We start from the raw sequence: 136,742 nt of genomic DNA, 5'->3' as shown, positions 1-136,742 counted from the left end.
TGTTAGAGGGACGCGGTGGCTCAGTGGGTTAAGACGCTGAGCTTGTCGATCAGAAGGTCGGCAGTTTGGCGGGTCGAATCCCGAGTGCCGCGTAACAGAGTGAGCGCCTGTTACTCGTCCCAGCTTCTGCCAACCTAGCAGTTTGAAAGCACGTAAAAATGCAAGTAGAAAAATAGGGACCACTACGGTGGGAAGGTAACAGCGTTCCGTGCGCCTTTGGCGTCTAGTCATGCCGGCCACATGACCACGGAGACGTCCTCGGACAAACGCTGGCTTTTCGGCTTTGAAACGGAGATGAGCACCGGCCCCTAGAGTCGGAAACGACTAGCACGCATGTGCGGGGGAACCTTTACCTTTACCTTTATTTATTTGTTAAAAAACTTAAAAGCAGCAGTAGTTGTAATTTTCCTTTTTGTTTGTTTGTTTTCATGGAGAGTGGATTATTTTTTTCCCCTTAAGGTACATGAATAGGAACATTTCTTCTAGAGGAGTTAGCTGGAAAAGATTTGAAGGAGATCACAATGGGTTAAGTGCCCAATTTCTTCCTTGGTTTCAAGAGGGGTTTTGTTTTTTTTGTTTTTTGCAATTTGTTCCAACTCCCTTCTGCTATTTTTGTACAGATTATGTTAAAGTTCAATGTTCTTATGTTAGTATCCTGTGTCATTTATCCAAGGGATTCAGTGTCAAAAGTTAAAGCTGTGCCAATGAATTCAAAAGTGCTATAAGATGCTGCCGTTCTCCTATAAGGCTGGCTGGCAGAGTCCTTCTCTTTTCATCAGTTGACTTCACTTGATGTACTTCTTTTACTGGAACATAATTAAATGCAATAAAGATGAGGATGTCCTTGGCTCCAGACTGTACTTGTGGCTGAAACACCTCATAACCAGAAGACTTATTATATCCTTCTAATACAGCCCTTAAGAATCCCCAGTTCCTTTCGGATGAGCCTTTTTAGCAATTGCACCCAGATTTCTAAGATCATACAGGATTTCCAATCCCAGATTCTATAGTCAGAAAATTTAGCAGCATATAGATAAACCTTGTGCCAGACTGACCATCACTGGCTCTGCATCAATAAATAATTGAAGGTCATTGCCACCAATGTATTACACTTTCCTTTCAAATTCATTAACAGAAGTGGCCTTTGGTGACAAAGTGGCATTTTGCTTGAAGCAAAAATGGTCCCATCTGGACTAACAATCAAATACTAGTCTGAGTTCCTCGCTGCTGTCTTTATTTTCAATGGAGAACATCCCATTGTCCACCAAGGAGAATGGGAAAATCTGGAAATTCCCCAGATTTTCCAGAGAACTATAACCAGTCAGCGTACACACTACACATAGAACATAAAATAATAGAGTTGGAAGGGATGGTGGGGATCTTCTGGTCCAATCCTCTGCTTGAGCAGAAGACCCTATACCATTTCAGACAAATGTCTTTTTGAAAGCCTCCGCTGATGGAGCACCCACAACTTCTAAAGGCAAGCTATTCCATTGGTTGATTGCTCTCGCCGTTTGGAAATTTCTCCTTCATTCTAGGTTACTTCTCTCGTGGATTAGTTTCCATTCATTGTTTCTCATCTTGCCTTCAGGTGCTTTGGAAAATAGTTTCAACCTCCCCCCCCCTCATTTTTGTAGGAGCCGCTCAAAGATTGGAACTTTGCTATCATGTCACCCCTAGTCCTTCTTTTCATTAAACTAAAGGTAAAGGTTCCCCCGCACATGCGTGCTAGTCATTTCCAACTCTAGGGGCCGGTGCTCATCTCCGTTTCAAAGCCGAAGAGCCAGCGCTTGTCCGAGGACGTCTCCGTGGTCATGTGGCCGGCATGACTAGACGCCAAAGGCGCACGGAACGCTGTTACCTTCCCACCGTAGTGGTCCCTATTTTTCTATTTTTTACGTGCTTTCGAACTGCTAGGTTGGCAGAAGCTGGAATGAGTAACAGGCGCTCACTCTGTTACGCGGCACTCGGGATTCGACCCGCCAAACTGCTGACCTTCTGATCGACAAGCTCAGCGTCCTAACCCACTGAGCCACCGTGTCCCTTTCATTAAACTAGACATACTCAATTCCTGTAGCTATAGCAGCACTCTTAATACCACTAAACTCTGCTTCTGTCACTACTAATATTAATATATTAACTGTTATTGTTGTCTCTCCTATTGCTTTCCTAGATTTTTTTAAAGCTCACAGGCGATAGCACTTGGAAGTCTTGCCAACCATGATGCTTCAAATGAATCCACCCTCCCCATGATCCTTATCTCCCAAAGTTTATTTGTTGTATGTACATGGTTTTAATGCCACTAATCCTATGTAAATTGTCCACCATAGCTGACAGCAAAGAGGAGAGGAAAAGGCCAGGGACATTAACCATCATTAGAATAAGAATCATGTATTCCTCACAGGCGAGATGCACATAATTAGAAATTAGAAAAAGGTCAGATCTCGCCATTATCAACTCAATCAGCTGCTGAGTGCCACACAGTCAATTAATTCAGCATCTGTATTTTTTACAACCCCGCACACGTATTCCATCGGACTGTAACTCATTATCCGGACAGATATACGGCTCAGCGAAGCAGGGACATAAAATGAGAGACCCCAAGCAAATGAGCTGAGATAATTGAGAGATTTATTATATATATAATATATATACACACACACACACAGAGAGAGAGAGAGAGAGAGAGAGAGAGAGAGAGACAGAGAGAGAGAGAGAAAGAGAGAGAGAGAGAGAGAGAGAGGGAGAGGGAGGGAGGGAGGGAGGGAGGGAGGGAGATACAGACGTATATACATGGGCACACACAACTTTCCTTGCCCTTGAATGCTAACTTTCAGGAAGATGTTTGTTGAGCAGGTTCAATGTTGCTGGAGAACTTCTACTATCATGGTTCTTTCTTTCTTTCTTTCTTGAAATCTTGTGGATCTTTCCAAGAGCTGAGAGTGGCCCTTGGGACTTCTATTCCTGTCGTCTTTCATCCTCACAAAAATCCTTGCTGGATAGGAGATGCAGAAGGATGGTGTCTCTGCTAGATTCATAACCAGGATTTCACGGCTGAGAAGGCACTTTCCATCTTGACATTCATTTCACTGTACTTGTTGTTGTTAGCTGCGAAGTTGTGTACGACCCATCGCGACCCTATGGACAACAGTCCTCCAGGCCTTCCTGTCCTCTACCATCTTCTGGAGTCCATTTAAGCTCAGCCTACTGTACTAGACTAGCCCTATTCTGTGACTATTGATGTATGTGGGAAGAATGGGTTAGTTGTCTTCTCACGTCTTCCTTCATTTCCAGCTTCCCCTGTTGAAGACTGCATTTGGATAATTGGGGTAATAGTTCTTCCTGTACAGGTGTTCCTCAACTTATGAACCACAGCTAGGACTGTAATTTCCTTTTCTAAGCATGGGAATTGTTCAGTGAGTCAGATTCAATTTTATGGCCTTTTATGACACAGTTGTTAAACAAATCACTGCAGTTGTGAAGTGTATCACACGGACATTAGGCAAATGCAGTTTCCCTCACTGACTCTACTGAGTACCCTTCACTTCCCCCACAGAAAGAAAGAAAGAAAGAAAGAAAGAAAGAAAGAAAGAAAGAAAGAAAGAAAGAAAGAAAGAAAGAAAGAAAGAGGAAGGAAGGAAGGAAGGAAGGAAGGAAGGAAGGAAGGAAGGAAGGAAGGAAGGAAGGAGAAATTCAGAATGTGACCTGACTGAGAGCAATTGAGTTTGCTTCTGCTGAAGTTTTAATAACAAGCATCCTTTAGTAGATGGGGCAGTTGTAGGAATTTTCCCCTTGTTTGCACACAAAGTGCCTTAGTTTCAAATAATATAAAAATTATTCTCTCCTTTCTCTATCTAATTTCCCTTTCCGCCTTTTTTTTGCAATTCAGCTAGGAAAGCTTTCACATTTCCGCAAGGGCAAGAAATGTTTCTGTTATTTCGCACTGGGATAGAGGAACCCATCCATGTTCATTTCTCTTAGCTGCTTAATTTTGTGAGAAGGTCAAGTTTGGTTTGTCAGATGGGAGAAAATCTCCTTTCAAAATCTTGCTCTAAATTTATATTTTAGCAATAGCACTTCGACTTATACACTGCCACAGTGTTTTACAGCACTTTACGAATGAGTCACAAGGCTGAAGCTTTATTTGCATATTTCTCCCCCCCCCCAACAATCTGGGTCCTTATTTTACTGATCTCAGAAGGATGAAAGGCTGAGTCAACCTCAACCCCATCAGGATCGAACTCCTGGCTGTGGCAGAGTTAGCCTGCAATACTGCATTCTAACCACTGTGCCACCACAGCTCTGCCAGGTTTTAATACAAAATGTGCCTTTTGCGTGCAATTTTGTTTAGCAAGAGGTGTAGTTCAGTACAAGTTAATATACATCCTCATTGACAAACTGCATTGCTCAGCAGAGCTGTGATGGTCAACTGATGACGTTTCCATTTGTCTACTGATGTAAAAATGTGAACTTATTTCAAACTGTTCCTTCCATTATCATAGAACAGGGGTGTCAAATTGCTGGCCCGCAGGCCGGATGCATCACGACAAAACCGTGCCCACCCCATTGCCAGCAATGGGGAAAAAGCTCCAATATGTCGCATGACGTCACGTGACGTTGTGAGTTTGACACTCCTGTCATAGAACAAAAATCGATATTTTGTGCTCTTGGACAGCACCTTCCTTACTAATTGTGCTGCTACTTCTTAGCGGAATCCAAAGCAAACTCCAGGTGGATAAGTACGGTGGGCCACCACCCCTTGAACAGCCTGTGACTAATAAGCTGGTAAAAGGGACCATTAAAATTAGCAAGTTGAAAAAACTGGTTTGAAATTTAAAGACCATTTCTTACAATATTTTTAAAAAGCTGATTTACTACTCTGGGGTGAATCGCTGAGATTTTATACCTGATTCAGGATTTGGAGCTGGGGCTATAAAACGGAAGGCCTCCTCCGTTCCACGCATGGCATGTTTTATGTGTAAATTTTTTAACATTTATGGGGTACATTTTTATGAAGGCCAAGTCCTCTCTCAGGGGAGAGCTTACGAGGCAGATTTTTCATTCCCCAGGCTTGTTAAACAGAGAAGTCAGCTGAGAATAATCAAGGATGCTCTTAAGAATTCTCATGGCTGGATTCCAAAATGCTCCGAGAATGAAAAGCTGAGTTTTCCCAGGGGAATATTTGGGAGCTGTGCCTCTCTTAGTGGCGCCAGCAGCACCCATTATCAGACATACAACAGTACGGGTGGTCCTCCACTTACAACAGTTCGCTTAGTGACTGTTCAAAGTTACAACCGCAGTGAAAAAAGGGACCGATGACCGTTTTGCACACTTACAGTCATTGCAGCATCCCCATGACCCCATGATCAAAATTCAGATGCTTGGCAACTGGCTCATATTTATGACGGTCGCAGCGTCCCCGGGGTCCTGTGATCCCCTTTTGCGACCTTCTGACAAGCAAAGTCAATGGGGAAGCCAGATTCACTTAACAACCATGTGACTAACTTAACAACTGCAGTGATTCACTGAACAAATGGGGTGAGTCGTAAAACGGGGTAAAACTCACTTAACAAATTTCTTACTTAGCTGCATAAATTTTGGGATCAGTTGTCGTCGTAAGTTGAGAAATACCTGTAGTCCAGTTCTGACAGTGTGTCAGCCCTCCCGGGTAAGGCAGTCAAGAGACACCAGTAGGTGAACCCAATCTACTTTATTGTAGATTTTAATTTACAGAATCTTCCAAGTTTGAAAGTACAGGCTTTTAACTGCCTGATGTATTAGGGGACGTCCATCCTAAATGTCTATGGAGATTCTCAAACATCAAGGTTATAGTTGTCTGAAAGGTGTTTTTTTCCAAACGGTCTTACTTTCTTGTCTTTTTTTATTATGGAAAACATTTTGTTTCTCCTCCAAGCAGCTGTAGCCAGAACTGAAGAAGCTTCTTGAATGATAAACGAAACATTTTCAAGGGGGAAAAAAGCAATAAAAACCAAGAAACTCCAGTTGCCTTTTGGAAAAGCATCTTTGTCAGGTCCTTCCTAAGTTTCTTCCCCTGTGTGTTAAGCCACTGAGGGTTCCTGCCTCTCTTCTTTAATTTTTTCTTAGGCAACATCTCTTCCCCTCATCCCCCAAAGTCACCAGCACATACCATGATCCATGGCTTATCTGCCTTTTAGAAATCCGGGATCCACAGGAAGCTCATTAGTTTGGCAATTTCACTCACAGCTGCATCTCTATTCTCAGTGGATCTTCCATTTTTCTTACAGAGATAGTAGACCAGCTCCACAAGTCCCACTTTACTTGTCTAGCCATGGAAAAAAAATGTTCTCCCACTCCTATTAAAGGGGATGATTCTTCTAAGATAATACTTAAGATATCATTGTGTACTTGTGTTTTTGAATATTTGGGGAATCTATGCCATCATTGTCCGTGTTTAAAATTTGCGGGTTATTAAAAAAATAATTACTTTGTGTTGGTTGGACACTTTTGAGTCTGTTTAGGAAGAAGCTGAAATTTTCAGCTAATTGTCAAACAGCAATTGTAGTACCATGAAGTGGTTATGTGTTTTATGATGGGTTCTTTTTGGAGAAAAAATATTTCATCTCTTCATTCTATATGGGGGACTGGTCAGTTTTTGACCAGGCTCACGTTCTGTTGAATTGTATATTGATTGTTTGGAAAGAAACAAGAAAACAGCAGCTAAGAATGTTTTTGCTTTTTTATGAGTACAACAATCTGGTGCTATAATGTTGGAACCTATTTTCCATCAATTACACAGTATGTAACTATGTCTATATCTGAGCAACTATTTGATCACTGGAGCAATGAGCAGAATAGATACCCATAACCCTCAACTTACAATTATCCGTTTGGGGACCATTCAAAGTGGAAATGTCCCTGAAAAAAGTGACTGGTTGTCACAATTACAACCGTTGCAACATCCCTATAATCACATGATCAAAATTTAGGACCTTGGCAACTGGCATGTGTGCAGTGTCTTGGAGTTACATGATTGCCATTTGCGGCCTTCCCAATCAGCTTATGACAAGCAAAGTCAATGGGGAAAGCCAGATTCACTTAATAACCGTGTGAGTCACTTGATAACTGCATCTCCACAACCATGGGAAAAGGTCATAAAATTGGTCACAGTGCACTTAACAATCACTGTGCTTAGCCATGGAAATTCTCGCCCCCGATTGTGGTTACAGGTTGAGGACTACCAGTATTATAAGTTATATCTTTCATTTAATCATAATCAAAATAGAAAGTTGGAAGGGACCTTGGAGATCATTTAGTCCAACCCCCTGCTCAGGCAGGAAACCCTATACCATTTCAGACAAATGGCTGTCCAGTCTCTTCTTAAAAACTTCCAGTGTTGGAGCATTCACAGCTTCTGGAGGCAGGTGGTTCCACTGGTTAATTGTTCTAACTGTCAGGAAGTTTCTCCTTAGTTCTAGGTTGCTTCTCTCTTTGGTCAGTTTTCATCCATTGCTTCTTGTCTTGCCTTCAGGCGCTTTGGAGAATAGCTTGACTCCCTCTTCTTTGGGGCAGCCCCTGAAATATCGGAACACTGCTATCATGTCACCCCTTACTTTCACCCCTTACTTTCCCATTACTTATTATTAAATAAAGGGATTTACACATTGATCGTTTAACTAGATAACATGGTGTGTGGGTGTGGGTGTGTGTGGGTGGGTGTGCCTGTGCACAAATGCATCTGTGCTTGTGAGGGTTTTTTTGGATCAGAAATATAAGAGAAATGTTTTTCTTTTCTTTTCAAACATAAAAATAAAAATGGGAAAATGAGAAAGTGCCTGCATCTTTAAATGATTAAATACATAATTAATTAAGGAACATAGCAGAACTGATTGCCGTCGTTTGAAGGCTTTATCTTCCACCGATGCCTTCCTTGTTTTCTATAAGTAAAATGACCCAGCTCTTGCTTTTAATTGTCTGCAGATGGTGAAAGCTATTCAGGTCCTCCGAATTCATCTCTTGGAGCTGGAGAAAGTGAATGAATTGTGCAAAGACTTTTGTAACCGTTACATCACCTGCCTCAAAACTAAGATGCACAGCGACAACCTTCTCAGGAATGACCTTGGGGGACCTTACTCCCCGAATCAGTCCTCCATTAACCTACACACACAGGTAATTGCTGAAAAATACACTTCACGCGCCCCCTTGTAAACAGCTAGATGTTCTTGAGGCAGAGTCATATTTCTCACAAGGTACTCTTAATCTGAAAATACCTCCTATCTTGAATTCTGAAGGCAGCTCAAAAAAAAAAAATAACCAGCAGCCCTAGATTGGTAGAAGGTGACCAAACACAGAGAGCCCTGATCTTCAGAGATATGATCGTCATTATTCTTGTATTTCACACTCTGCACCAAGTCCTGTCTTTTTCTCCCCTAGCATTTTGCCCTGCTTAGTTGCAGCCTCTGCTTTGTTTACGTTGTGCTTGTTTAGCTGACGCAGCAAAGCTACCAACGCACAAGGCAACAAAGGGGTTGCTTTTCAACCTGCCCGTTGTAGAACTTAAGCTAGGGAGATGAGAAGGAGCAACTGGCCCCCAAATCACCCAGCTGGCTTACGTGCCGAAGGAAAGACTAGATCTAGATCTTACAACCCTCATCCAGTTCCTTAACCACTATAACATGCTGGCTCTCTATCAAAGTTTGTCAAAACCTACGCAGAAGAAGAGAGCTGGGAAGGACCTTGAAGGCCTTCTTATCCAATCCCTTGCTCAAGCAGTAAACCCTATCCTACTCCAAAAATCCTTTCCTTTACGAAATCCTTATAAAAGGTTTGTACAGAGCCCGTCGATAGAGCAGGGGTCCTCCACCTTGCTTTGCTGGCTGAGGAATTCTGGGAGTTGAAGTCCACAAGCCTTAAAGTTGCCAAGGTTGAGGACCACCTGCTATTTATTTATTTATTTATTTATTAGTTTTTATAGAGTATGTGACAAGTTAAATCCTAGCAAACGGGCTGGAAAATTGCTCTCTCTTGAAACTCCAAAGAACGGTGATCGGTCACAGACCAGGCCTTCTTACATGGTAACATCTGGGACTGGGGGGGTGACTTTTGTGGGTTACAAGCTGAGGAAGAAGGTAGAGTTGGAGCAAATGACTCAATAGCCTGCCATGGGTGTAAATCTTTCTGGTACAGTAGTTGTGGAAAGAAGAGCTGTTGCCTCTTCAGAAGAAATTCTGCCAAGTTCTCAAGCTCATTATTTGATTGGAAAACATCATCCAATCATCTTCCAGGAGAACTTTTCATGTATACATAGATAAAAGCCTCAAAATGCTAGATCTCCACACCACCTAGGGATGATTTTAAATATGTCCCATAAAAGTTACTAACTGAGCTCTTGGACAGCCTTGTTGCACAAAGTATTCCTCTACTTGATCATTCAAAAATGACTATTTGACATGTCATCTTAATCCCATGAAGTTCCAGGCATTATTTCTAAGGCTATGAATCCACAATTCGGGGTTGTTGTTTTTTACAAACTTGGCGATTAGGAAATGATGGTTCTTAATAGGATATGAGGAATCGCGATGGCTCAGCAGTTAAAAGCAGGGAGCTCGTCAACTGGAAAGCTGACAGCCCAGGTTGGAGACCTGAGCGCTGTGCAACGGATGAGCTCCCATTCATTGCTCCATATCCTGCCCACCTAGCAGTTCGAAAGCATGCAAGTGCGAGTAGATAAATAGGTACCACTTCGGTGGGAAGGTAACCGCATTCCGTGCGCCTTTGGTGTATAGCCATGTTGGGCACATGATCACAGAAAATGTCCTTGGACAACGCTGATTCCCTTGGCCAAGAAACGGGGATGAGCACTGTGCTCTAGAGTCAGACACAACTGGACAGGGAAACCTTTATCTTTACTAATAGAATAGATGTGTTTCTTTATTCCCTTTCAGAAGAAACATTCCACGTACCCAGCATTGGTTTAATTACACTAAAAATCTTTTCAAAAAAAGACTCACCACCAATATAACATTTTGAAAACCCAAGAAACTCCTAGGTTGTGTATTATATTAGTTGTCAAGTAGTCAGCTCTGTTCTCAAGGCTAGTCTGGTGTCTTTGGTTGTCACCATTTGTCACCTTCTTCACCACTTCACAAAAATAGCTTTCTGTATCTGCTTCCTACTTACTCTGAGGATACTCTAATAAATCATGCCCAAGAATGTTCTCTTGTTCATAAATGTGTTGCTTACAAACATGGCTAGTGTGGCATGTAATTTGAGAAACAGCTCTTTTTTCATATCCTAGCTCGCAGGATTGAAATTGTTTAATTTGAAGGATCTGATAAAAAAAAATTGCACTTATCTCTCCCTGTTTATATTCCTAAAGAGGAGATCTATTAGATATTAAATACTATCATTACTATAAAGAAAAAGAACACCTGTGCTCTTTTCTCTTAGAATTTAACTTCTCCCTGACTAGAATATGCAACGGATGATTATTATTTGAGTGAAAATTGGTCAACCCCAGAATGAGTATAATGTGATTTGCACCTGGACACATTAAAGTCATTGTATATATTTGAGTAAAATCATAGCAATGCTATTGCAAGTGGTTTAGCAGTATCCTCTTCATTCACCCAGAAGTAAGTTCTACCAAGTTCAGTAGGACTTGCTTCCAGGTAAGTGGATAAAAATAGAAAATTTATATTAGCAGGCCTAATATTTCTTTAAATTTAAGAATCCACATTAAAAAAAAACCTCTCTTTGAAACCCAGAAAAATATTTTCGATGCAGTTTATGATCCAAGTTGCAATTATTTCCTTTACAATATGTTTTGAGGTTGGGGTCAAAATCCTTCTCTCTTTCTGTGCGGTTTTTGGAGATGGCAGAACCTAGCTGACACCTTACCTTCAGATAAGCTAGGAATACAATTCTTAAAATCCCAAATAAATATGGCTTTTTATGCATTTTGCCAGAGAGAAATCAGAAGACAAACGTCTGGTCACATTGCATAGGGACAGTACATTTTTTATGATAATACAGAACTATGAAGAATCTGCAAAAGATGCATAAAAACCCACTTCCAAAATATATAAATGTCAACAACAGCAGGCAAACATGTTCCAATACTGTGCTCATTTGATACTAACTTTTTTGAAGCTTTCAGGTTAGGGTTTCTGGAGAAGACATGTATACATACATACAAGAAACTATTGAAAAACTAGAAACGAAACTACACACTGTGTGTGGGGGGGAAGTATTATATAGGATCAAGCCGCAACATTTATTTACTCTTCTTTCTCAACACTTGACATGTTCCTGCATCATTAAATCTTGGCAAAAGCGTAACTTTAAAAAATAAATCTGATTGAACCTGCTGAGTAGTTCCTCAATTATCTTTTACAAGATAAAAAAGATTCTAAAAGAAACATGAAAAAAATGTAAGCTCATAGAAAACAAATATACCTTTCTTGCAATTTCTACTCCCTAAAACAAGAAAGAGAGATGCTTTGGAAAGAATAATGTCCTTTTTAGGCATGAGTAACCTACTGTCAAGAAAACTAAAAGGAAATTTACAAAAATGTCAGTGTGTTACTGGAAGATGAGTCTTTTCAACTCGTAAAGTATCCAGTGGAATTATCTCTGTCTGAATGAAAAGCAAGCCAAGAAATGTTACGACATTCCCACGTTTAAGCTCCAACCAAGGGATACAGAGGAAACAGAGCTTCCAACAGTTCTATGGGACTTTTTGAACCCTTGCTGACACAACACCCTCAACAATGTCAAAATAAGTATAGGGGACTGGGAGGGGGTCTGATGGCTCAGTGGGTAAAGAAGCTGAGCTTGTCAACTGACAGCCCAGGTTTGAGACCGGAGCTCTTCGTGATGGGGTGAGCTCCCATTACTTGCTCTAGCTCCTCCCCACAGAACAGTCTGAAAGTATGCAAATGCAAGCAGATAAATAGATACTACTTTGGCAAGAAGGTTATAACGTTGAGTTGTGCTGGCCACATGACAACGGAAGTGCCTTCAGACAACGCTGGCACCCTCAGCTAAGAAACGGTGATGAGCACTGCCCCCTCGTGTCGGGTATGACTGGGCAGTGGAAAACTTTACTTTTATAGGAGCCTGGAATGTTAAAAGTTGAAAATAAAGTAGCATGTGATATAATGGGAAAATATGGACTCCACATACAGAACGATGGAAAAGGCAGAGTTCTGCCAGGAAAATACTAAGTTTGTAACAGATACCCCATTTCAGCAACCTAAAAGACATTGCTGCGTGGACAACCACCCAAATTAAATTGACTGTATATTCTTCAAGAAAAGATGGAAACGTTCTATTCTGTCGGCAAAGCCAAGAACGAGGGCTGATTGCTCCAGCCCCTTCTTGCAGTGGAACTAAAGAAAAGAAATAAAATCATCAAACCAACAAGGTTTGTCTTCAGTAATGTATGATAGGATTATGCAGTGGTGCTACAGCATATAGATTTAATGGATTAGAATGGATAAATAGAATGCCTGAACAGTTCTGGGCTAAAATTTATGACATCATTAAAGACAAGGCAAAGATATCCAAAATTACAGGGGGGGGGGGAAAGGCCACAGAGGGAGAGAAAACTGTACCCCGTTATTCCAGATAAGATCAAGAAGAGATAAGGAAATGTATCCAAATAATCAGTGCAGAGAAATCAAGGGAAATGACATAAAGGGAAGCTCAGGAGGTTTATTTAAGAATGTTACAGGAATCGTGAGAATTTTTAATGCAAAGAGGGACATAAAAATAGGGTAAAGAAGGCAAAAATCTGTCGGAAAAAGAAAAGGCAAACATGAGATCTTTCAAATACACAAATGTACAAAAAGAGTTTCTATTAAAATATACCCAGACATTGGACAAAATAAGTTTAATGGGCCCTGGAAAATACTGCTAACCAAGCTGTAACTCTTGCTGAAATACCGGCACAAATCTTTAAAACCTTGCAAGATGATGGAGTCAACGTGCTAAGCAGGCATGACAAACATAGCACAGGGCCATGGGACTGGAAAAAAATAAACACAGGTTCTGTTACCAGGAGAGAATGATCCAACTACCAAACAACCTGTTTATCTCATTTCTTATAAGATAACACTTCTGAGTGTGCATCCAGGTTTCAACAATGCACAGGCCAAGAGCTCTCCAGGCTGGATTCAGAAGAGGCATATCAACATGAAATCACATTGCTAACACCCAGTGGATAATGGGGGGGGAGGAGAATCTATTTTTGCTTTATGGATTTTAGAAATGCTTTTGACTGTGTAGAATGTAAACCGCACATACTGTGGATAACCCTTAAAAGCATGGGCGTACCAGCTTATATCAGCATGTTAAAGAATTTATATGAAGACCAAGGGAAGAAAAAACAAAACAGAATATGGAGCAACTTTTCAAAATTGGGGAAACAATGGACCAAGTTTAATTAATTGGAATTAAAATTGCTTGGAGACACATTAACGGCCTCAGATACCACTTGGATACCTGGAAGTCAGAAAGACTTAAAGAATCTGTTATTAAAGATGAAAGAATGCAAAAGCTGGTCAATATTAATACTAATATATATATATATATATATATATATATATATATATATATATATATATATATATATATATATATATATATATATATATACATACATACATACACACACACACACACACACACACACACACACACACATATTTTAATTCTATAACATTAATAACAAACATTTTAAAATGTCAGCTGGCAAGGCCAACCCAGTGCAAACAGGGAGCGAAGAAACTGAAGTAATGACAGGCTTTATTTTCCAGGACTGAAAAATCAACAAGGATGGTGACCATCATTTTAAAATAAAGAAAAGTGAGTCTGCTACCTGGGAAAATGACTCTGACAAACCTGGACAAAATATTAAAGGGCAGAGACATCCTACTGACATCAAAGGTACCACTTTTCAAGGCTATGCTTTTTCCAGTTTTATCATATGGTTGTAAAAGCTTGGAGCATCAGAAAAAGCTGAATGAATTTAAAAAAAAACCCCAATGATGCCATTGAATTTTTATCCCGGAAAAAAAAACAGCTGATAATATCTTGAACTGTAAGAAGATCCAACAATTCAGTGCCCAATAAAGGAAAACTCGTGGAAACATCAATGATGAGGCTAAAGCCTAAATATTTTGGAGCCTTTATGTTCGAAAGCGAGAGTCAACGGAAAGGCCCCTGATGCTTGGGAGAAATGGAAAGTGATTGAGAAGAGAACCAATAGGAGACAAGGTGGCTGAATACTACTGACCACAGTTGTGTGGGAACCTAAACAAAAACAGCTACTCAAAGAGCAAGCTATTGCCCACCAGATCACAGAGAGCCAGAGGTTGCTGAACAATATGAAACAACGATAAAATAACAATGAACAAAACAACCATTCTTTCTTTTTTCTCTCTCAAATAAATAAATAAATAAATAAACCTTTATTGTCAAAGTACAACATGTGTACATTGAGATTAGCTGAGCCTCCCCCGTGCTCTCTCCCCCCAACACACAGTGACAACAAACCCTCCATCCCACCACACTATGTGGACCAACTACACCACACACCGGCCTCCCAAGTCAATTCTGCGTAAGATTATGTCCCATTTAAAAGCCTAACAGCCCACGGATAAAAGCTATTTTTCAGCCTGTTGGTACGGCTGGCTATATTCCTATATCTCCTACCGGATGGTAGGAGAGTAAAGAGATACCATCCAGGGTGTGAGTCATCCCTGAGAATCTTCCTCACTCTTCCAAGGCAAGGAGCCCTGGCGAGGTCATCCAGTGGTGTCAGGGAACAGCCCACAATGTCTTGTGCTGTGCTCACTACCCTCTGTAATACTTTCCTGTCCGCGGCTGTCAGACCAGCATACCAAACCACAATACCATACCATACCATAATCTATTTAACAGAATAACAGAGTTGGAAGGGACCTTGGAGGTCTTCTTGTCAAGGAATCCTCAACCCCTGGGCTGCAGACCCGGACTGAACCGCAGCCTGTTCAAAACCAGGCTGCACAAGTGGCGGGTGAGCATGTGTGTGCACGCAGCTCCACTTGCATGAGCAAAGCGCCACTCGTGTAAGCAAAGTTGTGCAAATGGAGCTGTGCACATGCCTGTTGCTCACAAAAAAAACATCTCCTCCCTGCCCCTACCCAGCAGGCTGCCAAGCTGGAAAGTTTGGAGGGCGCTGTTTTAGTCTAACCCCCCTGCTCAAGCAGGGGTTGGCAACCTTGGTTCTGTTATGACTCGTGGACTTCAACTCCCAGAATTCCTCAGCCAGCTATGTTGGCTGAGGAATTCCGGGAGTTGAAGTCCACGAGTCATAAAAGAGCCAAGGTTGCTTACCCCTGCCCTATACCATTTCAGACAAGTGGCAGTCCAATTTCTTTTTAAACATCTCCACTGAAATCCAATCAATCAATCAATCGGAATAGAGCTGGAAGGGACCTTGGAGGTCATCTATTCCAACCTCCTGCTCAGGCAGCAAACCCTAGACCATTTCAGACAAATGGCTGTCCAGTCTCTTCTTAAAAGCCTCCAGTGATGGAACACCCACAATGTCTGCAGGCAAGCCCTTCCACTGGTTAATTGTTCTCGTTCTTAGGAAATTTCTTTTCGCCTCCATCCATTGCTTCTTGTTCTGCCTTCAGGACCTTTGGAAAACAAGTTGACCCCTTCATTTTTGTGGCAGCCCCTCAAATATCGGAACACCGCTACCGTGTCTCCCCCCTAGTTTTTCTTTTCTCTAGACTGGACATACCCAATTCTTGCAATCGTTCTTCGTAGGTTTTAGCCAGGCCCCTAATCATCTGTGTTGGTTTTTATAATAATTATACTAATAAATATATTCATAATGATTTATGCTTTTACTTATGATTTGTAAACATTATGTATAAATACTAGTTCCAACATCTCTGCTCTTTATTCAGAACCAAATTCTCTCTTATCCTTTGCAGTAGACCGAAACACCATTAGCCCAACCCCACCCTTTGTAGAAGAAGCAGACAGATTTATTTGTTTGTTTGTTTTTAATATGTTATGCCATTCCAATAGTATCAACCAACAAACAGGGAATCCGATATCAACTTCACTTTGAATTCTTCCTTCCGAGTCTAAACCATGCAAGTTACTCCTCTGCTGATGTTACCTGTTTTGTTTTGTTTTGTTGGCCAACCCACCAAAAAAAAAGAATGTGCAAAATATCTATTCTCTTAATTCTTTGCCAAATAAAAAATGCATAGTTACAAGCACTCCCTTTCCCCAAAAAGAAGAGAATTCAAGGGTTGCAACTGCTTTTTCTTTGGAAGGCAGGGTCAGGGGACGTATTGACAAGTTTAGGATTTATTTACAAATATAGAGATTGAGATAGCTAGAGACAAGAATAAATGCAAAAGCGCCAGATGGTTAGGAGAATGAAATGGAATACTGTAAGCAGAAAGGATCCATGTTTTAGAGAGAGAGTTTAAAACATGGAAATTTTGAATTGGTAGAGTCGTCCTGCCCATCACATGGATCAACCTCTTTGGTTCAAGCTAGTCTATAACTGGATGATGATTTTTTTCTGTAGAATAATATTTTAAAGATGCCAGGTGCAGTTTTTCAAGCCAGCTGAGTGGAGGGATCTCTAAATGTTGAGTTAAAATCCATCTTTCTCTGTGCTACAGTGCAAAAGCTCGTTTACTCAAACCCAGAGAATTTATTTGGAGAGAAAAGTGGGGGAGGGGTGATGATAGAGTGGAAAAGTTTGGTTCCTGTTTAGATTTTACTGAACTATCTAAATCATTTAATTGTTGATCTTAAGAAAAAAAGAAAGAAAGAAAGAAAGAAAGAAAGAAAGAAAGAAAGAAAGAAAGAAGCGCACGCAGAGAGCCCATTGTGTCTTCAAATATTCTCTAGAAATGGACTTAATATTCCTTTACTGCTTTATTGTAGTTTCCCTTATGATCAAAATTAGCAAGAAACTTGCATAAAGGAGAACAATAATTGCTCAACGAGCATCTCATTTGTAATTTATTGGTTTCTATTATTGCGAGTCACCATGGCAACGCCTCGCATCCAGGGCGATGAGAGAGATGTTAGATATGAACTGACGGAGCTCGCTGAGTCCCAGCAAATGCAGATGCACAGTTTTATCAGTAATTTTCATGAAAATAATATGTGAGGAGTTAATGAGATGGAAAGCTGTCCTGTGGCTATTGTGATTTTTTTTTTCTAAATGTTGATCTAATTAGAATGCATCGGTCAGGAAAAGTAATGAGGATTTAGAGCTTCACAAAGATGCGAGGATCATATCAGAAAATTAACACGAGTCTTTGGAAAATAATCAGCCCCTCAGAGAGGCAGAGAAATGACACTCCTTCCCCTTCCCTGACATTTGGAGAAGGAATTTGTCTTCTGCGGAAAGGAATGAGTGACTGCACTTTCTTTTTCTTCTGCAGCTGGCTGGCTGCTGGGATGACACATTGCACGAACCGTCGGAGGGGAGACGGGGCGTAAGCTTTGGATAAAATTAGTTTGATGTTGCCAGCTTCTGCTGAGGTGATGTGCTGGGAGGCTGGCGGGAGAGATCCCATTTCACGTAACTCAAGAACTAACGCGGGAGCCTATTTTTGGACTGACATTTGAAGAATGCAGGCCCAGCCAGAGCAAGCCAATAAGCCAGGACAAAAAAAAAATCAAGGGTTTGAAGCAGGATTCATTTGATTTTTAATCCAGTACGGACAACCGAATTATATCTGTGTGTGTTCCATTAAGTAATCTTCGACTTACGATCACAACTGGGCCCAAAATTTTCCTTGCTTAAGCAAGACCGTTATTGAGGGGTTTTATTGTTATTATTATTATTATTATTATTATTATTATTATTATTATTATTATTATTATTATTATTTTATGACTTTCTTTGCCACAGTTGAGGGACGCGGTGGCTCGGTGGGTTAGGACGCTGAGCTTGTCAATCAGAAGGTCAGCAGTTTGGCGGGTCGAATCCTGAGTGCCGCGTAACAGAGCGAGCGCCTGTTACTCGTCCTAGCTTCTGCCAACCTAGCAGTTTGAAAGCACATTAAAAAAATGCAAGTAGAAAAATAGGGACCACTGCGGTGGGAAGGTAACAGCGTTCCGTGCGCCTTTGGCGTCTAGTCATGCCGGCCACACGACCACAGAGACGTCCTCGGACAAGCGCTGGCTCTTCGGCTTTGAAACGGAGATGAGCACCAGCCCCTAGAGTTGGAAACGACTAGCACACATGTGCGGGGGAATCTTTACCTTCACCTTTACCTTGCCACAGTTGTTAAGTGAATCGTGCAGCTGTTAAGCAAATCTGGCCGTCCCATGGTCACCAGCTGGCCTTGTGCCTGAGGCAGGACCAGAACTTAAGGTCTCCCAGTTCCTAGTCTGGTGACTTAACCAGTACCCCAAATTTTGGTCCTCCTTTCCTGCTTATCTTAGTGGGAGGATTCAGTGGGAGAGTTTGGGAAGCCCTGGGTTTTCCACCTCAAATTTAATCACTCCACTCACTGGCTGATCCTGTTACCTAACCCTTTTTATCCATGGGAGGCAGAAATTGAATCAGAAACTTTCTGTCTATGCACTCTGCCTGTTTCCTATAGAACTCATCCATCCACATAGGTTAACTGGGTGGCAGACAGGAAGCTCCCCAAAACTAAGAAAACGTTCGGCTTTTACTGCACTGGCAGTAGAGTTTTAACAATGAAGTCTCCAGCTCTACCTGAAGGTAGCTTGGATTAAAGCTAGGAGTTTTCCACACAGCCCACAAGTTCAGACACCGGTCTGGGCTAGCTAGCCTGGTACTTCCACTCTGGAGATGTGATGCATGTGGGCCCTGGCTCCTCTCCTTGCCCCCTAGTTGGTCTTTCTTCACTTCCTGGAGAACAAATCAATCATCTTAATTCTGAAGGACAGATGGCCATGGATCCAAATATCTTTCTCCTAATTCCAAACATTGTATAATAGGCTGGCATTCCACCATTGTAATGTAAGACGGGGAAAACTTGTTGAGTGCTATTTCCTCATGGTGCAGGATCCCTGCACATGTTGGGCAGATCCAAAAGCATTGATCTTTCTGGAATGTCTAGCTTGACACATTGCTGTTGGACTGCATTCATTCATCCTTGACTCTCAGGGTGAGATCATAAATATGGGTCAGAGTAGGGGAGAGAGAAGGAGGGAAAGAGGGACAGGCAATGCATCTGGTCTACAATGAGATGCAGAGGAATTACCTGTGTTCTCCAGACTTCATTGCAAAGGCCGGAGGGCAGCTTATATCTCCTAAGCATATAGTTCTGGTCACCATGATATAAGAAAAAGATGCTGAGACCCTAGAAAGGGTGCAGAGAAGATAAACAAAGATGATAAAGGGTCTGGAGTCTAAATCATATGACGAACAGTTGAGGGAGCTAGTTATGTCTAGCCCAGGGGTAGGCAACCTCGGCTCTTTTATGACTCATGGACTTCAACTCCCAGAATTCCTGAGTCAGCATAGCTGTCTCGGGAATTCTGGGAGTTGAAGTCCATGAGTCATAAAAGAGCCGAGGTTGCCTACCCCTGGTCTAGCCTATCTGTTATGTATCCAAGTCATCTGCATAGCAACAGCCACCAGGGGGCGTTGGCCTGGACGGTTTTGGCGGGAAACCTAGTTTCGGCGGGAAACCTAGGGCCAACCCCATTGGCTGGTTGCCTACCTGGCTGGGTATTTAAGGAGGTCAGGTAGCCCTTGTTCCAGCAGTACGCTACCCCCCCAATAAAGAGCTGAACACGTACTCCGGCTGGCGTCTCTTCCTTATGTCAGACCCACTACATTACACTATCAAAGAGAAGGATTAGGGAGCACATGATAACTGTCTTCCAGGACTTGAGAGATTGTTACAGATAAGTGGGGCTTGACTTATTCTCCAAAGCACTAGAAGGCACAACAAGAGGTAATGGGTAGAACTTGTTGAAGAGAGATTCAACCTAGAATTAGGAGGAAACTTCTGACAGTGAGAACAATTAATCAATGGAATAGCTCGCTTCCCAGAGTTGTGCGTGCTCCATGATTGGAGGTTTTCAAAAATAGATTAGGATGGTGTAAAGTCTCCTGCCTTGAGCAAGGGGATAATAATAACAATAATAATAATAATGGAAGGGACCTTGGATGTCATCTAGTCCAATCCCCTGCTCAGGCAGGAAACCCTATACTATGTGTAGTTTAATGAAGAGAAGGGTGAGGGGTGACATGATAGCAGTGTTCCAATATCTCAGGGGCTGCCACAAAGAGGAGGGACTCAAGCTATTCTCCAAAGCACCTGAAAGCAGGACAAGAAGCAACAGATGGAAACTAGTCAAGGAGAGAAGCAACCTAGAACTAAGGAGAAACTTCCTGACAGTTAGAACAACTAACCAGTGGAACAACCTGCCTCCAGAATTGGTGAATGCTCCAACATTGGAAGTTTTTAAGTCTCTTCTTAAAAACTTCCAGTGTTGGAGCATTCACAGATTCTGGAGGCAACTCGTTCCACTGGTTAGTTGTTCTAACTGTCAGGAAGTTTCTCCTTAGTTCTAGGTTGCTTCTCTCTTTGGTCAGTTTCCATCCATTGCTTCTTGTCCTGCCTTCAGGCACTTTGGAGAATAGTTTGACTCCCTCTTCTTTGTGGCAGCCCCTGAGATACTGGAACACTGCTATCATGTCAACCCTGGCCCTTCTCTTCATTAAACTAGGGTTGGAGCAGAACACCTCTGAGGTCCCTGTGATTCTATGTTCCAAACAAACTTGCCAGTTTTTCCTCTCTCATTTTCCTGGCAGAGCTCCTATGCTTTTAAGAGATAAAAGAAAATAAAAGCAGAAGAACATTTTTTCCGAATGGCTAAGCTATCCTATGGAATCAGAGTTTCCCATGCTGTCTGCTATATAATTTTCAAATGTGCAGGAGCCATACCCAAGGAAAAAGCTGGAAGATCTCAGCAGACCCCATTCAGTTCAATTCAGTCCTTTGACTTTCATCCAAAATAAGACTCAGGTCATTTCTTTTTTATCTACACATGTAAAGGATTTTCCTGCATTTATCCTGCAAGCATAACGTGTTGATCTTTCTATTTGTTAATGGGAAACGCAAAACCACTTACAAAATCCAAACAGTATTTGCTGTTGATGGAACTTGTTTACCTACTATCCAACTTTTCCAAAGTTGCCAGCTAAAATTAATCTTCATTTGCACGATATAATACTGTACTATATAATACCTTCCTCTGACTTACAAGAGGCTTAGGGATTTTTCATTAAGCCTGGAGGCAGATCAAGGTAACTGTGACCAACACAATGATAGAACGTATAAATGATGGCACCAGCCAACACAGAGGGCCATTTTGCTTTGGCTGGGCATAGCTGGATAACTTATCCCACAAACCACAGTTAAGAAAACCAGCTGTAACCCAATATACAGTATGAGCCTGGCCAAAAGCGATCAATTCTCCTGGGAGAGAATCGAATCATTTGAGCAGAGTTGGAAATCTCAAAACTTATGGAAATGTGTACAATAATGCCGGCTGCAAAGAGCATTTTACATTGTGTCTTTCTATTTGGAACTGATTCCCAATCGCTTCATAGTTCCGTAAGGTTTTACGTTCTCGTTCCAACTGAGATGGAGATTTTTTTTTCTTAAAACAATATTAGTTTTCATTGTAGTATAAATAGGCGTTTTGTCTAAAGATCAGGGCTGGGTTGAGCATGACGTCAGAGGCAATGTAGCCATGTCATGCTAGGAGGAGCCTGCTGGTCTTAATCGGAGCCCCGTGCATTGTGCAGTGCTATGTGTACTGTTCACACACTGGTGCGCTTATCATTACACTACAGCAGGGCACCTTGTGTTGGCTGCATCTCCTTCTTACTGCCAATTTTCTGCCTGCTCTAAAAATAAACAAGCCAAAAGTATCCTGTTCTTGCAGAAAGCATAGAAGAGGAATTTGACCTTTGCAAATTCCACTGCAAGCTGATCGGAGCAACATTTGAATCAGAACATCTCTATCTGTTGGAGATTGCCCTTCCACCATTTATTCTGGGGCAGCTCTCAGCTTCCCAAGCAGTTCTACCGGCATTTTAAAATAATAATAATAATTTTGGGTAAAACAGGTTTAGAATCACACGTTCACAAATGCACGTGTCTCTTTCTCAAAGAAAACTGCTGCGGTCCATTCCAAAATAGAATGGGATGATTTTACACAGTCCCAAAAAATCCCAGTTCCATGCTCTCAAATGCTGTGTGCAGAATCAGCACATACAGCGATCCCCGTTCCAGTGTTTTGTCCACAACAACGATGCGCAGTGACTCACAGAGAGAGCAGTTCCTCCCAGGTCTCCCAAGAGAACATTTGTGGTAGAACTTGATTCTATGTGCCACTAACGAAAACCCTCCTATACCTTTCTAGTACATGTAATAATCTTGCCTTATAGATGCTGTCAAGAGTGCAATATTGGAACAAATTATTTTCTAGGATATTTCTGTCTTTCTTCTTGTATGATGCTATGCAGAAGAGTTTCTCAGCTGTGGGAAGCCTACGGATCATGTTCAAAGTACTCTGTGCTCTAGCCATGAAGACTCTCAAAGCAAATGCTCATAATATCAGGGGGAGAGACTTGGCTGAGGTTGCCTTAACCACTCACATAGGTTTGTGCCTTGTACGTCCATATTACTGGCTGCTCTCCATTAACTTCCTAATACCAACATGTGGCAATTTAGCTTCGTGGTTGACTTTGGCTTGATTTTTTTTCTCAATTTCTGTCATTTAAACTCCCAGTGCTGATGAGGTCGCTGGGCATTTGATCATTAAAGTTAGGAAATGTTAATTATTTCCTATCAAAACTGCATGACCTTTTAGAGTTATTCCCAGTCATGGACACTGAACAAGCGCTTGGAATAATGAGAAACACAGACGCTCTTGAGGGATCAGCTGTTCCAAATACAATTCCGCTCTACAATTATTACCATATGACGACTGCTACTTCTTCTCTTTTTCTTTCCCTCGTTTCTTCTGCTAGCACTGGTCATCTGTTGCAATTGCATGGCAATTAAAAGTAGGAATTATTAATAATTCTTATGGCATATGTAGAATTTAGTGGCAGAGGAGTGTTGGGGGACCCCATGAAAGGATGCAGCATGTGGTTAAAGGGCTTTACAGTATCTGAAGGGCTGTCACGGGGGAAAGGGTGTGGATTTCATTCTCTATAGCGTCCAAGTGTAAAGCTTCATAGAGAGAGACCCAGTGGTGGGATTCAAATTCCTGAACAACTGGTTCCCTGCATGGATGCCACTTCCAGAAGTCTGTTCTGGGTCTGGGCCTCTGAGGCCCAGAACGGACTTCCGGAAGTGGCATCCACGCACTTCCGTTGAGCCGTCCTGGGCCTGGGAGGCCTCCTCAGCTCAGAATAGACTTCCGGAAGTGGGCGAAAAAGGGCTAGGGCTGGTTCAGCCGGTTCGCTAAAGTCAACAAAAAAATTAAGTACTGGTGCGAAGCAGCTGAATCCCACCACTGAAGGGACCCAAACTCAAAATGAGGAAATTCCTGAACATGCATGTTCTTAAACATTGGAACCCCTGCCTTCCAAAGTCATGGGTCTGGTAGTTTTCAAACCAAGTTTGGATAGCCAGTTGTCTGGGATGATTTGAGGATTCCTCTTTCGAGTCTGGGATTGGTCTAGAAGACTTCCATAATCAAACCTGATGATTCTTTGGTGCTATAAATCCCCAAGGCTGCTGATGAGATTAGTGAAGGGATGAAAGCGTTTGCCCCAAAGGTGCTTTTTCAAAAGGCAACCGGACTTTGTTTTTCCTTGAAGGCGCTTCGCTTCTCCTACAATGAAGCTTCTTCAGTTCTGAACTGAAGAAGCTTCTTGAACGAGAAGCGAAATGTCTTCAAGGAAAAACAAAGTCTGGTTGCCTTTTGAAAAACCACCTTTGAGACAACCATGACCTGGATAACTGAGAATCTCCACAGACCTTTATGAAAGCATTTATGTCTTTCTTTTTCTGTAGAGAAGCAAATCCTGGGTAACTCACAGCATGCCTCTTTTTGATACATTTTTTGCAAGGCAACCTGTGATTTGTTCTTTACGTCTTTGGAGAGGGAAGATTACATTCTGACACATCTTACACTATAAAAGATATCGACTGAAGGGAAGTCAAGTGGACCGTAGTCCAGGAAACAAATTTGTTACAGCATAATCAATTTGTTATTCTTTAAGAGGTGACATGACTGTTTGTTGTCTTTTTGTCACTGTTCAGTTCGGGCATTAATTCTCCAAATAGATATAGCGATCCGATGGAATGAAGTCATTGGCACTTTGCCAGGCTTCAGTCTCGGTCATCCCATTGGATTCAGGAGCCAATAATTGCAGCTGATTTTACGTTATTGATTAGCCCAAACTCCTGAATTGAAATAGGTGATTGGGAGGGAGAAAACTGAATAATAGCCTTAATCGGGATTCAGTGTTTACTAGATGAATGTGTACATGTTTGTCTACGCGTGTCTGTGTGCAATATCACATACTTCTCAGTAGCGATCTTTTTTAATAGTTATATAACAATTATATTCTATATCGTTGTTATAAAATGTTGAAGTATACACAGAAAAAGAAATTTATTTTTGTTGTTGCTGGCGTTGTTGGTACTCAGACTTTATAGTGGGATTCTTACAGATAACTTTAAATTCCAAATTGAGTTTATTATTGCATGATTAAGGTGGGAAAGGGATGAGGATATCTGAACTTGTTAGCAGAATATGTTAATTTGCCTCGTTGGCATAGATACGTATTTTAGAGAGAATTTCCTTTTTTAAAAGTTTGATAAAAATGTTGATTTTAGACATGACTTTCTGGCTGCTGAACTGAATTTTTCTTGCATCAATTTATTAAGTTACCATGAGTTTTATGGGGAAGAAGAATGGACAGATGTCTTTTTCAGAAGCCTTTCAAGGTTATGACACTGATCCTAGAGTTTGTTGGTCTTGCACTAAAGTTTGGTGGGAAAATATGCCATTAACTCGAAAGAGATGCTCTAGGTTTGAATTTCATCAGTGAGAACTCAGTCTTAGCCCTGGACTATTTACATTAATTCACTGGTGCCCTGTTTTCACACTGAAGATGGTGTGGAATTATTTTAATTGATTAGAAACACATTCATCGCTTTATTTACATTCTTGAATCCCACGTCTCTTTGTAAACATCCCAAAGCTATCCTCCCATCTGCATAACTCATCTGAATGCAGTAATGATGAGGACGGAGCAGCTTTGCTGCCTCAATGAACTGGAGACAGGTTGTGCCAAATTATCAATCTTCTGCCCTTGGACTTTCATCCTAAAGGCAATAAAAGTAGGATTTGTCTCAATTTAGGGATAGTGGTGATGAAAACTAAGATGAAAACCTAGCACTAAAGAAAAATTCCCTGACAGTGAGAACTATCAACCAGTGGTACAGCTTTCCTTCAGAAGTTGTGGGTGCTCCATCACTGGAGGCATTTAAGAAGAGACTAGACAGCCACTGTCTGAAATGGAATAGAGTCTCCTGCTTGAGCAGAGGGTTAGACTAGAAGACCTTCAAGGTCCCTTCCTACCCTGATTTCTGTCCTACCTTACCCTGCCCTACTCTACTCTACTCTAAAGTCCCTCTCATAACAGGAAAAGGAAAAGAACTACATCTCAGAGAAAGTGGCTATGAGCACTGAAAAGTCAAGGTTTTTCTTCCATGACATATACTGTATGTTTTAAGAAAGAAGACTGAGTGAGGAAGTGAAATTTGTCATGGTTTAGAATTTATCCCAGGAGCTTGAAATAGAAGAAACATCATCTGCACTCTTAGTGATGTTGACCCCCACCCCCATCCCATCCCCTGGAAAATGATGCAGCAGGATAAAAATCTCACTTTGGTGCCAAAATTGTTGAAGGCAGCTTGTTAATGTTTTTTTTTTCCTCAAGTTGTTAATTACTAGGATTCGTGTTACAGGGAGAGAGAGAGAGAGAGAGAGAGAGAGAGAGAGAGAAGAAGAAGAAGAAGAAGAAGAAGAAGAAGAAGAAGAAGAAGAAGAAGAAGAAGAAGAAGAAGAAGAAGAAGAAGAAGAAGAAGAAGAAGAAGAAGAAGAAGAGAAGTAGTAGTAGTCTTGGAAAAAGAAGAGAGTGCAGAGTGCAACCTCAACGCCAACGCCAGGGAACCAGGACTCTCTCTTCCCCTCTGCAGTTATACAAATTGGGCAGTTTTTATTCTGCCACATGTAAAATACTAGGCTGGAAGGAAAGGCATGCAAGTATGGAATAAAATATTTAATTGAACTTCACATTCCCCGCTGGAACTATGGATCTGGATAGACACATGTACTTTCTTCCCTCTTTCTCACACTGCCTGGTGTGATTCTAAGGATGGCTCTAGAGAGAAAAAGAAAGATCCTTAGATGGTGGTGAAGCCATACAAGGAAAAGAGCTGGTTACCTTCTACTCACTGGGTAGAAGAAGAATCTTCAAGATATAGGCTTCTGGCTTTTTAGATTGAGCCCAAGGAGATGGTTACTACTACACTCAAAAAGAATGATTAAAAATATGGAAACATCAAGTTAAACATCTTCATAATTGGATAGAACCACTCCAGGAGTTGCCTGGAGTTTTGAAGAAGTGGACGGCTTGGAGATGTTTAAATAGACTGCACACTGGTTCAGCTAGAACTAAAGACCCTGTGGAAAAATGGGATTTTCTATCAGAGGAGAAGGAACTTTACTGAGAATGTGGCACTATTCAAGCAACTATCCATCTTTTACAATGCCCCCTGGGGCTGGCATGCACACAGAATGACTTGTTGCTTGGAAATATCCCTGCCATCAGTGTGGCCGAGAATTAACTCAATTTGCTTTCATTAAATTTTTTAATCTTTTCAATTTTAAATTAATAATTTTCCCTTCTCTAGTTCCTGCATTTCTGATACGAGGGGAGATCCTTTCCAATAACACGCTTATGTATTTCAAAGAATAAATCTTCCAAAGATGTGCTCATAAGTCACAGAGAGCTTCATGCACAATTCCTTTTCTCCAGGCAAGGAGTCCTCCCAACAGCCCAAGTGACTCTTTTTCCATCACTGCAGCCTTTTTCCACCAGGGTTCCCTGTACATTGCTGGACCACATTTAATGCAGCATGTCCCCTTCTGAGATATGACAGAGCTCATAATACAGCAGCATCTGGTCTTTAGGAAAGATTGCAGCAGTGGAAAATTTTGACCCCCTCCAGATGCCTTGAACCTCAATTGTCATCAGTCTCGTGAGCAAAGGAGCTAGCAAGAGATGCTGAAAATTGTCACATAGCATCTTCCTCATGGTTGAGGGAGGCCAGTCCTCCATTAGGAGAATAAGAGAATAACCAAAGAGTTGGAGGTCATCTAGTCCAACCCCCTGCTCAGGCAGGGAAATCCTATACCATTTCAGACAAACTGCTGTCCAATCTCTTATTAAAAACCTCCAACTTCTGGAGGCAAGCCATTCCACTGATTAATTATTCTAAGTGTCTCAGTACATTTCTTAGTTCTAGGCTGGTTCTCTTCTACTCGTAGATTGTCTTGGAGAAATGGATCTTAGATTATAACTCGAAGATAATTCATCCCTTGAATGACAAAGTTATTGTCTCGCATATGCAAATACAGTAGCTGTACTAGCTAACCTCTAAGTGGTAATCTTTATTGAATATGCAGCTAGCAGGCTTAATATAAGCAATAGACATCTAAGTTATTCCCACAGTTTAAAAATCCTTTGCGTTAGGAAATGCTAAGGCAGCTTGAAAGCACCCAGACTTTCAAAGACTTTCCCATTTTTGAAGTTTTATATTTGGTTTCCATGAAAAACTGAATAGGCACGACTGTCTACTCATTCACTGAATTTTAAATTCATTCTGGAGATGTATTCACACTGATATTTAAAATATGAGTGCTACTTTCCTTATTAAGGAACAACAGAAAATGATATAAAACACTAAAGGTTTTACTTTGGGAATGGCTTCTTTAAAATTGGCAAAACTCCTGCAGAAAATAGTCATTTTTGATGTTTTGCTCCAAGAAAAATACCCCAGCTATTTGGAAGTTCTATGTAATCAAAAATAGATGCTTCTCATCATAAGAAAGGATTTAAAAGACTCCTGGATGCATGTTTTGTTTGCACTTACACTGCTTCATGGTTTCATTTTCATTCTGCAGACATTTTAAAGATCAGGTGCTTTTTGGAAAAAACACCTTTGGGACAGTTATTTAGATTGTGTTTTGTTTGTTTTTTTAGATTTTTACCGCACCTTTTTTTTTCATATTCAACTCAAGGCAATGAACATACCTAATACTCTTACCTACTCCTATTTTCCCCACTCAGCCAGCTCTCATTTGTAAGGCAGGATTAGAACTTACCATCTCCTGGTTTTTAAGCCAGCAGCTTAACAACTATAGCAAACCAGCTCTCAGCTTCTAAATTATTTTTAACAGATTTGCAGAAGTTTCTGATTTGCAATTGCCTAACAATTCTTCTCCAGTTTAACTACTGAAAAAGTATTGCTGGAAAAAAGACCAGAAAGAGATCTCTGTATGAAAGAGTTTGCAAGTTAAGGTTCTTATACCGATAACAAAATCCTAGGCTGAATACATGTTAACAGACAACTTAACCATTGTTGATGCATGTGGGGTCACTAGCTATTATATTGCCTCTGACCCAATGGATGGACTTCAGGCTATTTGTGATAAAAATAACAAGCACCAAATAGATTCCTACAGCCAACCTATTGATAATGTCTGAAATAAATCAAAGTCATAATTGCAAGTAGGTTTCTTAAGCAGTGAATGTGGAAATCATCAAAACTCCCATTTTGTTAATCACAAGCCAAGATGTAATTTCTTAAATATCAGCACAGCCACAAGGCTCCAACTCTTCAGAATAGCAAGCCAGGATGGAAATAAAATGTTGTCTGCCCAATAATACATTAGTGAATATTACGAAGCAATAAGGAATTAGAAATACAGCCCAACAGTGTTTCTGCTGAATTGCTTGCAAATACATTTGCATTTTTCTGGATGCTGGAATGTTGTTTATTATATGTTGATAAGCATCCTCAAGAAAGGAATATTAGCTGTATGGATTTATTTAGATAAGGCAAATATGTAATGAGCAATGAAAAGTATTAATTGCATGCTGACCTGTTATCCCTCAAAATTGCAAGACTGTCTTCCTTAATAATTGAGTATTTCTGTTCTGCATCTATTCTGCTTTGGGGCTTTTCCACTGTTGCATACTGATAATGCTACCAGCTCATGGAAAAGAATGTCGCACTATAAATTTAGTTTGCCTTGGCAAAAGGCATGTCTTGCTGGCAAGGCTAGTGACAGCCAAGAAGAGCAGATGGCTTGTACAAAGTATTCAACAAGCCTGAAGGCTGAATTGCCAAAGTCATATTGTGGGGGCTCCACTGAAATCCAAGTAATCAGAACTTTCTAAGAAGTTGAATGACTGATTGTGTATCAGGAAACCCAGCTTTTAAACAAGCATGCAGCAGATCCCACCGTTCACATTCTATTTTTCCAACTATACAGATGGTCTTCAACTTACGACTGATCTCAAATTTCTGTTGCTAAGCAAGGGGGTCATAAACGGTCTTAACTCACTTTTTTCCAGTACCCTTGTAACTTTGGCCACTAAATGAGCTGTTGTAAGTCAAGAACTACCTGTATTTTATTTTCAAACATTTTTATCCCAGCTATGCATTGATAACACCGACAGCCAAATATTTTGAGCTTGTAAAAGTGTGTGGCTTTTCAAGTTCTCTCTTACCCGCTTTCCTTCTTTTACCTAGATGTATTTAATTTCCAAACTTACGACATTCCCCAAATGCACAATTATTTTGAGTTGAGAATTGCATCACAAAACTGGAGTGGGGACTGTGCAAACTCCAAAGGATAATGGGGTCCTGATTTGCGTGGGTATCTGAGTAGGCTGCTTCCGGAGGCAGCTGTGGCTTTATCAAGAAAAAGTGAGTGGATCTTGTCTAAGGATTGGATAAGATGTGGGTTTTTTTTTTTTGCTCCTTATACGTTATCAAATAAGCACTAGCCTCCTTCTGTGTCTCAGCTCATGCTATAAGCCTCAACATCAAAAGGAAATAAGGCAAATCCTACAGCAAAAAGGATGAGGGTGATGGTCATAGCCATTTTTGTTTTTGTTTAAGAAGTCCTTAGCGTTGAGACATGATCTGTCATGGGCCATGTGTACAAAGTGTTTTTGCAATTCTCTTCTCCTTCCTTCTCTTTTCTTCTCTCTCTCTGTAGGATATGTTGCAAAATTCTCCCAACTCCATGACAGCCGTACCTGGCAACCCCCAAGGAATTGTGGTTCCTGCCTCAGCACTGCAGCAAGGGAATATCTCCATGGCAACAGTCAACTCACAAGTTGTGTCAGGTGGGAGGCGTGGAGCATACGTCCGTGACCATGTTAGTTGCGTCTTTTGCATGCTTGGTATTTTTAACCCCCTTCCATAACCAGATTTGAACTATACATAGTCTAGACAGAGCAGTGTGGAAATTGGTTAATGTGCACACATCTTCCTGTACCTTCATCTTCTCAATAAGGCTGTTCAGGGCTGGGACTTAGTCTCCAAAAAGGTGGTTTGGGAGCGAAAATGTTGCCTTCGGAAATGCATGCAAAGTGCTCCTATGAGTCCTGGATCACATTTTTAGGGACTGAGTCTATTGCACTGCAAAGTCCCACATGTGCATTCCTCCAGAATTTCTCTCAATACACTCACACATTTTGCTTTTAAAAAATTTGTTTTAATTTTTTTATTTTATTCATTTTTATTTTCACTATTTGCCCAGGTCATCCAGCACACAGGAATCACAGGTTTCTGTTTTTCTGTTTTATTTAACAGACTGTATTGACATTTAGAAGCCTCTCCATTTAAGAAAACCTGCGACACGCTCTCTAACAGTAATCTATCTTTACAAAGGTCATCCTTGACTTACGGTCACAACAGAGACCAAACTATCCACTGTTAAGCAAGGTTTTTTTTTTTTTAAAGTGAGTCACGCCCGATTTTATGAGCATTTTTGCCACGGTTATTAAGTAAATCACACAGTTGTTAAGCGAATCTGGCTTCCCCTATTGACTGCCCCCAAGAGCCATGATGGTGCAGTGGTTAGAATGCAGTATGGCAGGCTAACTGTGCCCACTGCCAGGAGTTCGAACCTGACCAGCTCAGGGTTGACTCAGCCTTCCATCCTTTTGAGGTCAATAAAATGAGGACCCAGATTGTTGTGGGGGGGCAATATGCAAATAATGCTTCAACCTTGGGACTCATTCTTAAAGCGCTGTAAAGCACTCTGCGGCCATGTTGGAGTGCTATTGCTACTGTATAAATTTGCAACGATATTTTAAAAGGAGCTTTTCTCCCCTTTGACAAACCATACTTGACCTTCTCACAAAATTAAGCAGCCCAGAGAAATGAAAATGGATGGGTTCCTCTATTCCCGTGCGAAATAACAGAAAGTCGAGGACTAACCTGTACGTGAAATCAGTACATTTTTTTTAAGACTTAAGTCCTCTTGGGACTTGAGTCCAGTATTGTCCTAAACATTATGGCCCAACAAGCATAACTGGTAACAAAAAGAGATTTCAGAAATGCACCAATATGTTTTTAGCATGTCCTACCTTGAAAGGGTGATAGCCACCGACACCAGTTTTTCAGCAAAAGTTGAATTGTTCCAGCGATTTGGAAATGCTGTATGGGGTTGCAGGATCACTGTTTGCCCACTCTTATAGGAAAGAGGGTGAGCAGTTGGCCTGGGCTTTTCATCAACACACTTACCCCACAATACAGCCTGTGCCATATTTAAGTATTTTGACCACTGGGGAATTAGTAAGCCAAAGCAACTTGCAAGCCTACTTATTACTCAACAAGTGAAGATCTACCAAAGAGCAGATTGCATGCTGGGAACGAAGTTGCATGCATGCATCTTTGCACCCGTTCTGTTTTTAACATTCCTGGAGCTACTGTTTTGATAAGAAATGAACATGAACTGTATTTCAGTAAACATATTTCATTTGTCTTCTGAATGCAAGCATTTGCTCAGCTATCCATCCATCAAGGTGAAATCCTCACGTCACCATGTACATCAGGGGTCCTCAAACTTGGCCCTTTTATGACTTGTGGACTTCAACTCCCAGAATTCCTCAGCCAGGAAGTCCACAAGTCATAAAAGGGCCCGGTTTGAGGACCCCTGATGTACAGTCGTATTCTATTTCCATTCCTGAGCAGTTCCTAAGCTCGCTGCCAGCAATGAATAAACAAGTTTGTTTTTCACTTTGAGAGCCTTCTTTTTGGCGATTTTTAGTTTAAGGAAATTGATGATGAAGATGATGATGATTATGACAATGATGATGGTGATGATGATGATGATATTAAAGGCCAGTGATTAAAGGTTCAGTGATTCACTGGAAATGTTGAAGTCAGGATTTCCCTGTCAAGGGGCAATTTTTTTTAAAAAAGTGAAATGTGATAATTTGATTCCAGATTTAACACACTGTTTTATTTTCTTATTTTTTGTAGCTTAAAAATTACCGATTAATTGTTTGCTAACTGTTCAGAGAGTAGTGCAGGTTGCAAGAAAGATATTTGAGGGCCATCAATGTAAGCCATAGATAGTCCAAGTTTAAAGCCCATCTGTTCAAGTCGCTCCTTAAGTTATGATCATGAATTTAGCCAGTTTTTCCCCCAAAAAATATAAGGTTGCTTAAAACCTTTGTTGGCTTGTGGGTTTTGGATGTTGGCTGTGTTGTTGGCTAGACTTCTTAAAATTGTGAAATCCTTTCTCTTTACCAGGTGGAGCCCTTTACCAGCCTGTAACTATGGTAACATCTCAGGGCCAGGTGCTAACCCAAGCAATTTCGCAAGGGGCTATTCAGATCCAGAACGCACAGGTAAGAATGGAAAGGATGCTCCAGAATCACCTGGTCATTCTGAAGCTTTGGCAGGTCTTGGGTGTTTTGCAAAGGAGAAGGAGAAATTCCCTGACAGTGAGAACAATTAACCAGTGGAACAGCTTGACTTCAGAAGTTGTGGGTCCTCCATTCTTAAGGAGAGATTGGACAGTCATTTGTCTAGAATGGGATAGGGTCTCATGAGAAGGGTTTTGGACTAGAAGACCTCCAAGGTCCCTTCCAGCTCTGTTATTCTGTTATTCATTAGGAGATATGTGTGAATGTACATAAAGGTAAAGGTAAAGGTTCCCCTGCACATGCGTGCTAGTCGTTTCTGACCCTAGGGGCCGATGCTCATCTCCGTTTCAAAGCCGAAGAGCCAGCGCTTGTCCGAGGACGTCTCTGTGGTCATGTGGCCGGCATGACTAGACGCCAAAGGCGCACAGAACGCTGTTACCTTCCCACCGTGGTGGTCCCTATTTTTCTACTTGCATTTTTATGTGCTTTAGAACTGCTAGGTTGGCAGAAGCTGGGATGAGTAACAGGCGCTCACTCTGTTACGCGGCACTCGGGATTCGACCCGCCAAACTGCCGACCTTCTGATTGACAAGCTCAGCGTCCTAACCCACCGCTTCCCTTTGAATGTACATGGCATTAGGTAAATTGGAGTGAATGAAGAGAGGTCATCTGTCTATTCCAGGCAAGGTTATTCCTCTACAGAAAATCCCTCTTTGAGGGAGATATGTTTGAATTGCTGTTTTGAAGAGCAATTTTTAAAAAATAAAAAAATAAAAAATAGTATACTGTACATTAGGCAGCCTCTAATTTAGAGAAACAGGAATAGCATGAGTGGGCTTGGGGGTAAAACTCTTCTTTGCTATCTTTACTGCAGTCACTGACCAGCATTTTGTACATTTTGTGAAAAGGTCCCAGAGTTCAGGTGCTGATAAATGCTGTTGTTCCCATTAGCAGGAGGAATGGGTGTGACTAAGACTAGTAACCTACTACACCTATTCTGTCTTACTAAGAAAGGCTTTTTCTTTCTCTTCTGCTTTTTGATATAGCTCCTACTGGGGCCTGGCCACTAGGCATGGCAGCAGAAGGATCTCCAAATGCTAATTCTCGGTTGCCCTCTACCTGTTTGAGTATGTGCCACCATGCCAGTGTTGAGGACCATTTAAATAGATTTTGTCCAGGAGGACCTGTCTTCAACTTGGTTTTGGGTCCTCAACTTGATCTTGTTCCCATTGTTGCTGTAGCTGAGGGGCAGGTTGTCCTCTTCTCTTCCAAGCATTGTAGACTCCTCCTGAAACCTGGGTCTTTGTCTAATATATCCAAACTATGATGAGCAGGGTCATTTGCATTGTGAGTGAGAACTCTAGAACTGTTTTGTGCTGTGATCCATTTGTTTTTATGGCTATCAGGCTATTCTCAGAACACCAAATAGCCTCTAATAGTCACCTTCATTTTTACAGTCCAATCATGGTAGCTCAACCTGCACAATCACCATTCTTGAAGAAGTGGGGCAAGAAAGAAGAACGTAACAGGGTCCCACCACCACTAGGCCCTCATTCAGCTGCTCCGTTATATTAACGTCTTGATGGTGGATCAGGGTACAGACCAGGAGCTCAGCTGCCTTTCTAATGCCACCTTTAATACTTTATAATCAAAGAAATATACAACCTGTTTCCAGCCGCATGACATTTAAATCATTCAAACAAAGATTCAGAGAACAGAGGCATGAATAATTAAGATCTTGTGCTGGTAGAAAACAGCCTTCCTTGTTAGTTTCCCCCACCGGATTTTTGTATGCAGAAACCTTTACCTGCTTCTTGAAATGTATCCCAGTTATTCTCCCTCTTCTTAACTGTCCTATTTTGTATTAATGAGAAGCAAATCATAACAGCAGTTGCTGCACAAGCTTGAATCATTAAAAAAAAACCACAAAAAACCCTGCGCATTGATGTGCCAATGCTTCCTACTGATTCAGCACTATTGGGACTTCCATTGCACCTAGTCAATCTCTAAGCTCTTTTTAAGGTCTCCAGGCCTTCCCTTTCTGAATTAAAGCTTGTTTTCCTTTCTTTCTTAATAAAAGACTAGACTAGCGCTCCACTGTGAGATACCTAATTCTTAGCTCTTTCTGGGTGGGAATCTAGAGGGGCGGGGGGGGGAAGCCCCCAATATTAGATCCGAGTCCTTCTGAAATGTGTAAATGTGGCTCAGATCTTAGAGGGAAATTGATCAGATGTGTTGAATACAAGTAGGCTGGGAATATTGTGGGACGGATGGAGCCCTGGACAAGCGCTCCTAATGTCATTTTTGTATTGCCTGGGTAATTTATTCAGCCCCGGCCTTGCTATACATCGCAAGCTGCACCTGAGGGAATCATTTATACCTGACACAGGGCTGCCATCCTGATGTTTAATTCATGCAGGAGAAATGTTTTTTATGAAGAACTGTGGGAGGGGGGGAGTAGGTGTGTGTGTGGGGGGGTGTTCTTAAAACTGGATGCTGAAATTTCCAATTTCCTGCTAACCTCATTAAAACTTCTCTCTTCCTAAGAGTATTCTTCGTCGTCTTCTTTTTCCCCCCAACTACTTTCTAAAAAAGATATTTCTTTGCTCTCCTTTGCGTCTGGATATTGTCTGTCCAGCCAACTGAGAATTACGTATTTTCAAAGGGTTTCATAAGAGTGAAGGATATTCTAAGGCAACATAATTAGAAGTAACTTTGAACTCAGAAGGCACTGAGAACTGGAGTTTGTTCACGGCAGGGGAAAGGGGAGGGGGACTGCACTAGGTCAACTATCAATGTACACACAATACAGTTGCATTGACAAAGGGAACAGTTGCTGCGGAGACATACCAACACGTAAGCATCTACAGACAACATCCATGAGAAAGATGAGAGAGTGATTTGATCCTGAAGATTTGCTGCAGTCATGGATTTTACAAAGCACTGGTCTTCAGTCCTCTTCTGCTGAGCTTGATACACTAGCTGCTTGTTTGTCAGGATGGGCTCCGATGCATAAGACCAAATTGCTTCTTATTTTCTATTATAATAATAGAGTTGGAAGGGACCTTGGAGGTCTTCTAGTCCCACCCCAGTTCAGGCAGGAAACCCTATACCAGGGGTAGGCAACCTCGGCTCTTTTATGACTCATGGACTTCGACTCCCAGAATTCCTGAGTCAGCAGGAATTCTGGGAGTTGAAGTCCATGAGTCATAAAAGAGCTGAGGTTGCCTACCCCTGCCCTATACCATTCCAGACAAGTGGCTGTCCAGTCTCTTCTTCAAAGCTTCCAGTGATGAAGCACCCACAACATCTGGAGGGAAGTCATTCCACTGATTAATTGCTCTCACTGTCAGGAAATTTCTCCTTAGTTCTAGGTTGCTTCTCTCCTTGATTAGTTTCCATTTATTGCTTCTTGTCCTGCCTTCAGGCATTTTGGAGAATAGGTTGATCTCCTCTTCTTTGTGGTAGCCCTTTAGATGTTGGAACACTGCTAGACATGAAACGCAGCATTCAGAATGAGGCAGTTTTGCGGGAAGAGCCTGCTGGTATTAAATGCTTGAGAAAGTCCCAGTGTCCAACCAGATACTTCAAAATGTTCAAACGGTGGGTTTCACACAGCCTTCAATCAGATGGTGGTCAATACTTACAGCCCAGCTCACCTAACCATGGCATTCCCCACCAAGATGCCACTAAGATGAAATGTCTGCAAACTGCTTATTTTTCAATAGTGCAATGACTTTGACTATTTAGGAAAGCTGAAGATAATGGATGAATCAAACCCCTTCAAGACTTAATTTGCTTATTTTGCTTTAGAATAACTCTCACACAACTACCAATAAATGTCAAATAATAATTTTAAAATAATTTTAAAACAGCCTCATCGTTGATTGTACTGCTCATATATCTTGGGGTGGGGAAAAACACCTTGGGGCAGAAACTTCCCTTCCTGTAGGTCCATCCTTCTCCCCATGGCATACTTATTTATCTAACACCCCCCCACCCACCCCCAAAGAGGAAATATATTCTTCCAACAAGGAGCCAGACATGTACAGATAAGAAAAGAGACAGCTATGCAAAGTTAGAACTCCTCTCATTTCAATAGCAAACAACTATGGGAAAGATCTGTGTTCCTTACTGTTATGTTTCGGGGTTCAGACGAGCAGGAAAGATGCCAGGCAGATGAGTACAGAAGAATACTTGCTTTATTCATAACTATAACTGTACTGAGGGTTAGGGGTATCCATGCAGTCTTTATATAGTCTCTCATAGCCTTAACAACCAATCAGATTGAACCCATCATTCCCGCCAAGTTAACTGCAGCCTGAACTGGAAGGTCCTATCTGTGTTGCTGGAGAACCGTTAGCTTTCCAGCGTACACGTGACAGGGTATTCCCAAAAGCTCAATACATAACACTTACATTGAGTTAAGACTTGGGCAGAAGGACTCCACCTTTAAAAAAAAAACCAGACAGTGTCATTGACACATTGTGATGTCTGACATAAAAGTAGGTTTGGTAACTTGATAGTGTTATGGGTAACAGTTGGGAAAGCTTGAAAGCTGATCAAGTCACGTGCAAGTTAATACAGGGACTTAGAAGTTCTGAGTTCAACTTTTGAAAGGAAGTTGTTCTCATTTGGACCCTCTTGCCCCAAAGTCAGAGTCTGGATCTCACCTTAGTAGGTAACAAAGAACACAGTAGCGATGAAGGTCCCTTGGCTTCTATACTTTTGAAAGGTCCAGGATTTCCATAAGCTTGGTTCAACTATCTGCGTATTTAGACACATCACGCTGAAGCATGGTTTTTTTTAACAGTGGTTTATTGGGTAAGTTAAAATGGCTAGGATCACATGACTTCTTAAGTCAAAACCAAAGAAACTATCTGATGGGCTTAGTGCAATGTGAGAACGAAAACCTCTCCTTGATTCAAGAGTCCTGGTCTTTATCCATCCAGGTTTTGCAAAAGGAAAAAAAAAATGTTAAGGAGATCTCACTGTTTACCAGTCTTGCCTTTTTTTTAAACAAGGAGATTGTTTTGACTCCCTCTTGAAATAAAGGATTACTGCGTCTCCTCCTCCCCCCCCCACTTTAATTTCCAAATGAACATCACTTTCCTCTTAAGGTGTGCTGTTGTCTCTTCACCACACTGTCTCAGGCCTCCTAGAAGCCAACGTGAAACGGGTCTAACATTGTCAACTGTGTTGCCATGGCAACCCAGGCTTCTTCTTTTTCTTCTTTTCTTTTAACCTGCATTGTTGTTGAAGCTTTTCTTTCTCTCCTGCCTGCCCTCTAGGTTAACCTGGACCTGACCTCTCTTCTTGACAGCGAAGATAAAAAGTCAAAGAACAAACGAGGAGTCCTCCCCAAACATGCTACAAATATTATGCGCTCCTGGCTTTTCCAGCATCTTATGGTGAGCAAAATTAACACGTGTTGTCTGAGAGATTTAATTCCCTTGCCCTTATTTTTCCCACTTTGGAGACTTCAACTTGGAGAACAGAACCCTACTCTCTTTGTGCCTATGTGATGCTTGGCTTATCTTAATCTGTTCCAAAATGTATGCAATCTTCCTTATCCTGTTTGGAAAAGATTACGCTGGAAGGTTGGGATTAGAAATGGGCAGATCAAAATCTAGTTCATGTTTGCAGGTATTTTTCCATTCCCCGTGCTATTATTTGTGATCTCTTTTTTTAAAAAAAATACTCAGCATTTGTTATCCAATCCCATTTTCCTCAGGGTTTTGTTCCCCTCTTTGCCTAGTTTATGTTTATTTTATATAGCTGCCCCTTCCTCCCTCAGTAGCTTAACATGATTACTCAATCAGTTTATTTTCTAAGATCTCACCCAATACTGAATCACACTGGATCTGCCCAACACACTAAGTGACCAAAACAAAAAGAAAAGTCTGAAGTGGAATGCAAACCTAGCTTTGTGTACTGTGTAAATACAGCCAGCAAATTGTTCATTGACCTCGTTAAGCCTTAGTTGACCTTCACTGACCACATGCCCTATTCTGGAAACAGGTCATTCTAAAGCCTGACCTTTTTTTCCCTGCATATTATTGAAGACAGAATGACAACACTAGTGGACCCCCCATTCATTGCTCCCTGTCTGCGCAGCAATGGAATTCATTTGTGCATTTGCTCCAGTGAAAAATCGATGGTGGATTTGTTTTACAACCTTAGTTTTTAATCATACATGTAGGACTCTTGGCTTTGTTCATTAAAGATCATCAGGCACAATCAGGCAAGCTTATTCTGCAGGGTAGACTCTGCCCATATAATAGCAGGGCACGGTTTTGATCAGCTGAAAGTTAAGCATATGCATATTCTGACAATCAAAGTAAGATTTCCCAATATCCTTGACTCAGGGAGCCAAGTAATCTTAAACCTAAGGATCATTCATGTCTATGGAGATCCCCAGTCATTCAGGTCATGGTTATCCCGAAGGTGCTTTTTCAAGAGGTAACTGGACTTTCTTTGCTTTTCCTTGAAGACATTTCACTTCTCATCCAAGAAGCTTCTTCAGTTCTGACTGAATGGTGGAGAATGAAGGATTTATAGGAACTGCAAGGAATCTTTCCATTCGCCATCCATCAGTCAGAACTGAAGAAGCTTCTTGGATGAGAAACGAAACGTCTTCAAGGAAAAGCAAAGTCCAGTTGCCTTTTGGGAAAAAAAGCACCTTTGGGATAAGGATCATTAGGTTCATCTTGCTACACAGAGACAGGGCTTATGTAGCCAGGTCTCCTGTTTTTTTTTTCAGGAGAAGCCAAGTATTACCTAATTTCCCTAATTTGTTCTCTCTTCTACACTAGTGCACAGCCGAAGGCTTTTCATTGTTCGACTGTTCTCAGTCAAATATTGTAAGCATTACATTGCCAAACAGAGCTGGCTATGCAGCATTATCACTGCTGATAGCAAGGATGATGTTTTCTGAGATGATCTAGATCAAGGGTCTTCAGAGTTGGCCCTTTTATGACTTGTGAACTTCAACTCCCAGAATTCCTCAGCCAGGCATGCTGGCTGAGGAACTCTGGGAGTTGACACCCACAAATCATAAAAGGGCCAACTTTGAAGACCCTTGATCTAGATCCAGGGTGGGAAATTATGGCAACTTTACAATCTATGGACTTCAACTCCCAGAATTCCTGAGCCGGTCTTGTTAAATTCTGGGAGTTGAAGTCCACAGGCCATAAAGTTGCTTACCTGGGGCCTGGATTCTGGTTATAACTGGTAGGGAAACAGCAGTTTGGATGCTGCTTTTGCCTGTTTAAAAACTAGAAAAATCACTGTGCCACTGGCAACAGAGGGGAACGCAAGGCTTTAAAGCCAACAAGATGTCTGAATATGACAGAAGTGATTTATTTCATAGGTGCATATAAATGACACAATCATTAGGCACCAGAACTTAGGAGTTCTTGATTTATTGGCCTTCTCTGTAACCATTCATGTTGACAAGAAGGAATTTACACCCAAGAAGATGCTGTAGGGAAACACTCAATTAAGAATTCCTTCCTTGTTTTGACATAGCCAAGAAATAAACCCTCAAATAATAAAGGTGCAAAGCAGCCCCATTTGGAAAAATCCAGCCTTAGCCTCTTCTCTCATTGCAGCTGCTCTTAGCTGTGATAAGAAATCATGGAGCCCCAGTTTCCCTCACCGATGAAGCTCTCCGGGGGAAGACAATTTTTAGGAAGTAAGAGGTTTTGTAGAAACTTGCTCACGGTTGTTTTTTCCCCCGCCTTATTACTGTTTTTCTTCATCCGCAACTTGGCTACCAGTGTTTTCAAACGGGATGTTTTCCTAAGCTGATCCTAGCTAATATAAAGAAAACATTAAAAGACCCTATCAATCTGCTTTAGCTACATAGTAAGAAAAGGTAAAGGTTTCCCTGTCCAGTTGTGTCCGACTAGGGTGCAGTACTCATCTCTGTTTCTTAGCTGAGGAGACCAGCATTGTCCAAAGACATTTTCCCAGTCAAGTGGCCAGCATGGCTATATGCCAAAGGCACACGGAACACTCTGACCTTCCCACCAGAGTGGTACCTATTGATCTACTCGCATTTGCATGCTTTCAAACTGGTACTGTAGGCGGGCAGGAGCTGGGGCAAGGAACGGGGGCTCACCTGTTGTGCGGTGGTCAGGTCTCAAACCTGGGCTGCTGGCCTTCCAGCTGCCAAGCTCAGCATCTTTAACCACTGAGCCATGGGAGTGAAAGCGAGACGTTTTGCCCTTGCTTTGAATAAGCTTCTTAATGTCATCATGATGCAGCCAACTCTTGCCTTCTGAATTTTATGACGTTTAAAGTTTTGTTCCCTTTTGTCACTCACAAATCGTTTCTATGGCCCAGAATGGTTGCTTTTAAGTGCTTGAGTGACCCCAGTGCAGGGAGACTGTCTCCCAGTTGACTTATATGCCACTTTGGCATAAACCTAGTACTGCAGTTAGCACTATTAAACTCTGGATTTAATGGCCTTGGGGGTTACTCATTTAGATGGCAATGTAAATGAATACACTGCTTCAAAATATAGCAAGCCAACACTTCCAGAGTAAGTCCTGAACTTCTGCCCCAAAGGGTTGACCTGATGGCCACATTATGTGAAGTAATAATGTCATTGCTTATATTGTTCACTCCCTTGCTTGTTGGCTTCAGCCCAATAGGCCTGTTCTAGTTGTTTCTGGGTCAGCCAGATGCAACTCAATCCCAAATGCTCTGCTTTTCAGCTGATCCAAAAGTTGGAAAGAAAAAAAAAGTCACCCCTAATCTATTTTCAGTCTTCATTACCAGCTCTCTCTATAGTATAAATGTTCTATAGTTCTACATCCTGCATGTAGAATATTCTATAGTTCTACATCCTGCATGTACATCCTACATCCTACAAACAACAGTTTTCCAAAGTGAAATAACCAATTCTTTTTTCTTTCTTTCTTTCTTTTTTCCTTTTCTTAATCAAAATCCTCACATGGAAATTTCCCCACATTTGGAATTAACTTACACCTTATATTTAGGACGTCATCTGCCACCTAGTGCCCAAGGCAAGGATACTACTCAAAGAATTGTCTAAAGATTGACAAAATCCACAATCCAATAATTATGAGAATTTCTATGCACGGTAACCTTGTAGGAGAAGGTTAAAAAAAATTGAATCGATGGTTTAGACTGTTATTTTCAGATCGTCCTTCCTTCTGTTCACTTTCTAAAGGAGCAATAAAGGTTCAATGCTATTTTCCTCTTTTAATCTTTATTTTTCTCCAAGATTGTAGAATTTCTTTCTACAAGTCTATGGATTTTCCCTCCCTTCGTTAGAAATTTTAAGGCAATTAAGGACCGGGTGCCAGAATGCTGAGGTCAGAGTCTTTATCGCTATCATAAGATGAAAAGAAAATGTCTACACAGATTACACAAATTGAGATCACTCAAGCTTAAGTAAAATATAAAATGCCGAGGCTAAAATTCTAGAAATGCCTACAATACTTAAAAGATGAACTGCTAAATATGTAAAGTAGTAAAATCTGAGATCCCAAAATACTGAGCTACTCATGGAATGTTAAAGTCCTGAACTAAGTTTTTTTTAAATTGGTATTATAGAAAATGCAAACTATAAAGCTATGCTATTAAGCATAAAAATATCAAGAAATATCATATCTAAAACTGTTGGATCTTTGAACAAGATCTGGCAGAAACTGGATATTGGAATAGGGTGCTTCTTATATTCTTTTATCTCTCTCTGTAGATACTGTCTGCAAAATCCAGATAAAGAGAACTATTGGCATGCATAAACTTGTATATAAAGCAGTCAATGTATATATCCTTAAAAGCCGTGGTGGTGCAGTGATTAGAATGCTGTATTGCAGGCTAATTCACTGCTCACTGCCAGGAATTCAGTCCTGACTGGCTCAAGGTTGACTCAGCCTTCCATCCTTCTGAGGTCGGTAAAATGAGGAGCCAGATTGTTGGGGGGCAATATACTGACTCTGTAAACCGCTTAGAGAGGGCTGTAAAGCTCTATGAAGCAGTATATAAGTCTACGTGCTATTTGCCCAGATCTCATGAGTTCCCCAAGTTTTTAAAGATGTTAACACCTGTACCCTAACCCTACATCAGAATCTTCTGCAATTTGGGCCATAATTATTATGATGTACATTTAATGTTTGGAGATTCAGCAGATGCAGCTATCTTTTGTCCTAACTGCCACCATCTACAGCAATAGGTGACGATACTTTTTTTAAGAGTTCTGCAAAAAAAAAAAACAACACCAAACCACATAGGACCCTGCCTGGCAGGCTAGGTTTTTGCATCCAACCATTCATAACAGTTTGGCTCTTAACAGCCAAAGTATTAAAAAGGCGTTTGGCAGATTTTTCCAAAGCACACTTTTGCACAGCAATTAATACAGATTTATGTAATTAGCACTGTTTGAAAGAGTCTCTGGGGCATTCTAGGTTTCTTGTCCCTATTATCCCTGAAGCTGCAGGTTGGAAGAGATGGTTATGGCATAGTTTTAAATCTAAATTAAAACTTGTTACTCTAAATATTTTTCAAATTTTGGGCAGGTTGTGAATATATTCATTTTGCCAGCAATTAAATGGATTACTTTCCATGCCCGTATCCATCTTTTCCGTGGCCCATCTCCTGGAGTAATTCAGCTGCAAAAAGGTCCAAACTATTTTAGGAAATCCATACATCTTGACTGTCTAACTAATATTGTTCTCACAATACCGCTGTTTGTATGGAAGTTGAACATCGAGTTGGCATCTGTGTTGGCATCTTGGTATTGAAATAGGCTTCTCCTTATATTATTAGATGATAATTTCTGTAGTTCAGGGCTGCAATGTGAAATCCTTGGTACTCTCTGAGCTTGGGTGTGTTCCTGAAGACATTTCATTACCCAACTAGGTAAGATCTTCAGGGCTAAAAGGGTATAGGATTTGCTCTCTGTTTATATATCCTTTTCCTGTCCTCATTTTCGTACACGTCTCCATATACATACATACTGCAAATTGCAAACGAGAAGGAATGCTGGCATGCATAAACTTGTTTGCATTCTAAATATATGGCAATCAAGAGATTGAAATTGTAAAATTGTTTTCCCCCCCTCTGCCATATAATTATAAAGAGCTTGGCTCAAATATAAGTTTGAAATTTATTTATGCCTTTATTTAGAAAATGTTTGTGGACACCCAGCTTATACTGTATATGATAATTCTACAGAGTAGAAATTATTGAAAAGGATTCATTAATAGAAAAGATCATATTAATGAGGTCCAGAGGCTAAATCATATAATGAATGGCTAAGGGAACTAGGAATGTTTAGCCTAATATACCTGTTTCTTGTTCAGTGAAATCAAAGGCCCAGTAAGTTGGATGTTTGGAAAGAGAAATCCCCAGATATTTAAAAAAAATGCATCACATTTTTATTCATTTGACTGAAAATTATTCAGTCTGATTGTAGTAGATCACAATTAGTGTGAGTTCGAATAGTGCAAAATTTGATTTAGGGCACTTTCATTAAATTGCCTGTTTCCTTTGATCCAAAATCAATTACCAGTATTCTACTTTCCATAAAATTATCACTTTGCATAGTGCAAATTTGAATAGTGCAAACATCTTGTGAGATTCAACAACCTACCTATATTTCAAAAATCCTCCAAGTGTGGGGCCAGCTGCAAAAAAAACATTAGCCTTAACAGATCTTCCTATGGATGGTCTTGGTGCCATCCCTGTCAAGAAGTGCTGATTTAAAGAACAGTTGAATAGCAAAACTTGGCAAAGCTGAAAATGGCCCTTAAGCTAAGCAGGCCTCTTATTCATAAAGATTTTCAAACAACAAATTCAGAATGTTGAACAAAAAGCAGAAATAAATTTGCTGGCAGTTAACCCCCAGCAAGTACAGTGTGAAGGAATCTGTTCCTCATCCATTAGTAGAAGATCAAGAACAACTTGGTCAATGGGAAATCACCCAAATGTCTCTGTGAATTTAGCTAAGGAACAGTTATTCCAATACTCATCCTCCTTTACCCTCTCAGCCTTCATTGTTATTAGGTAAACAAAGATGTTTTTTAAAAAATCATAATAATGTGTACAATAATAATAACATCAACAAGAGGTACTCCCTTAAGATCTGTTTATTGTGAGTTCAATAGCCCATTCCAGCTAGCGCCCTAGAGACAACATTTGAGGACAAAGCTAGGGCTCAGAGTAGTCCAGTATTACCAAGATATGAGTAGCTGGGCCCATGTCTTTTTCCCTGGTTAAGGAAATCCGACTGGAAAAATGACATCTGAAACACTGTACTTATATTAGCAATTTTACTTACCAAGTATAAAGTAATTCAAAACACTTTAAGAAACTTTCAAAATTAAATTGTAAGCAACTTTTAATTGGGGTTATTCTGTATATACTGTAACTATCTAAAGTGTGTGCCTCTGTGTGTGTTTGTGTGTGTGTGTGTGTAATCAGTTCGAATACACATATATCTGTTTTTAACCTACTGTATTTTGTGTAAATGAGTCCCATATTTCATTATATTTATCCATGCAAAGTTTTGCATCTACAGGCAATCTGTTCGTAAGTGTCTCCAACTTACAAGTTGGAGTAAATGGGACCATCCATTTATCTTTCCAATTCTACAGTATCAGTATTTTACCTATAGTGAAGGCACAAAGAATCCATTTCCGTTCTCCCATTGTCAGATGTGGGAGAATGTAATTTATATAGGTAATTCAAGAGAATATTATCCTCTGAAAATGTTACCTTTTGTCTCAAAGTTACATTTAAATGATCCACTACTTTCTCCCAAAACTTATAGGACATTGTTTTAAGGAAGCACTGTCCTTCTTACATCTTGACAATCCTTTCCTACATAAATGTAACAGAATTCGCGAAACAATTCTAAATAAACTTCTAATTGTGCTTATGCTGTTTTTTGAATTCTACAGTTCAAAAGTGCACGAACCCACAATAGCTTGACTTCATTCTGTGCAGTGACTTAAAATGAACTTCCTTCTGCAACCCTGCTAAAATAGAAGTAACCATCAGATAAGCATCTTGGGGAGGCAAAATTCCTCCTGGATCATTTGCTATAGATTTTAGCTTAGAAGCTATTATTTCTCTTGGGGATATTAAATCAGGACAACTTTAATTACATGAGAATCTTTTTATAAGTTTGCATTACAATGGTTGGTTATTGGCCACTGGTGACATCTAAGTTTTAAAAACAAAAGTTAATGCAAAGCCAGAATACAACTTCTTGGGAGGGGAAAATATAGAATAACTTCCATCTCTCCGCTCAAGACCTTGTCCCACTGAGCATGATCACCACAAAAGACAAGAAAAATTCTTTATTCTTTATTGGCCAAGTGCGACTGGACACACAAAGAATTTGTCTCCAAGCATCAGCTCTCAGTGTGCATACAAACCACAAAGAATTAAAATCACAAGATACCAATAGGAGAAGGCAGTAGGAAAGATGAGAAGGGTCATAGGCAACAACAATGCAGTACCACAATTGCACAGATTTATTGGATCAAGGCTCGAATTTCTCTTTAATGCATTTCGCAGTTTGAACACAACTAACTAGAGCCACGTATGGAGGGAGACAAGAAGACTGACTTTGGTTTAGAAACCCAGAGGTCATTAAGGAAACACCAGGTGCACACACACAAAAAAAACATGTGTTAAGTCCAAAAGAGGAGACTGAGGGTACCCAAGAGATTTAGACTCACCTCCCTGCCACCTCCCGGCGGTATAAGAGGATGGGAAGAGAAGAAAGACATGGACAGACCTGTATAATTCTGTTTGTTGACCTATTTCAATAAACTATAGTTCTAATCACTCTGTGGAATCAGCTTCCGGATAGGATCTACCTTGAAGTCCTCAACTTACAACCATTTGTTTGTTTAGTGACTGTTCAATGCCGCTGAAAAGAAGTGATTTATGACTGTTTTTCACACTTGGAATCGCTACAGCATCCTCATGATCACATGATCAAAATTTGGACTCTTGGCAACTGACATGTATTTATGACAGTTGGGGGATCCCCAGGGGCTCACGTAATCCCCCCTTTCGTGACCTTCTGACAAAGTCAATGGGGAAGCCAGCATCACTTCCCAGCCGTGTTCTTAACTTCATAATCGCAGTGATTCACTTAACAATTGTGTCAAGAAAGGCCGTAAATTGGGACAAAATTCACTTAACAACTATCTCGCTTAGCAACAGAAATTTTGGGCTCAATTGCAGTTGTAAGACGAAGAATACCCGTATGGCCATGCTGGACAATTTTAGATTTACTATGTCTAATTGTGCAGTACTTCTTTAAAAAAAAAACACACATGTGCAATCTTCTGATAATGACAATCACACTTAATATGGGAGAAAAGACAAGTATCAATGGATACAGTGAAAACGCTAAGCAGCAAAATTATTTCAGATCTATATGAGATCGTGAAGGCATAGGAGAAGGTTTGTGTTGAATTGGTTTGATCCTATTTTTATGCTTGCACTGCCTCCAAATGGTTGGAAGTCATACCTTAATTTTTGGCATGGCATCAGCAGCATTCAGCAGCATGATTGCCACCAGAAGGCGGCTCATAAAAATAGTATGACTGTGTGGTTCAAGTGTCAGGCAAGCACCTTGAAATGTTTCAGTGCAAACTGATATTCAACCATGAGTCTTTGGATCAGATGCAACCATACTGGATGATTATGAAACGGAAATAAAATGGGGGTCAGATCATCAGCTCTGCAAGGACAGGCTGCCCAAGATGTCAAAGCGTGGATAAGTGGATTTATTGTAGCAAAGTAAAGGAAGCTATTAGGAAAGAATCCGAGGCTTTTATAGGCGAGATCTATTTATGGTGAAACCCAGGATCAGACTTTTGTGTCCTTTTCATCATTCATGCTATATTGTACCATAACAGGTTAAAAGCTACTCTTTGGCCATTGAAAAGATGGTTTCTACCTGCTTCTCATTTTGGTAATGAACTGGTCTAGTATCATAAGAAATGCCCTAAAAGCAACCAACAAAAATTCAGATAAAGTTTTAAAGCATTCCTATTTTTAAAAAAAAAATTAAAAAAAATTTAAAAAGCCATTTCACATGGGGAGGATTTCATTTGAAGGCCCGATTTGAGCAAACATCTCCCAGTTCAGGAGGCAGAAGTCTCTGTTATGATTCCGATATTTCTTCTCTATTTAGCTGCCTCACACTTCTTTTATATAAACTATTTTTTTCTGAATTTCTTCAGCCAATCGTTTAACTTCCTTGTATTGGGTCCATTGATCAAGTCAGGCTAACAACAGTTGACTTTAATTCAGTTGCTGCTAGTGAGCACATTCCCCAATTCTTCAGAAATAATGAAGAGCATAGGACAAAAATAACAAAGGGAGGAACAAGACCAGGAGTGAATTACTGACACCTTACATTAGATACTGTGATGCTCCTAGTAACATCTAGTCATCTCCAAGGATAGCACGATGCATGATGCTGCATTGGACAAACCAGTATTTCGATTCAAAACATGCAGGAGGCCTCATGTTTTAAGTTTTTATTGTGTAGGATATTTGGTAACACCTGAAAGCATCAGAAGAAGGATGTATAAGTTTTTAGGAACCAAAATAGAACTTGGACAAAATTATATGTAAGCTTAGGTAAAATGGCTAAATAAAGTTCATATGACTCCTTGCCATTTATTTAGTAATTTCCACCTACAATAACTCCCTTTTTACAACCCTGTAAATCCCTTAATTGGAGTAGAGTCGGGGCGACTGGATGGAGCTGAGCGTTTACTGAACAGATGCCCTTCCTGACACCATGTGGGAGTTCGCAGCAGATATGTTTTCTTTGCACCCTAGGAGAGAAACATCTGCCAGTGCCTAGGATTGAACTCTCAACCTTCCAAGCGGGAGGTGAGTGTCTTCACAACTAGGCCACCATGCAGCTCACTTTCCACCTACAATCAAATTGAAAATAACCATCTGCCAGCACCTTTCCGAGAGGCTCTGAGTACGACGTGCAGCCTTGAGATCTCATATTTGGCGTCTTATGTAGCGCCTGGTGTGGAACTTGAAACGTGACATAAGGCCATTAGGATAGATGAATCTGAAGTCTTCCCACCATTTGTTGTAACGGAACAAAACAAATCACATGTGGGATAATCATGGTCTTTTGCCTTCTCCAGCACCCCTATCCAACAGAGGACGAGAAGAGACAAATAGCAGCACAGACAAATCTCACACTGTTGCAAGTCAACAACTGGTAAGTCAAGGTCACTTTCCCCCCCCCCCTCAAGTGTAATAATCAAATGGAAAAGTTTGTTGCCTGCCCAAAGAGAGAACTGCTTTCTTTATTTGGCTGATCCCTTATGTAGTATCCAAAGTATGGATCAGTATCACAAGTTTATAGGCTTTTTAAATTCTGTCCAGATCTATAAATCACACCTTTCATTAAAGTAGAAGAACTTCAGAATTCATTTTAGGTCCAGAGTGCTAATGGTTCTAAGGCAGCGTTTCCCAACCTTAGGAACTTGAAGATGCGTGGACTTCAACTCCCAGAATTCCCCAGCCAGCTATGCTGGCTGGGGAATTCTGGGAGTTGAAGTCCACGCATCTTCAAGTTCCTAAGGTTGGGAAACGCTGTTCTAAGGTTCATGGGATGTGCCTTCTAGTGTTCTCTTTGAAATGGACTTGGTTCAGACTTCTTTTCCATTAAAAAGTGTCCCTCTGCAAAGTCTGGCCAATGGCCACTTGTCTTTTTTTCAAGTGCCTTGAAAATGATGTCAAACCAGATTGCTTTAAAACCTTCCGAGTAACCCTTTTTTTCTTTCAGAGTTTGCGGTCCCTCAGAAAAGACCCGTTTAAAAGGCCATGAATAACGGGACTAAAACCACTGGGTGGTATCTGAAGCCAAAATGGATGGGGACCACCCATTTCCTGACTGATATTTCTTTTGTTTTCCCTTTTTGAAACCTGTTATCTCTTTCTCAAACTCCTCGGAAAGATTTGAGCCCCTTAAAGGTCTCAACAAATATTTCAATCTAATTTATTGATCGAGCTTTAAATTAGTCCAGAGGCCTTTATGAAAAACTTCAATCTTCATTCTGGCTTTTGAAGGAAGTGAACATCTGTAGCTTAGAGTTGAACTGTGGGGTCCTTGAAGCTCTCCGAGCTTAGTGGTTTTCTTGCAGATGTTTTATTACCCAACTAGGTAACATCAGTAGTAAGGTGCTGATGTTACCTTGTTGGGTAATGAAACATCTGCAAGAAAACCATTAAGCCCAGAAAGTACCAAGAACCCTACACTCTGATTTTTGTTATAGTTTTTAAAAATGTAAGAATATCAATAAGATTAAAGTACCATGCCCCTTAGTTGTTGTTTTTTTTAATCTCCTTTTGTAAAAATACTGGAATCGGAGGCCATGACATGTGGCAACTCCAGTCAGGACAAAATTTAGATATGATCAGAATTGCAGCCGCTTTGTGTGGATTTGAAAAAGTAAGCCAACTTCTAGTCATTTCTGTCTGGACCAAACTTAATTTGAAGGGTAGATCTGATTATTTGAGTAGCACTGAATATTTTAATCCTTTGAAAGACCCTTGCGTAAATCTGATTTTTAAACGATGAGGTTCCAAGCTATGCATTAATGTGGGGATTTACTTGTGGTTAAACATCGGATGTTCTTGCTTTGACACAGAGGCTTGTGGGGTGACGTTTCTTTTTTTTTACACGACTGTAAATGTTTTCTTTGTGTTGGCTGATATTTGTGGCATCTGTTGGCTCACGCTGGTATTTATGAACATTTGCAAGACAGATCTGTTTTCTTCTGAGGAGGAAAAATCAACTCTTTGTGAGGGGCAAATTCCTTACATTCCAGATCTACACTAATTCAATAGCACCCTCTGCTGGTTACTTATAATAAGCAATGAGCAGCACTGAAAATTGGTTGTTTTTTTGTAACTTATAGTAGAATAGAATAGAATAGAATAGAATAGAATAGAATAGAATAGAATAGAATAGAATAGAATAGAATAGAATAGAATAGAATAGAATAGAATAGAATAGAATAGAATAGAATAGAATAGAATAGAATAGAATAGAATAGAATAGAATAGAATAGAATAGAATAGAATAGAATAGAATAGAATAGAATAGAATATGGGATGGGATGGGATGGGATGGGATGGGATGGGATAGGATAGGATAGGATAGGATAGGATAGGATAGGATAGGATAGGATAGGATAGGATAGGATAGGATAGGATAGGATAGGATAGGATAGGGAATGGAGTGGAATGGAGTAGAGTAGAGTAGAGTAGAGTAGAGTAGAGTAGAGTAGAGTAGAGTAGAGTAGAGTAGAAGAGGATAGAATAGAATAGAATAGAATAGAATAGAATAGAATAGAATAGAATAGAATAGAATAGAATAGAATAGAATAGAATAGAATAGAATAGAATAGAATAGAATAGAATAGAATAGAGCTAAAAGGGACCTTGGAGGTCTTCTAGTCCAGCCCCCTGCTCAAGTAGGAGAACCTATGCCGTCTCAGACAGGTGAATGTCTAGTTTCTTCTTTAAAAACTCCAGTGATGGAGCACCCACAATTTCTGGGGGTAAGCTGTTCCACTGGTTGATTGTACTCACTGTATTTATATCTGCTTTTCCTTAAAGAGCTCTTCTAGACGATAATGAAAACATAAAAGTCCTGTGCACAGTTTGAGAAGATAATCCCATGTCAGAAAAACTCAGGAGCCCATCAAAGTAAATAGTGTTGAGATAGGTGGATAAATACCCTTACAAGGTAGTCCTCATTTAGCGACTGCCCCGCTTAGCGACTGTTCGCAATAACGACAGTCATAATTTAAAACCAATCCTTGCATTTACGACTTTTGTAAGTCTGCAAAGCAGAGACGAGCTGAAGTCAGATCCTAAGCACAGTTGCAGTTTCAACTTCTTTGACTTCAGAAGCAACTTCTTCACTTAATGACCAGATTGCCAGTCCCAATAGTGGTTGCTAAACAAGGATGACTTACATAAACAGCAATAGGAATAATTTTATTTGGTATATTGCTCCTGTCAAGCAAGAAGAACCAGATGAAATTATCTTGAATTTTACTTTTTGAGTTCAGTTTAATATGAACGTTTGTCTCTTTCTCTTAAATATAAGCTTGCCACACTGCCTTTCTTAAACAATCCTAGCCCTTGGTGCATTGACTAGCTCAAGAGAATAAAGAAATGGAGAAGCCTCGTACCAAGAAATGGGTAGCATATAAAATGAATAAACAAATAAATGCAGCAGTTAACATTTTATTTTAATACGCCATCTTCTTTCTGGGAAGGTTTATCAATGCCCGGCGACGTATCTTGCAACCTATGCTTGATGCTAGCAATCCAGATCCAGCCCCCAAAGCCAAGAAAATCAAATCCCAGCACCGGCCAACGCAAAGATTCTGGCCCAACTCCATTGCAGCTGGGGTTCTGCAGCAGCAAGGAGTCAACCCCGGGACTAACCCTGATGGTAAGAATCACTAGATCAAAAGCGACGTTTGTGTCTCTTTGTATTGAGGTCTAATCTCCATCTGTTAGATGTGTTGAGGCTGGGACTTCAAAAGCCAAACCAGTTGGCAATTCTGTCTAGATAGCGACAGATTGGAGTTCCAGGTTTGGAATAATCTTAGCCTTGAATTGGGCCACAACCTGGACCAGAATAACATAAATACCAATAAAGAGACCCAGTGCAACTCAGTGGGGGAGAGAAAACGCAAGTGAGCAGATTCAGTCTGCTATCTAGTTATTGACTATTGATGGGAAACTTAAGCCTCTGGATTCACCCTTGTTTATACTGCACCTGAATGGAGTCCCTGCGGATTTGACTCCGCTAGTTGTTGCCAACCTATGGGGGGAGGGGTGTGCTCATCCCCATTTCAAGGCCATTAAGCCAGCACTGTCCGAAGACATTTCCCCGGTCATGTGGCCAGCATGACATCATGCAGCACTGTTGCCTTCCCACCCAAGCGGTACCTATTTATCTATTCGCATTTGCATGCTTTCAAACGGCTAGATTGGCAGGAGCTGTGGTGAGGACGGGAGCTCACCCCTTCCTGTGGCACTCGGGTCTTGAACCAGGGTTGCTGGCTTTCCAGCTGACAAGCGAAGAATCTTAACCACTGAGAGACCTGAATGGGAACCTTCCCAAAAGATAATTGAAAGTTGAAATGGAAAGTTGATCTCTGTAAAGCATTCTGTTCTCTGTGTAATATCCTGGAGAAATGACTGGTCTTACACAGACATTAAATTACACAGTGAGCTTCTTGCAGCCCTAAGGTACCACTGGATGACCCTTTTGTTAACCTTCTCGATAAGGACTCTCTGATCAGCATATTATTGCAGGACATGAAATAAGCAAATACCATTTGCACTTCTGGTTGCAGAACTTAACCGAATTTAGAACTTCTTAATTACAGCAGAGGTAATTAAGTTGGTTTACTGACCATTTGAAGTTACAATGGCTTTGGGGAAAAAATGAGTTATGACTGTTTTTCATGCTTACAACCATTGCAACATCCCCATGCACACGATCAAACTTCAGATACTTGGCAACTGACTCATACTTATGACAATTCCAGTGTCCCGGGGTCACATGATCCCCCTTTGCGACCTTCCGACAAGCCAAGTCAGTGGGGAAGCCAGATTCGCTTAACAACCGTGTTACTAACTTAACAACTGCAGTGATTCACTTAACAGCTGTGGCAAGAAAATTCATAAGATGGGGCAAAAGTCACCTTACCCAGTGTCACGCTTAGCATCAGCGATTTTGGGCTCAATTTTTGGTCATAAGTCAAGACTCCCTGCACCTGATAGTAGGCGGTCAAGTATCGCTCTCATAGAAGTGGAAGATGACTCTTCAGAGGCAAAAGATTTTGCTTCACTTGGTGTATTATCTCTTTTACTGTATTTAAAAAAAACAACACCTAAATCAACCCCCCTGCATTTGGGACCTTCCTTCTCAGTGGGTTCTGGGATGTTTGCCCCAAAGTCATATCCAACAGCCTCACACCCAGTGTTTATCCCAGACATGTCAAACACAAGGCCCGGGGGCCGGATCCGGCCCACAAAGTGGTTTCATGCGGCCTGGAAACAGTGAGGGAACGGCCCCCACTGCCTTGGCCCTGGCCCAGAGACCCTCAGATCTGTCCCACTCCTGCCCAGGCCCCCATAGGCACCCTTGATGCGAACGATGTAGAGCTGGCCTCGCCCACCCAGTAGGCCATATGCACTCTAGCCACACCCACCGAGTAGGCCACACCCACCCTGGCCACGCCCACCCAGCCCCCTGAGGGCAACCGCAATGCTGATGCGGCCCTCAATGAAATTGAGTTTGACACCCCTGGTTTATCCTATCAACTGTTTGCCTTTCCTTCTAGGCTCCATCAATATGGACAACCTCCAAACTCTCTCCTCAGATAACGCCACTATTGCTATGCAGCAAGCCATGATGGCGGGTCACGATGACTCACTAGATGGGACAGAAGAGGAGGACGAAGATGAAATAGAAGAGGAGGAGGAGGAGGAAGAAGAAGAGGAGGAGGAGGAACTGGAAGAAGATGCTGAGGAGCTCCAGACAACTAACGTTAGTGACCTTGGCTTGGAGCAAAGTGACTCACTGGAATAGAGGATTATAGCAATGGTGGAACAGTCACCGAGTGGAAAACGGTTAAACCTGCTTGCAAAACTCATTGGCCTGAACTGTAGAGAGCGCCTGAGCACGTCCCTTTAACAATATGATTCAGATTCAACAATAGCACCCTTTCTGGATGTCCTACTTGACCTGCATTCAGTTGCAGGAATGGATGTGGAAGCCCACTGAACATCTGTCAAGGGTTCCAAGCTGGTTATTTAAGTGAAGGACACACGTTTACAAGGCACATATTGTGACTAGTTTCTCCCCCACTCTCCCCCGCCTTTGTTTTTGATAACCACAACAACAAAAGTGTTTTTAGAGTAAGCTGTTTTCTGTATGACTGAATGTTTTATGGAAGTTCTAATTCAATGCCTTTTTTTGTGTGACACGCGGTTCAGAGGCACGGCTGTTTTCATTTTCACTGCTTTTATGAGAGATTTATAGATGCAAACTAAGGAGAAGAAGAAAAGATTGACAGTTTTTACAAAAGGAAAAGAAAAACTAGAAGGGGATGATTTATAGAAATGTAGGTGGGGGGGAGGGAAAAATCAAACATTTACAAAATGGACAGAAATTCAACAAAGTTGAGTGTTGAGTGCCCTTTGCAAGTGGATGTCTTGTTGAGTTTTGCAGCTACAGAATGCATACGGACTCAGGTGAAGCCCCAAGCCATAGGTCTGTGCTTTGCAATCAGTGTGACAAATAGGTAACACCCTGTGACCGGAATCCTTTTTAGAGAAGAATCATGTTTGCTTTCTGAGTGACATTTTAATATCCCAAGTTGTTGCCTTGGTACAGCGTGTGATATTAGCTAACCAGAAAGAATGTTTAGAGGCTCGCCAATACAGATGCCATTGGTTGAATACAAACAGGTTCCGATTTCTAACATTTGCAAAGCAGAAAGGGATCAGTGGCAGAGAGAATTCAAACAGAGATAAGCAGAACAGCTATCCAATTGGGGTGCAGGAAATCATATTTTCACAAACTCATTTCCCCGGAACTGCTCTCATCCCTTTAGGTTGCTCTCCATCCCCACAAACTCTCATTATGAAACAGCATACAAAAAAAATATTCAACCGGACACATTACAGCCATTTAGGAATGGGATTCGTAATAATGTTCCCCATTAGCAATCACTGCTAATCATAGGTTAAGCCTACAAACAGAGGCTGATTTAAAATCTCCTTGTGGGCATTATCCCAGTACACAGTGTCTACAATATCCCATTTACATTTACCTTTGAAAGTCAGGCATCCTTCCAAACAAGAATCTGAGTAGCAGCCGCCCATCATGTGCTAAGAATGCCCAAAGGGCCCACAAGCATACTTAGAAATACAAACATTACTGGTGGCTTCGCTTTGCATCACGCCGGTTCCTCATTTATTTATTTATTTTTTAAAGTCAAACAAATCAGATAGTCTAAGAGCTTAACAGGAACCCAGGGGAGAATCAGATGATGCTTTCCATCTGCCTGCAGGCATTTTTTTTTTAAAAAAAAGACTGTAGTATCCATCAATATTGGGAATTGTTGACCCCGAACTCTTCCTTTTGTGGGAATGTTTTCAAGCAATTTCCATCTGGCAGCTCTACCATAAACGCTGGCCTGAAGAATGCTTTTGTCTGTGTGTAAAATGCAGTTTTCTCCCTTTAAAAAGCCACAGGTTCAAGAAACAGATGTTTTCATGCCGAAGGACAGCCCTAGAAATATCACTGTAAAAGGCTCCAACAGTTGAGTGAAGACAAACAATCTTCCTGTCCACATCACCTCAGACCACAGGTGCAGCTCTAAATATAACCCACAAAGGAATCTGTGCATGAAGCTATTACTTATTGCTTCTGCAACACACACACACAAATGAAAACCACATGGCTGCTGTATGTTTTTTTCCAGGAAAGCACGGACAATTAACTGCCAGACAAACGATGCCTCTAATAGGCAAAAAAAAAAAAATGGCATGGGGGCACAGTGGTTAGAATGCAGTATTGCAGGCTAACTCTGCCCACTGCCAGAAGTTTGATCCTGACCAGTTCAAAATTGACTCAGGTTTCCATTCTTCTGAGGTCGGTAAAATAACCGCCCAGGTTGTTGGGGCTGGGGGGGGGCAATATGCTGACTCTGTAACTGCTCAGAGAGTGCTGTAAAGCACTGTGGGACAGTGTATAAGTCTAAATGCTATTGCTATTTTTGTAAGCATGTCTCTGTTACAGTTGGAACATGCCTCAAGGGTGCAGTTTCCTCCGGTAGGTTAGATGTGGGACCCCTTCAAAATGATCAAGGTCCCCCCTTTTGTTCTGCAGCCGTGAAGGCTTGGCATTTTGAGAGTAGGCTGGGCACCATTGTGACTTCTGGCAGATCTTTATATCATGAGATAAGGAAGGGCAAGAAGGAAACAGGGGCCAATGTCCTAATCCAGGAATAAAGGCAATGTGTGTGATGAATGTTCAGTATTTGCCAACTCAGCAGTTCAGGTGAAGGACTGTCTTAGGCAGACCGAAACCTCTCGCTCAATCTCTCTTTCTTCAAACATCCCCTCGGAGGCAGTTTGTTGATTTCATTTTGTGCATGGTGCTCAGGAAAGTGTCTCCAATGTGCAAAAATGAAAGGGAGCGAGATCTCTACCCAACCTATGAGCTACAATTTGTGGGACTCTGGCTTAGGAAATACACACTGTATACATTTCCTGACGTGAATGTAATTTTCCCACCCAGGGGGTGGAGGGGAATGCTGACAATGTTTTCGACAGAAAACTAAGGCACCCGTAATTTTATTTATAATCTGTGTGTTTTTGAACAATCGGATTCCTTTTTTTCTGATGCTGTAATAAGTGGGGCAGAAAGTTTTCCCCTCTAGGTTTTGTCTTCCTTGTTGGCCAAAACTTGTCCAATGGTTCATACACTGTCCTATACTGCAGGGCCACTCCCCACAAATCTCGAACTTCCAAGATGAAAGTTTTGCCCATTTTACTATCCAACAACAGGTCCAAGGGTCAGTTCTAAGAATTCCTTGCTCTTTGCTCACAAAGCACATTTATCATCTACTACTTCTTTTGACTTTTGTCCAACCCTGGCAACTTTCAGACTTGTGGACTTCAACTCCCAGAATTCCCCAGCCAGGATGGATGGATGGGGAATTCTGGGAGTTGAAGTCCACAGGTCTTAAGCTTGCCAAGGTTGGACCCCACCCCCCCGCTCATGTTTTAAAAAGTTGAGAGCTTTAAATCAATCACTTTACATTAAGGGTTGAATCGACAAAAATTCCTTGAGAATGTATTGGAGTATCAGTGGGCATAAGCCAAGCCCCCTCCTTCCATTATGGATCCTGATATGGCATGAATGTAATATGTAATTTCATAGAAAATTCATTGTAATTTAGTATTAATTCATGTCCATTTATGATAAAGTGCTACCAGATGAGGTTTTCCAGTTGTATTTCCTTGCATTTTTCCCCATGTTCTTAGGAATAACAGACACGGAGAGTCTAAATCCCCTGCAATGAATTCTCTCCCTGGTGTTCTATCTCAGCTGTCTCTCAGCCAGATGGTCGTATCTAAAGAGGTTCTCCATTCTTAAAGGTCTTGGAAGGCATTACCCATCTTCAGTTATGTTCAATTTATGGAAATGAATCTATGCAAACCCAGCATTTCCTTTCCTGCTACCCTGCTCTCCTTGTTGTGACTGTCTTATTTATTTTTTGAACGACAACACGCTCGTAACTGGGTTAATCTTAACTGTGGTTTGAAAGAAGACAACTGCCAAACACAATTGAACGATCATAGCCACAATGAGTTAATTCTTGCAGTTAAACCTGGAAATAAAAGTTTCCCGTCTTCTCCTTGCGTTGCAGCCATATTAGAAGAGAAAACACAAAAGTGTGGGTGTGTATGCCCACTCTCTGCTCAAGCTGATTCTCATCATGCTCAGCCCAGAGTAACCATGACATCTAAATGCAGCCTGTAGGTCAGCACAGTCATAGATAGGAACATTCTTCTCACTGGATTAATGATTAGTTTAAGAGCTCTATAAAATGAAGAGTAGTTACATAGATCTTGCTGATGCAAATACCTGTCCTGCTGTACACTCCTATTCTTGACATAGACTGCATCAACATACTTTGCACCAACTAGCCCTATGTACATTCTGACACTCTTTGCCTAACTAACTTGCTCTGACTGAGGAAGATGCTTGGATGAGCAGCGAAACGTCTCAGACTAGCAAAAAAAAAAGTCCATGGTGGTGTTTTTTTTAACTTTAGACACTTTTGCCTAGATCAGGGGTAGGCAACCTTGGCTCTTTTATGACTCGTGGACTTCAAGTCCCAGCACTTAAGTTGCTGCTTGATTCTCTCCAAAAAGAGAGAAGAACTGCAGTATTGAAAAGGGAAACAAAAGGCATGTTTACTTACATATCCTAATATACACTTGCCCGTGCAAATTTAGAAATAATTGCTATGTTATAAGTCAAAATAGATTACATTATATTATCAGAGGGTAGACTGTGACCAATAAGTCATATATTTGCATAGTTTGCAGGAACAGCTGGTGGGTACACTGAAAGACCCTGGCTGTTATTAAGCTGGATTTGAATGGAATAGGCCAGGGGTAGGCAACCTTGGCTCTTTTATGACTCGTGGACTTCAACTCCCAGAATTCCTGAGCCAGCCATGCTGAGGAGAAAGGGAGAGGTTTCCAAGCTGAGCCATGATGGCTTGTGAATTCTGGGAGTTGAAGTCCACCAGTCATAAAAGAGCCAAGGTTGCCTACCCCTGGCCTAGATCACATATTGCATCACCTTTTTTGGGGGGGGAGGGAACCCCTGAAGTTGGTGTGGCAAGAATTGGTACACTCTAACGACTCTCTGCCTAACTAACATCAGCTCTGACTGATGAAGCTGCTCGGATGAGCAGCGAAATGTAACAAAAAATTAGTCCGGTTGCCAGTATTCAACATTTATACATTTTTGCCTGGATGACTGAGAGTCTTTGTTGACATATTGCAACACATTTTGGGGAGGAAACCCCTAAGGTTGGTTGGTGTGACAAGAATTGGTACATTCTAATGACTCTCTGCCTAACTAACTTGCTCTGACTGATGAAGCTGCTCGGATGAGCAGCGAAACTTCTTAGATGAGGGGGAAAATGGTCCAGTTGCCATGGTTTAGCCTTTAGAAACCCTTGCCGGAATGATTGAGTCTTCAATGACTAGCCCTATCATTGCATTATTGAGGACACAAAAGCTCACCACTGTTTAAACTAGAGCATAGCCTTGTATAGAGCCTTAAGAACAGGCATATGCCAGCATCAAGGTCAGAGCCAAACATAATAGCTAAAGCTACAATCGTATCTGGACAAATCACCCCAAAGAAGACACAAAAGGGATACACGTTTACAGAGTAAATCAAGGAAAGACTGGACCAAAATCCAAGATGTAGCTTCATCAGTGTACAATGTTAAAGGGGGCATTAATTGAAGCCAGGAAGGAGGTACAAGCGTGGCACTGTTATGATCCAAACTGTGAGGGGCACACAGTCCTATGCCTACTCTGAGCTTATTTTCAGAGGCAGAATTCATCTCTAAGAAGGATGTTGCTTCCCACAATGAAAAGGCCCCACCAGGTTGCACTTCAGAGTGCAGGATGCATGCAGTACTTCATTACAGCTTTGTTTTACAATGCCATAAATTTGGTCAAATCTTTTTCCTGGGGGCTGGCAGGAGAGGTAGCGAAAGCTTAGTGTACAGCTTCCTTTGGGATCTTCAGCTAGGACTCATTAAAAATTAGCTTGCTAATTTGCATATCTGCTGTTTGGAAGCCAGCATGAATATGCATAGAAGCTCTTCAGAATTTTTGTTGTTGTTGTTGTTGTTGAAAGAGGCATCGATAAATGGACATAACCTTGTGCAACAACGGGCATACGGCTTCATTCGATAAGACTAGAGCAGCAGGGAAGCCAGGTTGGAATCAAAAAGACAATAAAACACAAATAGCAAACCATCATTTTTCTCATCTCAGAAAGCTAAATGATGCAACACAGTTTTCTCTCCAGTAAGGAGCACAACTCTGAATTTGTATTTAATTTGAGTCCATTACTGCTTAGTAGTGACTGTCGCTTCTGCTTCCTCAGCCTGCAGATTGTTCTCTTAACTCAGGTTCCCAACCCGGGGTGCTCACACCCCCTGTGAGTGCGAGACAATATTCCAGGGGGTGCAAAAAACTGGCTTTTCAAAATTATAGTGTATATGCATCATTTGTTGCTGTTATTTCAAACTTTTGTAAGGGGTGCGAGAATATATCAGACGCGTTCTAGGGGTATAGAAAAGGTTGGGAGCCAATGCCTTAACTAGTCAAACTGTCCTGCTGTGTTTCCTCAAAAAAAAACACAATAATTAGTAATCTGCAGTGATACTAAACCACGGCTTGTGTTTCGTTTTGACTTTTGGCTATCTTTTTCCTCTTCCCACTCTACTTGTTGTATAGCACAAAGAGTAAGCTTAGATCTCTGATCAAAGAGTTCTTATGAACAAGGTAAGCTAAATCAGAGGGCTTTGAGAATGTTGCTGGATAACTCAAGGACAATATTTTCCTGGAGGAAATGGTACAGAGATAAGGCAGGAGAGAGAGGGAGAGAGAGGGAGAGAGAGAGAGAGAGAGAGAGAGAGAGAGAGAGAGAGAGAGAGAGAAATTAGTGCATGAAAAAAAATGCATGGAGACAAATCCCTTGTCTTTCTCTGTCTCTACAGTCTATCTACACAAATCACCTCGAAGAGGATACAAATGGATAAAGATTTACAGAGTAAATCAATGAAGGATTGGAACAAAATCAAAGCTGCAGCTTCATCAATATACGATGTTAAAGGGAGCATTAATTGAAGCAAGGAAGGCAGTACAAGCATGTCGCTATTGTGGTCCAAACTGTGATGGGCACACAATCTTATGTCTACTCAGGGCTTATTTTGAGAGACAGAATTAATCTCTAAGAAGGTTGTCACTTCCTATAATGATACTTCTCTCTCTCTCTCTTTCTCTCTCTCTCTTCTCTCTCTCTCTCTCTCTCTCTCTCTCTCTCTCACACACACACACACACACAAAACACACACACACAAAACACACACACACACACACATTTGGACATGCCAGCCTTCTTCAGAAGGCTGGGGGAAGGAGAAGATGTTCCTTGTCAGGCCATGGTACCCAGTAGGAGCAATAAGTTCTTCACTCAGATTCCACACAAGGTGAAGAAAAGCAAGCTTCTCTTTCTCCCAGCGCAGCCTGGAAGTGAAGCATCTCCCTTGATTTCCATGCTCTGTCTTTCTAGCTTTCCTGCAGATTAAATGTTGGATTGGTTTCTTTTCACACTGATACCTCTGAATCTTTTTCTCCACAGTGTGTGCTAAATGAAATCATCTTTCTACCCAAATCGAGAACAATCTGCTGGTAGCATTAAAGAAATTTAGACTTTCCTCCCTCCCAAACTATTCAAAAAACATGACAACTTTTTAATTAAATGAAAGTTTTATTTCAGTATTCAAATTAGTCTCATAACTGCTTGGGGAAAGGCAAACGGAGAGTACATGGAATAAAGCAATGCCTGCCTTCCAAAGTGGAGGTGGACAAGGGGGAGAGGAGGGGGGGGAGAGGAGAGAGGGGGACGAGCATCCCTTGCCTTCACTCATGCATTCAAATGTTGACTATGACTAGAAACCGACAGTGAAGGATAGAATTTCACTCATATTTAACCCCAGTTAATGCTATACATTTTAAATACACAATTCAGAAGTGTACATTATGTCATGCAGTCCTGTGATGGAATGACACCCTGGCCTGATCTCCTGTTGACTTCATGATGCTCAGAATGCAGAGCTTAGGTAGGGCAGAGTACTGGAAGAAGGGAAAGAAGAAGAGGGAAAGAAAGGAAAAATCAGCGTAGAGAATTCTTCAGTCAGATGGATTCTGGTTTTACCTGCTAAGAGTGCAAACTTAATAAAAACTCATTAAAATGCTCTCAATGGTTCGGATCTTTAGTTGCAATGGCTGAAGACAATCACTGTTGAGTAACTTCTTCCTCCACCTGCTTCTACCTGTATATCTTCTACCTACTTTTCTTCAAATTAGTACAAGGAAATTAGAGTCATCCAGACTCAGTACCCAGATGCACTAATTCAGGCAGTGTACGCTAATGATAAAATACCAGGACCTTTTGCACACACCCCTGATAGCAGACAGCTGAACTCTTTTTATTGTTGTTGATCTCTCAAAATGTCCCAATTATATGTGGCTTTTTTTAAAAAAAATCTAGTTTAATTTCAATACTCTTCATTCCCAAGCCTAAACTTGGGTAAAACTGTTGTTCTTATTTCAATGAATAGCTTTAACTTTAATAACTTTTAATAACTTTAACTTAATAACTTTAAGCTGTAGGGTCCTTGATGCTCTCTGAGCTTAGTTGTCTTCTTGCAGATGTTTCATTACCCAACTAGATAATATCATCATGGCTAGAAGAGAATGGGCTTTGTGGAGAAGAGGAGGAGGAGGACTGTGGGGTCCTTGGTACTCTTTGAGTTTGGTTGTTTTCTTGCAGATGTTTCATTACCCAACTAGGTAACATCATGACTGCTAGAAGGGAGTGGGTTTGCTGTCAACAGCCTAATCAGGGACAACCAAGAAAAATACAATATTCCTACCAATACTGAGAGGGCAAGCCACTTGTATGTAAATACAGAGCAAACTCCACTCCCTGTTTGGGTCATGAAATCTCTGCAATAAAACAAGCAAGCTCAGAGGGCACCTGAGGACTCCACAGCTCAACCTTGAGTTGCACATATTTTGTTCTGCTGGAGCTACTGTAAGCATTACTGATGAACCCTGAAGGCCCAAGATCGTCAACTCTGCCTCCAAAAGCAAATTCAGTCTTTGAAACATGACTTCCATTGTTAAAACGTGTTCAACAAAATGTACATATTTAAAACACACATGCATTTGTTTTATTGAATTCATGTCTATGTAGGGCCCTGTAATTAAAATAATAATCAGTGATCTGCAGGAAAAGATCAGCAGATCAAGCTTGTTTGCCTAACAAATGGATGGCAAATCTGCAGGGAAATCACAACAAAGTTACAGGGTGGGGGGAGTTGGCACACTAGTTATTGCTAAGCATCCCAGTAGGAGGGCTAGGAGATGCAGAAAGACATAAATTCTTTTGGCACCTTTTTTTTTAGTAGAAAAGGCTACACATTCCGTGCCAGGCACCTCCAGTGAAAGGTTCAGATATTAATTTTAAAAATCCAAGAAAGACTTTTGCATTGCAGAATAATTTCTGCTGAATCCGGGAGATAACCTTAGTCAACATGGACAGACCGTCTAACTCTGCAAACGGCTGATTATTCTGTTCCAACTGTTACCTTTTAAAATGTAGTCAGTGAGCAGCGTAGGGACTTTCTCGTTGTCTTCCTTCATTGCAAAGAGAACTGAGAAAACAAGTTGGGACAAAAATCATTAGTGAGTCCTGTTGATGAGTTATTTGTTTCTCTTTTTAACCTGCCTGGGCACCCAGACATCAACAATTTCTCTGCCACCTTCCACAATCAACCCTCATATTCCAAGGTAGCACCCCATCAGTTCCAGGTGTGGAAGCAAACCAGATTTTATGCTCAGATCTGCTGCAACTTGGCAATATTTCAGACTAGGTCACCTGAGGCACAGGGGCTAATTTGGCGAGACCAGAATCATGGAACCCGTAGCTCTGGCTTGTAATTACAAATCACTTTGAGGAATAGGCCTATTCTGGCAACGTTTGACAGTTAAGATGAGTCCTTCCCTTTGTTGTTTCTGTTTGAAGAAGATCTGAATTTCAGAGTTGCACAGAATCACACATAAGGCCCTAGAGATGCCTTCAAGCAAGCAGAAACACTTTTTGCCCATTTTAGACAAGCATATCAAAGTTAGAAACAGCTGACACAAAAAGAGAGAGAAAAGAGACCAGGGCAAGTTGCCCTGTGTTTTGCACAGTTGTAGGTCTGTGTTGAATTGTAGAGCTGCCTGGCATTAATGTGACAGTTACCAGATGTTGATTAGGGAAAGCTATTAAAGGCCTGAGCTGTACAGAGATTCGTGATCCCGTCAATGTTCTTAGCATAATGGTTAAATTCAATCACTGGCAAAGCATAACACAGCCTTCTCTGCTCTTGGACTCTTAGCTATGGGGGAGGACTGCAAACACACTTTTGGCCTTGTGGGTTGTTGGTTGGGAATTCTGGAAGCAGCAGTCCCCAATAGATTACATTTGGCTTTTGGAATAAGACATGCACAATGAACTCAATCCAGAATTAGGAAAGGCTGCAATTTTCTAATATGGAATGTTGAACAGATTCCTTCTTCGTTCAGACCAAAGGGCCAGTCCAGACTCTCAAACAAATTCCACGTTGCTAGACAGGCCTTGGTGGATTAAATATCTGAAAATGTGTATTTAAGTACGCACGTGGGAAAGGAGGGAAATAATTGGTGGATAAGTGTTAAAAAGAAATCTCCTGTTGGGTAACTGTGAGCAAAAGGAGTATAAAAGTGAAATGAGGTTAACCCATTTTTATCCAGAATGTGGGAAAACAATACATTCAGATCAGTTACTAGACACATTATTCATTAACTGTTAGTGGTAGCTTAGATACAAGGGTCCAATATTCTGAGGGTCTGATTGCTCTTTGCATCTTGTTCAGGAACTTTTCATCCAGCCCACTAAACTGATCTCATTTCAGTATATCGTATGTTTGCATCATGATCTGAAGCAGCATTGCATAGTTAATTAGACAAGGAAAAAGAAGGAGTGGGGGGGGGGAGACAAATTTATCCTGGGTAACCTCTTTGCCTTTAGAAGCTTTGCTTCTAAACACAAATTGTCATTTGTACAAAACTCACTGTGTGCACAAAATAGCCATTCATAGCTCTCTGCTCTTTTCGAAAGAAGACAGGGTTTGTTCCAGTGAGTGCAAAACACAGTTGCCATAGTAACACAAAGGGAGACAGATGATTCTCCCAGAATGCACAAAGGACCATCACAACATCTCAACCTTTTCATTTTTGTTCCACAAATCATTTAGTCAGAGTTAGGGAGGCTAAATCCCGTCATTGGCAAATTCAGATGTTTATAAAATAGCTGCTGGAGTTATTAACTAATCTATTATTCTTGGGCATATCGGTTTGTTTTTTCGACGATGATTTCTTAGCAAAATATTTTGGGAATTGCAATACGATCAAAAACAACAACTTTTAGGCATTAAAACAACAATTTATCTCAGCCCAGACAATCTGTATGTTGCCCATATTAGTTCACGCTTGTGTTTTTGCACATATTCCAATGAATACACATAGGAGGAGAGAAGGAAATTACATTCACTCCAGCTGGCAAGGCTTAGATACCACTCAGAACTGTTCAGAATTCGGGCTAGAGTGAATGAACAGCAATGCTGGGCTACATCACTCCTTAATTAGTCACACTTGGTTTCTCCTGTCATCAGAAAGGACTAAATAACAAACAGAAATTCTCTCCCTGGTTTGGAATAGCCACAAATTACAGGAGGAACGATCCCACTAAAAATCAAGTATAGCCTTAATCCCCACAAGGATACCTCCCTATTAAAAAGATGGCCAGGTCTTCTCCCTAGTTAGATGTCTCCATGCTTGCTTTTTTTTTTAATAACGATACAGACATATAACCTTTACTTTTTGTCCTTTGTGATTAAAGAAATGTTTTAAATTAAAGGTAATTTTCAACAGCCCTCCTCCCCACATGGCAGATCAGGAACTTACATTCTAACATACCCAGTTTAACACAGTATAAACTTACTGTTTGTAAGCATTTGCAAATCCTCAACTGACGGAGGCGCCCCTTTCTTTTCATATGGGATAACAGTGTTCAAATACTGGAAATAAGAAATTCTGGTAGTTATGAATCCTAGCCATTCTTCCAATCAGAAACAACCACCCCGACCTTTTTTTGTTGTTGTTTCCAAAAGAGACATTACAGACAGTTCATACAATCAGTAAATAAGTTAAGAACATATTTTGTCTACTGAGTGTGTGAAGCAGAGGGACATGGCCTCGCTCTGTTTTGCAGGGAGGATAACCAGATATAAGCTGTGTCATTACCCGTCTGAGGGGCGTGAAAGACAGAAAGCAGGAAATATGCCAACAATAAAAACAATACTGAGTTAGATGGACCAGGAGCATCAACTGACTGTAGACAAGGCTCTGGGTTTCTTAATCTCAAGGCTACCTTACATTGGTCAAGTCCAACCTTCTACAAAATGGTCATGTTGTTTCAGCCCTCCATATGGGCTGCCTTTGAAAAGTCCCTGGAAGTTCACTTAGTTCAAATGCAATGAACCACGAGGTTTTGTGCAGGTCTGTATTTGCACATATCTCTTGTGGAACTGCATGGGTTACTGATTGGCTTCCAATGTGGCCAATTCAAGATGCTGATTATAAAGCATCTTTATAGCCCTACATGGATTGGGGGCAGGTTATTTGAAGGACCATCTTTTCCCAATTACATCTACTCAACCCACCAGATTGGGGAGGTAGAGTATATTATGGGTGCCCACCAGCAAGGAGGTCCATCTCGTGGGATCAAAAAGCAGGGCCTTTTCCATAGTGGTCCCCTCCCTGATGAACATTATCCCTGTGAAGAGAAGAATGATCTCTACCTTGATAATTTTCTGATGGGCACTGAAGACATGGTTTTGCCAGCAAACCTGGGGATTCCAAGTTGGTATGGAGCTCATCAAGTGGTTTGTTTGCATGATCTTGCCAGGAGCATGGGAGTATCTAGGGATTTATATTTGGGGTTTTATTCCTGTAAGCCACCTAGAGTCACTGTGAGTGTGTTGGGGGACCATATACATTTCTTATACATTCATATACATAAATAAATGAATAAAATAAGCAACAACAATCATAGCCTTAAACTCAGATGAGCTGTATCTTCAGGGTGAAACTATTACACTCTTACCTGCTTTTCAGCTGCTGAATTTCCAAATGTCTGCCGGATTCCAGTTTGCAGAATATTTGAAATTCCTTCCATACTGAATCGCTACAAAGAGGAGAAAACAGAACTCTCTTAGTTTGCTACTACAGGACTGTCTGATTGGACCCAACCCATTGGGTAGAGCAGAAGGAGCAGAAGTTTGACAAAAAAAAATTGTCGTCATTCTGCCCCTATAGATTTTGAGTTGAAAAAGTATCTGGTAGAAAAATAACATCCAGATTCTTCATGGACTAAATACAGCTTGGATGAAAAACCTGGAGCTCTTGATATGCATCTAAACCACAACTCTCAACAACTCAATAACATGAGATGCTACGGGAAGCACCAGCATGGCATATCCTAATGGTACATCTTAATGACACATCTCATGTTCTAAGGAAGAGTACATATCCAAGATCCTAAATCGCTGAGATGCTTTACATATATATCTATAACCCAATATAAAATTAACCAAACAAGTGGAGAAACCAGTAGCTCAGTCTTGACAGTAGATTTGTCCCCCCTCTCCCAAAGAAGGGTTGGTAACCAGAGGCAATTTCTGGACTGGTTAGATTTCCTGAGAGATACTCCTTTCATATCTGGAAGATCCTGGATGGGAAAAGCTGCAGGCGGTTCAGCAGGGTGAACCATTTCAGTCATAAACTGCTAAGAGTATCCTTAAATCCTTCTAGGATAATTTTGCAATAACTAGTCCACCAGCCAGAAGCCGGCAACAAATTCTCAATGGACAAGAATTTCACTGAATCCATCCATTGGCTTATAACAAGACTTTTGTGAATTTGGCATAACAAATAGTTATTTCCCAGCTCTCTTAGCTAAATGAGCACCTAGCAAAATTACATTAAGAGAGTCTGTAAACAATCTTAAAAGGAAGCGGAGAGGGGGCAGGAATCTTAAATCTATGCTATTCTTACTTCCGTTCCTCCTTTTTAACTAAAAGCCATATTCAGGGAATTCTCACTAACCTTGAGAGGCATCTGAGCTGCCCTTTCTATCCGATTGTTTTGCAGACTCAGTCCTTTTTCTTTCCTCCTCCTCTTCATCATCTCTCGATGTTCTTTCTGCTTGTTCTGCACCTCCATCAGGATGGTGATGAAGGAGTTCTTCACCTCCTTCTCAAACTCCAGCTCATCTCGAAAAGCCAGCTGCTGTACCAGCTCCTCCGAGTAATCCTGAATAGCACCTTCCACTCGATCCAGGATGTCCAGAAGTTCCTGGACAGACATGTGCCCCAAACCTTGGAAAGTAGGCAGAAACAGATATATGCCTGTTCATACATCAGGTGGACCACTCTGACCAAGGTCATGACAAGGACTTTAGTGCAAGAAACGGTGCAAAGCTGCATTAGGTGCTCACAAACTGCAGTATAAGTGCCAAGGGTCATTAATAATGTCAAGTATTATTTTTCGGGACATTCATCACAACACTCATAATTAATTAGCAATGTCATTTTTAGTACATGAATTGGTTAAACAGGGATACACTTGGAAATGAAAAAAACACACGATTGTCTCGGATGAAAGCATACATGCACAGTCAACAAAATTTTAGAAGAGGCATTCCGTCCCCTTTTGTTCTCAGCAGGGAAGAATGCCTCGTAAGATGATTGCTTATTAAATTTTGGTTTTAAAATAATTTAAATCGCCTGCCCAGTGCATCAACCAATCAAAATGTTAGTCTAATTCAGTGTTTCTCAACCTTGGCAAATTAAGATGTCTGGACTTCAACTCCCAAAATTATGGACTTCAACTCCCAGAATTCCCCCAGCTGGCACGTTGGCTAGGGGAATGCATCTTAAGCTTGCCAAGGTTGAGAAACGCTGGTCTAATTAGTAAAAATAATGGATGCTGCCCCAGTTGTTTTAGATGATTAGGGAGGCGAATTTTCTGCCACCAAGCCAAGAGGTCCAAAAATAAGACTGCAATCTGCTTCGAGAAATCTCACCAGAAATGCTGTTTTACCTAGTGAAGGCATGTTTGGAGGCAACCAAGATGTGGCTGGCTCAGATATGTTGCCCTCTAAAGGTTTCCCCAATTGAGAGGATAATTCCATGTTTTTTGTATTTCGCATGCATTCACAATATATGTGTCCACAGACTGCATACAAGGAAACAGATGAGGGACACTGACTTAAAAGAAAGGTGCATGCACTGGGATTGAATGATTGGTAGACAGAGACTTCCTAGGGCAAATGTGTGTCCCTTAAAAGCATGTTGTGGTCTTCCTTAATGAGTAAAGCATTCAAAGATGAGCCTCTTTAAGATCTGCATGGATGCTTTTTTTTAAGGGCTTGGTGTTCAGCTTAGAGTTGGGTTGAAGGTACTATCGTCTGGGTGCTTTTATTTACTTCTTTTTTCACCTGGGCACCTTATGTTTGTGGGTCTGAGAAACCATAACTCACCCCAGGCTCTAGGAATGGGGCAGCCTACAAATAAATAAATCAGCATTAAAGATTGCAAATATTGGAAAGTTTAGTTCAGACTTCAAAAACATTAAGATGTACATTTGTGTACTGCTCTGAGATGAACTTCTGACATGTTGGAGGTGCAGACTTCCGAATAAATAGAGAGAGCAAAATTAACATCTTCCTTTCCCTTTTCCCCCCACCCTCAAAACTGGGGGATAATACGGATGTCTTTTTTTCCTGCTCCTCTCAAAGTGGGCAAAAAGTAAGTTTAAGATATTTTCCCAGCTCCTGAAGAAAACTACTGAAGAAACCCCATCTTCCTTGAGAAAGATACCAGCAGAACCAACAGAACAAATAAATAATCCCATATCATGACTATGAAATTGAGTAGATTTCATAGAATAGAATAGAATAGAATAGAATAGAATAGAATAGAATAGAATAGAATAGAATAGAATAGAATAGAATAGAATAGAATAGAATAGAATAGAATAGAATAGAATAGAATAGAATATGGGATAGGATAGGATAGGATAGGATAGGATAGGATAGGATAGGATAGGATAGGATAGGATAGGATAGGATAGGATAGGATAAGATAGGATAGGATAGGATAGGATAGGATAGGATAGGATAGGATAGGATAGGATAGGATAGGATAGGATAGGATAGGATAGGGAATGGAGTGGAATGGAGTAGAGTAGAGTAGAGTAGAGTAGAGTAGAGTAGAGTAGAGTAGAGTAGAGTAGAGTAGAGTAGAGTAGAGTAGAGTAGAGTAGAGGAGAGGAGAGGAGAGGAGAGGAGAGGAGAGGAGAGGAGAGGAGAGGAGAGGAGAGGGGAGGGGAGGGGAGGGGAGAGGGGAGGGGAGGGGAGGGGAGAAGAGAAGAGAAGAGAAGAGAAGAGAAGAGAAGAGAAGAGAAGAGAAGAGAAGAGAAGAGAAGAGAAGAGAAGAGAAGAGAAGAGAAGAGAATCACATGGTACAGTATATTTCTGTCTACTTTGAGAGTGAGGAGAGGAGAGGAAATGGGAGGGGTGGGGAGGGGTGGGAGAGGGAGAAGGAGAAGAGAAGAAGAAGGAGAAGAAGAAGGAGAAGAGGATTTTTTTGTGCAAATCCATATCATTACTTTCTTTTTTTCACTGATGCAATTCAACTTTGGGGCAGGCAATGCACGATAACCACAACAGACCTGCATATCACAGAGATGAGCCATTCTCACCAGAGTTAGGTAGTTTACAAACACAAGATAGCCAAAGGGAAATATTCACAGCCACTCAACAGAAAGAGGTCTATCTCTGCTAAATGTTTCATTGAGTTTTGTACCCCTGGCTGTTTGGCTTCTGGAATCGTGCAATCCTAGTTCCATCACCCCATTCACCTCCTCCCAATCTCAGTTTAAAAAGATGTGAGCTTTTTCACACAGCTGAATCAATATCACCCCAAACTGGATCACTTGAAGTTGCAGATGGGGAATCTGATATATGTTGTGTCACATGTTTGCTTAACATTTCTCCCTCGAGCCTTACTGTTCATACAGTACATGCATGCATATATTTGTAAATACGTAGGTATATGCATTAGCTACCCTCTCAGGCAGAACAATCTGAATTCCTTTGCTGCAGTCTGAAAATGGTACAGCCCAGGGAAAAGCTGCAGTGATAGTTATACAAACTAGCTGACAAAGGACAAAAAACACTTTACTGAGAGAGAAGACATGTTCCTTTCAACGCGCCACATGTTCTTACCTTCACATGACCAATTTTTGTTCAGGCTTTGCGACAAGGCCTGAATTTCCTGCAAAAGGACTGAATCGGCCTGACTGCTTGTGTCCCCAATATCATCCTTCTCTAAACTTTCTTCTTCCTCTTCAGGGTCAGGTGAATTTTGCATCATTTCCTCAATTTCTTCAATCACCTGCAAAAAAAGAACAGTCGGTCAAATCAATTAAAGGTGATGGCTGGCTTCAGTGTGTCAGAAAAGGAGATGTTGCTACGGAAACCTTATAGTTGAAAAACCCATATTTCCTATTGGGCGATAAACCACCCACAACAAACGGAGGGACAATTTTTTTCTCCAATAAGTAAAACTGCAGTCAGGTGTCCTTTAAAGTCTTATTTTAATGCCCAAAACCTGGCTGAGGAATTCTGGGAGTTGAAGTCCACAAGTCATAAAAGGGCCAAGTTTGAAGACCCCCTAATATAAATGCTTGAAAGAAGGGGAAATGACTTCGCCAATCACCAGAAAGACAACGTTATGGAGGCCAACCATGTCTACCAGTGGCTCTCCCTTAAAAAGACCTTCTCCTTGTAGCCATCTGCTTTGATTCACTCGCCATGAACATTTCACTTCATACTTCAAACAATTCTAAGTAAGTGGGTAGATGACATACTGATAAATGTTTCTAAGCCTGGGAAAAGTAATCAAGCATGGTAGACATTCCAGCTTTAACTCAAGCTAGACATTAGTCCATTCATTAAGAGTTTGTGAAAAAGAGGATCAAACTATTGACAGAAACCCAAGGGCTAGAGTTGTGTTTTCCAAACTTGGCAACTTTAAGATGTATGGACTTTGAACTCCCAGAATTCCCCAGCTATGATTCTGGAAATTGAAGTCCACACATCTTAAACTTGCCAGGTTTGAAAAACACTGGGCTAACGTATCCTTGTTTCCAAGATTCTGTACAGTAATCTAATTCCTTTTTTCCTTGCATTAGACCTGATTAATGACACTTTGACTCCTTGCTATCTTGGATATCTGCTGTTATTAGGGCAGCAAGTATGTATAAGAAGAGGCAGTACTGCATTAAATACTCTGATCTGAGGAACTCAACACCTATGTTGAATTAGCACCAGGAATATAAAGGCAACCACTGCAGCTGAATAATCTCTAATTCCACAAACCCATAAGGACTTCAATTAATGGACAGTAAATGGAAGTAGGAAACTGAGACGGATAAATATTCTTATCTGCCAAGTCAATTGCAGAACCAAACCTTTTGCAAATGTTGCATTTTTTAACTGCCATCCACAGATCTCTTTGGACTATGGTTCCAGAATCTCTAGCCAGAACTGTTTTGCCCATCGTATTTGTAGTCCAAAACATTTGGAAAATGGAAAATGAGAAGTTGGGGGGGAAAGTTGCTTTAGGAGATCTAAATATCTCTAATGGAGGCTGAATTATTCAAGACACACATACAGTAATGAAATAATAAATGAAGATCACATCCCAGCTCCTTAATTCACAGAGTTATATCTTGGCTTCCCACCAAAGCTACTCAAACACTTTACTTACACTTGGCTGTAATGGTTTATAATCTAAGACAGCCTTCTCCTGCTTCATGGCCCCTGAGTGAGTAAAACTATCTTTTGCACCATCTGGAGAGGCCATTATAGTCACATCAACTTTGAATAATGCTAGTTGTTGCCAACACACCTGAAGTGCTTTAGGCTGGGGATGACTAATCTACAAGGATGTACATTCTTAAAACAGTTCAAGATATCTCCCCCTCCTTCAGAAACTGAAAAACAGAGGACAGATGTCAAGGTTGAACATAAGTTTATACAAGTTGACGCATACAGGGAATGGCTAGCTTGAAAACAGACCAAAATGTGGTAACTGTATTACATTCCAGCCCAGCATTTGTCTGAATATCAAAAATTAACCAAATTTCTTTTTAACCTCCCATTATTTGAATGGGCATTGTTAATCTAAACAGGGGTCTTCAAACTTGGCCCTTTTATGACTTGTGGACTTCAACTCCCAGACAGACACACTGAGGTAGATAGATAGATAGATAGATAGATAGATAGATAGATAGATAGATAGATAGATAGATAGATAGATAGGAGACAGAGAGAGAGAGAGAGAGAGAGACAGACAGACAGAGAGAGAGACAGAGAGAGAGAATAGACAGATGATAGATAAATAAAAGAGAGAGGTCAGAATTATTTACCGAGAGAGGCTCTGAATGGCATTTCTGTCTACCCCACCAATAACACAGACCCAGAATTTATGGCTGTTTGCAGTATCACATGATGGCTTTTTATGAGGTTTTGCCAAACCCTGGAATTTTCTTCCAGTTTTCAACTCCCCCAATGAACCATTGGTTCACTTATTTATTTTATTTTTTATTTTAATTCCATTTATATCCCGCCCTTCTCCGAAGACTCAGGGCGGCTTACAAACTTAGCAGTAGCCTTCATTCTATGTATATGCCTGCTTATTAGGGCTTTCACACAACCCCCAAGCGGCATTATTACAAAGTCAGCTTATTGCCCCCAACAATCTGGGTCCTCATTTTACCTACCTCGGAAGGATGGAAGGCTGAGTCAACCTTGAGCCTGGTGGGACGCGAACCTGCACTAATTGCAGGCAGCTGGTGTTACTTAAGGAGGCATTAGCCCACTGCTCCACCAAGGCTTAAAGACCACAGCATTTGTTTAATGACTGCCACAAAAAGGTCGTAAAATCAGGTCGGTCACATGATCAACCTATTTTATGACTAGCGTACTTTACAACTGCAAAGAACAGGCTCCCTTACGATCATAAATCGAGGACTCTCTGTACTAATGCCACCCATCTTCTTCCATTCTAGAGAGGAGCTGTCCAAATGCTGTCCATGTCTCAAGGACTACCTGTAGAAATCCTATGGGGATTAGAATCTAGAGCAGGGGTCCTCAAACTTGGCCACTTTAAGACTTGTGGACTTCAATTCCCAGAATTCCCCAGCCAGCCATGCTGATAGATAGATCTATCTATCTATCTGGCTGGGGAATTCTGGGAGTTGAAGTTTACAAGTCTTAAAGTGGCCAAGTTTGAGGACCCCTGATCTAGAGCAGTGGCCCCCAGCCTTTTGAGCACCAGGGACCGATTCAGTGGAGAAAGGTCTTTCTGCAGACTGGAGGAGGCATGGTTTTGTGTGCTGCCTACATACCACAGATGTGCCTTTGCTTGTTTGCGCAGCCCGGTTGCTGGCATGCCACGGACCAGTGCTGGCCCACAGACTGGGGCTTGGGGACCCCTGATCTAGAAGGCAAATTCTTGCAGGAGAAAGAGGCCAAACTGTCAATCAGCAACCTAGATGTTGAAAAGGTCCTCCACCACACACAAATACACCCGCGTAGACAACCCTTATTGCCAAAACCATCACTTGGAACAGCAGGTGTTTACAGCCACTCATCAAACTGCATCTCATTTCCAGGGAACTGAGCAAAAAGTTAGAGATGCACCACAGGGTGGTCCATTATGGAATAAGTTGACTCATTGCAAAACCCAAGAGATGCACCTATAATAAAACCTATTTCAAAGAAACGGTGGCCAAAGATTCTGAAACTCTGCTGGCAAACTCACCTAGGAGAAGAAGTTGTCCACAGTTTTCCCTATTATTTCTCCTCTTTTTGACCACCTCCCCCTGCATCTTCAATGCTCTTCAGGAGCAGAGGCCATATTCATCCTGCTGCTGCAAGCAATAGCACAAGGCACCAAAACACGACCCCAGTTCAATAAACATCACTTTACCCCCTCTGCCAGGCTCTTTGGTTTTAGCAAAGCTTCATCTCTTATTTTATTCCCTGCCTTTCCCAAAGGGGAGGTCAGGAGAAGGGTTTGCTTGTACCTGATCAGCCGTGAGCAGAGGTTCCTCATTAATGCCAGAGTCATTTTCACTCTTTTCATTAAGCTCTTCCTCCTCCTTCTCGTGGATCTGGAAAAAGAAGAAGAAAACAAACTGCATGTGGATTCGGTAGCAAATATGGGCCCCATGTAGGTTGCTGCTGTGATTTGAGGGAGAAGAAGGAATCTCACACTAATTCTTACAGCACATACAATTGAGGGATTGTAGCCAAGCGGTTAAGACACTGGGCTTGTCGACCGGGAGGTTGGAAGTTGGAGACTGGAGCACCGCGTTTATGGGCTGAGCTCTAGTTCTTGCGTGAGCTCCTGCTCACCTAGCAGTTGGCATGCATGCAACTGCGAGTAGATAAACAGGTACCACTTCAGTGGGAAGGTAACAGGTTCTGTGCACCTTAGCGTATAGTCATGCCAGCCATATGACTATATCTTCGGACAACACTGGCTCCCTCAGCTAGGAAATGGAGATAAGCACCACCTGCTAGAATTGGACACAACTGGACAAAGAACATCTTCACCTTTTGTAAGTTTCACTTCAAAAAAATGAAGCTGTGCCTTCAAATGGATCTATGGCATTTCTTAAACTCCAGACTGAGTTTTACTGATGTTTGCCCTTCACTGAGCATGCTTGACTGGATTACTTCTGTCAAGATCTGGGGGAAAGAATTGTCCAAGAAATGGGAGAGATTTCTTGAACCAAGTAAAATTGTCCTAGGAAAAATCCTGGAGAACTGAAGGAGAGCAGCTTCTTCAAGATTCTGCTTGACATCCGTAATCAACAGGCCAAAACTGCTGTTGTCCAAAGGGCTTTTAAGAGGAGGGTTATTCCCCCCCCTCAGTGTCAGCATCATCTCCATTCCTTCTAGGGGGAACTGGCAATTCCACAAAGGAGCGTTAATACCTGCTGAAATTTGCCTGCCAAGTCTAGTTACCATTTTAATTTCCCAATGTGTCCTCAAGTGACCTTGCAGCCAGGCTGCAGGAACACTGAGATAATTTAAGTAACAGTTAGGGGGAAAAAAAACCCAAATTACTGCAGGGTTAGGCCATGAGTCAAAAAAGAGGGTCTATTGGGCCTCTTCCAAGTTGAAGTGAGCCTTTGGGGTGTGTCTCTGTGTGTGTGTTTGTGTAATTTTTCCAAATAGACAAATTCCACCCAGTTACCTTATATTTCCTGTAAAGCAGTATTTTCCAACGTTGGCCATTTTAAGATGCGTGGACTTCAACTCTCAGGATACCCCAGTCAGCAAAGCAAAGCTGGCTGGCAGGGGTATTCTGGGAGCTGAAGTCCACACATCTTGAAATGGCCAACGTTGGAAAATACTGCTGTAAAGAGAGGCAACTTAAAAGGGAATGGGGACATATCTCTGCTGAGACAGCAATCTGGCCAAATACTGGGGAAGGGGGTGGGGGGGGGGAGGTGGTAGTAATATGGAATCCGCCTTGTTATCCAGAAATCCTTTCTGGCTATTCCGTTCAAGCCAAAGTCCTCTCCAGATTGCCCTCGCTGTCTCACGACTTTGAATTTGAAAGGCAATCAATATGCGATCGTCTCACCATTTCTCTGACTGCAGCAATTTATTCTGCTGAATTGCTGCACTGGCCGATGTTCTCAACTTTCTCTGTTTCCTGGAGGGTCAGTTGCATAACTCCCTGCACGGGAAAAGATGGCTACTGACGGGCTCCCAAAAGGGTATGGAAGATGCTTCAAATTGCCTTTCCTGGAAGGTTAAGGTACCCAAGTGCCCTCTTGGCTGGCGTGGAAAGTCCACACTGCATGGCGTTAGTTGATTCAGCACCCAACAATCTGGAAGGGGGTCCTGGCTTACCCATGCCTCTGCCAGCAATGCCCTACATAGAACCGTAGAGCTGCAAGAGACCTTGGAGGTCTTCTAGTCTAACCCCCCGCCTTAGGCAGAATCCTTATTCCATCCCAGACAAACGTCAGCTCAATCTCTTCTTGAAAACCTCCAGTGATGGAACACCCGCATCTCTCGAAGGCAGGCTGTCCCACTGACAAATTGTTCTGACTGTCAGAAATCCCTCAAAACCAGATTCCTTCAAAGAGTACCCCAACAATGGTTCCAGCCTTGTCAGTGACTATTGTAATTAGAAATGCTTGCCCGGGAGCAAAATTGTAGCCGGAAATGTTATTCAAAGAAAGGTATTTGAGACATAAAGAAGAGAAGGGGCCAAATAAGCCTTCTAGGCCAACCCACACACATATAGAGAGATTAAGTAAGAGATCGGGTTTTTTTTCTTCTCCATAACATCCAAATCTCCACCACAGCTGAGACACTGGGATTCTCTAGCAGAACTTAAATCCCTTCCCACTAAAATCCCTTTCCTCAGTTTGGTACCCTTCAGAGGTTCAGTTCCCATGGTAGCTGGGAACGCTGTCAAGTTGCATTAAGGGAAGTTGTAGTGCAGAGCATCAACTGGCTTGCTGCTGATAGAGAACAAACCTCAACAATGAAAGCTACTGTACCTTATGAAATGGTTCTGTGTTAATAAACCAGACCAGTGCCACCTAAATTTCATATTTTTCAAATTTAAAAGAAACAGATGGGGGGGAGGAGGAATGGGAGTATCTACGATTCCAACTTTTTTAAAAAAACAAACAAACATGGAAATAATATTATTTTTGGAAACTTGGGGAGTCTGTACTGCTATCCAGGAAGGAATTTTGGCACATTTTGTAGGTTCTGCCTTGTGGAAAGACAGTCAAATGTCATTTTAACTTTACAGGTAGCCATTTCCATTTCCTGGACTTCAAGCAGAACATCAGTACAAGCTTGCCCCCTGTTTTATCTTATGAGTAATGGAGGGGAAGGTTGAGACAGGCTTGTCCAGGTAATTACCTCTGTGTCGGAGATATTGCCGTTAAGCACTTCGATGTTAGGATCCCTCAAGTCCTCGGTGATGGATGGGATGTAATTGTCTGTTAGGGCATCCCAGACCCTGCAGGAAAAAAGCAAGAGATTTTAATATAGAGAATCTGTTTTGAAAGCAGAGATACGTCCTTCAAGGCAGTTGGCTTGGCTACAGCAGGGGTCTTGAAACGTGGCCCTTTTATGACTTGTGGACTTCAACTCCCAGAATTCCTCAGTCGGCCATTTTGATGAAACTGCGGGCTTGGATCCAGACTCTCAGGGGTCTTCAAACTTGGCCCTTTTATGATTTGTGGATGTCAACTCCCAGAATTCCTCAGTCAGCCATTTTGATGAAACTGCGGGCTTGGATCCAGACTCTCAGGGGTCTTCAAACTTGGCCCTTTTATGATTTGTGGATGTCAACTCCCAGAATTCCTCAGTCAGCCATTTTGATGAAACTGCGGGCTTGGATCCAGACTCTCAGGGGTCTTCAAACTTGGCCCTTTTATGATTTGTGTATGTCGACTCCCAGAATTCCTCAGCCAGCATGCCTGGCTGAGGAATTCTGGGAGTTGAAGTCCACAAATCATAAAAGGGCCAAGTTTGAAGACCCCTGGTTTACAAAGCTTAAATTCAGCATGAAGTGCACTGATGATGTTGCCTAGTGTGGGTAATCAGCAAGAAAAACTCAGAGAGCACCAAGGACCCCTCATATAAATACATCCAAGCTAACCATGTGTTAGACCTGATTTAATTTGAATTCTAAGTCGACGTGATACAGCTCTAACCCGATGGTGTTAAAAAAGAGAGAGAGAGAGAGAGAGAGGAGGGTTTTCAGTTGTAGTTGAACATTAAAAACATGTCTCAGCTAAGAAATAATGGACTGAATTCAAAGTACCTTGTGTGCTTTCCTTACTTAGAGATTATTTCTCACTAAGCATAGCTTCACAAATGTGGATGTAAAATCCCTTTTACAACAGGACTGGTTTTGTTTTCCCCAACCGTAATATACTTTTCTCACCTAGAGTCCGTGCAAGCATTCTCTCCCGTTAGCCAACAGACCAGCATTAATTACTGTTGGTATCCTGTCTACTACTTTGTTTTTCCCTTGCTGTGTTTGCCACTTTGCAGGCATGCAATGAAGCCAAACAAAACAGACATCAAAACATCCCAACATTTTTGTTTAAGGAAAGGGGGGGAGAAAATGCAAGAACTGAAAAATGGAATAAGAGCAGTTTACACACTGCAGCTAAAAAAAAGAAATGCAGGTGTGTAAGTGTCATGTTATCTCTGAAGCAGTAACCATGCCAATTACCTTGTAAAGTTAATCAGATTTCACATGAACACCACTAGAATCCCATAGAATCAATCAGGGGAACACCAGTCTTGGACTGGTATAAAACAGGGCTCTTCAAATTTGGTCCTTTTATGACTTGTGGGTTTCAACTCCCAGAATTCCTCAGCCAGCATGTCTGGCTGAGGAATTCTGGGAGTTGAAGTCTACAAGTCATAAAACGGCCAGGTTTGAAGACCTCTAGTATAAAGCTTGTATGTGGAAGGATTCCTAATCTACAGTAATCAAGATCTTCTACAAACAAGAGTTGGTTGCTTTAGGATCTAATTAAAGACCAAATGAATTCTAACACAAGCATCACAAAACATTGTGGGGGCCTTTCCATAACCCATAACCACCAGGATATTTATTATCAACATTTCTGTTCTTAATTTCACCTCTCTACTCTGTAAAAAAAAAAGGCAACAGTAATACATTCATCTATTTTCTATACTGTAAGACCGATCTCTGTTATTTATGTTTTGACAGCTGAGGAGCAAAACTGCAAAGAATGTGAGCTGCCTAAAGATGTGTCATATCACCTCAGGGCATTCTGAGGTCTCCAGGCTCAGCTAAGAATGAAGCTCTTAAAATCCAATTCTATTTACTGAATATATTTTCATCAGATATTAGCTTCTGATTCCATGCCTATTCTCTCCAAAGTGGCTGAAATTGTCCTGAACAAATCCAAGAGAAAATAATTCTACGGCAACGTAGCTATCAGGAAGTGGAACAAATAAGAATGTCAGAGGTTCTCGTGCATAGATTTAGTTAACCAATAAAGATTGTTTTAGTCCATGTCAGTAAAAACATTAATCTTCCCACACAGTTTTCTAACAGAATCATAAAATATCCTTGGGAAATCACACATGACTGATCACCCCATTCCAGATGGAAGCATCCCAATGTGCTTTTTGGCTTGCATCTTTGTATTTGTGGGTAGAAGATATCTCCCACTCTGTGTTTCACCACATTGTTTATAAAGACACCACGTACCATTTTATTTTTTAAAAAAATATGGGAGTGTATGATAAACTATGACTCAGCGAACAGAAACAGGGATTGTCCTTTGTTCTGATGAGGAAGAGGAGAAGAGCAGAAAGTGAATTCTGCTCCATCCATGTCTCAAAAACAGCATTAGCTGACCCTTAATATATGAGGAAAAGAATGAAAAAGAAATGAAATAAGTTACTATCAGTAAGATAAATAGGCTTTAGAGAGAGAGAAATGGAAAACCTGTCTCTTTAATAATAATAATAATAATAATATAATAATAATAATAATAATAATAATAATAATAATAATAATAATAATAATAATAATAAGTTGGAAGGGACCTTGGAGGTCATCTAGTCCAACCCCCTGCTAAGGCAGGAAACCCTATACCATTTCAGACAAATGGCTGTCCAGTCTCTTCTTAAAAACTTCCAGTGTTGGAGCATTCACCACTTCTGGAGGCAGGTTGTTCCACTGATTAATTGTTCTAACTGTCAGGAAGTTTCTCCTTAGTTCTAGGTTGCTTCTCTCCTTGACTAGTTTCCATCCATTGCTTCTTGTCCTGCTTTCAGGTGCTTTGGAGAATAGCTTGGCTCCCTCTTCTTTGTGGCAGCCCCTGAGATATTGGAACACTGCTATCATGTCACCCCTCACCCTTCTCTTCATTAAACTAAAAGGTAAAGGTAAAGTTTCCCCCGCACATGCGTGCTAGTCGTTTCCGACTCTAGGGGCCGGTGCTCATCTCCGTTTCAAAGCCTAAGAGCCAGCGCTTGTCCGAGGACGTCTCCGTGGTCATGTGGCCGGCATGACTAGACGCCAAAGGCGCATGGAACGCTGTTACCTTCCCACCGTAGTGGTCCCTATTTTCCTACTTGCAATTTTACGTGCTTTCGAACTGCTAGGTTGGCAGAAGCTGGGACGAGTAATAGGCGCTCACTCTGTCACGCAGTACTCGGGATTCGACCCGCCAAACTGCCGACCTTCCGATCGACAAGCTCAGCGTCCTAACCCACTGACACATACCTAATTCCAGCAACCGTTCCCTATATCTTTTAGCCTCCAGTCCCCCAAACATCTTTGTTGCTCTTCTCTGTACTCTTTCTAGAGTCTCGACATCTTTTTTACATCGTGGTGACCAAAACTGGATGCAGTATTCCAGGTGTAGCCTTACCAAGGCATTGTAAAGTGGTATTAGTACTTCACGTGATCTTGATTCTATCCCTCTGTTAATGCAACCTAGCACTGTGTTGGCTTTTTTGGCAGCTGCAGCACACTGCTGGCTCATATTTAAGTGATTGTCCACTAGGACTCCAAGATCCCTCTCACAGTTACTACTATCGAGCAAGGTACCACCTATACTATACCTGTGCATTTGATTTTTCCTGCCTAAATGCAGAACCTTACACAATTGAATTTCATTTTGTTAGATAATGCCCAGTGTTTGAGTCTGTCCAGATCCTCCTGTATCTTAAGCCTCTCCTCTGGAGTATTGGCTATTCCTGCCAGCTTGGTGTCGTCTGCAAATTTGATGAGTTCCCCATCTTGTTATAAGCCTCTTTTGAATACTATGGATTTATTGACGGAAGAAAATATTTGTAGCTCAGAGTTGAGCTGTGGGCTCCTTTCTGTTCTCTAAACTTGGTTTTATTTGCTTGCAGAGGTTTCTGGACCCAACTAGGTAAAATCTTTTCCCCTAGTAGAGAAGTGTTCTCATAAACCATACTAATGGTTTGCCTTGACTGTGTTGGCGATAGTGGTCTTGGTGTTACCTTGTTTGTCTGAGATTATTTTTCCTCGACTGGGGTATTGTTTGCTTCCTGATTATTGGTGTGGTGTTAATTGTAGTGTTGACCTTTGCTTATCTGGGTGTTGACTGCTGGCGAGGAGGGTGTTTGCGTCTTTTTGTTTCCCTTTTGGCTTTTTGATTGTCTCTTTGGATTGGTATGTAAATGTTGTTTATCTTCTCTACTGTTCTTTATCATTCTCTACTTTTTAGATAGATTGATTTGGATAAATAATCTATTTCTCTATTATCTATCTCTTTATCTGTATTGATTTATTTTTCCCAAATAATTCTATTTGTTTTTCTTTTTCTGCCTGTGGGTTCTACTGATGTGTGTGTGTGTGTGTATACTACTCAAAAAAATAAAGGGAACACTTAAACCACACAATGTACTGTATTTAATAGTAGGATGTCTTATTTTCTGTTGCCTTTATTTTTTTGAGCAGTATATATATATATATGTTGTCTTTGTTTTCAAGTCATGGACTATGAAAATACTGTTTATCTGTCTCTTATGGCAGGATTTTATTGCTATGATTGTTGTTACTAAACACTGTTATTCATACTAACATTATTTGTACAGTGGCAATGTTTACCTTACAAAGCAAAGTACATATTTTGTGGATTTAAGTCTGGTGATAGGAGAGGGCATTGCCTAAGGTGGGGGCTTTCATTCCATTTTATAGAACTGTGTTCATTAGAGCTGCCTGTGTGGTTTTATATAATATCTGTAGGCAATTGTCATATTATGGCTCAGGGCTACCAAGAACTTGAGTGGCAGATCTTTACTTACTGCATGATGGACCAAATAAAGTCCCCATCATGGAACCAAGGACACTCATTGGCTGACTAGGTGGCAGCTTCCAGTCTTCTGTCATTCAAACCCCAAGGGAAGGACAAGTAGACAATGAAAAATGAGCCAGATCAGTGATAGTACAGCTGCAGGTTCTCTGATTCAGGTTGAGCCATGACTATGAAAGAATGCCCACCTCCTGAATCGTTAGCCTGGTTGGTCCTGACAGTGACGATGATTCAACTGGATACAACTGGTACTATCTTAAAAACTGAAGAGCGTGTGCCAATATTGTGAGACATCCTGTCAAAAGGAAGGAACTAGAATTATCTCTGCTCGGAAGCCAAAAGGCTGGAGTCTTTTTGAAGTTAATGGGATTACAGCCCAATCTCTTAAAGACCAGAAGAAAGGCACAATCTTGATCTAACAGCCTGAGATTCATAAGTCTGGGCTAGGCTTGTAGGCCAGCAAATCCAGTTTATTTCCCCAAATAGGAGATTTGCATTTCACAGAGCAATACCAGCACCCCGTTCTATGGGATGACCTTCCCTAAAATCCAGCTCTCCCATTAAAGAGCTTACTGGCTGATCTCTGCAACTTTGGACTATACCTAGAGTGCTATCAGATAATGTGTTTTTACTATCCCAATTTTGGAAAAGTTCACCTCTGTTCACATGCCTTTATAATAGTCAATAATGTGTCTGTTCAAGAAAAATGCAAACAACTGCATATCTGGCATTAAGCCCTCCCAGCTGCACGAAGTACAGCAAGTTAGTAACAGATCAACAGCCAGAAGGACAAAAATTATGAAAATCTGTTCCTTGTTGGCAATACAGAGAAAAGTCATGCCTCTGTTGGTGAATGAGATACTGGATTTTCTTGGATAGAAAGAAAATTCCACTCAAATGTTGCTGGTCCCACTTGCTGTCCAAATTTGCATAAACCATGCACACTGATCCTTGTGAAATAGTAAAAGAAACATCTAAACTATTTGCCCCCTTAATGTTAACTATTTATTATTAATCAGATAAACTAACATTTAGCTGATTAATAATAAAAGCAGAAATACACCAGCAAAAAAAATGAGCCAACACCAATTTGCGCAAAAGTCCCCTAGGCTAATTCATCTGTAAAACTGCAAATTTAGAAATTATTATAATAGTAGGTGGTAGGTGGGCCTCAACTTAAGCTACAACCGGGACTGGAATTTCGGTCACTAAGGGATATGGTTGTTAAATGAGTCATCACATGACCAGACCCAATTTTAGGACAATGTTTACTGGGATTGTTAAGCGAACCCAGATTCCCCAATTGATGATGCTTGCTGGAAACCAGCTGGGAAGGTTGCAAATTGTCATTGTGTGATTGCAGGATGCTGCAAGCTGTCATAATTGAGAGTCAGTTGCCTAGTGCCTGAATTGCTATCATGTGACCACAGGAGTGGAATAATGACTGTAACGTCACAGACAGTCCATAAATCACTTTTCCAGAAGCTGTCGTAACTTTGAACCATTGTTAACAAATAGTCTTAAGTCTACGTGCTACCTAGATCCTGAGCATTCATAGACATAGCTTTGTTCATCTGAGCAGGCCAGTTCCTAACAGGCCACGGACTGATTTAGGGAATTAAAAACCAACTAACATAATAATGGTTACACTAACAAAGGAAGAATCTGTAAATTTAGTTTTGCTTCTTTGTTTGAATTTTTGGACTGTTGCTTGTTTTCACATCCGCTTGTAATTTTTTTTTCCTTTAAACATTGCACAAAAGGGCAATTGCATCTTTGGGGTATTTTGTTTTTAATGGACACAATTTTGTAGCCATCTGAATAGGTGCTTTATATATCAAGTCAGATTTTTATCAGTTTGGAGCCCTTCAAATAATTTGGGACCCTAATTCCCACCAGTCACACTTTCAATAAAGGAGACTTAAAAAAAAAGAAAGGAGAAAAGCTGGAATCTGTTTGATCCAGTAGATGTTCTACTAGACGTCTTCAAGTAGAGAGCACTGAGAAAGTGCCAACCAGAAACAATTTCCTGTGACTGTTCATTTCTTGACTTACTCTTCATCCTGCAGATTCTCCTCCTCTTCCTGGATCTGGAAATGGTTCTTTACTGGAGCCAAGTTCTCTGTTTTGGCATTGTAATTCCGAAAGCAAATGTTGAGCTTTTCGTCAAATTCATTCACCAAATCTTCCATGGATTTGAAACTGATAATCTCAGAAGAGAAGTTCTCTAGCTCAGAAAGAGAAGGATCTTCCAAGTGCTGGGCTGTGGAGCCATAAAAATAATGAGCTTTCTCTTCCCTATCCATTATGTAGCACGGCCTCAGATCTTCAAACTCTTCATCCAGGCTTACAAGAGGGGCTTCCATGTTGAATTGGCAGATGGAAGAAGGATGGCCTCTGCAAGAGAAGAAACATGAATGAGGCAATGGTAGCAACCAGTCAACCCTGACATCAACAGAAGTGCACTGATTATATCCCATCGCATGGACTGAAAATTATCCTAGGGCCGTGGTGCTGCTCTCTGTGAGCATGCGCGCTGTTGCCCAAGTCCTAGGCATTCAGCTGGGTTTTATAAAACCTTTTCGCTTTAGGCCTCTGCCGCCGTGCACAAAAAAAAAAAGGTTCAATCAATTTCAACTTCTCGCAGGAAAAAAAAAAGATCTCCCAAAATTGGAATTGATGGATTGAACTTTTTAGTCCCACCCAGTCTACCGTTACCACCGCAGCCATGCACCCCCAATGAGCCACACCCACCCAATTGGCCACACCTACCCAATGGGTCACAGCAACCCAACACCCGACGATGCATAAGTGGGTTTTGGGTTGCAGTTTGTGCACTTGGTATCTAAAAGCTTCACCATCACTGCCCTAAGTGGAATTTTCCACCAATGGGATTTTCCCATGTATTTTACCAGGAAACATAGATAGGGCAGCTTAGAAAAGTCAGTGCCCTCCTAACCATACCCAAGCCCTCTGAGTTTGTTGGCAATGTCCATTTTGATCTATGAATTCATGGTGACCTAACCCTAACCCTAAGTGGAATTTTCCACCAATGGGATTTTCCCATGTATTTTACCAGGAAACATAGATAGGGCAGCCTAGAAAAGTAAGTGCCTGGGTCAATCACTAGGAGACTGTGAGTTCTAGTCCTGCCTTAGGCATGAAAACCGGTTGGGTGGTCTTGGGCCAGTCACTCTCTCTCAGCCCAACTCACTACACAGGGTTGTCATTTTGGGGAAAATAGAAAAAAAGGAAGATGTTTGCTGCCTTGTGTTTTTGTAAAGATAATAAAGTCAAGATATAAATAAATACATAAAAATCCTGATGACAGAACAAATGTACCAAAGAACATAGGACAGTTCCATGCTTTTGAAGATGAAACTTCTCATCCTCGCATTATATTTGCACACATTGGGAAGAAGAACCACGACAAATGAATGGTGTGAGTGAGGGGATAGAGTGTCCCCACCTATAACTACCGTATCTCTAACAGAGTAATATTCTGAACAGGAAGACTAATGCACATGCCACGGTGCTGTTCTGTATGTTCTTTGAAACCAAGCAAACAGTGATTCTCTGAAATTACCCTCCACAGCTGCCATCAGCCCCTTTTGGTGAGGAACAGAAAGCAGTATATTTTGCTGAATATTCTCTTGAACCAGGCAGAATGTTACAGCAATTATGGATAACAACACACACACCTCCGCCACAAAACGAAAGAAAGGAAATGATCGTGCAATTTCTACATTTGAAAATTCCGACTTAATTATATTGAACTAAAGTTCCGAGTCAGAGCCATCTTGGTGCCAAAACGCCATCTTTTTTTACCAAAATCAAAAAAAAAACCAAGAAGAATTATCACACACACACACACACAGCTATTCTCTGATGACTCAACTTCTCTAGTTCAAAGGCACAGGGGGGGAAAATCAGTCGCTAATTTATTCATGCACAAGGAAAATTAAGGGAAGCACAGTTTTTAAAGCGAAGACAATGCTGCAGTCTGAAGAGGGAAATTCACAAGCTGCCTTAATTGAAAAGTATGATCTTGCCTATAATAATCCACCTTAAGAAAAGACAGTGGAGTCCCTTGCAGGAGCTGAGTTGCAGCTGCGTGACGGTGGCAGTAAAAACACAAATAATATTGCCCCTGAAGGTTCTTCTGCCAGCTAAATCCAGATTGCCTCCGAGCATTCTGTTTTGATTTGATAAATTTAGGGGGCATGTCAGGGAAGGCGGAACCAATTTAATTTCCGAAGGGAACCATTAACTTATTTGAAAATTGCCATCTAGCAGATGAATTCATCACCCCAGACACAGCCTGGGAGGAAGGCAAAGTTCTGTAAACCAGAGCCTTAAAAAAAGACTGCCTGCTGGGTCTGCTGGCTCCATCCAGATTTCTTTGCTGATTGATGGATAGGCGCCTCAGCTTTCCTTCTGGATTAAAATTGCTCTATTGTCACCACAGTCCTTGCAAAGAAAAGGCATCACGATTGGGCTGCAGATCTGTTGCTGTGACAACTCTCCCCCCCCCCATTCACCCTCCTCCCTCCACCACCACCTTGGGACACAAAGAAACAACTGTTGCTACCATTTTGAGGATCTGCGGATGAATTTAAAGCATTCTGCAACTTTCCTGGAAGCCAGGATCATTTGAATAAGCAACTGATTGTCAGGCCGTGAAACTCATACTGAAATGTACGAATTTCCCAGGTGGTCTTCCTTACAGCCCCTCTCTGATGGTTTACAGGCACTGTTTTAAAAAACCAAATTTGGGGCGTTTGTGCTGCATTCATGATTGTCATCTTTAGGAGGGGAGCTGCAGCACGGGATGGAAAAGGATGTTTATTGTGTGTCTCTCTGTGTAGGCAGTGCATTTAGACAGTCTCTCTCTCTCTCTCCAAAGGGTCAGATTGAGGGAAATGTTCTTGCAATGGAGGGCATGAGAAGAGGATCGGCTCTGACAAAAATCAACATCAGTCCACTACAAAAGACAGCTTTATTTGGAACAACTTATAACCTGTGGTGGTATCTTTAACACCATCAAACATCCACATCTGCCTATCCCAGATCCTTGGGAAGGACTCAATAGGTGGATAAAAATGCCAAATCCAAATCTAAACAGCTGGCTGATTGTGAGAGAGACCCACCCTAGGAATACTAATGGCATCTATGCAAGAATTACACTTTCATTCTTGAAAATGATGCTGTTAAAATGTTATGGTCTTTTCACTTACAGAGTGATTACCATCTAGAGCACAACTCAACATCTGCACTATCGCAACCATCGAAAAGTAAAGCAACATTTTTGTAGATATGGCAACCACCAAGGAGAGCAAACTTGAGATACCACAAATGGGGGAAAAAATACCCAGAATTCTGATCACCCAAGTGGGCAGGCTGCGGGAAAGTTTTTGTAAAGTCATTGACATAGTTATGGGAGCATCAGGCAGGATGACAAAGAGATTAAACACCTTTTTACAAGGATTAAATATTTCAAGTTTATAAACTGTGGATTAAAGAAATCACCTTACTGGGCACCTGCTATAGACTCAGATGTTACTTGAGAAAATTCCCGTCTTCCGTGCTGAGGCTCAAGTTTCTATTGGTCAAAGAAGTTATTATTTGCTTGGTTCTTTTCCCTGCCTTATTCTTTCATGAATCGAAACCACATCATCATCATCATCCTACTTATTTAAGGTGATACCATCTTGGTCCAGCCTAAAACCTACCGGTATATTCCCTTACCTGGAATCCCAAGGAAATTAGGAATTTCATGCAGAGTAATCAGATGATTAGCCAAGACAGGTTTTAAACCAGTCTGATTTATTTCCATCCTAGCCTCTACAAATATCAAGGCCCAGGAAATAATAATAATAATAATAATAATAATAATAATAATAATAATAATAATAATAATAATAATAATAATAATGGCAAAAGTCAGAAAAGAGAACTTTTTCCAAAAATTTCCATCCTGCCCCTTTTCCTTCTCTGCAGAGGAAACATTCCTCAGGGCTAGCATGAAAACAGAGAAAGTTGGATTATAGCTGAAGAATCCTCTTTGCCTAGGCAATTCTGCCAAAATCCTGAGGTCCAAATCTCTCACATCCCCATTGTTCTGTTGTAGAACAGAAGCCCTCTTGGGAAGATCATTTTAAATATTTCAGTCATAATTACAGCCCCTTCCTACTCATTATATTCATCAGTTAGTTACTCTCAGTTTTACTAACTGGCTGTCTGGATTATAACTGGAAGAGATAAAGTCAGTTTTGTGAGAGAAGACATTTCCACATTTAGGTTACATTTTTTTGTTGTTGTTGGCACACTGCACCTAGCTTGTTGCAGTCAAATCATTGCTTGCTTGCTTAGTTAGTTAGTGTATGGCAATGGTGACGAATCTATGGCACGCGTGCCAGAGGGGGATACTCAGAGCCCTCTCTGTGGGCACGTGTGCCATTGCCCCAGCCCCACTTTCCCCCATGGCCCCCTCTCACCAACAGCCCCCCAAGAGGAGAGTCACCCTTGGGGGCGGCCCGCACAGAGTAGTGCAGCCAAGGACATGGCAGCCAGACAGCGCAGACAAGACTCCGCCTTCACACCACATCGTGCGCATATGATGCTGTGGGGCATGGGAGGAGGGTGTGGCTGCCATCGAGCTACAAGGGGGGTGGAGCAGGGGAGGGGGCGGTTTTGGGGCACTCTGTCTCTAAAAGATTTGCCATCACTGGTGTATGGCATCCACAGAGGTACTGCAATCACTGATAGCCACTGGGGTATGAAGTACAGGCTCCCTCTGTGAGGATATGCACCCCAGGGCTGGGGTAAGCAACCTCGGCTCTTTATGACTCATGGACTTCAACTCCCAGAATTCCTGAGCCAGCCATGCTGAGGGGAAAAGGGAGAGGTTTCCAAGCTGAGCCGTGCTGGCTCAGGAATTCTGGGAGTTGAAGTCCACGAGTCGTAAAAGAGCCAAGGTTGCCTACCACGCCCCCAGGGCAATGTCCTGTCTTAACAGAGCAGCTTAAAATCAACACACACAGTGACTGTACTGGACGCGGCATCCCTTGTGGTTAAAAACTACAGAGGCAAAGAATCATCAGTTGATCCTGATGCTGTGTGCTTCAGTTAAAAAAAAAACACCTCCCACTCAATATTTATTTATGGAATAAAATTTAAAATGATCAGATGCAGCTCACATACGTGCAGCCTCTTACGTCGCCATCTCGCTGGAAGTCCCCTCTCTACCTTATTTATGGCTCTACTACAGCGTTTCCCAACCTTAGGAACTTGAAGATGCGTGGACTTCAACTCCCAGAATTCCCCAGCCAGCTATGCTGGCTGGGGAATTCTGGGAGTTGAAGTCCACGCATCTTCAAGTTCCTAAGGTTGGGAAACGCTGCTCTACTATACCACCAACCGCTTTCATTATTCCTACACTCAGCTCTTGCAAACATAGTTGCCCACCTCACTACTATCAGGAGGCCTCCATCGGACCCAGTAGCACCTGACGCTATCGGGGCTATTCAGAGATTCTCCCTGCCCTCCCTGTTATCAGCCACTGGTTTTTCCAGCTCCTTTTTTTATTCTAACTACAGGTGGTCCTCGATTTACGACCGCAACTGAGCCCCAAATTCCTGTTCTTAAGGGAGACATTTGTTAAGTACGTTTTGCCCCATGTTATGACTTGGCTTGCTGCAGCTGTTAAAGTGAATCACTGCACTTGGTAGTTTAGTAACCCGGTTGTTACGTGAACCTGGTTTCTCCACTGACTTTGCTGGTCAGAAGTCACAAAAGGGGATCAAGGACCTTGGGACACTGCCGTGGCTATAAATATGGCTCAATTGCCAGTTTTGATCTGAATTTTGATCTGATCGTGGGGATGCTGCCAAAGGTCGTAACTATGGAAAATGGCCTTAAGTCACATTTTTCAGGGCCGTTGTCACTTTGAACAGTCGCTCAATGAACTGTTGTAAGTCAAGAACTCCCTATACCTTCCTTTCCCACACTGACCTCCAGATATAAAGAAATGGTCAGTTTCTGGACAGGCAGCAAAGCACAACTTGGCCTTCCAGTTACTACTTCATTTCATGTGAGTTTCCAACTCCCTTTGGTCAGTAGGAGGGAACATAAGCTGAAGGTGGACGTCAAAGGAAAAAAAAAATCCAAATCAGAAATTTGCTTGGCACGCCCCCCCCCCCCCGCCCCACACCATTTTCCTTTATCATCTCTGTATATAAAAAAAGTCCTAAAACATGCCACACTCCTCATCGTATTTTGGAAGAAGACACCCACTTAGTGTCACACCCTAATCTGAGATTCTTCACATGCAGCTATTTAGGAAAGTCTTACAGCTTCTGGATTGGTGACAATCAGCACAACTCCTTGTCAGGGACAGAGGGTTGAAAGAAGACCCCCCCGCCTCACCCAGGGTCAGAGGTTATGGAGATTGGCAAGTGATAAAGCCTACGAGTGGAGGGGTGCAGGGTACACTTCCTGGACCCGAAGCTTTCTCCCCCTCTTCCTCGTGTCATTGCTGCCCGCTTGCTTATTGGCTCTTTGATGGCCAATGAATTAAGAGCAGAGGCTGGAAAGAGGTGACTCATTGAAGGAAAGGAAGAAAGACTGACACAGAGAAAGTCATGCAAGGTCAACACCATGCCGATTTGCGACAAGACACATTTCCCAACTTCCCGACTACAAGATCCGTCACTGATGACCCTCTAGCTTGACCACGGGGTGCTAGGAATGGAGAAAACACATTCAGGGGAAACAAACCAAGCCAGGTGTCGCTACAGGGGAAGGCAACAAGACCACAAGACAACAAGCAAGCCAAATCTCCCATCTGGCCTGCAGAAGCCCCGTGCATTCTTTAAAATTGGGGTGGCAATCGATCAGAACTTCCAGAGTGAGAATTCTAGGCAGGCAAGAGAATTCTAGAAATTTAAAACCTCTTCTCAATCACATCAAGTTGGCAAAATCTGTTCTGCTGCATCAGCTTTGTGCTAGATTGATTGGCCTGACAGGTCAACTTAAAAGCCAAGATGTGCAAGGGCAAAAAGAAATGTTGTGTTTCAGTAAGTTAGAAGCCACTGGAAAAAGCATCTTGGCACGTGCAAGATGGCAAAAAAGCAAGCAAGGCACTTAAGTTGCTGCTTGATTCTCTCCAAAAAGAGAGAAGAACTGCAGCATTGAAAAGGGAAACAAAAGGCATGTTTACTTACATATCCTAATATACACTTGCCCGTGCAAATTTAGAAATAATTGCTATGTTATAAGTCAAAATAGATTACATAATATTATCAGAGGGTAGACTGTGACCAATAAGCCATATATTTGCATAGTTTGCAGTAACAGCTGGTGGGTACACTCAAACTCCCTGGCTGTTATTAAGCTTGATTTGAATGGAGTAGGCCAGGGGTAGGCAACCTTGGCTCTTTTATGACTCGTGGACTTCAACTCCCAGAATTCCTTAGCCAACCATGCTGGGATTGGGGAAAGGGAGAGGTTTCCAAGCTGAGCCATGCTGGCTCATGAATTCTGGGAGTTGAAGTCCACGAGTCATAAAAGAGCCAAGGTTGCCTACCCCTGCCAACCAACATTTTCAAACCAAGAACCCACCTCTGTACAGCAAGCTTTATGCCATGCACAACCCAGTAGGAGGTCACATTTGCAACTGGAGAAAAACAGAGCCATCCACCCACTCTGTACTTTAACTTCTCATGACTCTGAAGAGACAGCCGAGTTTTAGATCTGGAAATGTACAGTTAACACTTTAGCATCTCCAAAACAAAACAAGCAAAGCACAACATGGAGAGAGTGAATTACTAGGGAATAAGTCTGTTCTTTCTTTTCTTTTCTTTCTTTCTTTCTTTCTTTCTTTCTTTCTTTCTTTCTTTCTTTCTTTCTTTCTTTCTTTCTTTCCTCCCTCCCTCCCTCCCTCCCCCCTTCCTTCCTTCTTATTTTATTTATTTATTTCATACAATAACTCCACTAATTGTGTCACTGTTGTGACCATTTTATACAGTATGAGTGAAGAAACAGACTATGAGTTATAATTAATGACTCAATTTAGCAACAACTTATACTTAGGACAATTCCACAATTACACCTGATTTCCAGCTGTGAAATGCAAGGCTCAGAGGCCTAGACAGAAAAGCCACGTCATCCATTATCCTTGGACAGAGCTGCCAGCAAGTTTGAGAAGAAGATGGGAAAAAGCACCATCAGAGAGCACCCCCCTTTGCTGAGTAAAGCAGAACTAATATGGCAGTGGTGACCATCAGCCAGCAATAACCTGAGGTAGCTGAGATCCAGCATTATAATCCACTAGCAGAACACAGCAATATAGCAACATAGACAGAGGTTATACCAGGGACAATGTGAGTGAGGGTAGCTGAATTCCTCTCAGCTGGTGCTCCTAAAAGGCCGGTGAGGATATCCCTGTCCAAATCATAGGATTCCAGAAGATGCTGTTTCCTGATTTTAGTCCTGGCCCAGCTTCCTTGAACTATTAGTTCCTGGTATAGTTCACAGTTATGTTATTCAAGGAAGGATGACATCAAAAACTTGCTTTCCGTTATAAGACACCCCAGCAGTAGCAGCAACGGCCAAAGCCTTATTTTAATGCTAATCTTCCAAAATCAATAAAGAAACCGTGGCCTCATCCCAATCTACTTTTGCAGCATCCATCTGGAGAGATGCACATTTTTAGCTTCTCCAGCACAGCCACCTTAACATCCTTTCTGTCTCACCACCAACCAAACAGCACCTTGCAGGTACACCCACCTGCTCCTGTGGGGATCATATATACCTGATCCTCCTTCTCAGAGCCTCCCACACAGGTTCTCACATAAACACACACACACACACACACACACACACACACACACACACACAGAGAGAGAGAGAGAGAGAGAGAGAGAGAGAGAGAGAGAGAGAGAGACTTCACAAGCAGGCATCCCAGCCTCTTCCCAGTCCTGAAACCACTGATCATTTTTCCCATCCGTGTCTAATGCTAGAGATCAAGAGCCTCTAAATGATGTTACCTGCAAAATGCACATTGATGCCCAAGCGTCCACCATACAAGAGTACCCACACACCTGCTCCATGCAGCCCCTTAAATAAACCACTCAGACATTGCAGGCCTCATTGCAGCCCCCCTCCCACCTCTTTGTCTCTGCAAATAACCCCGGTTACATCTCTCCTTCCATTCCGGTCCAGCCATTCGAGTACAGAGATATTTCCCACCTGTACAAACACACGTCTGGTATCTGGCAGCCCAGCTGTCACTCAAACAAAAGACCAGCCGTCTCTTCTCCGAGCCACGGAATGCAGCCTTAATCTATAGGCAAAGAGGCAGTCCCCTATAGATCCCTTCCTCCAAACAAACCATCCTTGTTCCCCTGCACAAAGACGGTGCTGTCCTCATTCCAGCATCTCCCCCAGTTGCCCAAACGTGCATGCACAGGTCAGGAGCTCTGAGCATCTATCCTCCTTTTTCTTTTAGAGGCAACAAAATTAACCCACCCCAATGACAAGCTGCTGTGTTTTGGGTGGGTCATAATAACGTGGGGGGGGAGGGGGTAGAAAAGGTATGACCTGCTGGGCCTTTCACAGCAAACAATGGGAGAAAGCACCATGGAAATCCTCGCCCAGGAGTCCCCTCTGATCTCCTTGCCCCATCCCAGCCTCCACAAATACGCACCTGAGCGTGCTGGCAACACTCCGCTCACCTCAGCATCCCATCTGGTAGGCCCAAGTGATGGGAGGAAGGAAGGAAAGCCAATTCAGCTGGAGGGACCGGCCAGCAGCTTTTGGTCTGTGCGGAAGGAGCACCGTGCACTGTTCCTAGTCACTGGACTGCCTCTCCTCTTTGCAGAGAGCTTGAGTGAGCCAACCGTGGGCTCAGCCTCCCTCATCAATATGCATTAACTCCCAGACACGGATGGATAGCAACGACCCTCTTCCTTCTGATCTGGATGCCAGGCCCCTCCAAGAACAGGGACAGCCTAACGAGAGAGAGAGAGAGAGAGAGAGAGAGAGAGAGAGAGAGAGAGAGAGAGAGAGAGAGAGAGAGAGAGAGAGACGTGGAGCCGAGATAGGAAATCTGGGAGGTTAAGCAGCCAGTTGGAGGGAGGCAGAAATCTTCGCCATCCTTTATTCAAAGCCTGCAAAAATCAAGTGGCAAGCACAGCTCCTGCCCAGCCTCTTCAGAAAAGAGCTGCATCATTTGCAACCCCTCTGGCGGATGGAGTCACGCTGACAGAAAAGGATAATCGAAGCAGAGCCAAGGCTGAAGTGTCTATCTTCTATCAGATGAGGTTTTTTTTTACAGAAGTAGAAGAAGGAGCTATAGTATTATACTGCAGAGAGGAGAAGATGTCACGCAGCTTTGGTGGGGGTTTTTTCCTGCAAAAGGCATGTAAATAAGAAAATGTGGGGTAGATTACAAGGAGTGACCGGTGTGATTTTATGCATCCTCTTCCCAAAGGCAAAAAAACAGCTGAAGTCGAGAGACAGGTTTAAAATTTCAAACTTGAACTGTTAACGGCCAATTACTTTGATCTTCACGAACACTGATGATGCCTTCGAATAAAATTGGGTATCTGAGAAGATGCTTCCAAGTTCGCATTTAGGACTGTCACAGAGTAGCATGGGTTCCCTTCCATCCTGCCCAGGGTTGATCTGTAATGTTTCACTGGTTTGCAGGAGGTTTTCCAGAGGCCCAAGATAACAAAACCTCAAATTAATCAAACGAGATGCAGCTCTAATTTATGTTCTCAAAATAGCATCTCAACTCAACCCCTCTGCTTGCTTCTCCTAGTAGACCATTCTGTGTTATGTCACCACTTGGTTTTCTCCTAGATCAAGCTTGTCCAAGGAAACCAACATTTCTCCCTCTTCGTTTAGGACGTTTTTAGCAGGCTAAAATGGGGATTAAGAGTGCTGACACTCTAAAGAGAGGTTTCTGTGGTTTACCAGTTGGAAAACAAGTTCTCTGATGGCACTTTTGTAACGTTATTCAGGTCCCAGAGTCAACAACCTAAAGTCAATCACACTATTGGGAGAGTGTTCCAGTCTCAATATCCTTTGAAGACTGGAAATGTCTTTCATGGAGACTTCAAAGAACTTATCTTGAAATTCAAGCCAAAGCAGAAATGTACAGCCTATAAGCCAGATACACGAACTCCTGTTCATCCCTAAATAGGGATGTCTTTTTCAGAATCTCTCTTCCACGGGTTTCTATCATCCAAGAGAAAACAGAGGGACCACTTTCTCAGTGCAGCATCCCATTTGGGGGAATCTTCTCCCTTGGACCACCTGTCTAGTTCAATTACCTTTCCCCATCGTGCAACTGCATTTTTATTGTAGTAGACATCTTATTGGATTTGATGATACTTTGGGCTCAACGTGTTCGACTTTCACTTGGTTGAAAGGCAATATATGCATTTTTATGAAGAGGAAATCAATGGTAGCAGAGACAGACACACACACCCCGCCCCTCCGAAAAAAACCCACCTGCAACTGAGAGCTAGAGTGAAATTTGAATCTGAAATGCAGCACCCACTACAGAGAATTGTTTTGGGTGGAGAACAAAAGCAATATAAAAATAGTTAATTGGAATCTTGAACATTTCACACTGCAAAGTTGGGCTGTGGATGACGTTCGGTTTCTTCTGTCAAGCCTAAGCATTATTGTAAACATAAGAGGCAGCGAAAAGGCCTTTTGAAGGAACAAGATGACAGCGTCAGCAAGCAGAAATCTGAGGGGGATCATCCGAGTCCTGCTGTTGAAAACGCCTCCCCCCAAGCTGTATATGTGTAGTATACGGGTAGTCCTCGAGTTACAACAATTGGGATCGGAATTTCTGTTGAGCATTTGGTTCTTAAGTGAGCTGTACTCAATTTTCCAACATTTTTGTGCAAATCACTGCACAAATCACTTAAGCCAATCACAGCTGTTATGTAAATCACTGCACTCAGGAATCTTGCAGTCGTTATGCGAATCCAGCTTATCCCACTGACTTTGCTCGTCAAAAGTTAATAATAAGAGTGGAATGGAATGGAATGGAATAGAATAGAAAAAAGAAAAAAATAGAACATAGAATAAAATAGAAAATACAATATAGAATAGGATTAGATTAGAATAGAAAATACAATATAGAATAGGATTAGATTAGAATAGAAAATAGAATAAAATAGAATATAGAATGAATAGAATAGAATAGAATAGAATAGAATAGAATAGAATAGAATAGAATAGAATAGAGAATGGAATGGAATGGAATGGAATAGAATAGAATAGAATAGAAAATAAAAAATAAATAGAAAATAGAATATAGAATATAGAATAGAATAGAATATAGAATATAGAATATAGAACAAAATAGAAAATACAATATAGGATTAGAAGACAATAGAAAATACAATAAAATAGAAAATAGAAAATTAGAATAGAATAGAATTAGAAGAATGGAATATAGAATGGAATATGGAATAGAATAGAATAGAATAGAATAGAATAGAATAGAATAGAATAGAATAGAATAGAATAGAATAGAATAGAATAGAATAGACTGGAGTGGAATGGAATAGAATAGAATAGAATAGAATAGAATAGAATAGAATAGAATAGAATAGAATAGAATAGAATAGAATAGAATGGAATGGAATGGAATGGAATGGAATGGAATGGAATGGAATGGAATGGAATGGAATGGAATGGAATGGAATGGAATGGAATGGAATAGAAAAGAAAAGAAAAAAGAAAAAATAGAATAGAAAATAGAAAATACAATATAGAATAGGATTAGAATAGAAAATAGAATAAAATAGAAAATAGAAAATAGAAAATAGAAAATAGAAAATAGAAGAGAAGAGAAGAGAAGAGAAGAGAAGAGAAGAGAAGAGAAGAGAAGAGAAGAGAAGAGAAGACTGAAAGGGACCTTGGAGGTCTTCTAGTCCAACCCCCTGCACAAAGCAGGAGTCCTTATATCAACCCAGATGAATGAATGTCCAATCTTTTCTCTAAAACCTCCAGCGATGGAGTTCCCCACAACTCTTGGAGTCAAGCTGTTCCACTGGTTAATTGCTCTGTGAGGAAATTTCTCCTTAGTTCCAGGTAGGGTCTCTCTCTAACAAGCTTCTACCCTGTTGCTTCTTGTCCTGCCCTCAGCTGCTTTGGAGAATACGTCAACCCCCCTCATCTCTGCGACAGCCCTTCAAATACCAGAAGACAGTTATCATGTCACCCCGATCCTTCTCTTTGTTGGGCTAGACATTCCCAGTTCCTTTAACCGTTCTTCGTAATTTAGCCTCCAGGCCTCTTATCATCGCCGTTGCTCTTCTCCGCACTCTTTCCACGGTCTCAGCATCTTTTTTTTTTGTAGCCTGGAAGTACTTCAATTCAGAAAGTATTAATTTTAGCATCTAATTTGAGATTAACAGAATGGACAAGCAGCCTGGGATTGAAGACAATAACAAGTTTAATGGGGGGGGGGGAAACCCACCATCCAGTAAGGCTTGAATTTTACATCACGGTTGGTGCACTGGACAAGACATCCGTGTGAATTCTGCATAGCTGAAATGAGTCTTCTGGAACTCGAGAAATGACTATTTAAAGGCTTATTGCGCAGTAACCTTTCTGGCTTTATGAGACGCGTTTGGAAACTTCGCATGCAGTAAATTTGTCCTTTTTTGCCGATTATCAAACCCAGAGCCACCCTAAAACCCGGAGAAGTAGAAGAATGGGAATAAAATAACATGGGCTTTATCACACAGCCGGAGGCTAAAAAAAAGAAAAAACTGCTTTGCTTCATTGATGTAAGCGCTAGATAACCATTCATAAAAAGGAAAACGGCTGCAGTGTCATTTGCCGGTGGTCCCTTTTTTATCGTTTTCAACAGCTTTCAATGCGGGTGCCGCCGTTTCAGTAGAACCAAACAATACTCATGGGTTTATCTCGTTTCAAGCGAAACGCACGCTCTGTGGCTTGATAAAAGTGTCAGGAATAAGCCATCTGGAAACAGATGCCTCCCGGAGGATAGAAGGACTCAGTTCTTATAAGTCTTAGAGGTAAAAGCGTAAATGAAGGGTGAAGAAAAAAAAAAAGAAAAAAAAGTAAGCCTGGAGGTACTGCAACTCAATTTTTTTTTCAAAAAAAAAAAGAGAGAGAGACATGAGCTCAGATTTCACAATCCGTAACACGTTAATATTTCTTAGCTGGAACATTGGAAGGACACGGCAGGGTGGAGGGGAGCGTAACGCTTTTTCATATATCAAGATTTACACACCCACCCACCCCCCGCTACAAATTCGTCTTAATGCTACTAAGAAGCAGATCCCGCAAGCTGGCTGCTTCTTCCTCCCAGGCTCCGGCCCAAGAGCTCTCGTTGTACTCCACGTCGGCTGCTCTCTGCCCTACAATCAAAAGTCCTGTACTTCTACTTCGGCAGCGTTTTCAAGAGCGTCAGCCCTCCTCCGAGCCCTTACGTAGGCTGTAAAACAACCACCTTTGCCGAGGAATCCCAGGCCAGGATTTTCACACTGCCTTCTGGATCCAGATCAGCTGTCTTGTGCATTCTGGGTCGCCAGCTCATCTATGCTAGCAAAATTCAGCTCCTTGTTGTCAATGGGACCGCAGCTTACGTTGGGACCCAGGACATCCAAGCTGAAAGCAGGAGCCTGTAAGCCATCATCCCCTCCTGCTGCAGAGCTTCTGTTCATAAACGTCTCCATGTGTCTCAGCAGCTGCTTTGGGTTCTTTTTGGCAAAGGCTTCCAGTTCTAGACAGAGTGGAAAGGAAAGAAAGAAAGAAAAAAAAAATCGAACGGGAGAATTATATCTAATACGAGCATGCTTGGAAAAAAAAGCTCAACATCCAGCATAGAAGGCGTATAGATGGTCCTTGACGTACGATCGCGAAATTTCTACTGCTAAGCAAGGCAGCTGTTAAGCGAGTTACATCCCATTTTCGCAACCTTTTTGCCAGATGTTCAGCAAATTGTTACAGCTGTTAAGTGATTTGTTAAGCGAATTTGGCTCCCTTACCACCACCCCCCGGTGATTTGGCTTGTCGGAAACCGGCTGGAAAGGTTACAGATAGTGATCACATGAGGCCAGGACGGTACAACTGTCATAAATAAATGCCAGTTGCCAAGCACTCACAATTTCAATCATGCGACCCATGAGGATGCTGCAGGAGTCGTAAGTATGAAAAACAGTCATAGGCCACTTTTTTCCATTGCTGTTGTAACTTCGGTCACTCCACAAATGGAGGACTTAATGTGTACAGACTTCCAGTTTGTAAGAAAAGCTGCTAGAGCTCTTTCCAATTTAGCATCCTTCCAATAGATGATACTGTAATCCAATTAATGCTAGCCACAAGGCCAAGCGCTATGAATTTCTGAGATTATAGTCCAAGGATGGGATTGGGGGATAAATTCGATGAAGAATTGGGTATGTTAAACTTAGAGAAGGGAAGACACAATAGAAGTCTTCCAATACTGGAACAACAGCGAGGAGGACTTTTCCACAGTGCCCGAGGATAAGACAAGAATCAACATGTGGAAGCTTCTCCCAATAAGATGGACCCACACCACCAAGAGAAAGAGAAAAATTTCCCTGTTCAGTCATGTCTGACTCTTAGGGTGCAGTGCTCATCTCCGTTTCTTGCCCAAGGGAGCCAGCGTTGTCCAAAGACACTGTCTGTGATTATGTGGCCAAAGGAGTGTGGAACGCTGTTACCTTCCCACTGAAGTGGTACCTATTTATCTACTCGCACTTGCATGCTTTCGAACTGCGAGGTGGGCAGGATCTGGAGCAAGGAACGGGAGCTCATTCATTGCACAGTGCTTGGGTCTCAAACCAGGGCTGTCGGCTCTCCAGCTGACAAACTCAGCATCTTTAACCCCTGAGCCATCACACCCCTCCCACCCCTCCACAACCAAGAATAAGGTGGAATTTTCTTGGCCATGAGAGAGCTATTAACTAGTGACACGATCTGCCTCCTGGATCCATGGCTGCTCCGTTTGGTTTTCCAGCAAAGGTTGGACGGTCATTGGTCCAGGATGGCCTGAGAATATCTGTCTTAGGTGTGGAGGGTTGATCTAGAAGACGTACAAAGTCTTCGACCCTGTGATTCACCCACCTTTTAAAACAAAACCAGAATCAGAAATGGTCTTGTGCTGTGTTTTCCAGATGTTGAAAAGCCGTAAAAATAGAGCCACGTACAAATCGTTGAGCACCGCAATGACCTGCTGTCTTCGATTGCATTCTCTGAAAAGGAACATGGCAAAATATTTACATCCACCACCACCTCCCTACGGTATCGGTGGGTCATTTATTCCAAAGGCTTAGTGTTTCCTTGAGCTGCCTGGCGTTCTTCTCTCTTTTTTCTGAAATACACTTTCCGCTTCAGCAAACCTTTTAAAACTTTCCTTCAGGGCCGCTGCCCATAGAGGGCGCTGTTTGGCTACGTAAGAATTCACCTTTGCTTCAGTGTGCTCGGAGTACTGAAGGTGGGAAACATATAGGTGCGTGCTTATTTTTAAACTGCAGGAAGACTTAAAAGATGTACTTGTACTTTAAACAAATGATAAGAGACTATTTTGCTTTCCTTGGGGCTGCGAACCGGTTTAAGAATCTTTTTACTGATAATAAACTAAAGAAGTTAAGATAAATCTCCACCTCTTAGGGAAAAAAAAAGAAGACAGAATAAGAGAATGGGAAGGGACCTCAGAGGTCTTCTAGTCCAACCCCCCACTCGAGCAGGATCATTTCAGACAGAGTCTCATTTGAAGATGGCACTTGAAACAAAGAAGCCGTCCTTTTTTTGCCAAAGGAAAAATCCACATTACCCCTTTCCGTTCCATCATTACAGCAACATGTGAAAAAGGAAATGGTTTCAAAACCAAATAAGGTAAAGGTTCCCCTGCACATGCATGCTACTCGTTTCCAACTCTAGGGGCCGGTGCTCATCTCCGTTTCAAAGCCGAAGAGCCAGCGCTTGTCCGAGGACGTCTCCGTGGTCATGTGGATGGCATGACTAGACGCCAAAGGCGCACGGAACGCTGTTACCTTCCCACCGTAGTGGTCCCTATTTTTCTACTTGCATTTTTACGTGCTTTCGAACTGCTAGGTTGGCAGAAGCTGGGACGAGTAACAGGCGCTCACTCTCCTATGCGGCATTCGGGATTTGACCCGCCAAACTGCCGATCTTCTGATCGACAAGCTCAGCGTCCTAACCCACTGAGCCAAATAGCTACTCCTAATTTGAAATTACACCAGTGAAGGTTCTCCGTATAGGTTCTCCATATACTTACAACAGTTCATTTAGTGGCTGTTCGGAGTTACAACAGCAATGGAAAAAGTAACTTAGGACCGTTCTTCACACTTACGACCCTTGCAGCCTCGCCATGGTCACCTGATCAAAATTCAGGCACCTGGCAACTAGTACATATTTATGATAATTGTGGTGTCCCGGGGTCGTGTGATCACCTTTTGGGAACTTCTGACAAGCAAAGTCAACGGAGAAGCTAGTTTTACTTCACAACCGTCTTACTAACTTAACAAATGGGGTGATTCACTTAACAACTGTGGCAAGAAAGGTCGTAAAAACGGGGCAAACTCACTTAACAAATGTTTCACTTAGCAACATAATTGTGGTCGTAATTGGAGGACTACCTGTATTTTAACAATTTAGCTGATGGACTAATGCATTAAAAGCTGACAGAGGCACAAAGAGAGCCATGGCAGTGGCATCCACGATGCTGATATAATGTCTGATACATACAAGTATAATAGCACAAGCATGTAAAGTCACAGCACGGGCATGACGACAACCTAGAACTAAGGAGAAACTTCCTGACAGTTAGAACAACTAACCGGTGGAACAACCTGCCTCCAGAAGTGGTGAATGCTCCAACCCTGGGAGTTTTTAAGAAGGGATTGGACAACCATTTGTCTGAAATTGCATAGGGTTTCCTGCCTGTGCAAGGGGTTGGACTACATGACCTCCAAGGTCCCTTCCGGCTCTATTATCGTTATTGTTATATGTCCCACCAACTCCTTTGCAGACATCCAAAGCCCATGATGAACTCACCTGGAAAGGCGTTCTTCCCTCAAAACCTGAATGACAATACGGGTAATATTGATAGACATCACACAGAAAGGAAAATTCTGAAAAACAAAACAGACAAACAAAAAAAAAGCTACATTTTTAAAAGAGCCCTGCCTATGACAGACTCAAAACGCAATCCCTTTGGCTTTCCTGGAGATAAAAACAGCTGGAAGGTTTCAAATCAGGGTTTATCAAATTTGGCAAGCTTTAAGCTGGGTGGATTTCAACTCCCTCCCATCCATCCAGCTTCAACTTGCCGAGTTTGAAAAAAACGTTCTTTTAAATGATCGGCCTGAAAGCTTTCGTTTTTCAGTGCACACATAACACCACAGGCACTCTTTTCAATGGAAAATCTGAACACGGAAGCAGAGAAAATGAGGGAACGTACCTGGACCTCATGATGGGACAGCTTGAAAATTTCTCTAGCTACGGGCAATGTCCGAGGATCCATCACAAAATAAAGTGTTTGCATCAATCCCAGCAGCCCGGCTCCACGTAGATCTGTGCCAGGATCCATTCCTTTAGAAGGGTACAAGACATCCAGAGGCTGTTAAAGTCACACCAAGAAATGCTCTTGTACGTATTAAGTAAGCTTCCAGACAGCAAATTGCTCAGTCATACTCTTGAGGTATAGCTGGCAACAGTGCTTTTTTTGTAAAAGAAAAAGTGCCGGAACTCACGCATGTCATACAACCCGCCTTGCCTACCCTACAAGGTTCCATCCAAAAAAGGTGCCGGAACTCCGTTCTGAGCGTTCTATGTGAAAAAAAGCCCTGGCTGACATTAAAGTAGCGTGACGAAAACTTCATGCTCTTTCCTCATGAGGTGCCATTGAAATACAGACAGTCCTCAACTTACTTCGTTTAGTAACAATTCAAAGTCACAACGGCACTGAGAAACGTGACTTGTCATCATTTTTCACACTTATGACTGTTGCAGCCTCCCCAGGGTCACGCGATCAAAATCCAGACCCTTGGCAACTGATTCATACTTATGACCGTCGCAGTGTCCCGGGGTCATGTGATCACCTCCTGAGACCTTATGACAAGCAAAGTCGATGGGAGAAGCCAAATTCACTTAATGAACCTCTTGCTAACTTAACAACTGCAGGGACTCACGTGACAACTGTGGCCAAAAAACGGTCACAAAATGGGGGAAAACTCACTTAACAAAGGTCTCACTTGGCAACAGAAACGTTGGACTCGGTTGGGGTCATACCTTGTGGACTATGCATCTTCCAAAATTATCTCCTATACAGCTTCAAAAATTATGTCCAGCTGCAAAAATTGCCTAATAATTATTCTAAAGCAGGGGTCTTCAAACTTGGCCCTTTTATGACTTGTGGACTTCAACTGCATCTGCATCTGCATCTCCTCACCCTCCTACAGATATTGTGGTGACTGCTTGCACTGGTCCTCAGGAAATCTATGTGCTGAAGGGGAAGAAATCAACATGACGATGTTGGTGCCCAGGAGAAAAAGCACAGATCACTTCAAATGGCCAACAGGCACGTTCTTTGTTCCAAAGTTCATGAAAGAGAATGAAACCAGGCTTTCCCTGGTATATATTTGCTCACGGGAAGACTCTTGTTCGACACTCAGCGTACCTTGAAATCCAAGATCTTCCCAGTGGGCTCCATAACGGGCACAATCAAACCGGGAGCCAGTGAGTTTCTTGTAAACAGTTTGCAAGATCCTCATGTGCACTTTTTCATTATTATCCAAACCACCTGTACAGGGAAAGGCCCATTAGGTCCTCTACGTAACTGAGAACAAGATAGTTGACCTATCACTTTGTTGTTTGTATGTACACTGAGAGCTTATGAACCAGAGACAAATTCCTTCGGTGTCCAATCACACTTGGCCAGTAAAGAATATTCTATTCTATTCTATTCTATTCTATTCTATTCTATTCTATTTCTATTCTATTCCTATTCTATTCTATTCTATTCTATTCTATTCTATTCTATTCTATTCTATTCTATTCTATTCTATTCTATTTTCTATTTTCTATTCTATTCCTATTCTATTCTATTCTATTCTATTCTATTCTATTCTATTCTATTTCTATTCTATTCTATTCTATTCTATTCTATTCTATTCTATTCTATTCTATTCTATTCCACCTTCTGGATTCTATTCCTATTCCTATTCTATTCTATTCTATTCCTATTCTATTCTATTCCTGTTCTATTCTATTCCCTATTCTATTCCCTATTCTGTTCTATTCCCCATTCCATATTCTATTCTATTCTATTCTATTCTATTCTATTCTATTCTATTCTATTCCTATTCTATTCTATTCCCTAATCCAGACATGTCAAACACAAGGCCCGGGGGCCGGATCCGGCCCGCGAAGTGGTTTCATGTGGCCCACGAAGCCATCCTGGAAACAGTGAGGGAACGGCCCCCACTGCCTTGGCCCTGGCCCAGAGACCCTCCTTCTGCCAGAGACCCTCAGATCTGTCCCACTCCTGCCCAGGCCTCCATAGGCACCCTTGATGCGTACTATGTAGAGCTGGCCATGCCCACCCAGCAGGCCATACGCACTCTAGCCACGCCAACCCAGTAGGCCACGCCCACCCAGGCCATACCCACCCGGCCCCCTGAGGGCAATCGCAATGCTGATGCGGCCCTCAATGAAATTGAGTTTGACACCCCTGCCCTAATCTATTCCCTATTCTGTTCTATTCCCCATTCCATATTCTGTTCTGTTCTGTTCTATTCTATTCTATTCTATTCTATTCTATTCTATTCTATTCTATTCTATTCTATTCTATTCTATTCTATTCTATTCTATTCTATTCCATTCCATTCCATTCCATTCTCTATTCTATTCTATTCTATTCTCTAATCTACTCTACTCTATTCTATTCTGCAATCTATATTCTATTCTATTCTATTCTATTCTATTCTATTCTATTCTATTCTATTCTATTCTATTCTATTCTATTCTATTCTATTCCCTATTCTATTCCCTATTCTGTTCTATTCCCCATTCCATATTCTATTCTGTTCTGTTCTGTTCCATATTCTGTTCTGTTCTATTCTATTCTATTCCATTCTCTATTCTATTCTATTCTATTCTATTCTCTACTCTACTCTATTCTGCAATCTATATTCTATTCTATTCTATTTTCTATTCTATTCTATATTCTATTCTATTCTATTCTATTTTCTATTCTATTCTATATTCTATTCTATTCTATTCTATTTTCTATTCTATTCTATATTCTATTCTATTCTATTCTATTCTATTCCTATTCTATTCACTATTCCCTACTCCTTATTCCATACCATACCATTCTTTACTTTGGGGTCCTCGCTGTTCTCTGTGTTTAGTTGTTTTCTTGCAAGCATTTCATTACCCAACCAGGTAACATCTTCAGACCACTCGTTGGGTAATGAAACCTCTGCAAGAAAATTACCAAGCTGAGAGAGCACCAAGGACTCCACAGTTCAAATATTCTCTTCAGTACTGGCTTCATTTACTTCCTACTTCCTAAAGCCCAAATAGGTCCTCCAGCTTCTCTGCTTAAAGTTCCAGAAGCACGGAGAGTCTGCCTAAGCTCTACGGTGACTTTCTGACAGTTAAAACAGACCGCGCCAAGGCGGCTAGAACAAAATGGGATCAACATCGCTTTCTCAGTCTTTGTAGAAATAGACAAAGCAACCATTGATTTTTTTTTGAAACATTTTAAAATTTTATTCTGTTCTTCATTAAAAGCAATCCCCCAACACCGGATATAATGTAATGAAACAAATCCACGAAAACTATACAATACGGGTAGTCCTCAACTTACAACAGCTCGTTTAGTGACCATTCAAAATTACAGCAGCGCTGGGGGAAAAAAAGAAAGTGACTCTTGACCGTTTTTCAGAGTTGCGGCCTTGGTCACTTGATCGAAATTCGTGTGCTTGGCAAACTGACTCATACTTAGGACGGTTGCAGTTTCCCCAAGGTCACGTGACACCCCCCCCCCTTTCGCGACCTTCTGGCAAGCAAAGTCAATGGGGAAGCCAGATTCGCTGAACAACCGGGTTAGTAATTTACCAACTGCGGTGACTCCCTTAACAAGTGTGGCTAGAAAGGTCGTAAAATCGGGCAAAACCCGCTTAGCAAATGTCGCACTGAACAACACAAACGTTGGGCTCGGTTGCGGTCGTAGGCTGAGGACTACCTGCACTGAAAAGCAAAACGAAACGGGGTCAGAAGACTTAAGGACTCCCAGAGTCCTACCGTTGCCTTAACCACAGTGGGCAGCAATGTTTTGGCAGACTTTTCTTGTGCCCGCTGAACTCGAACTCCTGATCAGAGGAAGTAAGGAAGTTGCTGTGAAACTATTGCTGAGGCTTGCTTTCATTTTCAGAGGCAATACTCACACTGGGCAATGGCCAAAGCCAAGTCTCTCTCGCTCTGCAACTGCTGCTGAAGGCGGGGAGGTCCAAAAAGGAAATGGGCCATAGCAGCCAGGCCTCTTCTTTGGATGGTCGGCCGAATCTTTTTCTGGAAGAAGCGAAAATTAAAGGTAGAAGACATGCAGGGGTTGAAAACGGCTCCCTTAGCAAAGCTACAGGGGGGAAAAAGCAATGCAAACGGCATCATTGCCAAGCGGCAGGGAAACTGTGCAAAGAACTTGTAGGAGAGATAACAGAGTTACATAGTTGGAAGGGGTCTTGGAGGTCTTCTAGACCCGTGGTGGCGAACCTATGGCACGGGTGGCACTCTCTGTGGGCACGCGTGCCGTCGCCCCAGTCCTAGGCCTTCGGCTGGGTTTTATAAAAACTTTTCACTTTAAGCCTCCGCCGCCATGTGCAAAAAAAAAAAGGTTCAATCAATCAATTTCAACTTCTCGCGGGGGAAAAAAAGTTCTCACAAAGTTGGAATTGATTGATTGAACTTTTTAGTCCCATCCAGTCTGCCGTTACCACCGCAGCCACGCCCACCCAATGGGACACGCCCAGCCAGCACCCAACAATACATACCGTAATTGGTTTTGGGTTGCAGTTTGGGCACTCGGCCTCTAAAAGGTTTGCCTTCACTGTTCTAGACCAACCCCCTGCACAAGCAGGAGACCCAGTATCATTTCAGACAAACGGCTGTCGATTCTCTTCTTAAAAAGCTCCAGTGCTGCAGCACCCACAACTTCTGGAGGTGTTCTGTACCAGCCTGCTACCGGCCCTGCAGAAAAGGCAGGGACAACCCCTTTTTCAAGAAGGCAAGAGGCTGGAATTACGCCTGCCAAATTTATTACTACAAAAACAAATGGAAGACAAACCAAAAAACCGGAGCTTTAAGAAACATGAACTATCCAAGCGGTTGCCTTCAGCAAACCAGCCCTCCCACACATTCCCCTTTTAAACAGTTCAGGGCGTGGCTTCTCTCTGCCTCCTTCCGAGGTGCCCCATTGCCTTCCTCTGTTTACTCCTGATTGACTGCCTCCTGCGTCGGGCGTCCTTGAACAGGGCCAGCTGTGGGTCATCTTCATCCACGCTGTCAGGCTCACACAGCTAGGTCTCCGTGGTGACCAGGTGGGAGGGGCCTGGCTGAGGGCTCTCATCAGCAAGATCTTCAACCCCCTCAGCAAGGTCTTCAACACCCCCCTCCTCCTCCTCTGAGTCGTCTGACCCAACTGCCGAACCCACAGGCTGACCCTGAATCACAACAGGAGGCAGGCTGTTTGTTCCACGGGTTTATTGTTCTCACTGTCAGGACATTTCCTCCTTGGTGCTAGGTTGCTTCTCTCGCTGATCAGTTTCCGTCCGTTGTTTTTTGTCCTGCCCTCAGGTGCAGCATAAAAAAATAAGAAATAAATAAAAATAAAGAAACGCGATAGTCTCTGAACGAAAAGAACTTCTTTTGAGAGGTGTTACTATCAGAGTTAGAGAAGACTTGAGAGTGAAAGGGGCTTGCAGCTACTTTCTACAAGCTCCGTCACTTTGGATCCTGGCCGGGTTAGACTACTCCATCCACTCATTAGGGAACTACTTAGGGATAGAATCAAGATCACGTGGAGTGTTAGTACCACTTTACAATGCCTTGGTAAGGCCACACTTGGAATACTGCAACCAGTTTTGGTCACCACGATGTAAAAAAAGTTGTTGAGACTCTGGAAAGAGTACAGAGAAGAGCAACAAAGTTGATTAGGGGACCGAAGGCTAAAACATACAAGGAACGGTTGGTGGAATTGGGTATGTCTAGATTAACGAAGAGAAGGATGAGGAGGGACATGATAGCAATGTTCCAATATCTCAGGGGCTTCCACAAAGAAGAGGGAGTCAAGCTATTCCCCAAAGCACCTGAAGGCAGGACAAGAAGCAACGGATGGAAACTAACCAAAGAGAGAAGCAACCTGGAACTAAGGAGAAATTTCCTGACATTGAGAGCAATTAATCAGTGGAACCACCTGCCTCCAGAAGCTGTGAATGCTCCAACACTGGAAGTTTTTAAGAAGAGACTGGACAGCCATTTGTCTGAAACGGTATAGGCTTTCCTGCCTGAGCAGGGGGTTGGACTAGATGACCTCCAAGGTCCCTTCCAACTTTATTATTATTGCTGTTGTTTCAAGTCATATGAATGTATTCACTGCTGTTCTAAGGACCACATAGCAACTGTCTTCAATCCCTAAAATATTTAAGGAGGACAGTGGCATCCATCCTAGATAGCCCATGCCCAGTGGTGGGATTCAAATATGCGAACAACTGGTTCTCTCTGTGTGGATGCTGCTTCCGTAAGTCCATTCTGGGCCTGGGCAACAAAAAATTAGCTACTGGGTCTGCCAAACTGGTGCAAACCGGCTGAATCCCACCACTGCCCACACCTACCCTACAGTCCGACAGGTCGGCTGTTTGGAAATACTGCAGGGCTTCATTGAAAGCGATCGAGGGAACCGGGCCAAGAGGCTTCTCCACAGTGCCTGCAAGCAAAGAAAAAGGATTCGATTCTGACATCTCTTTTCCTTCCAGCAGAAGAACAAAGCATCTTACAGTATTGAGGGGGATGGGAAAGTTGAGCCACAAATGCGCTGTGTTAAAACTATTTGGAATTTCTCAGACGGGTCTCTCCAAAATGGAACAGCTCACGATAAAGACAAGTAGTCCTGGGTTTATGGCCACAATTGGGAGCAGACTTTTCGCTGCTAAGCCGGGCGGCTGTTCAGTGAGCGACGCTCAATTTTATAACCTTTTGGGAGTGTTGAGGGAATCGCTGCAGTTGCTAAGTGAATCACAAGGTCATTAAGCAAGTCCAGCTCCTCCCTTTGACTTTGCATGTCAGGAGCTGGCTGGAAAGGCCACAAATGGGGATCATGCGACTCCAGGAGGTTGCAACTGTTGTAAAGATACACACTGGGTTGTCAAGCGGCTGAATTCTGATCATGTGACCACAGGGTTGCTTCAATGGTTGTAAGTGTGAGGATCTGTCGTACGTCAATGTTTTCAGTGCCACTGTAATGTTGAATGATGGCTAAACAAATGACTGTAAGTTGAGGACTACCTGGATAATTCAAAATACACATCAAGTATTGATGGGAAACCTTAATTGTCTATCTAAATACACATAGGTAAAGGTAAAGGTTCCCCCGCACATGTGTGCTAGTCATTTCCGACTCTAGGAGCTGGTGCTCATCTCCGTTTCAAAGCCGCTTGTCCGATGACGTCTCCGTGGTCATGTGGCCGGCATGACTAGATGCCAAAGGCGCACGGATCGCTGTTACCTTCCCACCGGAGTGGTCCCTATTTTTCTACTTGCATTTTTACGTGCTTTCGAACTGCTAGGTTGGCAGAAGCTGGGACGAGTAACAGGCGCTCACTCTGCTACGCGGCACTCGGGATTCGACCTGCCAAACTGCCGACCTTCTGATCGGCAAGCTCAGTGTCCTAACCCACTGAGCCACCACATCCCTTTTGAATACACATACACATCCTATTTATACCATGTTTTTTTAAAACCTAACTTTATGTTTTTTTCCCATCTTTATTATTTTTATTGCCTTGTTTAGGGGTGGTTTTCTTGTTGAGTATCCTTTTTCTACTCCACCCTGCACAGCTTCCCAGACTGAGCAATATCAAAATAAGTCAATTAGACATACACACAAACTGGTGGACTTTGTATTATGTGTGGCCATCCGTAATGGCAGCATCATGGCAGGTAGCACAATTAAAATTCAACTCAGAACAGATCCCACAATGGAGTAAAATGAGACAGTACTTAATTTTCCATACCTCCCGAATGGATGCTTGCTAGGTTGTCCCATTCTTCACGGGCTCGTAGTACCTCCTCTGAAATATCTAGTAAGAGGAAAAACAAGATGACACACCAGAGTAGCTACACGCTCAAGAATCACTTACAAAGCAGTTCATTTAAGAGGCCTGGAAGATAATTCAATTTCTTTTAAAGGAAAAAAAAATCTAGATGTAATTTTACAGAGGAATTATTGAGTCTGCTATGTGTACTTCTATGACTGTCTGGTTTGGTGCAGTAACCAAACAGGACAGGTATAAGCACCATCAGAGTTAAGCCTAGACAAGGAACAACTGCAACCAGCCTGCCTTCCATAGAAGACCTGTATACCGTGTGGGTCAGAAGGAGTGCTGAGAAAATATCTACAGACCCCTCAAATCCTGGAGGGAAGTGAGGGGTCTATAAACTATTTCAACTCCTTCCCTTAGGATGGCGATTTAGGGCATTGCAGGCCAAAACTAGACATAAAGACAATTTCCCCTCCCCCCATGCCATCACCGTGCTGAATATTCAATTCTCTTGGTGCTGCTTAATGTCTCTTACCCTATGTAGTATGGCTGTAGTATTATTATTTATCATTTTCTTTTTTATTCCCCCTTTTATTGGCTTTATTGTTCTGTTGCTTTGCACGTCCACTGAGTGCTTCTGTACCAGAGATAAATTCTTTGTACGTCTGATCACAATTGGCCAAATAAAAGTATTCATTTCAATTCAATTCATCTCCAGGCACTATACAGCAGCTCCATTTTATTCTTCTAAATGGGAAACTGTAGAGGTGGATTTTAAAACAGAAAGCATCTGAAACTGACAAGTGGAAATAATAATAACTGTGAAAACCCTAACCTTTCCAGGTAAATGGCTACTGCTGGGTAGGAGAGGGAATGAGGGATTGCAAGACTGGCTTGGAAACTGTCACAGAATGTTGAAAATGAAGCTCTCATGACTGCAACAGCATAGCAACAATGAAGCAGCCACAACTTTCCCAAATTTTATTCCCTCAGAAGTCATGGGTCCCAGATTTGGGGCACATTCTGCAATTTAGCCCATTTGAGGGACCTTGGTTCAACAACTGTGGGCCCTATGATGTGCTGTTTTGCCTAGCTAAAGGTCACGACAATGAGAGTTTTAGTAGTATACAGATTTTTATGTACCTAAAACAGCTAGAATCCACCTCTTTATAATTAATGTCATTTTTAAGAGCGCCATAAAAACCATAACTCTGCCTGTCAGCTAATCGCAATTCAACCTTTACTGACTTTCATGCAGAATTTAAAAGAGCATCTGACTCTAGACCCCATTATGAGAAGCAGATGAAGCTAACTTAGATTTCTGGGAGATCTAAAGCTGTCTTCTCAGTGACTTCAAAGGCGCTTGATCCTGCCACAGTTCCTTAGAAGTAGAGTACAAAACAGCTTCAGGCTTGAAAAGATGAGGTTTGAAGCACGATCTACATGCAGAGTCACACCATTTTGTTCCAGTAAGGTTGGAACAGGTCTTTTTGAAAGTGAAATGTTTTGCAAGTCTCTGCTCTTCATCATCCAAAATGCAAGAGAATCCAAGGAGCAAACAGCTACATTTCCTCCTGATATTCAGGGGGCTGAACGACAACAGTCTCCTAACAGAGCCCCAGCTCTTCAATCTAGGCCTTGCATTAGGGCGATTGGGGTTCTCGTCGGATATGTTTGATCATGTGGATGTTGTTAGCCAGACTCACCATCTGTTCTCCTTCTTTATATGCCCTTGGTTATATTAATTTTCAACTTCGTTTGCTTTTATTGTATACCATCCAGAGTCAGTTTGGTATTGGCAGTGCCTAAGCTGAATAAATTAAAAATTTTAATTGGATCTTTACCTGACTCCTTAAAATCATGGGGTGTTGCTGATAGAGACTGGAGCAGTCCATTCTGTTTCAATGCAGAAACCTGAAACAGACAAAGAGAGAGGTGGGGATTCTAAGGTTGCAAAGCAGGATTGTTGTCAGGCATGAAGAATTAAGTCTACATGTTAAATTGCAGTTAAGCTGATTTATTGCTCATGCCTATACACCAGAATCTAGTCAACTAACATTCAGCATGAAACTGGTGCTAGATAAGACTTAATGGAATTCAAGAGGGATTGGACTTAAAACTGCTTGCAGGAACGTAACTTTTCTGAGGCCAATATCTGATAAAGTGATTTTGTGCCATTGATTCAGAGCTCACAACATCCCAAACTTTTCTGTCCATGCACATTTTTAGTAAGAACTAAAAAGTCGCAAAGCAACCCTGTTGCTTAGATTAACCTGTTTTAATTGTTACTATATAATCACCCAGTGTGCTTCATGCGGGATTAACACCACTACAGTTTTCTCAATTTCCCTGATTTTTCTGGCTTCACCCACCAAACAAAAGTTTCTCAACCTTGGTCGTTTTAAGATGGGTGGACTTCAACTCCCAGAATTCCTCAGCCAGCATGGAATCAAACAAGGACCCTCAAAATTTCAACAAAGCGTTTGCATACAGTATAGGAAAGCCTAATCTACATGTAAAAATAAATACTATCATATTAAAAGGTTTTTTTTACAGTAAACAAAAATATAAACCTGATGAAGTTATGTTTCTGTCACAGAGGATTAAAAACTGGAGATAAAGCTGAAGAAATAGGAGCCGTTTGGCTCAAGTCCCTAGCAGCTAATATCTGTACTCTGGAGAAAGGAAGTGGAACAGTTTCCTCTTTTAAAGGAACAAGCAGATTAAAAAAAAGCTGTTATTTCCTTTCTTTCCACAATGTTACATTGAACAAAAGAGTCAGTTTCAGATTTGATAACTTATCCCTGAGAGTTTTTTTAAGAGTTTTAGAGGTTGGCATGAGTGAAATAAGATTATGGAATACCCCTCAAACTCTTATTTCTTGCTGTCATTTGAGCAAGAGAAACTGTTGTACATTTGCACAATGTTCAGATTAAAGAAAAAGACTGCACATGGGTCTGCAAACTGTGGTTAAATCCTGAGACACCTGAATGCAAGTTGGTTCTCGTAATGCAGTGTAAAGCCTGTTCAGACACTGCTTGGGAACATTTCCCAACATTGTTGTTCCCTAAACTTACATCCTTACGTGTTGTCTCCTAAACTTACACCCGCAGTCTGCTATAACCCCCAATGATCCTCGCCAGCAGGACTACTGGATTGTGAGGAAAGACGGTTAGAACTTAGTGACCAGCATACTCACGTGCACAGCTTTGTAAACTGGATAGGCAATTGTGTGTCTTTCACGCTGGCAGTTGTTTATGCTGCATTGGTTCATCCCCTGATGGAAACAATGAAATCAGAGTCACCAGGGAAGCCACGATCATTTCTCAAATCTCAAAAGGCCCTTTTTCTTTTTCAGAGGAACAAGAAACTCAACTACACGGCACAGGGATTACTGCCTGCATTACTTGCAACGGAGCCGTATCCATTTCTTCCCCATAATCATGGCAGGTGTGATTCCAGAATTTTTGCTACGTAAAACTGCATATATACGTTCCATATTCTCTTCCAATTATTATAGAACATTCCATATTCCCTCCCACAAGAGGCTCACCAACTTCCGTGCCCTTTTCACAATGGTATGGGGCAAAGAAAAAACAGCAGGACCCCCCCCCAATTGCACCCCGATTCAGGTGACCCAGCGGTCCCAGATGAAGCCAAGTGGCCTCAAACAGCTCTCAGGGAGAATGCTAACAATCGGATGACTGCAAAGAAATCCAGTCTTTCCATCCATCCCTACCACCATCCTATCGGAACCTATCCTTCCATCTTCCAGAACTGATGAAGCAAGCTTGTAGGATGAGAAGTGAAATGTTTTCTTCTTCTTCTTTCCTCAAGGAAAGAAAAAAAACAACCCAGTCCAATTGACTGAAAATCTCCACAGACAGCAGGACCCCGAGTTCTGATTTGGACATGCATTTGAATATTCTTTGGGTTTGGGGGTTGGTTTTTCTTTTTGCAAAAGTCGAGCAGCTGCAGCTTTCCACGCCCACCGACAGAACCTCCCTTTGCTCTGGCTTGAAGCAGGAGGTCGCAAAGCGAGTCCCTAAGAGGGAACTCCACAACTGGCTTGGGGAACCTGTCCAGGTGGCCAGAAGGTCCCTTGAGTTGCGAGGCATCTAAATTACATAGCCTGGAGGCAAATGGATGTTTACTGTTATACTGCAGAAGGCCAGAAGTCATTAAGAGGGGAAAAAAGGTGCAATGGATGAATGTATGCTGGTAACCCAGCTCGGTCCCTGGTGGAAGGACCTTTCCAGATGGAGAAAAGATTTCAACCCTCCCTGCAATCCCACTTCCTTCTCTAGGTCCACAATTCGGGGGGGTTTTTCCCCCGAAAAAGACTCACCTTTTATAGTTCCTTCTACAAAGCCATCTGATCACGACAGAATCCGCCAGCCCACCCCCAATAAGAGCACCATTCCCACGACCTCCTGTTGCAGAGCGGCTTTCTTTCTGCCTTCTCTCAACAGCCCCCCCTGCGCTGTGGACCCCCAACTCACTAAGTCTTAACCCTAAACCTTCTCGCCACCCCTGCCCGGGCTCGCTTCCTCCCTGTGCACGCATCTGCAGACACGTGTCCACATGTTCCCACACTCCCAGTCCCGCTGCTCTTCCCACGGCTCTCCCCAGAGCCCCCTGCTGCCTTTCTCCCCCCTCCTCACGCACCCACGGAGGTGTCATTCCTGAACAGCTGGACCGAGCCCGGGTTTTAACTCCGCCGTTTTTTTCCTCCAACCTGGGTTCTGTTGCTAACATTCCCTCCCCCGCTCGTGACGCCCACCGGAGCCCAAAGCGCAGGCGCGCCGCTTTGCATGCTGGGAAGCGTAGTCCCAGCTTAGCTCGGGACTGGAAGGCTCGCTCCGAGCGCGGCGTTTGCTCTGCTCGGGGGCAAAGGCACCACTCGGAAAGAAAATATGGTATAAAGCAAGGGGGGCGGGGCGTGGGGAACATGCATGGGACTTAAACGGGTTTGCACCGAAGGGGTTTCCATTGATTGACTCCAGACCTCGTCTGAATAAGTCCCAGGAGAGTTTAGAAGTGGAACACTTTCCAAGAAGAAAAAAAAACCCAAGAAAGTCCAGTTGCCTTTTGGGGGGAAAAAAAGCATCTTTGGGAATAGCTGTTCCTTTGGATGGTCTGCAGCCAGGTATCTTCCAATTTATCTGGAAGATTTTCTGCTTGTTCAAAAGTGGCACTGGCTAGAGATTGGGAGGTCTTCTGCCTGGAAACAGCGGAAGCTTCTGTTTTTCTTCATTCTGATGTTCCGCTGATTAGCTAGCTTTATGCTACATCTGAGCCCATTCCATCAAGGCTTGTCAGAAACAAAGCAGGAGTTGATTTGAAATCCATATTTTTATTTATTTATTTATTTATTTTGGGGGGGAGGGTGTCTCACACAGTGAGGGCAACCTGCCTTGAACTGGGCTGCTAAGGGACATGTGGGGTGTTTTGCGGCAGTGTGTGTGGCAGGGCACAATGAAATACCCCCAATTTGGCTTGCAAATTGAATTTTGCAGAAGCACCTCTGCTGACAGCCCTGGGATTGAGATCAAGTATTCTGCAAGGCCAAATCGGAGCTGGCCTTTTTGCTTACAGTGAATGCAAACGTGAGTGATAAATAAAGCCTCGTTATGATTTAAGGCAGCGACCAACCCAGACTGAAGAATGTAAACTGGTCTAAGATGTAAAAAAAAGGTGATGCATTTTTCTATTTAAAGCCTTCGTGTGCTGCTGATCTATGAACAGGTTTCTGAAACAGATAACCATGAAAGGAAATAGTCCATACATGCAAAGTACGAAGAAAATAAAAGGTATTATGGTACCTTGACAAAATCCCGTGTTCAAATGGTTGCATAAGAGAAAATAATGCGGCATAATATATTTTATAAATCTAACTCTACCGGTAGTCCTTGACTTACAACAATTCAGTTAGTGGCTGTTCAAAGATACAAGAGCACTGACAAAAATTGACCATTTTTTGACCATTTTTTGACCATTTTTAAGCCAGATTCGCTTAACAACCGTGTCACTAACTTAACTGCTTAACTGTCACTAACTTAAGTACTCAGATTCACTATTAGGGGACCAATTCACTTACTAATTCTAACAGAGTAACTCACAAACTTTAGTTAAACTATTCCCAAGAGATAGCAATTCATTTTAAAGAGAAACCTCAACTTTGAAACTATTTAAATTATTTTCTCCTCTTGGGAGCAAAACGCTGCTGCTGTAATCCTTCTGTATTTTCACTTTATTAATTAATTAAGCAAAGCAAGCCTGCTTCCATAAAAGGAAAATTTCATGAGGAAATCTCTCTGGTAGATTTTTCTCAATTTCTGATAAGTAAGTGAGGGAGGAGGGGAAGACTAGAGAGTGATAGACATAAGGGTACACCAGTGGTCTTCAAACTGGGCAACTTTAAGACTTGTGGACTTCAACTCCCAGAATTCCTTAGCCAGCCAGAGCTGAGGGCTGGCTGAGGAATTCTGGGAGTTGAAGTCCACAAGTCTTAAAGCTGCCCAGTTGGAAGACCACTGGGGTACACTAACAGGAAACCACTCTGATAAGGAAGAGAGAACTGATGTTGTTACCTAGTTGGGTACTGAAACGTTTGCAAGAAAACATGCTTCAGAGACCACCAAGGACCTCTCAGAGGAGAAAGAAAGGCATCTTAATCACTGTATTTATTTTAAACACCATTTAAAACAACGGTTTTAAAACTTGCTTTGGGGATATTTGTTTCATTAACTGCAGTGGACTTTCCAAAGCGGAAGACCAGTTTCAGTGTAAGATTACTGAATAAGCGAAACACAAATCACAAAGCAAGATGTGACGCATTTCATATATGAACTGCATGCCTGACAAAGATCAATGTTTATAATGTTATCTGTCTAATCAAGCAGGATGTGAATTTGAACTCCACACCCTGAGTGCTGAATCATAAAGAGTTCAAAAGGGCACATATAAACCTATATATGTGCACACATGCCATTCCATCAGGAGATTCCTCAGGCATGGCTTGCCCCAGAAGGAACCGAGCTGTAATCATTGTCAATCATCAGTTCCTTCAGGCCAAAGAAAGACTTAGATCAAGAATGGGAGCCAAAAGGGAAGCAGGCAAGCTTTTTAAAGCACTTTCCAACTGCAATTATGACGTGAAAATATTTCTGGATTTGACAGCCAAAGAAATAGAAGAGGTGTATGAGGAAGGTATGTTTGGGATGAAGGCAACTGAGGTCTTCAGAACGGTACATCTTAAACTCTTCCATGTTGGAAAGCTTGCAGGAGCTTCCAAAATTTTGTTCCACTGTTCATCAGAAAGGTCTAATCAGTGGGGTTATACACAACCTCTCTGTGTGTGTGTGTGTGTGTGTGTGTGTGTGATTAAGGAATATATTATATAATGAAGCCACTAAACTCCAGGATAAAGAAAAATCTTTTTAATAACTATCAATTGGGAATTATTAAATTGCTAGTCAGTTAGACAATTGATAGTTAATAAAAAAAAAGATTTTTCTCTATCCCAGAGTTCAGTGGCTTCATTGTATTTTAAATGAGTATACCTGGGATTCAGGTTTTTAGGATTATTAAGGATATATCTATATCTATGCATATGTATATGTATGTGTGTGTGTGCGTGTGTGTGTGTGTGAATATCTGATTATATATGAATATTGGATAATCAGATGTCTGTGTGTGTGGATAGATAGATAGATAGATAGATAGATAGATAGATAGATATAGATATAGACATAGATATATAGATATAGATATAGATATAGATATAGATATATGTCATTTTTACTAGGTCTTTGCTGATGAATGATGGTGATGATGATGATGAAGAGACAAGTTTATAGAAAATAGGGTGAGGTGTGGAAGGAAGGAAGAAGTACCTGGTTGTATTTTAAGAACCAGTGATAAGTTGTCCGTGTTGAATGTTCTTGTTCGGGATGAAGGGGGAATTTCCTTTTTCTTATTATCCTTGGGGAGGGATATTTTCCCTCACTTTTTCATATGTGTGTACTGTATGTAGGTATGCAATGGGTTGTTGTTTTTTGTATTACCTTTATCTGTCTATGGGAATTCTCAGTCCTCCAGGTCAAAGGGACTTTTTCCGAGAGGCAACTGGACTTTCTTTGTTTCGTTTTTTTCCTTGAAGATGTTTCGCTTCTCATCCAAGAAGCTTCAGTCAGTCTTCCAAGGAAAAACAAAGAAAGGCCAGTTGCCTCTTGAAAAAGCACCTTTGGGATTGGATCTGCTTAATATAATCCTTAACAGCTTTACAGGAAAAGAGAGAGAAATGTGTGACGTGCAAGGGCATCCAGAGAGTGGGAGCATTGGATTTTATAATCTTCCCCACCATGTGGATTCTTTCATTCCTCTCGATAGAGGTCCCCCCCCCTCCTGACTCTGGAGGACAAGCCTGAGACCTGGATGAGCATCTGGAGGCTGTAACGTTTAGCCAAACATTAAGAGACTATTCCTGTTAGTTTAGTTTAGTTTATTAGACTTATATACCGCCCTTCTCCCGTAGGACTCAGGGTGGTTCACAAGGTTTTTTAAAAGAAAACAATACCACAATTACAAAAATTAAAACAATTAAAATGATTATATTAAACCTTGAATATAAAAATCCTAATTAAAAACCAATTAAAACCCTAATACCCTCAGTCCAGGCCAGAAAGCTCAAAGAGCCAGGTCTTCAGGTCCCGGTGGAATGAACGGAGGTCGGGGGCAGTCCTAAGCTCTACAGACAGCTGATTCCAAAGGGTCGGCGCACCCACAGAGAAGGCGTGGGTATTGTCCGCCGGCAATCTTTTACCGGTGGTACCCTGAGAAGACCCTCCCTGTGGGAGCGCACAGGACGAAGGGAGCTTGATGCCGGCAGCAGGTGCTCCCTCAAATAGTGATAGTCAGAAAAGTGCCTTGGAAGATGCCCATCGTTACTGAGCAGCCACGGGTTAGGGCAGGGGTAGGCAACCTCGGCTCTTTTATGACTCGTGGACTTCAACTCCCAGAATTCCTGAGTCAGCTATGCTGGGAGTTGAAGTTCACAAGTCTTAAAGTTGCCAAGTTTGAAGATCCCTGATATGGAAGGGGAACCTTTAACGACTCAGTTCCAAAATTCTGACACTTGGATCCCCTCCATGATCACAGGACCGAACTTCAGGCACCCCGCAACGTGGCCACATTTATGTCCATTTGCAGTGTTCCCCAGTGATATGATCCGTTTTACAACGGATTTGCACTTCTGGATTTCAGCAAAACCATGCCCCTAGTGAATTATTAGTTTGCTTCGTGATCATGGTTTTTGCTTAACATCCACTGCAAAAAAAAAAAGATCATAAAATCACTTTGGTCACATAAACAGCCCGTTTTGCAACCATCATGACAGATGACCCTAATGAGCAAACTCCTATGTCGAGGACTACCTGGGTGTTGGCATTGTTTAATGAGTTGGATTTATTTCCCACTTACAGGAACTCAAGGCAACCTACCGGTATATAGCCTTCCCGCCTCCAGTTTTACCTCACAATAGCCATGTGTTGTATTGTGAGGTTGGGCTGAGAGCGACTGGCCTCAAATCCCTCAGGGACCTTCTGTGGCTGAGAGAGACAATGCCCCCCACCCAGTGGTAGAATTCAGTGGTTCAGCAGAACCGATAGCTAATTTTTTGTTGCCCAGGCCCAGAATGGACTTCCAGAAGTGGCATCCGCATAGAGAACTGGTTGTTCCCCTATTTGAATCCCACCACTGCCCCCACTGTACTTTTGGTCCTCACTAAGAGTATGCTTTAGGATGGATTAGGTGTCATTTTGTATATTTGATTGAGAGGCAAGCTCTGCGTTTGAATCAAGAGACACTTCCCCCCCAAAAAAAAATCACCTTAGTACTTGCCCTTTCCTTAAATTGTGTCTTTGCAGAAAGCCAGGCAGAACATGGGAAATATTTTGTGAGCATCCTTTCAAGCCACGGAGAAGAAGGCAGCATAGCGGACTGCCAAGGACAAGCAGTAAAGCTAACTCGCATTTATAAGATCTTATCTCCTGAAAGGTGTCCATATTTGGCCGGAAAGCCTAAAATCTTCTTCATACAGGTAGGAGCTGTGTGGAATCTGATGTCAGGGTCCAAAGAGAAGCAGTGAGGAATGGGAAATTCAGTCGGTCTTTTTTTATCCTATAGAATGGAGGTCTCCAACCTTGGCAATTTTAAGACTTGTGGACTTCAGTTCCAAGAATTCCTCTTGAAGAATTCTGGGAGTTGAAGTCCACAACTCTTAAAGTTGCCAAGGTTGGAGACCCCCATCCTATAGGATTCCCAGCTATCTGGACGCACAAATGTGAGAAGCCCATCCCTCACAATGTTTCCGAGGACTAAGTTGAAGGCAAGCCTGTGGTAGCAATGAGGTAAGACCGTTGTTGTTGCAAAGAGTTAGTGACATATTTTGATTTCTCCTTCATATGAAGGACAGGTAGACCTCGATTTACAGTCGTTTGTTTAGTGACCATTAGAAGGTACATCATCATTGAAAAAAGTGACTTATGACCATTTTTTCACACTTACGGCCATTTCAGCATCTCCGTGGTCACCCAATCAAAATCCAGACACTTGGCAACTGACTTTTTTTTTTTAATCCCATTTATATCCCGCCCTTCTCCGAAGACTCAGGGCGGCTTACAATCTAAGCACAAACCAATGTGCTTAGCAGTAGCCTTCATTCTATGTATATGCCTGCTTATTAGGGCTTTCACACATACACACCCCAAGCGGCATTATTACAAAGTCAGCTTATTGCCCCCAACAATCTGGGTCCTCATTTTACCTACCTGGGAAGGATGGAAGGCTGAGTCAACCTTGAGCCTGGTGACTTATATTTATGATGGTTGCAGGATCCCAGGGGTGGGGTGGGGGTGGGATTATGTGATCCCCTTTTGTAACCTTCTGACAAGCAAAGTCAATGCCAGTTGCCAAGCGTCTGAATTTTGATCGCGTGACCATGGGGAAGCCACAATGGTTGTAAGTGTGCAAAATGGTCATTAAGTCGCTTTTTTTCAGTGCCGTTGTAACCTCGGATGTTCACTAAATGAACCGTTGTAAGCCGAGGACTGCCTGTAAAGATTCTTAAATTTTTTTTAAAAAAGTCAATTAAAATAAAACTAAGCAGGAAGGGAAGGGAAGGAACACACGGGGAGAAGGGCGATAGTCTCTACTCCAGTAGCCATCTCCAATGTGCCACACGTCCATTCGGGCCCCAGGCTAGTAGCAATAGCCATGTCTTCAAGGCCTTTTGTTTCAAAACCTAACCAGGTTTTGATAAAAACCATGGGGTTGTTGTTATAAAGGGGAAGCTTCTGGAATGGACTCTATTGAAAAATTGGTCACCCATTAGGGTGTTGTTGTTATTAACGAGCTCCCAGTAGCCTAGCAGATTTGGGTATCTTCTTCCTTGGTATGTATGCTTTTAATCTTATGCTTTTAACCAGGGTTCTTCAAACCTGGCCCTTTTATGACTTGTGGACTTCAGCTCCCAGAATTCCTCAGCCAGGCAACCTGGCTGAGGAATTCTGGGAGTTGAAGTCCACAAGTCATAAAAGAGCCAAGTTTGAAGACCCCAGCTTTGAACTCTGTTTGCTTGAGCTAATGATAGAGATTAAATCCCTTTATTAACTGGTGTGCTTATTGTCTCTGGATCCCAAAAAACTCCCAATTGCCTGGACCCCTGATCACTGACCTGACACTTGGCAAAACATAGCTTTGCACGAATTTCAAGACCGCCATGAAATCTTAGAACATAGAACATAGTCTTCCTTTGCACATGTCTCTTGTTTGCATGTATTTGAGATTAGTAGGGGAAATAACCTCAACAAGATTAATAAATACAGTAGAAAACTTGACTTCATGACCCCAGGTTATGCAACCAAAAGCTGCCAACCTCCTCCAAATACACATGACTTCTGGGTTTGCGAACAGGGTTTGCCCTCCACAATATGTACATTAGCAGTAGAAGCCCTCTTAAAAAAACAATTACTCATTCAGGAAATAACAATGTTTTTGATGCCATGTCTAGCATACTTGCATGACTCGGATGTTAAAAGGTAAAGCAGAAGTATTTCTCCTTCTTCCTTAGGCAGCATCACAAAAACTAAGGATCTACCTTTCCTGGAATCTTTACACAAGTGTAAAGCTCAGGCTTCGATTCAGTCATACTGATATATCCTCCAAAGGCAAATACGAGTTTTGCGAATCCGTGCAAGCCCCTAATTCACCAATCCTCCAGCCAATGCTATTTCATTTATTTAATTATTTTTCAAAAAAAGCATGCAAGTTTAATGCAAACAGTTAACCTCATTCCTTCAGTTTAGCCCATTCAGATGAAAATGGCAGAGGAGTCACCTCTCACTCATGGCCTAGAGTCACAAGAAAGTCTGAAGTTGGTTCCTCAGGGTGTGGATCCAACAAAAGCTCTTTAGCAGCTGTTGCCTTCAATGTGTTTTTCAGGCGTGCCGTGGAAAGAGATTTGATGACGGCATCTACCTAGAAACAGATAGCGGCACACCAGATGAAGATTGTTTCTCACATTACCTGTCTATTCCTGAAAATACCACTGTCATGTTTTCTTGCAGCCCAGGTATGTCGCCCTAACCACCTAAATCTAGTCTAGGTCAAGTTTGCAGCAAAGGCTATCAGATACAGTATCTCAAAGCGAATTGGGTAGAATGACCCATTTGGGAGTTTGAAGAATTAAATAATAATAATAATAATAATAACCAGAGAACAGCCGGTTTGTTTGTGAGTCTTAATGAAGGACACTTGGCCAAGAGAAACGTTATAATTACAGATGGAGGCCAGTCCATCAGAACTCATAATCTAATGCAACCATGGGGTCTTATCATTCAGCGGTACAGTCAGGAAGGAGAGAAATCAGCAAAAATGTACGCAATAGGTTGAACTGATACTTGTGAAGGGGCAGCAACAAAATTTCTGGACAGTGAAAATCGGGAATTTCAGAAGCAACCCTTCTGCTCCAGATTTTTCCCATCATTTCCTGCGTTGGGCTGAGCTTGTCATGATTAAAAGGACACAGGAAGTATAAACTAGGACGGTATGCTAAGAACATTTACCAGTTGTTCTTTTACAGAGAAGAGTTGTATCTTTGGAAGCTGCCAATCTGTTCTTTGATTTTTCAGGTTTCTGGAAAATCGTTGCAGTCCTTCCATGCAAATAGTACAACACTCATGATTTAGAGCAGTTTTATAATTTCACCCAGCCTTTGTCAAAGGGATACAAAGCTCGTCCGTGCCATTATTATTTTGGCTTAACCATGGTTGGATGGCTCTTGAAGGTGCTTCTAGTCACGAGCAAAACCTAACGCGACATAAATGCCACAGGCCTGAGAGAGTCCATATTTGCACATCAATTAAGTTTCCCGTCTAATGTGCACTTTATCCCCTTCCCGGATTTTATTAGACTAATGTGCACTTTATCCCCTTCCCGGATTTTATGAGACTTCTCTAACATGTTTGCTTAGTGTGCTGTGGAAAATTCCCACTGGACTGTTGGCACCTCCTTATCTCACTCTTTCTTTCTCTTTCTCTTTCTCTCTTGTCTCAATTGCTCAGGCTACGTTTCATTCAGCAATCCGTGGGAATCCATGTTTCTCAAAGCATTACTGGAAGTGCTGGAAGGAGAGAGAAGGAAAATGGAAGTCACCAAACTCATGACTTGGATTAACTGGAAGGTTGCTTTCCGTGGTGAAGCAAAAGGAAGTGAATACCAGGGCAAAAAGCAGATGCCCTGCTTTGTCACAAACATGGTGGAGGAGGTTAAACCTTTCGAACAAGACAGGGAATGCTCGGATTACCCAGATCACGGCAAGCCTACAAGCAGACTCAAGTTGTCAGTTTGCAGCACTGTTTGATTTTTCACTTGCTGCATTTCAATCCAAGCAACTATAATTTATTCAACCAGTCGTAGTTACAGAACCCATAATTTACTGTTGTCTGAATGCCTCCGTTCATATCAAGCTAGCAGAGAAACAGGATGGGGGTACTTAAAAAAATAAATGGTTTTAAGAAATACCAATGCTTGAACTAAATTAAGTAAAACAGCAGATTGTCAGAGGAAGTCTCTCTGAAGATACAGGTAATGTCAACTTACATTTAATAACTGTTCAAAAAGTTACAACAAACTTTAAGAAAGCTACTTATGACTCATCTTCAAAGTTACGACTGCTGCCCTTCTGTGGGCATATGATCACCTTTCTGACGAGTTGCAGCGTTCCAGTCCTAACTGCAATTTGCACTTTTGCGGGTTCCAGCAACCCTTCCTCTCCCCACCCCACCCCACCCCACCCCACCCCCGCCCTGGCTCTTTAGGAGAATGGATTCACTTAGATACAATTCACTTTATGACTGTGGCGGCTCATTTTACCACCATTGTAAAAATGGTCATCAAACTGAGTCCAGTTGTGGTGCCATTGACTCATGACAATGATTTACAAGCAAAATTCCAGGCTTCAATGCAGTCGTAAGACGAGGACTACCTGCATGGGTGGATTGCCTATATAGGACTTGAAGTTCAAGGTTCCTTTCGTGTCATAACGTACATTTGGAAGGAGATGGGGGCTGTACAGCTGTTTAATATACCTTCTATGCATGCTGCCTAAAGTTGCTTTGTGACTGGGCAGCCTTAGAAACCAAATGAATGGACTGTTCTGTTTTATTAAAAAAGAACAGTGACACTCTTACAAGCAATATCCAACGGATGCATAAAGAAGTTAGACACAATCCTAAAGGATCTTAAACCAAGTAAATTGATAACATAGTCATATAGCACGAACGGCACCAGGAAATCACTTCCTTTTCATCTTATTTGCTCTGCTTACTAACAGTTGGGCCAGAAAAGGAAATAGGTTCCGAATAACACAAAACTTATGCTAAATCCCTTTCCTTCACTGCATTTAAGTCCATATCTGCCTTCACCTCTGTTCTTCATTGTATGAAACCTGTTCCTCTTCTTCCGTAATCCAGAGACCTGCCTAACTTTCCTATTTAAAAGGGAATGCCCCAGAAGGTTAAGATCCCTTCTGGATGGACAGGGGCCAAAAGTAGGGCCGAGCGTGTGTGGATTCTTCGCTGGAAGCATTACGTTTATCAATTCAGGGTACCTTCCCCGTGTCTTCGCTTCCCATGACTTCCATGAACAGAAGAAAAAAGCAGGGGGAGGCTGTGCATCACCCCTCCCCCACTTCAGCCGGATGGGAAGAGTTTTCCACTGACAAAAGAAAGAAGATGGTCACACAGGGAAAGCCTGGGATTCAATGGGAAGATTATGCTTTGGGGAAAAGGTGAGAGTTAACAGTCCTGGAGCGATCCAAGATTCAGGTCTCTGAACATCCAGGCAACCTCTTCTAAGAGTCTGAGCTGGGTTTTTCTTCCAAGAAACCTATTCTGAATGTGTGAAGTTGCAATAGGAAGAGAGAACTTCCTTACCTACAAAACTGAAGAGAGGAAGAGTTGCTGAATGCCATCCTGAACTTCTTGCTAGGATTACTGTAATGTATACCCTGCTTACTTCTGCTGGCTTCTAGGTTGTACTATTACAGCCTGTTTTTTTTTTGTTTTTATCATCGGTGCCTCGGTGAATATAGCAACGCTCACCTTGAGTGCCCTCTGAGTAGGAAGCTCTAAGTCGGATCAATAGCAACAGGAGACAATATGGAGCCCATGACAAACACGCCCAGCAGATACTGATGACACGGTCTTTTTGACCACAAAAGGAACAGTGGTGTAGCCATTTATTATTTCTTCACTAAGATTACAAAGATTAAAAAATAAATCTGAACATTTAAGGTGCCTTTCTTTTAAAGCTGGCCAGTTCCTGGGAGGAGAGGGGAGGAGGGGTAGGGAGGGAGGGGTAGGGGAGGGTGGACTGTTAAAGACAAAATGTATGTTAAAACTTTTTAATTAAAAAAAAAAAGCTGGCCAGTTCCAAAAAACACACGTACTTGTGGTTTCAAACAGGGAAGAGCGCCAATTTTGACATTTGGAAGAGAACAATCCAGCAATGAAACTCGACTGAACTGAGGTTTTTGTTTTTTTTAAAATTACAACCCGAACACAAAGAATATGAAGCAAGCTTTTCCCTATTTAAACTTGAACCTCATGCCTAAAATCAACACGCCATAAAATTTATTAGGTTCCAACAACTCCTTCATAAGTAACAAAGTGACAAAGTGTTTCAGTGATAGAAGCCATCCACCCGTGATGCTCAAAAATTCAAAGTTTTCTATTGCACTCCAGAAAAAGTATATTATACTAGGCTTGACAGTCATGTGCTGGCTCCAAGGCAAGAAAGGCCATTTTATGGCCTGGAAACGTGCCAAAGTGTCTTCTGACTTTTTGTCATGTGTAAGGTTACACATTAACCACATACACAAGCTGGCAGCTGGGTTCCCCAGAGATATCGATGTACTTCCCCTATTTATGTCATCTAAAGGCTTACCCAGCACTAAGGTGATTTTTCTTGACTTAACCTCTTCAGGGCCAGAATGAGGTTGCACGCCAAGCTGCTGGATAACGGAAGAGGATCAGTCTGACTGCTTCTCTGTAATTCTAGCTCCTTGAAGAAGTTGCCCAAAAATTCTTTTGGAGGGTTCCTATCAGCAGGAAGTATTTTATACAGAAATGCTTTGGCTTGCCTCAACGGATAAAAGGCCTTAAGTGACTGTCTCATCCTGTGACCACCTGCAGAAGGTAAGGGGAAGAAGTGCACAAAGCCTCTGCTGAGTGGACAGGGAATGGCGAACCCAGGCTGAATGTCCAATTGTTTGATGGAGGCTCAAGGCAACTTGGCTCCTCGCCGAGATATTACTAAGCCTACTAAATGAAAATGGAAATTTTCTCATGTCATATACGGAACATAAAAGAATACGAAGGCCACAGGACAAATTCAAGCCAGCAACGAGATGAAAAAGCCGCTTCACATTACAGGACGGTCTACGCAATTATAGAAACACCAGTGCTGAGTTCAGATGGGCTGGGGCTGGGGGGGGGGTTATGTGGAGAGGAATATACGCACCATCCCTACTCTTGAACTGCCCTCTTCTGCCACCTCTCTATAAATGGTGCCATTGATCTATTCCTGTTTTTGTGTCCTTCTTCACCTAGCTATGGTTGTTGGAATGGGCCCATGAAAGATTTACACAAGCGATTCCTTTTTAGGATTCAAAAGTGAGTGGCAGTGTCCTGCCAGAATGGTAGACTTTGGGTTCCGAATAGCTCCTACTGCCGTTGGGTAGCTTGTGCAACTTGCAAATGGATTACAATGGCCCCACCAACATGATTGTTCTCCTTCTGAAGTCAATCATGGGGAATGTGGAGGTGAGGATGGGAAAGACCTTAATGGAGATGTTTGGCAGAGCGTGGTGGGGTGACGAATATTAAAGTCGACATTCTTCAAGCAAAGTAATTTGCCTGCAGCCTAGCATCCAAGAAAAGGCGCAACTGATCTAAGTGATCAGCCCAAGACTTGGGCCGTGTTAAGCCAAGCATTAAAACTCTGGCAGTTCACCTACATTGACACTTAAGACAGGAAGTGCAGGATAGCTACTTTCTCAATATGGCCGTCTACAGACAGGAGATATTCAATCAGTGCATCAGGCAACGTATGCCTCAGCGGAACAGGGCACTTTAGGGACAGGAGTCAATCTGCATAAACTCTGCTCCAAACGCACAAGGTTGACTAGGATTCTAACACTAATGAATCTAGGAGACAAAGTCAGCCTGCTCATTCCACATTCCTTGGGATCAATTTCACAGACAGAAAGTACCGCATCATTTAGAGGAAAGTCACCGAGCACTGCCTATTGATTTGGTTCTTGGTCACAACGTGGGAGGAAAAACACTCCTACATCAAGTCACTGAAAGGGGAATTAACAGCCCAAAGCTTTGAAAGAGGAAATGAGGCATGACAATAGGCAAAGTGCATATGCATAATCAAAAGCACTTTTGTTGCTCTTCCCTTCCCCCACCCCCGGGCATAGTAGCACAGCCAATAGGCTCTAAGGCTGTACTGACAAAAGGCTGGACATCGTCGTGTTTCTATGTGCCCTTTTCAAAATGAGTCCTCATGCGACACAGGAGCGTGCAAAAAGGTCTGGGTTTAGATCTGCGGAGAAAAAAAACAAAAGACATAAATTGCTTGGCAAGTTCAAACCACAGGTGTTTAAATTGTATTTTTCCATATTGAAAAACCAATGAAAAAAAGATTGGTGTGTATGTGTGTGGGGAAGACAGAAGATGGTCCTTCCTTAACCACATAGAGGTAGTCCTCAATTAATGACAATTCAAACTTATGACAGATTCAAAAAACCCTACTGGTGACTTGTCCTCAAAGTTACGACTGTTGTAACCTGCCTCCCCGTGGTCACGTGATCAAATTTCAGGCATCTGGCTACCGGTTCACATTTATGACTGGTGGCAGTGTCCCAAGGTCACGTGACCACAATTTTGCTGTTTTGTGTTTGTTTGTTTTTTGAGCTGTCCAGCAACAATTTACCAAAAATGCCATTGGATAAGCTGGATTCATTTAATGACCACGTGGCTTGCTTAACAATCATCTTGACTTACTTTACAACTGTCGTAAAATCGAGTCCAATCATTGGTGCCTCAACTCACAACTGTAACGACTTAAGATCAAAATCCCAGGCTCCATTGTGGCTGGTAGTCAAAGACTACCCATACCAATTAATAATGACACAATAGCACAAGAGAGTTGGTGTTCCCAAAAGCAAAAGCAGATTTTGAAGGAGTTTTAAAGATCTCTACTAATTACAACAAACTAGAAAGAGGAAGGATTCTTTTATTACAGAGAAGAGATTTGAGGGTTGTTGTTTTTTTAAAAAAAAATCTGAGGCAATAGTTCAAATGTCTTTTTGAAGCTATAAACCCAACTGTTCTGTATGAGCCAATAAGCTACGTTCCAAAGCACATACCTAACGCTTATTTCTTCTGACTATAAATCTGGTCTTGTAGATTCCAGCCAGGAATAAAATACCAAACAATGAAAGCAAAAGCCTAGGCAATATCACCAGCAAAGTCAGGAAAAGTGAATGCATGCTGTGAAATATGTCTAATTCAGGGGTGTCCAATCTTGGCGGGATCTTAAGACCTGTAGACGTCAACTCCCAGAATTCCTCAGCCAATCATGGGTCTTGAACTTGCCACGGTTGGACATCACTGGTCTAACTGAACTATAATGAGGTACATATCATTGCAAGCAGCTGTGAGAAGTGATTGCGGCTTTAAAGAAAGTAAAAAAATATCATGAATTTGGCTGTTTTGATGCTTATGGTGGGAGAGCTTACCTTTTGATCCAATCGCTGATAGTCACTGGATTTGGGTCTTCGGGCTGTCTTTGATTTTTTTCCTTCTAGAGCAAAAGCAATAATCTTTGCAAGGGAAGAAAAAAGAATAAGTGATTGTCATTCACACAAATCTGAACCATCATGCTCTCTAATTTCCCATTAAAGTGAGCAAATCAGCTTGTCATAAATGTTAAACTAGGAAAAAAAAGCACATTATTTCAGTAGAGCCTCAAAAAGAAAGATGGCAAAGACAGTAATAGTAAAACCTGTAAGGTTAGGTCTGACCAAAGGGGGACAAAGCAAGTCTCATTTAGAAAGTAAGACATGATTCATTGTCATAACCCATCATGTAATCCAGAGAATACAGAATATTCAAAATTGGAGCGTTGCTTGTAACAACTTCTCTACAGCCAATAGATCAATTATATCTTTTCCAAAGTAAGAAAAATGAACAACAGCTTGCAGCATACATCAGTCCAAGCCAAGAAACACATTTTAAAATACCTAGCTTTTTAGAAGTTTTACATAGCATTAGTATGGTTTACTCAGCGTGGCCGATACACAAAATCAATATCCCAATATATTTTGAGGGATAAGTTTTCTGATTGTTTTCATTTTTGAAAACCCAGCAAAAAAAACTACTAAACCGGGTCCTAGTTAAAATAGCCTTATTAAAATTAGTTTGAGGAAATATGGCTATGTTCTATAGGATATTACACAATTTCTTCTAAATATGCCTTGAGGAAACAGCTTATCATCAGTCTACACAGATAGACAGATCGATAGACAGAGACAGATAACGGATGGATGGAAGAATGGACAGATGTAAAGGATAGATAGATAGATAGACAGACAGACAGACAGACAGACCGACAGACTGACAGATAATGGATGGACAGATATAAAAGATAGCTAAGAAATCATCAACACTAACAAGTCAAAATACTCACTTTCCGTTTATTATGATACGCAATGTATAGTGCAGCCACAACAATAGCGGTGGTCACCAAGTAGGCAAAGAAGTGGCTATTTTCAGATCCATTCTTGAGTGTCCCCTCAGAATCTTCCTCATGCTTTGCACTCTTTTTCTTTTCATCACCCAACCCTTTCTCTTGTTCATCTCTAGGATCAACTACCTCCTCCTCAGCTTTTTTGGATTCCACGGGATTTGACTTTTGAGGATTTTTAGCAGAGAGATCTGATTGAAGATCCTGGTCTTTTGCTAATGTGTCTTCCATTTGTTGTGACTCTTCATCATCTGTCTCTAGTTCAGAAAAATCTGTATCAGAAATTTCCGTGTCAGTTTTTTTATTTTTGTCTTGAGCAGGACCACCAGGCTTAACATTCAGGGTTTTAATTGATTGGTCCTCTCCCTGCTTTAATTCCGTAGTTTTTGGCTTTGGAAGAGAGGTGTCTTTATGAGCATTGGTGACTTCAGAAGAATCTACCTTTGCAGAAGTAGGCTTTTGAACAGACAGACCTGGGTGGCGATGCTGGTCTTTTAGTTCTAAGTCTTCTGATTGTTCTAATTTCTTAACATTTGAAACTGAATGAGAAGCATCTGTCTCAGATTCTTCCGAAAGATCGGGCTTTTCCTGAACATTTTTAGTTTGATCAGGATTTTTTTCTGAAGAGTCTTGAGCAGGACCACCAGGCTTGACATTCAGGGTTTTAATTGATTGGTCCTCTCCCTGCTTTAATTCCGTAGTTTTTGGCTTTGGAAGAGAGGTGTCTTTGTGAGCATTGGTGACTTCAGAAGAATCTACCTTTGCAGAAGTAGGGTTTTGAACAGACAGACCTGGGTGGTGATGCTGGTCTTTTCGTTCTACGTCTTCTGATTGTTCTAATTCCTTAACATTTAAATCTGAATGAGAAGCATCTGTCTCAGATTCTTCCAAATGAACAGGATTTTTGTCTGAAGAGTCTTGAGCAGGACCACCAGGCTTGACATTCAGGGTTTTAACTGATGAGTCCTCTCCCTGCTTTAATTCCGTAGTTTTTGACTTTGAAGGAGATAAGGTATCAGATACGCCTGTCTGACCTTCTCTGACCTTCTCTGTGTCTTTCTCAGTATTGCTGGATCCAGCAGGACCTGACTGGGAATTAATTGATGAATTTTCTGTTCCCTTTGGTTTAACAGAATCTTGCTGAGGTGCCTTTGGCTGTTTATTTTGTATGACATGAGGTGAATTATGGTCTGCAGAACCTATGGCTGTGTCTGAAGCATCTTGAGCTGAGTCTGTTAATTGTTGGTGACGACTGGAGAACTCTACAGTGTGGAAAATTTAAAGTTAAAAATTATTCTGTATGCTGCAACAGTACTGTGCAGTAGTATATAGTAATGCAAACTGTAAAACTCATGCTGAATGCATTCATCCATTTATAAATACAACTCTTTAGGTAGCTTAGCAGTACAGTATTTGTGTAATCTACAACCTAGTTACGTCACCTTGGACCAGAGACAGCTAACATAAACAGACAGTGGTTCATCTACAAAGTAAGAATGGAATGGTGTAATGGGAGACTGCAATGTAAATGCTGTTGTACATTGTACACGTTGACAATATCATACTGCAAGTGTGAAATATAACAGATAGGTCATTTCAAGGGCATCATCAGTGTAATTCTATTATTCTTTTTACAGGTATTCCTCAACTTGCAACAGTTCATTTAGTGATAGTTACAAGTTCCAAGGTCAATGAAAAAAGTGACCTATGACCTTTTTCACACTTACAACTCCACTGCAGTATCCCAATGGTTACACAATCAAAATTCAGACAGTTGGTAACTGCCTCATATTTATGATGGTTGCAGTGTCCAAGGATCATGAGGTCCCCTTCTGAGACATTCTGACAAGCAAAGTCAACAAGGAAACCAGATTCACTTAACAACTGTGTTATTAACTTGATTGCAGTGATTTGCTTTTAACAACTGTGGCAAGAAAGCTGGCAAAATGGAGCAAAACTCACTTAACAAATGTCTCACTTAACATCAATTTTCGGCTCAATTGTGGTCATAAATCAAGGACTACCTTTATCATTCTACTTCAAATATAATTGACCAAATGGAGGGAATGTTTTGCTGGGGACTCTCTCTCTTGCTATCTTGCTACAAAGTACTTTCCTATACTTTCTTCTAAAGTATATTTTGTTGCATCTACCTCCAATACTTTGGATTCAAATGTCAGGGAGCAACTTTCTCACAACTGCCCAAAACATTTTCATACTGTATTTTTCATTAATTGTGCAACGTGAGTTGTATATATTCATGTCACATTAAATTCATCTCCTGCCTTGTTTTTATGTTTATAAACAACTGGAATTGGGTATGTCTTGCTGGAATTGGGTATGTCTAGTTTAATGAAGAGAAGGACAAGGGGGAGACATAATAGCAGTGTTCCAATATCTCAGGGGCTGCCACAAAGAAGAGGGAGGCAAGCTATTTTCCAAAGCGCCTGAAAGCAGGACAAGAAGCAACGGATGGAAACTAGTCAAGGAGAGAAGCAACCTAGAACTAAGGAGAAACTTCCTGACAGTGAGAACAACTAACCAGTGGAACAACCTGCCTCCAGAAGTGGTGAATGCTCCAACACTGGAAGTTTTTAAGAAGAGACTGGACAGCCATTTGTCTGAAATGGTACAGGCTTTCCTGCCTGAGTGGGAGGTTGGACTGGATGACCTCCAAGGTCCCTTCCAACTATTATTATTATAACTCAAGGCAGTGAACATATTTCATACACCTTCCTCCTCCTATTTCTCCTGCAATAACCACCATGTGATGTGAGTTGGGCTGACATCATGGCAAGATTTCATCATTTCAAGAAGTGCCTGTGTGGCCCTTTCTAATCTGTGTTTTATTATACATTTGCATGCCTGATTCAATAAGGCAAGAAATGCCAATCACACATTGGAACTATGCCATTATACAATGTGTTGTCTCCCAGTTTCTAGTCTGATGCCCTGACCACAGTGGAGAACACCAGATAGGAAATATCTATTACCAGTTACTTCGTAATTATTCACCAAGAAGTGACATCATCCTGTCCATAGCAGGCAGTACACTAGGGGTCTTCAAACTTGGCCCTTTTATGACTTCCTCACCCTGGCTGAAAAATTCTGGGAGTTGAAAATAATAATAATAATAATAATAATAATAATAATAATAATAATAATAATAATAATAATATTGTTGTAAGGGACCTTGGAGGTCATCTAGTCCAACCCCCTACTCAGTCAGGAAACCCTATACCATTTCAGACAAATGGCTGTCCAGTCTCTTCTTAAAAGCTTCCAGTGATGGAGCATTCACAGCTTCTGGAGGCAGGTTGTTCCACTGGGTAATTGTTCTCATTGTCAGGAAATTTCTCCTTAGTTCTGGGTTGCTTCTCTCTTTGGTGAGTTTCCATCCGTTGCTTCTTGTCCTGCCTTCGGGCGCTTTGGAGAACAGCTTGACTCCCTCTTCTTTGGGGCAGCCCCTGAGATATTGGAACACTGTTATCATGTCCCCCCTCGTCCTTCTCTTTGTTAAACTACACATACCCAATTCTTGCAACCGTTCCTTATATATGTTTTGGCCTCCAGTCCCCTAATCATCTTTGTTGCTCTTCTCTGTACTCTTTGTACTCTGTACTCTTCTCTGTACTCTCTGAACATCTTTTTTTACATCGTGGTGACCAAAACTGGATGCCGTATTCCAGGTGCGGCCTTCCCAAGGCCTTGTAAAGTGGTATTAACCGTTCACGTGATCTTGATTCTATCCCTCTGTTAATGCAGCCTAGCACCGTGTTGCCCATTTTGGCAGCTCATGTTTAAGTGATCGCCCACCAGGACTCCGAGATGATAAAAGTCCTAAAAGGGCCAAGTCTGAAGCTTCAATCGCCCAGAGCAAGCCGAGGAGCGGGCAGTGGGGATTACCCTCCGTTTCCCCTCCATCCTCCTACCCGCCACAGCCAAGCGATGGGCCCAGGCCTGCGGGCAGGACGGGGAACCCCTTAAGAGCCCCGACTGACCTGGAGCGTTCGCCCCCAGCGCCTTCCCGTGGCTCTTTTCTGCCTCCAGGGGCGCCGCACTGCCCCAGGCAGCCAGCTGACACAGGAGGAGAGCCCAGCACCAACGCGCCGCCATGCCTGCTCAGGAGCGCCTTCTACTTCCGCCCAGTTGCCAGCGGAAAAGGAAAGCCTCTTTCGGCGGCTCTCGGAGCGCCCGTTTCCGCCCAGGCTGTTCTCGCGAGAGTTGGAGTGAACTTCTCTCGGGAAGGCGAGAGGAGGGAGAGGGGGTGGGAATCTGCGGGTGGGCGTGGCTTACGGTTCCAGGGAGGCGGGGCTGGGGGTTGCTGCGGGAAGGCCAGCGCGTGCTTTAACCTTGCTCGTGTGAACCGTGCAGCAGTTCTTGGGCCGCTGCCTTATTTTAGTTTATGTTTTTCCCCCTTCCAAACTGAGAGTTGACGTGGATCACTCAAACCCGGCAGCTTTCAGGCCTGTGGATTT

General features: G+C 41.9%; 5 protein-coding genes across 12 annotated transcripts in view; 2 read left to right on the top strand and 3 right to left on the bottom strand.

Annotated features, from left to right (window-relative positions):
* The window catches only part of PKNOX2 (PBX/knotted 1 homeobox 2), a 228,045-nt gene extending 173,045 nt beyond the window's left edge, over nucleotides 1–55,000 (top strand). The window contains exons 7-13 of the mRNA XM_083368690.1: nucleotides 7,960–8,148; nucleotides 30,331–30,460; nucleotides 32,880–32,977; nucleotides 38,287–38,406; nucleotides 49,174–49,250; nucleotides 52,327–52,505; nucleotides 54,412–55,000. Of these exons, the coding sequence (XP_083224816.1) occupies nucleotides 7,960–8,148; nucleotides 30,331–30,460; nucleotides 32,880–32,977; nucleotides 38,287–38,406; nucleotides 49,174–49,250; nucleotides 52,327–52,505; nucleotides 54,412–54,659 (1,041 nt within the window). The 3' untranslated portion in view covers nucleotides 54,660–55,000. The remainder of the gene's footprint in view (nucleotides 1–7,959; nucleotides 8,149–30,330; nucleotides 30,461–32,879; nucleotides 32,978–38,286; nucleotides 38,407–49,173; nucleotides 49,251–52,326; nucleotides 52,506–54,411) is intronic.
* Nucleotides 55,001–62,202: 7,202 nt separating this feature from the next.
* Nucleotides 62,203–98,762, bottom strand: FEZ1 (fasciculation and elongation protein zeta 1). 4 transcript variants are annotated; one of them, XM_083368689.1, is made up of 11 exons: nucleotides 98,747–98,762; nucleotides 85,571–85,912; nucleotides 78,591–78,690; nucleotides 75,716–75,802; nucleotides 71,847–72,015; nucleotides 70,098–70,121; nucleotides 68,663–68,934; nucleotides 67,662–67,742; nucleotides 66,498–66,573; nucleotides 64,060–64,125; nucleotides 62,203–62,539 (listed from the first exon to the last, which is right to left on the bottom strand). In XM_083368689.1, exons 2-11 carry the CDS (start codon nucleotides 85,879–85,881, stop codon nucleotides 62,523–62,525), a joined length of 1,203 nt encoding a protein of 400 aa, XP_083224815.1. In that variant the 5' UTR covers nucleotides 85,882–85,912; nucleotides 98,747–98,762; the 3' UTR covers nucleotides 62,203–62,522. The 4 variants fall into 4 exon arrangements, with proteins under 4 accessions (XP_083224815.1, XP_083224814.1, XP_083224812.1 ...); XM_083368688.1 differs by lacking the exon at nucleotides 98,747–98,762 and adding an exon at nucleotides 95,251–96,148; XM_083368686.1 differs by lacking the exon at nucleotides 98,747–98,762 and having other exon boundaries at nucleotides 85,571–86,704.
* Nucleotides 98,763–98,984: 222 nt separating this feature from the next.
* On the bottom strand, nucleotides 98,985–116,631 carry ELMOD3 (ELMO domain containing 3). 5 transcript variants are annotated; one of them, XM_083368770.1, is made up of 13 exons: nucleotides 116,554–116,622; nucleotides 115,085–115,162; nucleotides 113,730–113,799; nucleotides 112,421–112,644; nucleotides 111,859–111,924; nucleotides 110,819–110,964; nucleotides 110,461–110,552; nucleotides 108,019–108,142; nucleotides 105,243–105,365; nucleotides 104,025–104,155; nucleotides 103,619–103,695; nucleotides 101,666–101,793; nucleotides 98,985–100,301 (listed from the first exon to the last, which is right to left on the bottom strand). In XM_083368770.1, the coding sequence occupies exons 5-13, from the start codon at nucleotides 111,888–111,890 to the stop codon at nucleotides 100,081–100,083; spliced, it is 1,074 nt and encodes a 357-aa protein (XP_083224896.1). In that variant the 5' UTR covers nucleotides 111,891–111,924; nucleotides 112,421–112,644; nucleotides 113,730–113,799; nucleotides 115,085–115,162; nucleotides 116,554–116,622; the 3' UTR covers nucleotides 98,985–100,080. The 5 variants fall into 5 exon arrangements, with proteins under 5 accessions (XP_083224896.1, XP_083224898.1, XP_083224897.1 ...); XM_083368772.1 differs by having other exon boundaries at nucleotides 110,819–111,081; nucleotides 116,554–116,621; XM_083368771.1 differs by lacking the exon at nucleotides 112,421–112,644 and having other exon boundaries at nucleotides 110,819–111,081; nucleotides 116,554–116,631.
* Nucleotides 116,632–118,901: 2,270 nt separating this feature from the next.
* LOC310644051 (caspase-3-like) lies at nucleotides 118,902–125,936 on the top strand (the record flags this gene model as incomplete). Its single annotated transcript, XM_083368814.1, has 4 exons — nucleotides 118,902–119,097; nucleotides 121,815–121,987; nucleotides 124,390–124,519; nucleotides 125,511–125,936. The coding sequence occupies 4 exons, from the start codon at nucleotides 118,902–118,904 to the stop codon at nucleotides 125,807–125,809; spliced, it is 798 nt and encodes a 265-aa protein (XP_083224940.1). The 3' UTR covers nucleotides 125,810–125,936.
* A 1,930-nt stretch (nucleotides 125,937–127,866) lies between these two features.
* Nucleotides 127,867–136,415, bottom strand: TGOLN2 (trans-golgi network protein 2). Its single transcript, XM_083368226.1, has 4 exons — nucleotides 136,266–136,415; nucleotides 132,208–133,526; nucleotides 131,258–131,341; nucleotides 127,867–130,059 (listed from the first exon to the last, which is right to left on the bottom strand). The coding sequence occupies exons 1-4, from the start codon at nucleotides 136,378–136,380 to the stop codon at nucleotides 130,054–130,056; spliced, it is 1,524 nt and encodes a 507-aa protein (XP_083224352.1). The 5' UTR covers nucleotides 136,381–136,415; the 3' UTR covers nucleotides 127,867–130,053.
* Between the last annotated feature and the right edge of the window lie 327 nt (nucleotides 136,416–136,742).

This window comes from Vipera ursinii (genome assembly GCF_947247035.1).
Source record: "Vipera ursinii genome assembly, chromosome: 8".
In the NCBI taxonomy this organism is placed as follows: domain Eukaryota; kingdom Metazoa; phylum Chordata; class Lepidosauria; order Squamata; family Viperidae; genus Vipera; species Vipera ursinii.
The sequence above is the reverse complement of the archived record's forward strand: the minus strand, read 5'-3'. Positions and strand labels throughout refer to the sequence as shown.

What these genes read in the sequence shown, in the direction of transcription:
- TGOLN2 (XM_083368226.1), bottom strand. Translation starts at nt 136,380, where the DNA reads ATGGCGGCGCGTTGGTGCTGGGCTCTCCTCCTGTGTCAGCTGGCTGCC. An exon ending in GCTGGGGGCGAACGCTCCAG is followed by an intron (nt 133,527 to 136,265) that starts GTCAGTCGGGGC and finishes TCCACACTGTAG; the next exon opens with AGTTCTCCAGTCGTCACCAA. An exon ending in CGTATCATAATAAACGGAAA is followed by an intron (nt 131,342 to 132,207) that starts GTGAGTATTTTG and finishes TCCCTTGCAAAG; the next exon opens with ATTATTGCTTTTGCTCTAGA.
- ELMOD3 (XM_083368768.1), bottom strand. An exon ending in AGGGAAGAACGCCTTTCCAG is followed by an intron (nt 101,794 to 103,618) that starts GTGAGTTCATCA and finishes GTTCCTTTTCAG; the next exon opens with AGAATGCAATCGAAGACAGC. An exon ending in TTCTGGTTTTGTTTTAAAAG is followed by an intron (nt 100,302 to 101,665) that starts GTGGGTGAATCA and finishes CACTCTGTCTAG; the next exon opens with AACTGGAAGCCTTTGCCAAA.
- FEZ1 (XM_083368686.1), bottom strand. Translation starts at nt 85,995, where the DNA reads ATGGGATATAATCAGTGCACTTCTGTTGATGTCAGGGTTGACTGGTTG. An exon ending in CTCTGCTCACGGCTGATCAG is followed by an intron (nt 72,016 to 75,715) that starts GTACAAGCAAAC and finishes CTTTTTTTGCAG; the next exon opens with GTGATTGAAGAAATTGAGGA. An exon ending in CAAAAATTGGTCATGTGAAG is followed by an intron (nt 70,122 to 71,846) that starts GTAAGAACATGT and finishes ATTTATTTGTAG; the next exon opens with GCTGCCCCATTCCTAGAGCC.